Source organism: Phoxinus phoxinus, assembly GCF_949152265.1.
Source record: "Phoxinus phoxinus genome assembly, chromosome: 20".
In the NCBI taxonomy this organism is placed as follows: Eukaryota; Metazoa; Chordata; class Actinopteri; order Cypriniformes; family Leuciscidae; genus Phoxinus; species Phoxinus phoxinus.
The window spans coordinates 16,045,120-16,188,278 of NC_136895.1; the positions used below are offsets into that span (position 1 = coordinate 16,045,120).

General features: G+C 39.2%; 3 protein-coding genes and 2 long non-coding RNA genes across 5 annotated transcripts; 4 read left to right on the top strand and 1 right to left on the bottom strand.

The window, feature by feature from the left end:
- Positions 1-4,197: 4,197 nt before the first annotated feature.
- Positions 4,198-27,441, bottom strand: cbarpb (CACN subunit beta associated regulatory protein b). Its single transcript, XM_079592198.1, has 10 exons — positions 27,292-27,441; positions 24,868-24,934; positions 22,029-22,174; positions 18,371-18,450; positions 17,996-18,158; positions 16,912-17,083; positions 15,620-15,772; positions 14,869-15,103; positions 10,642-10,831; positions 4,198-8,787 (listed from the first exon to the last, which is right to left on the bottom strand). The coding sequence occupies exons 2-10, from the start codon at positions 24,907-24,909 to the stop codon at positions 7,353-7,355; spliced, it is 2,616 nt and encodes an 871-aa protein (XP_079448324.1). The 5' UTR covers positions 24,910-24,934; positions 27,292-27,441; the 3' UTR covers positions 4,198-7,352.
- Positions 27,442-29,197: 1,756 nt separating this feature from the next.
- Positions 29,198-35,506, top strand: atp5f1d (ATP synthase F1 subunit delta). The gene is made up of 5 exons (XM_079592284.1): positions 29,198-29,441; positions 31,323-31,476; positions 33,990-34,078; positions 35,125-35,262; positions 35,378-35,506. The coding sequence occupies exons 1-4, from the start codon at positions 29,325-29,327 to the stop codon at positions 35,245-35,247; spliced, it is 483 nt and encodes a 160-aa protein (XP_079448410.1). The 5' UTR covers positions 29,198-29,324; the 3' UTR covers positions 35,248-35,262; positions 35,378-35,506.
- A 10,182-nt stretch (positions 35,507-45,688) lies between these two features.
- On the top strand, positions 45,689-47,584 carry LOC306988882. Its single transcript, XR_013795512.1, has 3 exons — positions 45,689-46,096; positions 46,417-46,449; positions 47,530-47,584. It is a non-coding gene; the product is annotated as an uncharacterized lncRNA (long non-coding RNA).
- A 103-nt stretch (positions 47,585-47,687) lies between these two features.
- On the top strand, positions 47,688-70,739 carry midn (midnolin). The gene is made up of 8 exons (XM_079593538.1): positions 47,688-48,223; positions 50,514-50,745; positions 52,847-52,934; positions 53,028-53,090; positions 59,403-59,867; positions 60,011-60,131; positions 60,277-60,588; positions 67,597-70,739. Exons 1-8 carry the CDS (start codon positions 48,148-48,150, stop codon positions 67,857-67,859), a joined length of 1,620 nt encoding a protein of 539 aa, XP_079449664.1. The 5' UTR covers positions 47,688-48,147; the 3' UTR covers positions 67,860-70,739.
- Positions 70,740-119,781: 49,042 nt separating this feature from the next.
- Positions 119,782-130,303, top strand: LOC306988359. The gene is made up of 4 exons (XR_013795387.1): positions 119,782-119,950; positions 120,659-120,745; positions 129,234-129,489; positions 129,586-130,303. It is a non-coding gene; the product is annotated as an uncharacterized lncRNA (long non-coding RNA).
- Positions 130,304-143,159: the final 12,856 nt, after the last annotated feature.

Sequence of the window (143,159 nt, forward strand, 5' to 3'; positions counted from 1 at the left end):
ACCACTTTCATTTACGGCCCGCGTATTTTCAGAATTATTGGCATCCTTGGAAAATGGTAAATGGCAGATGAGTTTGGTGCAAGATAAAAAGTACCCCATGCCCACGGTTAAATATACTGCTGGATCTTAAATGTTGTGGGCCTAATTATTTTGCTGGAGGTCCTGGACTTCTTGTTCAGATACATGGTATCATGGTACTGTAAATCACGGCACAACAGATAAAAAATCACAACTTGACATCCTCTGCTAGAAATCTTATATTGGGCCGTGGTTGGATCTTCCATCAGGACAACTATCCAAAACGAACTTCAAAATCAGCACAAAAATGTGTCACGGAGCACAAAATGAAGGTTAGCAAAAAGAGGGTGCAAAATCCCCATTTTACATTGTGTAAGGCTTCTTTGTTTATAATTACCAAGGGTGCCAATATTTCTGACCAGGACTGTGTATCTTTATCTCTGATAATGTGGTCTAATTCAAAGAGAAATATCTGAATGCGTGTAAAATATGGAAAATAATAACAATATTATGTAAGGGTTAATGCCTGACGAGGTGTCCATTGTATTAATGGACAGCGGCGAGGCGTGAACCGTCTGACGCGCAGCGGAAGTTGCCTCCGCCGAAGTCCATTAATATCTGACAAAGGACACCCCGAAGGGCATTAACCCGCTTATACCATGTTCACTTGCCAAATAACACATTTTTAAAACATTAGTTTATATTTTAATTAGTTTTACAATTGAAATCTAACGGTTTTAGAACTCCTTTACTAGGTATCCTACATCACTTTTTAATGGACACCCTGCAGCCAATCAGAATCGAGTATTCACCCAGACCATTGGTATAAACATATATAATGAATATAACACATTTGAGACATTTTATAGCTAAATTACTGACTTTTGATTGCAGACTTATTGGCTGAGCAAAACGAGAGACATTGTTGAGATCTCTAAAACTCTAGAGGAGACACACATGCGATTTCTGGTATCTTTTTCTGGAGCCATCTCGTAAGCAGGAGGCTTAAGGAGTAAATCTCATCTGATTGCTGTCTAGGAAAAACAAATGAGATATAAAAGAGATCTCAGCTCTGATTTTTCTTTCCTGCGGGAACCGGATCATTTGGCACATACATTCTGAAGTCTGGTGCGTAGAAAAGCCCAGTAACCAGTTTTTAACATTTTCAGCACGGCTTAATTGGAGAGGAGAGCCTGAGTGACCTTCTGATAAAAGTGTGTCTTATCCTGTCTGAGTCATCGGTGTCTCCCACGCATTTTATCTCTCTAGCTCTCTTTCCCTCGTAGAAGGGAATGGGGCAATTGAAATGATGATGCTTTTTCAGAGTACCATTCGGTCTGTTGATGGGATGGGGTGGTGAGTGAGTTACATTTCATCTCCATTAATTTGTCTATTGCTGGTGACTCACTGGCCATCTCTGCTTAATGGATTGCACAGGATATTGTTTCACAAAGCAGAGATGTTTCAGACACCATTTGTTCCTGTGACTTCAGTTCGTAGGCACAGTTGACGCTTCCATTTTAAGAATAAATGATATGCGCAGATAAGTCTGCAAGAGCTGTGTGCTCTTAGTAGACACTACAAAATGATAGCGTTAGAAGGCGCCTTCCACTGAAACCATATGTGCTGTCACTATGATGATGAGAAGCACATCATATTCTGTAGCCTCGAGCGGTGCATATGTACACCAAGCACGCTTCACAGGGTACAGTCATCCTAATGAGTGCCAAGCTCCGAAGGGTGAGACAAGTCTTTTTTCTTCTCTAAGCTTTTATGCCGAAGTACTGAATGAGGTTTCAATTAGCTTAAAATGCAATAAATTACATGTGTGACCATGCAGAAGCTATTCTACTCAAATAAGATTTAAAGGGCAATGTTTATTATGTAGCATGCTCAGATATACGCAATTTCAACTGTACAATCTTTCTCCTCCAGGAAAGTGGACCAAAAATTGTGATGATATTGATGATGTCATCATGCACTGCACAGATTTTTAACCAATCAAATTCGCTCAACAAAGAGAACATCCCTTCCCCTACCACCTCCAACTAGCAAGTATCAAATTATGATTCATGTTTTGGGACAAACTACTGTCAGCGCTCTCTGAGTGTTTGGCATGTTGATAGGTATGACAATGTTGATATATTGGTCTTGGCGGAATAGATCTGCTACGGTGCTTTTGCTGTTGGTTATTTCTGAGCAAATTCGGGACTTGCTACTGCCAATACATACACAGACACACTGCTGTGAGCAAGTAAGACGTGCTGCTGCTGAACAATATAGTATACACGAGTTAGCCATAGCAGATTTATACAGGTGGAGCTGGGGATGGTGGAGGGTTTCTGAAAGCATGCTGCACTGCAAAGGCAAAGGCCAACCGAGTATTTAAAGGTTGAGCATGCAAGCTCAGTGGCTACTGATACAACAGGAACCAATCAGCTATGCCCTATAGAAAATGATGTGATTGCGAGCAGGTTACCTTGCGCCATCTAGAGTTTCATGACAGAACTTTGTATTTGTTGGATATTAATGTTGACTTCATGTACTATCGGAAATTTCCCACTTCTGATGTTGTAATTACGAGTTTGTCGTGTTCAAGTGCTTTGTTGATGGAAAGAATAGAAATCATTGCGGACAGCAGGTAAATTCAATTGCATACAAAATGCAAAAAAATGGTTATTTATATATGGACATATGAAATGACTCTTATCAACCATTCACTACAGAAATGGTTTTCTCTTCCGCCATGTTTAAATTTTATGGCCAGCCCAACTTAGCTAATTTAACCAGAGTTTCCTCATTTTAAATTTACATGTCCAATTTCTGACTAGAAAACTTGAATAGGTTTCGAAGTGAAATCAGAGACAAGGCCAACCCAAACTATTTTGAAAAAGAAATACATCAACACGGAACAGTGCTTGTCAAACTATTTCAAAGGACCTTTAACAGACTGCAGAGCTTTTTGTTGTCCTTTTTAGCCCTGAACAGTCCACATGCTTGAACTTTGTCAAACAAATACCATGGCTACATCCAAAATGACATACTATTTAGAAGGTGAAAAACTGTGTAAAAAGAGTCTGAATTCACAGTATTCATAAGACAGTAGGCGAAAAGTTCTTGGATGGTGTTTTACTTCGGGTGAGATTCTGAAGTGCACATTCAATGGACACTTTACCATCCAATGAGACCACAGGAGAGGATTTGTGAATGGCAGTGACCCAACTGACACTGGCAGGTCATATGGCAATGACAACATGACGTACGTTGTACATCCGAATTAAATTCACACATTCATACTATATAAAAATAACTTTTTTTAATGGTCGCAAAGTAATTACTTATACAAAAGAATTACCAACTCAGAGAGCATGCAAATTCAGACACAGCCAGTGTGTCTTTCTGTGAAAGCGGGATGTCTTCCTGTCGGTCCTGGAACAACATTCCAATGGACCAATCAGATTTTAGAGTTGGGGCTTGAGTAATATTTATTATAAAGAAGCCCATTTCAAGCACTGTTTCCAATTGACTTTTGATAGTCAATGGTTAGAGTTGAGGTTAGCAATGGGGTTAGGAATTAGCTTGTTTGACAAAAAATATAGAATTGGTCTGTGTTTTACTGTATTTCCGTTTATCTTCCCTCATAGCATCATCTTTGTACACCCCAGTGATGAGTGTTTAGCCTCAAATGTTGATGATAAATTGAATCACGATCAAACATCCGGTCCCCAATGGAGAGATGAATCTCAAACGCCAATGACATCCATTGGGTTGGTCATCTTCATTGCTGACGAGGAACATTCAGTACAGCACAGGAACATATATAAATAGGATGTGTCAGTGGTGTCATTGTTCGCGTTGTCGCGCAGATGATTGATAGCTACAATCACAAGAGTAAAGGCCCTTTCCCATTCTCCCTGGTTACCAGGGGTTGCTATTGATTTAGAATCATAATGACTGTACAGCCATCTTTAATTTATTAGCTTGGCTGATATGAATATTTGATGTTCCCACAGGGATATTTCAGCGCCTAAGATGGAGAACGGCAGGATGGAACATAGACAGGTGTAGATAGCAGTTTGCCGGAGCGAGCCGACAATCTCTTGATCTTGAGATGAGATAAAAACGAAAAGGACTCAGGCAAAGTCATAATGCATCATTCTTTTATTGACTAGTTGGAAAAAAACATAACATGAAAATAAATGTTTAGATTAGTTGGTCCCTCAAGGCTCAGTAGATCTAGAACAAAGAGATCCAGGTAAACAAACAAACGTTCAGAAAGCTCGCCTCGCTCTCTCTTTTTTTGACTGAGTAATTAGTCAAGCAGATTTTTTACAGATTTTTTTTTTTCTACAAGGAAATTTGCACATTAATATATATATTTCCTTTTTCATCGAAATATACCCAGCAATAGAAATACTTCTTTTTGTCCATGAAAATCTTATCAAGTCAGCAAAGCATAACTTCTAAAATAACAGACTCCGTTAAAATACTTTACAATATTTTAGTACCAAGTCTATTCATTCTCGGATTCACACAAAAAATATCTATGATTTGGTGCTTTATTTTGGATCTGCTAAACGATAATTTGTCATCACATGCAAATCTATACATCAACCGACAGGCTATTTGATTGTGCACATATCACCCAAAGGTCCCAACTATAGGTTTATGTCAAATCCAAGACATAGACTATTCTAGTGCCTGAAATGGGACATCATTGTGCTTATATACAACTCAACTTTATCCTTTGTACAGATTTAGCTGTCCCTGACATGTTTCGGATTACAGTTAATCAAAACCAAGGTCTGGATTTGTAACAGATAACCCTTGTGTACGTGTATTTGACAATGCCGCGTAAATGTACCACATTTCAGATTTCCATTTCCACAATGCAATAATAGCTTTTCGTTCGTTTTTTCTGTTTATTTTTTAAAATAACCTCTGTAAGGTAATTTGGCCTATTCGATTATGTACGCTCAAAATGAGTTTTAAGAAATAAGTGCTCTAGTGGGATCTCAACCTCGTTCTCTTAAAGGGATAGTTGACCCAAAAATGGAAATTCTGGCATCATTTACGCACATTCATGTTGACCACAAAATAAGATATTTTGAATAATGTTTCCGCTGTTTTTGTCCATAAAGTCAATGGGGTCTAAAACATACTTAACTGAAACTTAAACTAAAACCATTAAAAAAAAACATTTTGATTACTTAAAATAAAAAAGTATAATTTAAATGATATATATATAAATAAAAAATTAAACTTAAATATTTTAACTATACTAAAATAACACTGATTGGACCCTATTGACTTTCATTGTATGAGATTTTTCAGATGAACTATCCCTTTAAATGTTAAACGCACAGGAAGGCACCGTATTAATCATGTGAGATGGTCTGTACGTTTCATTTAGCCCGAAACAATCAATCAACAATATCAGCTAGTCTGAAGCTCTCTTTTCTCTGGCATTGTTAATTACTCCATGCACATCAGCCATTGTTCACCTAGATAATGAAAGCTTTTTATTTCTGGATAGGGTACTTCAGCTGCAGCCTAAATAGCACATGTAGACTTTAGTGTACTACTCGACAGTTCTAATAATCGCCCTAAAAGGGCACACGACATTGTGAGCCTTCATAGACAAAGCCTACAGATGCTACACAAGCTTTGCTTCATTACATCAAGAGCCTCTACACTGTATGTCGCCAATGGCCTCACATTTCACAATGATAGACTTTCTAACACATCACAACTGAGAATCCACTGAGCACAACCTTTTGTTTGCATGCTTACGAGAAGATCAAACCCAGAATGATCAATACAACGCAACCCATACTGTGAGCTCAACCCAAGAGCAACTGCTGACAGATGGGAATACTAGCATAGAGGATAGATCGGATAAATGTGAATGGTGGCGTTTGTACCGAGATACAACAATGGCTTATGCTGGGCAGTGGGATTTGCTCTAATTGACTCTAAATGACGGTTTTGTCCAAAGGCAGAGCGTGCAGCCGTTCACTTCTATGGATTCTTGTCTAGGTCATCTTCACGTAAAAAGTACTGCTCGTGAACACACAGAGCTCATTTTGTGAAATACATGCAAGAAAAGGCATGCCCTTCTCTCAATGAAATTCATTCAAATGTCCCAGGCTTGATTCAAACCCTTAGAGAGGCATATCTGTGATCCTTATTTTACAGGACCGTTTTTTCTTTCCCAACTGTTGCTTACAGTGTTTTCATGTTTGATCTTGGTATTACCTGACAACTAATTTGGCACTATAAACTTGAAATTTGTTCACTCTACTATTCATTCTCACAGAAATGATCAACGACACAGAACAAATGATACAATTAAAAGATGAAAAGCACAATAATTATAATAATTCAATGGTCATAAAATTACAGTATCTCACAAAGAGGCAGTTTCAGCCATTCAGGACTTAGAAGAAGAAAAAAAATGCTATTAAATGACAGGGACACTTAATAGTGGGTTGCGAATGTGTCAGTGGGAAACAAGCTAGTGTTTTAATGCAACTAATCTTTTTTAACCCGAATTACAAACACTGGGAAAGAGTTTGTTTAGGAATTGGACCAATGCCATGGTGTTTCGGATTAATCAAGACATTTAGCATTGATAATGCTGTTGTTGTGACATAATTAGACATGTCCACCCATACTAGGAAACTTCATCAGTTTATGCTAATTATTATTTATAATGTAGGATGTTTTCTGAAATTTGATTTGTTAAGTCTGACAGCAGGTTTAGCTACACATCAAAAACCCAGATGCTAATAATAAATAGGATTCAGTGTTTCATTTCATCACAACGTCCGAAAGCAAAACATAATAACCAAATAGAGGGCTATCTTGTACTTTCAAAATAAAAAAGGATAATCATATTATTAATTTGGGTCATGAACAGACATCCGGATAGGCAGCATTGCAATAAAATTCATGCACTTACAAATATAATCAATCTTTAATCTAATAGCACCCAAATTCACAGTGGATTACCTAGTGCAGAGAAAATATTGGCTTTTGAAGTCAACGAGTAGCTAAATGGAGAGCTATAATAACAGACTTTGACGTTTAACTTGTTTAAGACTTGGTCCACTGAGCGACGTGAGGTATGCGCCTTTACTGCTTTTTATTTAACAATGGGCATGGAAGAAATGCCTCTACACCACTGGTCTAGGACATAATGACAATGATTTCAACTTCATTTAAATGACCAAAGCAAACCTGTTCCAGATCGGAGCCAATGTCGATCAAAACGTTGGACCTGTAGTTGCTGCGAAGTGTTCTTGTACGAGGAGATGAAGGGGAGCCACATGCTACACTGGACTGTGATCGGGCGATGTGTAGGTCATAGTCACTGCACTACACTCGGACGGTTCCCTGGTCCTGCGGAGATCCGAGTACAGCCGTTCTTCGAGGGTAGCCGCTAGCTTGTCACTCAGCTCTTCTGTGATTGTCTGTGGGCCGTAGCTTGTACATTTGTGCGTACATTCATCAGGAGGCTCAGGGGGTGGCAATGCTAGCCTAGAGTTCTCCCGGTCCACCGATTGCTCTCCAGCAATGTCAATTGTTGGAAGGGGCTGTGATGCCTCAAGGACTTCCTTTTCGTTGATGGTTCCACTGCTTTCAGTGCTGGAAGATATTCTTATGTTGTCTGGATCCACATCAGTAGCAGTGTCCTGATCTGCCTTGGGTGTCTCGGGAGTACTGGTTGCACCTTCGCTGCTCTCTTCATCAGGTGCACTAATGATTCGTGGGAGCGTGTTGTGGTAGCTAGTCTCTAAAGGATAGTTGACAGTTTCGCCACGTCGGAGCGGAGAGCGGTACCGGTCAAAAGAGGTTTGGAAGCGCTGGCCGGGGTCGCTGTATTGTTTGGAGCGCTGCCACTGCTTGCGCAGGTGCACGCGAGAACGGTGCTTGGAGCGTAGCGGAGACTCCTGCTGATCGAACTGCGGGTCGTGCCGCAAGTACTCGTTGAAAAGTGCGTCGGTTTTCTCGTCAATGCTGTAGTCGCGGCGGGAAAGGACGGGGGGATGAGGTTGATCATTCCGTTGAGTGAACATCTGGCCGTAAGGGGACCACAGAATGGTGCTCTTGTCCGTTTCCACTCTGTCCGCACCGCCACTGGCACCTGCTGGTTCCTCTTCGAGTTCTTCAAAAATCTCCGTGTCGAAGCTTTCGCACACGGTCCCTTTGCGGCCGGAACTGAAGAAGTTCCTGCGCTCCACGGCGGAGCCGTCTTTACTGCTACTGGTGCTTCCGAACAGTCGCAGCTCCTCAGGAGCACGCGAAGGTGCTTCTATCGAGGCGTAACCGCTGTCCATCTGGAGGAGCTTGCGGTTTCCCGGCTCCCCGTCACTTCCTCTTTCAGAATCGACACTATCCTGCTTACGACTTTTCTCCGATCCCTCATCTAGAGGCAAGTCTGCATCCCCCTCTATCTCATCCCCAATATCCTGCGAGGGGAACCTAGGCCGCCCTCCCATCTCGGTCTTACCCCCTAGAGAGCACACGCTTTCTGCGTCACTACGGACTGAGTCTTTGTCATTGTTGCTGCTCTGGTCGGACGAGACATACCGCTCGAGGGAGGCGCGAAGAGTCCAGATATCACGGTACAAGGTCTGAGGTTCTAAGCTCTCCTGATGACAGCCCATTCCAAGACTCTCATCTGGGGGCTCGGAGGTAAGGCCGATCACCCCGGGGCCCATCGCTCTGCTGCAGCTGGGCTCCACCATCACCTCCACCTCTAACCTGAAGAACAGCACACATATGAAATCAGACAAGCTCATATTCCTGCATATAGTCAGTATTTCTTTAAAAACGCCACAATGTAGCAGAGCATGTTTCATGTCAGTGTGGATCTGTCAAATAAGCTTTCCGTTAAAGCCCTGAGCCCAGATTCAGATATTTGAACTTTTATTTTAACGTAAATATACTGTATTTTTATATAATTTTATTATTTATATAAAATGTCAATGCTCCAAAAACAGTAAATAAATAAATAAAAACGCAAAGCACTATAATTAAAGTCACACTGCTAAAAATATCAAAAAAATTATAGATCCAAACTAAGGTAAACTATTCAACCTAACTAACTGACTATTCCAAATTAGGTAAAAAGTCAACTACTATATTCATTTGTTTTATGTCAGTGTGGGTCTACACAACTGTTCAAAGGTACGAGGACTGTAATTTTTTTATTGTAACATTTATTTGATCGAAAATACAGTAAAAACAGCAATATTCTGAAGTATTATTACAATTTAAAATAACTTTTCTATTTCAATTTAGGGATGCACGATATCAGCCACCATATCGGTATCGATATAATTTTTAATGTTATCATTATCGGCCCAATAAGAAAATTTGGCCAATATATAAATGCCAATAAATAATGGATTATTTCCTTCAGCTGAGACACAGATGCGGATTGTTCACCAAGATGGTTTTAAATTGCTTGAAATATGATTGGGATCACTTCAAACAAGTAAAATAGTACAGTTAAATCTGTCATATAGGCTACATAAAATTATAATGAGAAAATTATAATTGTGTGTTTGGGACGTGGCTTTTAATGGTCAGACTTCTGTTTTGTAATCAGGCTCTCAAAAATTATATAAGTTTTATTATGTCAAATATTTTTTTTTATTTTTTTTTATGAAAAAATTTTTATGAAAATTTTTTTTATATGTTTTTTAGTGTAAAAATTGTAATTCAATTTATCTGCCAATATATCGGTTATCGGCTTTCAAATATAAAGAATTATCGGTTATCGGTATCGGCCAAAATTTTCATATCTGTGCATCCCTAATTTTAAAATGTATTGTATTTCTTTGACAAAGCTGAATTTTCAGCATCATTACTCCAGCTTTCAGTGTCCTTCAGAAATCATTCTAATACACTGATGTGCTGCTCAAGAAACATTTCTCATTAATATGAATGTTAAAAACTGTTGCGCTGCTTAATATTTTTGTGGAAACTGATGCATTTTTTTCAAGATTCTTTTATGAACAAAAAGTTCAAAAGTTTATTTGAAATAGAAATCTTTTTAAACGCTTAATAAAAGTTTTTTTATTTTTATTAATTTTTTTATTACTGACTCCAAAGTTTTGAACGGTACAGTATATCAAATATATTTTGTTTGTTTATTTTTCCTTTCCGTTAAAGCTCTGAGGCCCAGATTCAGAGATGTTAAAACAGATGCCTCCATGAACGCACAGATGGTTGTGACTCACTCTGTGATGGTTCATTCGAGGAGACCACAGCACAGCAACAGATTCAAGAAAGTCAGTTGTAATAGGTAAGCAAATATAAACAAATATACTAATGATGCGATACAAAACCATGCCTATTGACCTTCCTGGACCATTTGGCAAAACATATGCAAACCAATCGCTAAAAATACCAAAAAGGTACACCTGTGGAATTTACCCACACTCAAGGAAACAACTTCCATATTCTAAAGCAAAGCTTTTTGCACTGAAAGCTGATGATGCCATGATACGGCAGTGTGATCAGCGAGCTGAGATCAGTCCAGCATGGAATGGGGAGTGGCGTGGCAGATGGTTGCTATAGCGAATGCATGGGCGAGGCAATTAAAGATACCTGCCGAGGGAGGGTGGGGGTGTGGAAGGGGGGGACAGAAGGCGTGGACTGGGCCGGGTGGGGCAGTAGGTAACATCCCTGGTGCGAGCGATGTATTGTATGAGGTCGATGTGATGGGCGTCATGCTCCTCTTGGTCCATGCTCTCGCTGGCTGCACGTTGCCGCTGGAACTGCCTCCGTTTGGGGGAGCCTTTGGGGACGACATGAAGTTTGCGTCAACAGCCTCACAAAGCAAGTTAAAAGGCTAACATGAAATCAAAATCAACACATTCCAGGTTTTATTGTCAACGATTAATTGATCCACCAAAAACACCTCCATAGTTTCTTGTTAGTATTAGCCAATGGTCACAAGGTCCGTTGTCACCAACAAAGTTCTGCGATTCTGTGTTTCCCAAAACCATTTGCGAACAATGACATTCTTTCATCCAAGAATGACCGAATGTCCGAAAGACATTCTTTTATCTTCGGAACACAAATGAAGAACTTTTTGATGAAATCTGAGAGATTTCCGTCCCTCCACTGAAAGCTGTGCAGCTTCAAAAAGTTCATAAAGTGATAGTAAAACTAATCCATATGAATCGAGAGGTTTAGTCCAGATTTTCTGAATTATGAATAAAAGCCTAAATTCCATCTGTTCAACATATAAAGTGACCCTGTCTCTTCAGAAAATTTTGGACTATACAGCTCATTTCATATTTTTGGTAGTTATGGTAGTTATTGGTAGTTGTGTAGACTGTCAATGGAGGGACCGAAAGCTCTAGATTTCATCAAAAAGATCTTCATTTGTGTTCAGAAGATGAAAGAAAATCTAACGGGTTTGGAATGACATGAGTTTTGATTGGAATACATTAATTGCATTCGGACTTGCCGCAAAAGTGCAAATATTTCAACGCATCCAGAGCTCAAATCAAATCCGAAATCTGCATACGCTTTACTCCACGCAGCTCCTGTAATACTCTCCATTGAAAATGAATGACTTCTGCTCTGTCATTTGTTGGCGATAGTAAAAAAATGATGCAGGCCATTGGATAAAGTTAATCGACAGTAAAATAAAGAAATAAGCCCTGCGAAGCCGTGTTTTACAGTGGATTTAGAACAGCTAAGGGCCGTTGTTAGGCACAACGTGAAGCTAAATCCACTGTAAATCACGGCTTCAAGGGGCTTATTGCTTTAATAAAACGGTTACTACAAAAAAAATATTCATTTATATATTTATTTTATTCATAAAATAAACACCAGCAACCAAAAATATAACGTTATAACACATTTATTCCTCCGCCAAGCAGTGTAGTTCCAAAGACATGCAGCAACAAAAAATCACGGCAGTTGCGCAGTAAGTAAGGGATAATGTAGAGCTAGGCGGTTGTTATAGCGAATACAACCCCGACAGGCTTATCAGGAATCAGCCTGAATGGGTTGTATTCGCTATAACAATCACCGCGCTCTACATTATCTCGCTTATTACATGGCTACCTACCAAATAAATCAATAATTTGACACAAAATATTGATTTAAAAAGGAGTTTATTGATTTAAAAACGATTGTATTGCTTCCGCTAAAGAACACCGTGTCCATGGCAACGCTCTGTTTTTCATGGCAACGGTGTGTTATCCTTAGCAGCGGGTCTGTTATCAAGCAATAACAGACCGCATTCTACATTAGAATTCAACCAAGCCATGTAATAATACTAATGTAATGCGGTCACAGGTGTATGTTTGTTGAGTAATTTACAACGGCTCAACCAATCAGAATCAAGGAATGGAACGATCCGTTTTATAACGTTTATTTAGGCGTTGTTTTGGCAAACTTGCATTTGGTCTAGCTCCATTTTTGGTATATAACATGGATTGTCTATAAACTGTCAATTATAAATTTTAATAATACACTTTAATTTGTATTAAATTCGTTAAATTAATTAAAAAATATATATATTTTTGTGAAATAATTATTTTTTAAATAATGTAATACTTAGTTGAAAATCTGCCTCTAATGGCTTTTTATGTGTATTCTAAACATAGTACATTAGTTGTAATGCATTCAAAAAACATAATTAACATATACACAATATGTATCTTATTAGTTAATCAGGGCACTCTACAATGGAAATCCATTCCATTAGAGAATTGCTTTAATCATGACCTTATTGTTCCACAGAATAAATAAAAAATTATCGTTTGAAACGCTCTTTTTTGCCTTCTCTCCTTAAAAAAAATAAAAAAAAATTGGAATGGAAGAGCCCTGCGTCAACCGGCCATCTGCTTTATAAGAGTGAGTCTTGGCACACACATATAGCAGCTCCGTCTTGGCTGAGGGAATATTCTATAGTCTGCCACACACTGTGTGTGTGTGTGTGTGTGTGTGTGTGTGTGTGTGTGTGTGTGTGTGTGTGTGTGTGTGTGTGTGTGTGTGTGTGTGTGTGTGTATGTGTGTGTGTGTGTGTGTGTGTGTGTGTGTGTGTGTGTGTGTGTGTGTGTGTGTGTGTGTGTGTGTGTGTGTGTGTGTGTGTGTGTGTGTGTGTGTGTGTGTGTGTGTGTGTGTGTGTGTAGCAGACTATAGATTACTATCGAATATAAAGCCGACCTGTTTCTCTGCTCCATGCTACACGAAGGCACTAAAACTCTATTAAGGTCTTCAATCATTTTCCAAGGAAATACACAATGCAGGGGCTAAATGAAAAGCACAGAAACATTCAATATTGCTTTGCATCTAAGCCCTGAGGCTAGGAAACTGATCGCTTCACAGGTTCATAACACTGTCTGTACTTTCCACAGCAGTGTTCTTTCACTTCCTTTCATGCTGACAGAGCTGAGAGGATCAACCGAAAGATTTTTACAGTAATACTTATGTAATCAAACAACAGCATTCTAGTTAATGCATTCATTCATGTTTATTCATTCAGTCTCATCAGCTACACCATGCGCTTTTCTCATTATTTAAATAATAGGCAGAACAATATCATACTGGCGCAGCAAGCATTAATAAGCTTTTTGACATGTCAATGTATGGGCAAAAAAGACTACATTTTAAGCTTTTCATTGTCTTAACCACAAATTATTGTTCAGGAAATTAGCCAAATTTAAGCAAATGCACTACTTAAAAAGGTATTGCATTTTTTTTTTTGGCAGAATATGGGAAGTTGTGTGTGGAGTGATGAATCACAATGAAACATGAGTTGCATGGTGATGCTCCAGAGTGGTGTCATCAAAAATCTGCTGAGAAATATAATAATAAATGCATCTCTACCGCAGTGAAGCATGGATTGTGCGGAGAGCCTTTTTAGCTGCTTGTATTAGTGAGCTACTTCACTGTGAAAAGTCATTTAATGCTGTGGAGCACAGGAGAATATTGCACAACGGCTCGCTTCCCACAACTGAAAAGCTGTTATATAAAGAGGAACGATCAGATTTTACTTTTCAACAAATTGTGAGTCCATCAGGTTCATGTTTTGACCTGGTCAGAGTCCAGATTTGAACCCTGTTGTGAATATTTGGTCTCATTTTAAACTCAAACAAACTGGGAGACATTTTTCAACTACCGTTAACATGAAGCCGTTAACATGAAGTGGAACAACACCGACTGTTCTTCCTGTAAAATCTGTGCAAGATGCGGCTATTCCATATATCTACAGTATATTTGTGCAGTTCATGCAAATTTACTGACCAGTGATTTGTGATTAAAATAGCTAGACCGTTAAAAGACCACTAAATATTTGGCCCCTCTTTATGTTTTTTTTTTTTTGCCCAGGAATGTATAATAAAGAGGCAACAGAAAATGTAAAGAAGAAGAACATGCGATTGAGCCAGTTTTGAAGGATCATGTGACACTGAAGACTGAAGAGTAATGATGCTGAAATGTCAGCTTTGCATCACAGGAAAAACTGTATTATGTATCAAATAAATGCAGCCTTGCTGAGCATAGGATATTCAAAAACATTTAATAATTGTATTGACCCCAAACTTTTGAACGGGACTGTCAATTACATAAATGACCTAAAACTGTTGTGGACACAATGTGCAAACAACACAACACTGTTGTCTAAACAGTCTTTGTAAAGGAGATTCTAATATGGGGGTCATTGGCATTAAATACAGTCGATTTTTTAAAATATACAAATCAGCATACAGCAATTCCATTATAACATGCACTAAAAAAGTACAAAAAATTGAATTAACAGTCTGTTAATAATTAATAATGAAATTCACACCGAGTGCTGGATGTGTCACTGACCTCTCATGTCTAGACTTGAAGCTCTTTGGCTGCTGTCAAACTTCCATTTCTTGATCTTGAAATAGGGACTTGCTCCCTCAAGGCTGGCGTGTCGGCGGAGCTTGGTGAAGAACTGCAGCATCGGGCCCTGCGGGGCCCCTCCAGACGAGGACAGGGCCGTGGCTGAGGCCGATGCACCCTCTCTACCATTACCCATGATGCCTGCGCTCCTGCCGACTCCTCCTCTGACCTCCATCTGTTTTTGTTCGCAAGATGACATAATTGCAATATAAAAATTATAAGAGATGAATTATCGGCATCGGCCGATAAGCTTAACTCTTTGGGTCTTTTTTGCAGGACTTTTATTTTGAAATTACTGAGAACGTCAATGCCTGAGCGGCCAAATCTCTCATAGGCTTTATGCCGAACGTCACATGACCAAACAGGAAACAGGTCTAGTTGCCGGAGAAAGTACGGCGGTAAGAACTGACGCGTTATCTATGGACTTTAAAGGAAATCAGCTAACCTAGCTAGTTCTTTTTAGTGTTGGTGTTTTATTCGATTTAAATATCTGAATGTTCGAAGAAAAATGTGAGAGGAAAAAAACTTTTAGATATCAGTCTGCATATCCAATGGACACATGGTTATGCATGTGTTTTTCTTATCTTTAAATTAAATAGTGAGATATCATATCAGCCCTCCTCTCTAAAATATCGGTTGCGCACTAATTATTATGCGTCGGTGGGTGAGTGTATTAGTGTGTGTGACTCACTAGACATGGACTGGAGGGCTCGGGACCGGCCGCCGCAACGCTCTCACAGAACGTTGTGTGTACAGTGGAGTTGAGAGCGTCGCCAGGAAGGGCAGAGCTGGGACTGAGACTTCGGCTGATCAGGGCAGTCTGTGGCAGTGAACATACTGGTGGCTGTGCATGGGACAAACACAATGCGTGTTATTGCATATGGCCGTAATGAGAAACAAACCTAAACAAACAAAATCCTGCAGTCATTCGAAATTTGTCTAGTACAGATATTAAAAAAATTATCAAAAGCTTCAGACTGAATAACTTCATTGGAGCAGCATTCTAACATCATATACTAACTAGGTACGATGAAACCGATTTGAAACCAATGAGATTTGACTGTGGGAGGGGCTTCCTTGTGTAATGACAATTAAACGGATTTGTTAAAATTTGACAGCCAATCAGATTATATTTGATGTTTCTCATACGGAATTTTGGACCAATGAGATTTGACTGTGGGAGGGGCTTCCTTGTGGAATGATGATGAAACCGATTTTTAAAATGTGACAGCCAATCAAATTATATTTAATGTTTCTAATATGGAATTGTGGACCAATGAGATTTGACTGTGGGAGGGGCTTCCTTGTGGAATGGCTTTATTCGCAATATCAAACTACCATTATACTATTTTTGTAGACAACATATTGTGCAAATACTGTGTACTATATGCAAATTTCCTATATGCATGCCATGCAATAATTAAATAACCGACAATTTTTGCAAAAATTAGTTATATACAACAGAGTACACTGTGCTGTGTACTGTATCCCACAATGCACATTCTTAATAATCTTTTTCCAGCATGAATAAAACAGCTAATATTCTGCATATACTATAGACTGCCATTCTTGCACAGTTTGAGTTACAATTCCAAAATAGCTGTATTTATTTATTTATTGTAAATATAGGAAATGTAAATACTCTAAAGTGTTGTCAAAAGTTTGTAGTCAGTAATATTTTTTTACATTTTTAAAAAGAAGCTGGAGCTGCTTAGGACAACAACAACAAAACATACAATTTGAGGGATACAGTAGGATTTATTGTATGTCATGCCGCTTCATCATGACATGACTAAGGTAAAGTAGGAGTAAAAGCTATCATGTTAAAACATCAGTGACCCCAATATCTAGATAGATCAATTGCTCCACAGCATAAACGTCTCCATACACACCATATCACTCGACAAACTGACAATCCGTCATGACCTCAATGATTTCAACTGACATCATACTCTCCTATTAGCAGAGCAATGTGACTGTCACCTGAAAAATTGAGAGGCTGGATTTAGCGACGGGGCGCGTTGTCATGGCGATACTGTTCTCTGATGACTCACACTCGTGGATGGTGAGTATCTGGAGGGCGGGTGCAGGGAAGTGGAGGTGGGTGAGCCGCGCGTTCTTCAAGTGATGGAAGTCGCCCTCCGTAAGCGTGTACCTGAGGGGAGATGGAAAAATGACACACACTGTTAGTATTTTTCACTTCATTCTAGATTTGCATCACAAATATATCACAGGAGTGTTTGCTGAAAATGTCTTTTAGATAGTTAAAGATGAGCGGACTGTGCTAGATTTATGCATAGTTCCTGTTAGATGAATGATTATATAGTTATATTTCATTAAAAGAATGATATAAAAATAATTATTTATAAAATATATAATTATATAAATATCTCTGTGTGTTATTTTAAACACATTTTCCTTAAAGAAAACAAAAGTGAAATGTGACAAATGACAAAATAAATTATATGATTATTAAATTATTAAAATAAATATAAATTCAAAGTCTTTATTTGAGAGGTCATATAAATGTATGCAGAAGTAAGTATTAAAGAATTAAATGTTTAAAAAAAAAGTTTTAGATAATATTATAACAACACACACAGACACACACATATATATATATGACCTAATTAATTAAATTTAAATATTCAAAATTTTTAATGCTTAAAAGTTCTTCAAATAAATTTTAAATAATTAAAATTAAATGCTTGTTTTTAAATACTCTTACATTAAATAGTAAATATACAAAGTATAAATTTAATACTTATGCATTCATTTTTATGACATTACACATAAATTAGAGATTATTTGAAAAATGTGTACTACAAAACATTAATTTGTCAAATTACATGACTTTTTTTTTTTTTGTACAAAATACATTCTCATAAATTCAACCCCAAATCTTGATGTTGACAAAAGCCCATGTTATTCACCAAGAGCTAGTGCATCTGACAGACACAGATGTAAATGTAAAACGCATACATAAAGGAATAATGAAAGCTGCGGCTGTGAATAGGAGCTGCTCTGTGCGTCTAGAGTGGGCGGCATGAGTGAGTGGGCGGCTGACCTTCGACCTTTCTCCTGTGTTTTTTTGCTATGATCGAAGAGTGCTGCTTCGTTGAAGGAGACCCGGCGGCCGGTTGTGCCCGTGGAAAGGAAACGCTCTGTCTCCATGTCGTGGGAGCTGGCTGCCGACAGGCACTCTGACTCATCAATGCGAATCGTAATCTCTGTGCGGGGAGAGACGGATTAGACCAGAGGACGTATTTGTTTTTCACATAATGCCCTTAGTTGATGTATGCGAGACTGCATAAAGTACAAATGTCGCTTTAACTTGACCTCGACATTTTACCTGAAGCATGTATGTAAATACATATGGAAATGAATTAACTTGGAGGCTGACATACAATAGAAACATTAACTTCATTAGTGAAGTTCTTACCATGCACTGGCTGGGCCTCCTCAATATAGGTGGTATTACTTTTCTCGGTGTCATCGCTAGCCCTGAGGCAAACAATGAACCTTCAATGCAAACATGTAATGAGTCAAATTCAAACTTATGTAAATCTCATTCATAGCATGCATAAGTGGGCCATTCTCAAAATATGGTGACAAACATGTTCCTGGAGTTTGATTCTTTTGCTTTGCACATTTTTTTAATTTTTTTATTTTGCATAGAAAATCCCTTTAATATCATATTATATTGATATATACTGTACATATATGAATATATAATATATTAATATATGTTAATTATATTTAAAATATATTATATCACAAAGTTATTAAGTTAGTATTAAACATTGATGTAACCCTGGTTTTATCCCATTGTTTTGCTCATTTTATTTTCTTATTATTATATTACATTATATTATAAAGTAAATAATAATACATTTAACGTAACAATAGTGTTTGTATTTTTTTTAGTGGTATTGTTAATGTTAAAAACTATAATAAAATAATACTCCAAAAGTTGTGAAAAAGGACTTCCTGTTCAAATTTGCACATGGAAATTCCCTCACTAGATTGAAAAGTTAGAATTTAACCTTTAAAATAAATTGTATGTTTACTTTAAAATGTAATTGTTAGTCAATACTGATGATGTCATTCTGCACTACACCGATTATTGTCCAATCAATCGCTGGAATAAAAATACCCCTCCCCCTAATGCCACCTGCAACCAGGGCTGCGTTCGGCCCAGACAAAAAGTTGCTAAACGTTTTTTAAACGGAAACGGTGGTGCGTTGAACACCCTGTTCTGATGACGCAAGAGTTGCAACTATGGAAGCTGAGGGCATAGATAGCCATATAAGGCTAGATGTCTTAAGGCGGAGTTTCGAACGGCATCACCGGTGGCCATTTTGTCACAGGCAAGCTTTCTGGTGAGCTCTGTGGTACCTGATGTAAGGTGAGTGATCAGCACGAACACAAATCCTCTTATCTCGCCGAAATCTTGACGGATTTACAAACGGTTTGGTTTCTTACAATCGTAATTCACGTGGCTATAATTCTGAATGCTTGAACATGTTGAAATATATAATATTATAATTATTCAGAAGTATGCAGTGTTATAACTACATCTCTGACGTTTATAACAAAACAAACCGTTTGAAAATCGGTAGAAAATTTAGCAAGTTATGGTTATTTTAAAGGTACATGCACCATTAAAACACAATGTTACGAGTGAGCAAGCCCTCTGTGGCAAGATGGCCACCGTGTGCGGACGTCGACCTCCATTGGCCAGCAGCACGGACGAGGTATCTAGCCTTTATTATATGACGATATCTATGGCTGAGGGGGCCATTCTTTGTGTTATTTTTGAAGAATATTCGGAGCTTGATGAAATCGGTATAAATACGCGTTTAATACTGCAAAATACGATGTGACAGTCACTGCCCATGCCGTACAGAATAAAAGAGAACATCCCAATCGAGTGAAGGGATTTGTGGAAATTGCGGTTCCTAATTATTGTGATCCAACATTTGCCTCGCATTTCATGATGAAAATATAAACATTTGAGGTGAAGGATAATCCACTTCTTACCTCCGAGACAGTGTTATGATCTATATGACCATATTATTTTAATTGTGAGTATTAAGCCTATCATTATTGCTGATCACTGTTAATATGCTATATTTTTACTATAAATCTCTTACGACAAACATGTTTTCTAATATCTTCAATTGTTGCGTATACCGAGGTGCGGCGGACACATTTGACCCATTGTGCGCGCTGTCTCTTTAATACCGCGTGGTATATATACAAGTTGCTGCTGATTGGATGACATTTTTGACACACCGACCAAACAAGAGAAAACGTATCTCAAACCCCATTGCACACGGTTGCAAACCGTTTCCAGAAAACATGTCGCTCAACCCGGAAACCGTAGAAAAACGTTGCGCACTGGTTTGAGCTTGTACATGCCCCAGATATAAAAGTAGTAAATCATGGCTGTGATGTAATTTAAAACCAATTGAGATGTCCTGCCCAAACTTCCTGTTTCAATACGAAACATGATTTAATGGGGTCTTTAAACGAGGTTTTGCAATATTTTGAGAATGTCCCAATAGTGAACAATTCATAAAAGAATCATTTATTCACATTCACCTGCGTTTGACATCTAACTAAATGCCACATGATAGGGAGAATAACAACACCGGCTTTATTACGACAATATACGGTTTGATTCGCCATAAGGCACTGTGGGTAATGAGAAACTGGAAATGAGTTTCCAGTCCTCTAACCACAGCGCACGGTGCCACACTGCGAGAGTGTGTGTGTATTAGTGGGTGTTGGCTAGAGTGCACTCTCTCCCGCACCAGGAGTGATTTATCGTGGCTGATGGCTGCTATGAGATCTCATTATACTCGTCATTTGTGTGAGCCTGCACTCCTCCAGGCTGCCTGGAGAGCAGACAGACTACACCTCTCAGCAGTCACTGACAAATACACCCAGGCTGTGACCAATGTGCACTGAAAACATTTTCGGGACTGAGCGTCCTCGGCTTTCACGGGAGGATCTGTTTATTCCAGTTGAATCTCTGCGTTACGGTTCTTTCTGATGTATAATTTAGCGTCAAACATAATCATATGCATCAGCTGTCAGAACTGTGACATACGCAGCAACATGCAACGATGATTCAATCTGCAGACTGTCATAATGTATATTCATAATGAAAGCATTCTCTTTTAATCTATGCTATTTTATGTGTAAACTGTAATTGTTTCAGTGTTTTTATGACGCGTTTTAAGTTAAATACGCTTCTGAACGTAAAAACACGTCCTGTTGAAAAAAATCCTGAATTGTATTATCAATATCAATCACTGATACAATGTGCTAACAACATGGATATTTTGTTATACATTTTGCAACCATTTTAAGGGTTTTACATTAAAAAAGGATCTGTACATCTGTACAAAATCCAGAGGGGCTGGTCTGAATAGATAAATATAGAAATATCACTGAGATTTAAAAAATAAACAAAGTGCACATCGGTGTTGTTATTGCTAACTAAAACTCTTTTAAAAACTTGAAATAATTGAAATAAAGCTGAGGTAAGTAAAAAAATAAATATTAGATAAACAACTATAAATGAAATAAGACATTTTGCCTTGAACTGAAACTGAAAGTGCTAAAATGACTAAGAAGTAAGAACAGAAATAAAAATAAATTAAATCTAAAGAGAAATATTTAAAAACAAAGAAAAAAATGACAAAAATACGTTACAAAATTAAGCTGAAATTAAAACATATACAAGTATACGAAAGTATACAAATAAAAGCTAATTCAAAATATTAATAAAAACTTCATCAAATATTAATACTAAAACATCACCTACTACTACTACGACTAAACTAAAATACAACACATGTGAAGGTAATTTATTAATTAGTATCTGTTTTAAATAGATACTGCAGTTGCACCACATGACATTTTTCCGGGAGAAGAACAAAGCGGGAAATGTTAGGTTGAATATTATTGAAGTTCCCAATCCCAACATCGGATTGGTTGACAGAAATATATTAATATACAATATATACAGAAGTATATTGATTTAGGGGTGTGTCAATGTATAAATTGATTGATTGGATTGGTCTTACCACGCATGGCGTCTGTCCCCTTCACAACATCGACGACAGACAATCAGAAGGACAGAGAGCAGGACCAGTGTCCCCCCGACAAAAATGGACAAGAGGACCAGCAGGAGGACATAGCCATTCTGTGTCCCTGACGACAACGGGACGTCCTAAGTAAACACCAGAGAAAGAAACAAACCAGTCAAAGATGAAATTCCTTCTCCGAGTACAACCGCATGACTTCAATTTTCACATTATAAAGGTTTCTCCAATTACGTTGTCCAACTTTTTCAGGTCTCATAACCTAGAAAAATGTTACAATTTTACTGACACATAAACCAGAAGACACTGTGTTTTTCGCAGCAATGCCATATAAGAATAATTTTGGTTCCTCAAATAACCTTTCAGAGAAGTTTTTAATAGGACATTTTAATAATCTAAAGGACCCTTTTCTACTATAAAGAACCATTTGTCCAATGGAAAGTTCGGTGGATGTTAAAAGGCTCTTCATGGAACCATATTCCAATAAAGAACCTTTATTTTTAGCGATATTACATAAAGCCCAGCCTCTGGAGAGGAGGACCTTCAGGTGTGGGGGCTTTTGTGTCTGAGAGTTGAGATGTTAAGTACAGTGTTTGTCAAAGACGAGTTTAGAAAGATCTAGAGGCGACAACAGCCACGGAGACAAGAACGGAAGAGACAGTAGCTTTCTTCGTCAAAGACATCAAAGCACAAAGGCATACAGTACCGTTCGCCCTGCCGCCTGCTTAATTGTCATCTTCGTTCATGTATGTGAAGAGGTGTTCAATGGAAAGAATGCTAAATAGGAGCATAAGAACAAGGCCTTTGGCTCATATATGTAACACCTTACAATTACTCTTACATTATTCAGTTTCAATTGGTGGAGCACAGCATCCTAATTACCCAGAAGACATTGTTCAGTTGAGGATCAGGGAAGACTTTATTCAGATCGGGTCTATTATTTTGTAAATGAAAGCGTTTTGAAGGCTAACCCCCCGACATTAACCCGGATTGGCAAAAGTGAAGGATGTTCTCAAAGGAGAAACTGGGAACTCTTTCATGGAGTAGCATTGTTTTAAGTTTTAAGAAGAAGTCAGACCAACTTGTTTCAAGACCAACATGTTCTTTTAGAGCAGTTTCACCGTCACTGAACAACACTGATTTGAAACGGTCAGTAATACAATAAAAAAGAAGATTACTTTTGTTGTTTAACATTAAATGACACCGACAGCAGGTTAATTAGGCTGCTGTCACTTTAAGACCGAAAGCACAGATAATACTGACAAGCATTCGATTACTTTCCCAACTGTTTATGTTCACTTAAGACTGTGTTTAAGTGAAACAGACATTTTAAGATATTTTTGTGTGTATTTGTTCGTTAAAGTGCACGCCGAATCCCAAAGTGACCTGTTGTCCGTGATCTCAGATCGAGCGCACAGTAAGGCACCAGGGGAACAGCATCTCTTTTGCAGCTCAATACACTTTTAACTCTTTATTTAGTATCGAGCATGCCAACGGGAGATTGTATTTACGATAGTCATGTTACATGTTACTGATTTGGATGTTATGTAGGAAGGGAGACAACGCTTCCCTTTAAAGGAAAGGAATTTGCATTGTGTTTTTCATCGTTGGAAGCCAAAATCAAAAACTAAATTAAGATTCTATTACCCGCTCAGCCCTAGTCATTAAATTATATGTGAAAGCAAGAGGACCGCCTGGAAGTTCGGATCGGTGGTTTGCGTGGTTTACTGACATTTCGGCAAACGAAATTGAAAAGATTTTTTGTTTTCGGACTAACTGTTTTGGAGAGCTGAAATCTCTGATCGAAACAGCAATGTTTAGTTAGAGTTTCTACCGTTCTGATGGTTTCAGCATCTATTTCATGCACACATCGTGGATAAGCTTAAACGGCTAACTAAAAATGATGCTACTTCACAAGAGTGCCAGAGCAGCAACACCTAAAGTTTCGTAAAAATACAGCTAAAATTACGAGGCGGCTCATTGGCGTAGAACTCTAATACAGCTTAATTTATCACCTGAGAACACGATGCCCTGAACCGAAAACCGAGTTCAATTACCCAAATTGAATTACCGAAACAATTTTTCGGCTAAATGAAATGTTCGGTTTTGATGTTTCTGTAAAAAAGAAAACTATTTCGGTGCATTATTAATTGTTGTTCAAAACCTGTATGCCTTTCTTTCTTCCATGGAACAAAAATGGAGAAGTTTTCAAGAACAATTTTGTGAATTGATTCATTGAAAAAAATCTGAGTCATTGAAAAAAAAAATCATGAAAGTGATTCATGAAATGAAATGATGAATTGACAAATCACACTGCTTTTTGGCCTTTTTGAAGATTGACATTTTCATTCCCGAATCATCGTGATTGCATGGAAAAGAGCAGCTAGGACATTCTTCAAATGTTCTCCTTTTTAGAAGAAAGTCTGGAACGAGTAAATGAATCATATTTGAGTAAACCATTACTTTAAGCCTTACATAAGGTCCAAAAAAATCCCGGAACATCCTGGAATTAGTTGCTATTCCTGAATAAATCTCTCTATTCTAACCTAATCGAATGATGCTGCTTATGCCGGTAATTGAAGTTCCTGACGGTAACTCTGGGTTCTGATGCTCTATCACATCGTCTGACGGCGCGATGGATTCGGTCTGACACAAACTTCTCTCGCAAAGGGCTAATTTGCTTAGATCTTATGGTGGATCCAATTACAAGGGATGCAGAACAGGATATTTTTGCTTCGCATGTCTGGAGATAGCTCTGCAAAGAGAGGGAATGGATGTAATGAAAGTAACCAGCACAGGAAGGAGAAGCGCAAGTACTTACGGTGTGTTCTGTTAGGTTCCATATGGCAGACTCATTGCTCATGGTCCAAGCCAGAGAGAGTGTCCCCCTGAGAAAGACATTACAGGAAGTCAGGCGGCTGCTTTGAAGCCGGCTATGGCACTAAAGACGGATTTGAATTCTCTTTTTAGAAGGAAAATAAAACGAATGCATCCCTGAACTGGCAGCTTCTTTAGAATGATCAGCTTTTAAACAAGAATACAGTTCCCGGTCTCCTTCTTAAAACATATTTTCTTCACAATTCATGTATATACAAACACATACTTATGCATTCCAAAGTCACCCTTTCCATCCAATAACCATTTCCTTTTTTCATCCAGTCTGAGGCCCAGCACCATATGCTCCCTTTAACACCATTAACACTGCAGATTCTGCCCTAAACTGCACAGAAACCCTCTCTCACACTCCTGCACACTCACCTCCCAAGCAGTCCTCGTTTCTTTAATGCTGCGACGCTGCCTTTTCTCCCATTATCTGAAGGCGGCGTGTGTTTGTGTGCATGAGATGCAGAGATAGCAGTGTGTTTAACGGCTCGGACTGCGAAGCCTTCAGCTTCCACTGCATACTCATCCAGCTTCTGCCCACCTACCTGTTTTCATAGCTTCTCTCTCTCTTTCTCCCTCTTGGAGTCTTTAGCATTAGGCATTCCTGAGATAATTCAAGCTCATTCTTTTGCGTCTCGGAAGCATAATGATGCTGTATTGTGCGCACCTAATGCACTGCGTTATTAGTTATGGTTATTGAAACGAATCAAGAGAGACCCATTTAGTACCATTCGTGGACTAATTCTTTCAGATGTCATTGGCAGATTTCACTCGCAGAGATTCACTCTCTTTGGTTTTCACCATTAATGAAATATTTAGCTGTACGATATACTGTAAAGAGCGTTTTTACTCAATATGACCCTCGATATGACCCCTTTGTAGCCCAAGTCGTCAGGTTAATTTGGTTAATAATTTGGCATAAATAAAACTAGTTAACGTTACCACATTAAGCACATTTTATGTTATTTGAAGAAACATATTGTACGGTTTCTAATAATTATCTAAATATCATGAACGTTTTGCATCATATGCTCCTGTGATTCTTCTTGTCATGCCTGGAAGACTCCGCGGAGGTGTAGCACATTCAAACATCTCTTCCATAAGCATTTCTTAGATTATTTACATTAATTCTTTAAAACGAACCAGAACCTTCATGTATTATCCTCATGTACACTTGTATTTTCATATTACTGGTCCTTGTTTTATTTTTTAATTAGTACCAACACTTATCTTTCTCATCATCACTACTGATTAGTATTAATACTCCATTGTTACTGGTAACAAATTGCATTTGTTTTTCTTTGTTTCCGACAAGTACTTAAAATTAATGTTGGTTGATTTGATAAAAGACAAAAGTTGTGATAATAAAGCATGCTGTTTTACCTTTACCTAAAGTTTTACCAAAAGTTTATATTGCATTTTGTTTTACAACTTATCCAGGTCATCGTGATTTTGCCAAATAAGACAACATCATGTCCAAAAATGTTGTCCTAACCATATCCCTACCCCTAAACCCATAACTTATCCCTAAAATCAGAGTGAAATGATAGGTGAATAACACTGATGTAGAAGCACCTAACCCTGGTTGCAAATGCAAACCTAAACTTGCCACAAACTGTAAACTTGTCCTCAAAATCTGATTGGTTGATTGGAATGTTGTTCTAGGATGAATAAAGATATTGATCCAGGAACATGTTGCACTTGGGGAAATCACGTACACCAACTTATTCAATAGATACTAGTATATTTTTAAACACTAGTTAACATTTTTTAACCGTAGTCTACTAATATATAGCTAACTGAGCTATTCTGAGTGTTCATTACATATGACATGTAATAAAAGAATGGTCATTTGTTAGATTTAAAAAATATTACTAATAACAGTGATCAATTCTAGTGCCTACAAGAATCGAATCAATAAGTAACGTTACTAAGGCTGGAATATATACTAGGTACTATTGAGATAAGCATTAGGATCGACTGAATAGCCTAGTAAAATTGATTAGTCAGTATTGGACAACTTGCTTGTAAAAAACTATTAGTAGGATAAAAATAGATACTAGTTAGTCTATATGAATAAATGTTCAAACCGCTTGCCATAGTCAACAAACAGGCGATAGAAAACCCATAAATGAATTAAAATCTCATTCCAAACCAGTGATGTCCAGGCTATTATTTCTAATCGATAACCGTTTAAATCACATGATAACCCATGTCTGTTTTCCAAAGCTACTGCTTGAAGATATTCTCCGCATTTTAGACTAACATAATTCCCCAATATAATAAAGCACGATGTCATTCTAAGACACTGAGCGCTCATCACGGAAACAATAGCAGTGAATGACAAGCAAACAAAACTCACCTAACTACAATTCACGTGGTCCATGAGACAAAAAGCTCGCACACGATTCCCCGATCTTCTCTTTTATTTGGGGTTTTAAATCTTTGTGTATTTATGAATGAAGTGCCCCGTTAAACACACCCACTCTCCCATCGCCCAGTGATACTGTGACGTCAGAGTGAGGTGCAGCGTTACTTATCACGAGTGTCTCTCACGCCCTCATCTGATGATGTTATGGAAATGAGGTAATCCCCCATTTGAGTCAGTAAAAATCCTCAGTAACGGGCAACCCCATGCGGTCTGGTCTATATATATAGCTAAAAGTTTTAACTAAGGTCAGCAGGGTTGGTAGTTTTCTTAGAAAAGCTCTTTCTATGGACCTGAGATGCAAATTAGCATATGCATATGCTCTCTATGTGCAATGCATATGTTTCATCTTTTGGCTGGAAACATGTGTTTTGCACTGTCCCTTATTCAACTGAACTAATAAATAAGGCCTATATATCATGTTTAATAGAACAATGCAATATAGAGTAGAGAACAGTAAGTTATACATCTATTTGAAGTGAATCATTATTATGTTTCAGTGATGCTCCATTCGAACAAGAACAAATATTCAATTCGTGCGATGAATATTGAAATTGATATTTACTGAGCGCCCCCTCCTGGTCGTACAGCACATTACACCCTTAACGTAGTTGAATGTGGCTAGTTTTTACCTCAGTGAATATTTCTCACAGTAAGTTTATATATATATATATATATAAACTGATATTTTAAAGACAAAATAAATGTACTACATAAAGGACACTGAACATTTTGATAGTTATTGCACAGGAACAAAGATACAGCTCACTTATAAGCCAGGGTTTATGAGCAAGGTTTCACTTAAACAATCATGATGAGACACAACCTGATACTGCAAAAATGGAAAAGGTAGTATTTCAAACCAATTGTTTGACCATGACACTCGTTTATTTGTCAAACCATCAGTGAACATACATGCACATCACAGGATTATTATGGAATGATATTGCGGACATTATTCAAAAGGAATTGCAAATACAATATAAATATTGTTTAACAATATAAAGCACCACAAAGTCACTCTTTACGACCTCATTTAACCATTTTTTAACCGTCTTGCTAATTATGTTTTAAATCATTGTATGTCTCACATTTTCATCATTTTCAAAATCACAGCTGGCTTGCCAATGGCGTCCAATGACGTAGGCTACAATAAAAATATTTTGCTCACAGGTGATAATTACCTTATTTTTTCCTTTGTTTTCTTCACACATCCTCTCATAATTGATCTTGAGCTTATCTTCACGACACAGCTTTTCTAGCCTATTTGATTAAGTGAACTATATTTTTCAAAGGGGCAAACTTGTCATTAGCGGTGGAAATTAGGCGTCACATCTGAAAATATTTTTGAGAAAAATAATATATTTTCAGATTTCTTTATTTTTGTTTAAAATATTGAGTTTAAAAACTAACAAAGCTTTAAACGTGAACTTTTATGTTTGTCTTTTTATTGTCTTTTTTTTATCTGTATTTCTAAATCTTTACAACCACTAATAATAATAATAATAATACAAACACTGGTTTTAAAGATTTACAAAAAAAAATTACACAATGAATGTTGAAAACATTTGTGTTTATTGTCCTCCTTGTTCAATATAGATTTTAATGTGCAATAATTTAGATTTGTAGCTTACGATCGATTTAAATATTTTAAGCTAAATTTGGGACAAGGCTAAAACAATCAAATCTATGCAAAAACTGCATTTTTACTTTGCACCACCTTTACATGAATAAATCATATCCTCCATGTCAGATCATATTTGCCAAAAAAAAAAAAAAAAAACTACAGTTCCCATCAGCCCCACAGTTCGCGCAAAGCCTGACGGGAAAGGTTGCCCGTGCCCTTGTCCTATCAGCCGCGCAAGCGTACTATCTGACTTGACTGCCTGTGCTTGTGTGGTGGACAGGGAAGCCGAGGCTTGTACATTGTCGTGCTGTAAAGGTCAGGTCTCTTCTCCGTGGTAAAAATGATGGCAGCGAGGTTTCTCCTTCGTCGCGCGGCCCCTGCGTTGAGGCACGCGCGCTGTTATGCTGAAGTGGCTTCCTCCGCTGAAATGTCCTTCACTTTCGCATCGCCGACACAGGTAACGTTACTGACGCTCCGGCCTCGGGCCTACACGCTCTGCTAACACGCTAATCGCCGGCTGTGATTACTTCAGATATATTTTATGTCTTATGTGTTATGATTTACATTCAGCTTATCATGGATATACTCTTTATTGTAGTTAGTTTGATTTGTGTGCGCGCGCGTGCATGTTGCGCGTGCTACTTACGTGGGTAAACTCGTCAATATATCAAACTATTGTGGTAACGTACAGATTATTGTTTTGCATCTGCAGCGAATGTATTTAATGTAACACTATACAATGTTTACTCTGCAATGATATATACATAAAAACAAATTCTGGCTTGCAAAACATGGACACACGTTTGAATGACTTTAGCAGACTGCTAGCATTGCCACCGATCACCTTGACTTGTTTTTGTGTGTGTGTGTTTTTGACAGATTCAAAGGAAAGATCAATTAAATGTCTCAGTTGATGTAATTTATTTATGAAATTATGAACCATCAAATTTTAAATCGCACTTAATATTGTTATAGTGGCAGGGCAACGTAACTGCCACAGTCTCTTCAACACTAAGTTAAATGTTTTGTAAATGCTTTAAAAGTCAAGGAAATTTATATTGTAATTAAGTGACAGATATTACCTTTATCGTTATGTATTTAATGTATTTGTTTGTGGAATTGGAGGGCATATTTGTTTACTAACCATATAAAAATGTGATTAGTAGAAAATGCCATTTATGTTATACGGATGGATGTGTATTTGAATGAATGGATCTTATATTGTAAATTAAAATGATAAATGGTAATATAATAATAAATTAAATCTCATTAATATCTGTACATTTGCTGGCTAAGAACAACATCAAATGCAAAAGTAAGTAATACATATAAATAATGCGCAGAGTTCATAACACAGTAATAAAAAAAATCTAACGTTTTATTAAAAATAAAATAAAAAAGCAAATTAAATCCTAAGTGTGTATACAATATAATTTTTTTCTGCTGGCAAAAAATATTGAGGAAATCACCACTAGGCATTATTTTTTATATATAAAAAAATGTATTCATTCACATTTAAATATATTATTCCAAAGACCATGAGTATATTTCTGAGTATAGTGCAAAAAAAATGATATATATATATATATACACACACACTACCGGCCAAAACAGTCATATTGTTAAATATTACTACAATTTAAACCCGCTGTTTTCTATGTGAATATATATAGTAAAGATGAATTTATTCCTGTGATCAAAGCTGAATTTTCAGCATCATTACTTCAGTCTTTAGTGTCACATGATCCTTCAGAAATCATTCTAATATGATGATTTGATGCTCAAGAAACATTTCTTATTATTGTCAATGTTGAAAACCTTTTTTTACATTTTTCAGGATTCTTTGATGAATTGAAATGTCAAAAGAACAGCATTTATCTGAAATAGAAAGCTTTTAAACATGAACATTAAACACTACCGTTCAAAAGTTTGGGGTCAGTAAGAATTTGTATTTTAGTTTTTGGGGGAAAGAAATAAAAGAAATCAATACTTTTATTCATCAAGGATGAGTTAAATTAATCAAAAGTTACAGTAAAGACATTTATAATGTTAGAAAAGATTCTATTTTAAATAAATGCAGTTCTTTTGAACGTCCTATTCATCAAAGAATTCTGAAAACAAATTGTATACAAAATTGAAAATTTTTTGAGCATCAAATGTGCATATTAGAATGATTTCTGAAGGATCATGTGACACTGAAGACTGGAGTAATGATGCTGAAAATTCAGCTTTCTAATTAATTAATACGTTGCCATTTGTTTGGTTGCCGGCCACTTGGCTGCTACCCCATCCTCAAACTGTTCATCTGGTGCATTGAAGCTTGTTGTGCTTTTTGCAGGTGTTCTTCAAGGAAGCCAGCGTAAAACAGATTGACGTCCCAACACTGACAGGAGCCTTTGGTATCCTGCCAGCCCACGTCCCCACACTGCAGGTCCTCCGGCCCGGCGTAGTCACCGTGTTCAATGACGACGGTTCCTCTGCTAAGTACTTCGGTGAGTTCTAGCTTCAGTAGCTGCGTTTTGCCATAGCATTCAGATGTGTCATTCTCTAGTTTTGTTTCAACAACCATTATAAAAATTTGACAGTGGGCGTCCTTTTATTTTCTTCATAGGGATTTCATAAAAAATCAAAACCAATCAGATCTAAGATGAATTGCTTTATTTGAATTGATAGTGACTTTCCATAAGGATGATTTCGTCATTATTATTCTCTCTTCGTGGTTATGCATAGTGTAGTACTTTATTTAAACCTTTATGGTAATTTAGTTTTTTTTAAGTGATGCAATTTTTCTTTCTGTATGAAAATGATTTCTTATTTTCTCATCTTATTTTACATTAACATTTATGCAATTGACCCTTTGAGGGGGAGTTTGATTGACAGGTGATCTGACCAATCATATTTCGCCATCCGCCATTTTGTCCGACAAAGCAGTCAGGAGAGAATCGAGATAGATTAACATGGGAGGATTTGAACTTGAAAAGCGGAGTGTACTGACGCCTTTCCGCGGTTAAAACAACATTCCTTCTTATGTTCATTCATGTTTATTTGATGCTAAAAATGAACTAGAAGGAAGAGATGATCGGTTCACGAGCAGCTTTAACTGAGGCGACACAGTGATCTGACAGACATATTAAAGAGCCACAAAACGGTTTTTATTGTTTAAATTTCTTTTAAAAAATTACCAAATTTGAAGGTTGAGTCTTTATTTCATATCAAAAGTCACCTGGCCTGTCCTGTCTGTCGGTGCGTTGTCAGTCTCCTCTGCTCTGCGATGTATTTTTCACTGCGTGAGAGCGGAGTAGCTTGTCGGACATAGCAACAGTAACTAAAGGGGGCGGGTCTTTGCGAACGGCCTTAAGTGACTTAAATTGCGTTCAAGGCATACATTTTTATCAGTTCATTCATACATTGCCTCGGAATTCTGGCTACATGATATTGGGAAAAACTGACATTGTTTTCATATCTCAATATATATTGCAGAAAAACAAAAATAATTGCAATTTCACCAGATGACTTGAATAGCTCTATTTGTAAATAATGAATCATTCTAGAATGATCAGGGTGATTCTGTTGGTGCATCTGCATAGAAAATAATAAACGCATCACAAGCATGAATAAATACAAAAGAACAAAGATACAAATGAAATAACCTGTGCTTTGTTTGTCAGGTAAGTCACAGAAATTGAATAATAAAATGTAAAATAACACGCAATGGTCTTCACTGTATAAATAAAATATATTTCTTTGCTAAAGCTACAAAAGTGATTTTCAGCAGCAGGTTTATTAGGCTGCTGTCACTTTAAGACTAAAATGCATGTTTGAGCTGTTTTAACTGAACACAACCTGTACTGACACATCTTAAAATATCTTATAATGTCTCAAGATGCACACCAGCAATGTTTTTTTTCTCTAAGGCACGTTTATAAAAGCTACTTTATTGTCCTAATCGAACTAAGGCCTAATCCTCGCTTAATCTAAGCCATCTGTGAAACCAGGCCTTTAACTCGATGATGGTTGAACTGCAATTAATCCGTGAATCACGTGTTCTGAACCGTGACATGGCATAAAACAACCAACAGGGTTTCTGCGGGTCTTCAAAAGTCTTAATTCACCTTTACACAAATTAAGGCCTTAAAATCTTCAATCAGAGCAAAAAGTCCTAAATTCATAAAAACATGGCATTAAATGTTGCATGCATTGCAAAAAATAAATGAAGATACGTTTACTATCAAATATCTTGAGTTTATGCTTAAAACAAGAACAAATGTCTGTCAACCTTTCCTTTGAATTAAGTTGATTTTTCTTAGTTTCAATCATAAACTCACTTCGTTTTGATCATTTTCACATAAATCAATACTTCATATTTTGTATCTCCAGCACTGGAAAACAACACACACATATTAAGAAAGAATATTACTTTTCTGCAGTGTGATCAGAGGGTACAGGAAAGGAAATTCCTTGAACCAAAAAAAAAAACTGAACCAAATAAAATTGTATTTATTAAACCTTTCTAAAAAGCATCAAATTCAAATTTTTACTTTTTTTCCCTAATTTTCACAATTTATTACTTGCATAACTCTAATTTAATTTAAATCCAGTCTGATCGGTAGTACCTGACCTGATTTTGCCACCAAAATCTCCCACATAATATGATTGAGTAATCTGTATAAGAGGAATGTCATTTGGGAGTGCTATTAAAAAGACTAAAAATCATTTGATAAAATATAATGCATGGTAATTATAGAAACACTTGCCAGGAGAATGAAACTAGGAGAAGATGGAAGTGACTGACTTGTGGTCCTCATTTGCGCACTTCCGAGGGATATCTGTGACATGATATTCTGTGTTGAAGCAAGCACGTTTGAAAGCAATCTACCACAAAGACGCCCGACTACTTATTGCATATGATTTTAGAAATCCATCCAGAAGGGGTCAGACTTGTCCTAGAAATTAGAGCCTCTTCAGACGTCAACAAATAATATAGTGTACCTTCTGTGCTTTGCAGTGAGCAGTGGATCAGTCACCGTTAATGCTGACTCTTCAGTGCAGTTGCTGGCGGAGGAAGCCGTTCCTCTGGACAACCTGGACCTCGCAGTGAGTCCCTGCTATACTGTTATCTGAAACGCAAAGAATAATGGATAAACTCATTCATGCAAGGCTCTATTCTTTACTTTTCACAATCCAACCCATTCCTGGGTGGTGTTTTTAGTGTAGAGTTCACTCAGAAGTGCATCATTATGAACCAAAAATTGGGTCTTTCAAGGTCCATTTGAGGAAATAAAGGGAAGAGTTATTTTCGAAAAACAAAGACTGTTCAGATTATAATGTAGGCGTTTAATGAGGTTGAATCTGTATAGTTATTATTGTGTAGCCGTATTTGAAAGTTCATACTGTTTCAGAAACGACCTTATTATTTGATTGTCGGACTGCATAGACATCTTTTATTGGATTATCATTTAAATTTAGCATTCGAAACTAAATCGAGCCGCCCTTTTATAGAAATCATGCTGTTTACCCTCTGCAGCATCATTAAAAATGCTCTTCATATTCTGTTAGTCGAATGTTCAGAATGACACATCGAGCTCATTCCAAACGGGATGTTCTTGGACATGCCCTTTTTCCGACGCGGAATAAAGCGCACTTTTGGGTTCGTTCCACATAAATAGGCCAATTTTTTATTCTTCCTAGAGATAGCTATGCTCGGGGGCCTCGCTGGTTAATAAGGAAGGAAAGGTCAGTCACCGTTGAAGTGGTGCAGATGTGTCAAATCCCCACTGAGAGACCTTTAACTCCCAGCAATGTTTGGCCTTTACACTGTGTAATCGCCACTGTGACAAATGTCCTTCACAGGAAAGAGGCCACGTTTATTTGCTCACACTGTTGAGAATACGGCCACGCTAGTCTAGAATGCGGCTCAAGTAGCAGCAGCATTGATTTTTAAGGCTAAGATGAGTTTTCTCACTTATAAGGTGCTTCAAGATATTGAAGTTCTCAGATCTATATGACACTTGTTCCAATTGATGGCTCCTTTTATAATGTCAGCCGTTATGGATTGAGTTTTCGCCTGATACTTCAGTGTCAAGATTACAGTGAATGTGAACCAAATGTCAAGATTGCCATGTCTTTTTTCTTTTTTGTAGGCGGCGAAAGCGAACCTCGAGAAAGCCCAGTCAGAACTGATGGGCGTTTCAGATGAGGCAGCCCGGGCAGAGGTTCTGGTCAACATAGAGGCAAACGAGGCAATCGTCAAAGCGCTGGAGTAAACCACTTGTGTGTTGGTATGTTCACTTTTTAGCAAGTGAGAAATGTGGGAAAACACTCAGTAAATGCTGCATATGAATGTACGTATGCTTCATCAGTTTCTATTTTGTATTTTTTTTGTGTGTTTCTCAGTCGGAAATTCTGTCGGTGTGAAAAAGTCTCCGGCTTTGTCTGTTCCCCACCCCAGTGAAGTCAGAAACTTGCAAGACTGCTTGCTTTGTACAGTGGATGAAATTAACAATAAATTTATTTGAAATAACACATTGTGTCATGTATGTTCTTTGCGCTTCACAAAATTAATTCAAGCTGTATTTGCTGTGCTATAGATTTGTTTGGGTACAGTACCGTTCATGACAGAATGGGGGCAGTATAGTACATAGTAAAAATTTATATGATCAATGGTATGTTTTTACATAACCTCATCAAAATAAGTTTAGCAATTTTTTTTATAAAAAATTGTTATACAAGACTCAACAAATTTTTTAAGTCAGTTTAATGTAATTTAAGTTGAAATTACTTAAAAATGTACTTAAAAGGCAGCAACTTTTATTAATTTTTTTTACAATGTCATGTTTAAACCTAAAGGATCACCAAGCCATTTGCACAGGGAACTGGAGCGACTCTTTTCCCCTTTATTTTTCAGTCAATAGCGATGTTTCCATCCACATTTTATAAGCATTTTGTGATATTGCATTATAACGCTGTATGTGCTCAATTGAGTCAGAAACTTTTTATCCGAATAGAAAATAAGCTATAAACTATGTTGGAAACACATTTACCGATTAAGTTCCTCGTTGCGCATTAAAAAAAAAAAGACCTTTTGCGATGGGACCTCATAACTGGACCAACCAGTGGACCTATCTTTTTGCAGAGCATCTGAAATGCCTGAGCAAAGTCTGTCATTAAAGTGCTGAAGTATAAAACCTCCCAGAACTGTCATACACGACTGCATTCCCAAACAACAGGCATCCGCCTCCAAAAGCAAGATAACATTACTGCGTTCTGGGGCGCGAGTAATTTTGATGTTTATGAAATTATTAAATACACTGGCTTCTACTGCAGCAACTTCCATTTTTCTTAGTGATATTTAGCACCAGTTTATCAGGAAGTGATGATTTCGGCTTAATGGATGGAAACGATGCAAAATATTTTTTGCTATGTTCCAATTGCATAAGTTAAATTCGCAACTTTAGATGGAAACAGCTAATGACACCAATTCTTGTGCAAGATATAGTTTTTTTTTTTTTTTTTTTACCCATATTGCATTTGTTTCTCGTTTGTGGATCTTCAAGCCTCGTAGCTGTTATTCTAATTTTCAACCTACTCAAGTTGCCTTCATGTGCCTTTTGTAGATCCCTAAAAACTGATAAGCAGGTACTGACAAGCCAACAACAGAGTTAGAAATACAGCTAGACTACGCTGCGAGAAGAAACATACAGACGGTGAACGTTGTGGAGTTAAAGGCCTATATTTGCTTAAGTACAGGGTAATTTGGGTACATGGCCGCTCGAGCTATATGCTTGTGCCGACTGGAGTTTTACGAGACTAAACCGCATGCGTCTTTATGAACGTCAGATGTCTAGCGTGGCAACATGCTACAGCTTGTTCCAGTGGCACATGTACAGAATTGGCAGAGAACACTTGCAGAAAGTAGTAATCGTCCTTTGCTAAGAAAAGTTGTTTTTTGGGTTCACTAAATTGTTACTTGCACTGCATAACTTGCATGTTTTTACTATATGTTTGATGAATTGCTTCTGAATAGTTGAACAAACAGAATGAAAAACCAGTGCAGACATTCAGAAGTCTTTTTATTTTTTTCACAGACTGACAGTGTCGGAAATCAGTGTGGCAAAGTCTGATATTTTAAGATTACTTTTGGTTTAAGGAACCACAAGGTTCTATTTATGTCTCGCAATGTTTCCCTTGTTGCCATCTTTTGTTCCTACATCTCAAGTGTGAGTATAGCCTCTATTCTTAAACGTCCTCTACGGGATAGTCCTAATTACGGTTCTGCAGTCTCAAGAAGGGACAGTTTTAGGTTAGAAGTTTTTTCCTAGCAAAACTTTTCATAATAATATTATAAACCTCTGAGTATCTTCAACTTTAGGAACAAGATATTCCAACGGCACCATAGGGTTTTTGAAGAAACAGTATACCAAATTGGAATAAAATGATGTCAATTAAAAAAAACACCATTGTCCACATTATTTTTAAGGTAAAAGTGGGCATGGCCATTGTGCAATATCATCCACTTTGTGTAATTTTAGTAGAAAAGAAAAAAACATCCGTCTTGTTGTTTGATATTGCAAACTGCCATTTTTAAAATCATTTTAATTATTGTTATGATACTTTTTACTGTAGGCTACTTTGTGTATCTATAGTGGCTAATGAAATGAAGGTCTCACATTCACAGAAAAATAGCTTCCACATCGCCAAATAAGGTGGATAGGACAAGTGTCATTTTTGCTGTTTAGCTCCAATCTGCTTCAATGCCCACAAGTTCTAGTCATCCTGAAGACTTTGATTAGATGGTTCAGGTGTGTTTAAGCAGTCTATCTAAACCATTGTTCCTGGAGGTCAAACTTCTTGCAGAGTTTAGCTCCAGCACATCTGCCTGAACATTTCTATTAATCCTAAAGACCTTGGTTAGCTGGTTCAGGTGTGTTTTATTGGTGCTGGAGCTAAACACGGCTGGAAGGTGGCCCTCCAGAAGCAGGCTTGGACACACCTGGGCTAAACTCTGCAGGAATGTCCCTCTTGGAGAAGGATTGGACCCCTTTGTTTGAGGGGTCAGTGGTTCCCAACTCTGGTCCTGGAGTACCCCCAGTATTAGTAAAGACACCAAGACCTTGATGGGTATGCAGTGTTGGGGGTACACCAGGAGGACTAGGGTTGGGAACCACTGGCATAGGTGTCACATTAATGCTTGATAGATCTGCAGGAGGACAGACAACTGTAAAAGTGCAGCATAAAGCTTTGACCTGGTTTTGCTTGCAGTCTGCAGGGCTTCAGACTCTCAGGTGGCTGTCAGATACTGCACGCAGGCTGGGAGTGGGCGCGGAGGCCTGACACTCCCGCCTACACAGACATACGGACCAGCGCAGATCTGCGACCGGTTCTGCAATTACTGGAATTGACTACGGCTGGAGTTCTGAGAAAAGCATCCGGTCTTAGGTCAGTCTTATAGGGCTGTCTCTCGATGTAGACCCTACACCACATCCTTTTTTGTCACTCCCACCCACACTTGCAAAGGTGCCTACAAATAGAACGTATAGCAAGCATTCTAGAGAAACCTGCAAATCCACAACACACCTCAAAACCTTGAGGTTGAACCTTGTCAGCTTTCACTCTAGTGATAAATAACCCTGATTGACATCTCATGTAATCAACTATACATTTGGGCATTTAAGATAGCGTCCCCTTGTAAGTCTTTCACATTAGTCATCTTTTGTTAAGCTTTTTTTTTTCTTGTGGTACTAAACGTATTCGTGATCAAATAATGACACCAGTCTTGTTTTGACTGTTTATCCTTTACAAGTGAGTCCCTGCCAGTAAATGTCATAACTAGATCATCTGGCTGCAAATAGTATCTTTCCAGAGATATTAGTTACCAGACTTTTACCTCCGGGGGTCCTACGCAAGCTAAGCAATGGAGATGACTCCAGGTATTATAGACCTACTTGGTCCAGGCAATCACATAGTCCTCCACAAACCATGGCAGAGAGGTAGGTACGACATACTTTTTATTGATGGAAAGGAAAGGACAAGTTAACTTTCTTTGTATCTCCCTCATGCAAACAGTGACGTTTGTGGTGGTCTTGCGTTCCACAGAGCAAAGTGTCACATTCCCGAAGGGTGAGGTTGTTAAATCAGTTGACTGGGAAAGCAAGGTTGAGGCGTGGGCACATGGGTCTCTTGTGGAGTGAAACCCTGTACACCAACTCTACAGCACAGTTTCAGTAAAACTGTTTGATGGCTCATAACATACATTCGTATGATGTACTTTAAATGTTTAAAAGACGTCAATGGGCAGAGAAATTGAGGTGAACCCATTTTTTTCTCTCTGGAAGGCACATCAAGAAATGGCAAATTCACAAATCCTTCCCCCTAAACTTGCCAGAATCCAAAGACTTCTTGTTCAGTCTCCAGCATCCTTCGAGGGTCAAACCGAGCATTGTTAAATGGGGCGGTCTTGCCTACGGAGGATTGTTCTTGTCGTCTAGCAACTGTGACAGTTGCCATTGATGAGTGACAGTAACGTTTGTACTGGCCTTTTTTGAAAGTTATATTAAACTGTCTGAAAACAAAACAGGGTTCACAAACTGTCTAAATGTATTCACCATGGTCCATTTCTGTATATAATGAAGAGTATAACTATATATATAATCGTCGCATCTTAGTAAGATATGTCAACATTTGAACCGCTTTAAGATTTAATTTTTTTTATTTATACATTTGTATCATTAGATATTTGAGTAAGTTGAAACCCAATACTTTCAATTAAGTGTAATTCGGCAATTTTTCTCCCAAAAAAACATCCTGTCGTCACTGGAACGCAATAAATTCTGGGGTATGCAAGCCCGCGAAGGATCCATCTGTTGTATCCTTAATTTCATGGGAAATGAGACGCATTTGGAGGCCGCCTTCAAATTGGGACAGCCTTTGCCACGCTTGCGGCGACGCAATCGGCCTTTGAAGGATGCAGCCTTGAATTGGGACGCAGCTCATGTCACCTGTCAAGTGTCTAGTCTTAAACTTACCAATCAAGAAGCACTTTCCTTCTCCACCTCCATCACTTTTTTCCCATGTAAGGTATCCATCTGGAAAAAAGCTCAGATTTCTTCCCCTTAAATGGAAAACATTGCCCCTTAGAATGCATTACACTGTGGAATCAAATCGGCAGCGCATGGAAAACCAATTAGGGAAAACCCAGTTGTCACATAGACCTACTGTTTAACTAAAGAGAGTAAACAAAGTAAATTTGCGCTTCTGTGCATGCATCTCTACTCTCAAAGTAGAACCTCTTGTTTGGCAAAAACATTGAGTGAGTTTGCACCTAATATCAGAAAAAAAGACTGTAATGGCAACTCTCCCAGTAAACTCGATTAATTAACAAAAATAGAATGTTTTTTTGTTTGTTTTTTCAACAGCTTAATTAATACTCAAGTCACAAGTTTGATTCCCTGGGGACACAGACTGATAGAATGTAAACCTTTAATGCACAGCTAAAGGCCGTTCACAAATAACAAGTTTCTGCATTCCACAGCACTGCTTCGACATTATTTTTCTCTGTAAACAAGCACCAGGTGGACATGTTTGACTGTTGCACTTGAGTTTTGCGTCTTCTGCAGTGTCTCCCGCATGAGTGCTGCATTTTTTGAAGTTCAACTTCTAAAAAGAAAATTGCGTCTCGCCTTATTTTTTTATTAAATTGCCCTAAATGTGTTCTGTGTGAAGTCACTTAAATTGCTTTGCTCATTCTGTTTGACCTTTGTTTTGTAAGTGTTGGTCTACACATGCATCAGGTGCCATTGGCTGTTTTATCGTTTCTCAAATTTTTCGTCGTCTCGCACCAAGAGTGCTACGTTTTTACTTCATTGTGTTAACAAGTTAAAAGTATTTACTACTTTGAGACCCCTTCATAGTTTGTTGCGCTCTGTCTTGCTTGCAAGAATGCATCCTGTATGAACACACCCTAACTCCTGCGCTACCAGCTCTCAATAATTGTGGTTTAGCGAGTCGCGTTGCGTGTAGTAGCCACTGCGCTAAACGTATAATTCACAATATGCTTTGCATTGGGTTTTCAAGTTTGCATTGGCTTGAATTGTTTCCATGGCATTGGAACATCCCTTATTGAATTTACATACAGGTCATGAATTGTTCTTTTGCATTAATAATTGTATAATTTGTACCTAATTATTTTCATAATTAATAGTTAAAATTAACATATTCATTTACAAAGTCCTATAGTAAATGTAGATTAAAATTTATCATCCTGTCCTTACCCAACATAGAGTGACTCGTGCTGGTTTCCTAATCACATGTCTTAATGCTGAAGCACTCGGAAAATATGCCATCATGCTAGTTTCCATCCAGCACTACCCAAGTAGACATAGCACCATTTGCACACTCAAGCAGTCCCGGACTTTGGTGGAAGGCCCCACACCCGCATGCAAATTTATGACGCTTTCCAGTGCTGGCAGACAGCAGATCAAACATAACCATGAGCCCAGCCATTGATCTAATTCTGTCAGCTGGCCCGGTATTAGCAGGTGGTGGGGCGGGGAAGGTTGGGCTGTTAGGCGAGGTCAGGAATGCACTGACTGTGGGCGCTAGAAAATGATGCCAATCGGTCACTTATTTTCATGGTGAACATAATGACGAGAAGTAATGATGACAGCAGTATTGCAGTATGCAAACTGCCAAAACGAAGGCTTGACACTGAACTTATGTTTACCACCTTGTTGCCCTTTCACCAAGTTACGCTATGACGATCCCTCTGAGGTAATGCTCCCAGGAACTCCCGACTTGTCATCATTCCAGAAAGATAACGTGCATGCTAAAGCTAGCTTTCTCATTTCCCGTACTAACTCAAACTAGTAAAAGCTTTCTGATGCTTCAGATTTAGGATGACTTGAAGCAAAAAGATCCATTGTGCCCTGGGGAACAACTGGACATGATTTACTACATAATTTATAACTGACTGATTGACACATCTTAACTGTTTAGCCATGGTGTTATGTAGCATGCATTTTATCACAGTGGTTACAGAATCCTGATAAGGTATTACATGGGCAAAAAATACTGGGTTCAAACCAGGACAATCCCCCAAATAGATCGCCTCTTAGAATTCACAGGGCCTCAGATTATGGGAAGCCACTACATGTAATAAGTAGAAGGTTGCTGGTGTGGTTTTGCAGTAAGATATTTAAGTATGAATACCTCATGGCCAGTGTGTAATATCAGTGTACAAAACATCTAGTGAACCTTCAGTGTGTTGACGCACTGCACTTGTAACCCATCCAACAAATGATGCACCTTAGTGAAGTGAAGAAGTCCTCAGAAACATTAGCATAACATTAACATAGCGCTGCATGTAAACACATCCTCGTGCTTGGTGCCAGATAGGTTAACGAGAGTACAAAAATAGACCTCTTTGACAAATGAACTGCTAGGCACTGCTGCACATATCAAATAATATGTTGTTATACCCCGACATGACTAAACATGGACTGTATCAGTCTCTGTTACCCTCTTAGCATAATGGCCTGGTTTCACATACAGGGCTTAGATTAAGCCAGGATTAGGCCTTAGTTTAATGAGGACATCTAAGTAGCTTTTATAAACGTGCCTTGTCTGTGAAACCCGGGGGGGGGGGGGGGGGGGGGGAGTTATTAATTGAAAGGTATTAAGAGGTTAAAGTTGATGATACACTGGGCAACTTTTTGAGCAATGTTGAATATTGCCGTCATTGGGCAACCAGGTGAGACACAGGGCCCACGACCAATCTAAGGCATCCAGATATAAATTTGTTGGCCATTCTCAATGGAAAAGTGCCCGGCAGCATTGCTCAAACATGTTGCCACGTGTATCATCACCTTAAGGGTTGGCTCCGTGATTCAGTGGAAAGTCATGATTACCAGTGTCCTGTTCTTCCCACCGGATATTAGATACTCTGATGTTAGCTACTATTAGGTTTTTCTCACTATGCTTAGCGTCATTTCAACCCCGGGTTAAACAACGTTTCACACTTAATTTTTAAAAGGGCTACGTCACAAAATGATGATGTAAAGCATCATAAAGAATGCTTGATGCAACATAAAGGGTCAAGCTTTTGCGTCTCAGCATGGCCTATTAGCCCCTGCTGGTAGATATTGTAACTACACCATATTTCTCCATTGATAGTTTTTTTAACCCCACTTTTTTTTCTGTGCTGCTTTTGACATCACAACTTAGGATAATCGCCAGTGAACAGTTCAGGACTGTACAGTGTGTGTTCATCAGCCAATTAGCATCGTGGCCACGTCATTTTGTTGCAGCTCTAGAGTGATTAGTCACATGGATGGCTGCAGAAACACGTGCTCATGAGTAAATACGCCAGATTTCACATTACATGCTTCCACTGGGTTCCACACCAGCCGAGCAAGTGCCGTTGAGATGACTGTGAATGCAAACGGATAGCTTTCTCCAGGAAAACTTCTGTGGATATAATAGCTAAATGCAAACTTTTTCATTATTTGTGGCATCGTTCTGTGTCTTTAATTTTTAATGTCAAGTTTTGATCCAAACAGTTTTGTATTGTAAAATTCTTGCTTCATAATACCTTTGCAGCTGGTTGAATATCACCTAATGAGGAACTGAAAGGACCAAAGAAGAATTCATTTGCATGAACAAATTACACTTTTCCTTTGAAAAGAAGGGGTATAAGGATATATTGAAACATTTTCTTTTCTGGTATATAAGCACTACGTAAGATTATTAAACTTTTAAAACAATATCTATCTTTTTTTAATAACTAACTCTTGGGTATCTTAACCAGAATAAATATCAACCACTTTTAATATTGCTGTTGACTTCTGAACATTTTCAGATTACATTCTCTGCAGGGAGTGCAATCTAGTTCAGGAACCGGATTAACTTGTCTAGAAAACAACGTTTCAGTTTTCGATTAATCCATCTTTTTCCAAGAACACTTCATAGAGGTCATAAGCTGATTCCTTCTCCCACTATGTGGGAAGTTGTAAAGGTAAACAACCTCATTGGCCCATATGTAAATGGTTTACCGGATGGACACAACTGAACTCTCTGTGGTGAACTCGAACAGGACAGGGAAATGAGGAAGTAAGCAATAAGGCACATTAGCGTGAAAAGCCATTCGTGGGGACTGCGGCTCAGAGACGGGAAATAGTGGCATTCTTGTGAAGTCTGATTCGATGCAGGATGACCAGGCTTCCTGCGTCACAGATGGAATCAGAGGGCCAGAATTACCTTCCATATCAATGATTAGATTACCACAAACAGCGGATACAGGTGAAATGTCAGTGTGCCACGCTGCCCCCGTGCATTGCTTCTCTATAGAGGCAGTGTTCTGATTAAATTAGCCTAACGTGGGAAGTTGCTAATCCGAGCCAACCCAGGATTAAGCCTGCAGGACATCGAGAGTACATGGGAGAATGCATGCTTGAGTGTGGGTTGCTGAGTGGGTGGTGGATAAACAAGGGTTTGCGGAGAACAAATAAACCTTGCTGAACATGAGGCTAACAAAGACACCCCTGTCATTTCGCTTTGTCTTAATTCATCATAGGACGTTGTAGAATATAAAATGAAATGTGGATTAATAACTTGATTTGCTCTGGAATTTGGCTGACGTGTTGGTCGAATTCTCTTGTGCTTATTCTCGGTTTCCATAAAGGAGTGCTTTTTTCATTTATAATGCGGTCAAGCTCTGCAGGTGGCTACTTATGAAAGACTATACAAATGCAATATGCCTACAGAGCTACTAAGGCCTGGAACAAAAGATGTAATATTGTGATTATATATCGAAAATACCTGCATCAGTGGGCTCGTGATTAGCTGAAGATTAACCACTTTAAATAATAAAAAAGCTATTGAAGCTTGTTTCCGCCACTGAATAAAAAAACGAAAAAAGGTAATTGCTACTTTTTATCTTGCAATTCCGGCTTTTTTCTCAGAATTGCATGATATAAACTCACAATTTCGGGTTATAAAGTCAAGAATTGTGAGATATAAACTCGCAATTCTCAGAAATAAAGTCAGAATTGCAAGCTATAAATGTCATAATCTATACAAGTTATTTTAGCTCCTCAATTCTGATTGGCTGAGGGCTAACTTCTCATGATTCTCTGGAAAACTTGATTCTCATTGGTTAATCACAGCATTCATTGGTCAGATATTTCTTAAAGGGATAGTTCACCCAAAAATGTAAATTCTGCCCTCGTGTCAATCCAAACCCATAAGACTTCTGTGTTCATCTTCGGAACACACATGATCTTTTTAATCAAATCTGTCCCAATTCTGTACTCTCTATTGACAGCCTCGCAACTACCACTTTGATGCTTCGAAAAATTTATAAAACGAATCTGAATCGAGCAGTTTAGTCCAACTTTTCTGAAGAGACACGATCGCTTTATATGATGAACAGAATGAATTTAGGCTTTTATTCACATATTGGAATTCAACAACGAATTGGTTGATTTGTTTTGTACAGGAAGTGGAAGCTTTAAGATAGGCCTATAGATGGCTAACATACAGGTAACTCAAATCAATAGTTAATGTACACGTATTTATTTATTTGGTTGAGTAAGCGCCATTATATGTAGAGTCAGCTTTCAGTATCTCAAAATAGATGCAATAAATGGATCACAGTTTCCACAAATATATGAAGCAGCACAACTGCTTTTATCATTGATAGTAAAACGTGAAAATTCAGCTTTGCTTTGCCATCACAGGAATAAATGTCATTTTAAAATATATTAAAAAAGAAAACGGTCAACACACACACACAATATCTCCCACACCCTGTTGGAGGAAATACACCTGCAAAAGTAAAATTTGTTGCAACGTACTTTGTTGTCTTTTCGCTTCATAACCTTTAGGGTGGATGTGTAATGTCTTGTGTAATTTCTGTGTTCCCACAGTACTCATTCATCCCCAACTTCCTGTTGACAGACCTATGAGCCACGGCCCTGCGCACTAACAGGCATGTCCTGATGCTTCCCTCTCTGTTTCAACAAAGGATTCGGGGGGTAAACAACAATCGGAATGGGCTGACGGATACGGGCTGTTGAAAATTTCTCGAACATGAATATGGGAACCGGAGTGACTTTGATGGTTAGGAATGCTGCTCACCCACACATGCACAGACGCCCACATATGTCCCACACATGTCTAACATTTGAATACGCATAAAGATTACTCATTGTATGTGACACTTCAAGATCTTTCACATCCACCCATTCCATTTAAAGACAGACATTCTGGCATGAATAGGGCTAATTGATTCATTGAAAGCTGTTTAATTGGCAAGAGCAAACAACCTCTTCAATAAAAATTCCCTTTAGGGTGGGAAAGCAGCTAAACGTTCTTACAACACTGTGTCAGCTTATTAGGAGCACAACAAAGAATTCATTATTCATCACCTATGTTTTCAGGTCTCCACCTTGCTGCATCACCACTTCGAAAAGGTGAGGGAAGGTTTATATAAAAAACATATTTCAGTGTTGTATATTGTTGGACATTTAAAACCAATCAGCATTATCATTATCTTGACTACTGTAAAAAGGTGCCACCTTAAATTTTATAAGTACAATCAACTTGGATGTTTAAGTCATTTCAACTTAAATTACTCTAAACTGACTTTAAAAATTAGTCGAATCAAAAAAAAAATTGCTTAATTAATTTTGATGAAAACATATGTAGTCATAACTTATTGATCATATAATGTTTTACGTTGTATATATAGGCTATTTAATCTGCACCTTAAAGTCTTGCATGGCTACAAAATAGCTGCTGAACATTTCCACTATTATTTCCCTTAAAACAATTAGTTACCATTTTGTGACATTTATGAAAATACGCTTGATATAAAATTAGGATGATTTTAGTTTGGAATATAATAATAATTTAAATGGGGTTTGCACTAGATGTTTAAAAACAAACATATACATGTAAACCACGGAGAAAAAACACATTTGTGACTTTGTAAAATAAATATTTATATATAATTACTGTGATATAGCTTGTGACAACTTCCTTTTTTGATATTTGAGTCTCCACACTGTAAAAAATTATATAAACAATAAGTTATTACAACATATATATATATATATATGTATATATAGCCTATATTTAGTTATGTTGCTTAACTCATCAAAATAAGTAAATGTTATACAAGATTCAACTAATTTTTTAAGTCAGTTTAATGTAATTTCAGTTGAAATTACTTAAACATCCAAGTTGATTGTCAGCTATTTTTTTTATATGATCAATAAGTTATGACAAAATGTTTTTATATTGTTTTAACTCATCAAAATAAGCCATTTTCAACTTTTTATGTTATAAAAATTCAACTCATTTTTTTATTAATGTACTTTATATATACTTCACACATCAATTGCAAAGTCCTATATTTGTTTGGTTTTGCTCTAAGGTGGAGTTTACTTTTTTATATATATATTTAACATTTTATATACAGCCTATAAAATGCTCAAATTATTTGCCTAAATAACATGTATACCTTTATGTCTTTAAATATTGATCTTTAGTATTTCTACTGCTATATCGAAGTGGCGTCACCAACTTCCTGAGATTCGAATTCCACGTAAGTTTGTTGTTTACCGTAGACTTCTCTCGTATCCAAGCAATGTGTTTTCCTTGACTGGTTGCCCAGTTACTTCTTTATGACGTCAGGACATAGTCACGCCCCTCCTAAATCAATGGCTTCTCCACGTTAACATCTTTTAAGGTGGCTCGGATCTTATAACTTGGCTATATCTGTGTTTTACCATCCAATTGAACCTCGTTTTCACTCTTAGATTACATCTGAGTGAAACTACTGTCATATATTCATACAAATGTTATGAAACGTCCATAAAAATGAAATAAAGCATGAGATTTGAGGCCTCCACCTTAAATCACATGCTGACATCGCAAGAAGCGAAGACTCCACCCTTTCTATGAGCTGCTTTGTAAAGAGGTGTTGTACTTCAACTCCGACGCTCGAATGCTGTCACACGGTGTAGTTTCGGATGGCAGGAACACTGGAATAGACTTGGGATTTAAACCGGTGTCTGCACTGGGAAAGCCGATTCATTTAACCCAGACACATCTCAGCGGACGTTCTTTGTGGACAAACCTAAACTATACAAATATTTTCTCTATACATGCCACAACTAGGCAACCTTGTGGAGGATTCTGAGACTTTGTCGCGAAACTTTGAGCTTTTCGCCACAATTATTGGTAAGTGTCAGAGTCATATTTTTAACAAGGATATTGAACTTTTTATGCAACTGCTGGTTTGCTGTCTATTCTTTTTTTTTAGTTTTGCAGTAAGTTAGGTTTCGGTTTAAAGCAAGTTACGTGTTTAATTTGACTTTTTACATTTGTTTTGAGTAAAAATCTATAATTAATTTCTACCAGCTCTGGCCGCCTTAGATTATTTGAATTTGGGAAGTTAAAGAGATTTTAATTAAGGACATTTAAAATTAAAATACTGTCATACTTTATTCACCCTCGTGTTGTTTTGTGTCACTTACTTTCTTCTGTGGCACACAACATTTGATTATTAAAATATGACTAATAATTTTTATATGTAGCAACTTTTTTCATAAAATACTGAGGTTGTCATTCTGCCTAAGTTTCCTTTTGTTCTCTACGGAAGAAAGTGAGTCAAATGGGTTTGGATCAACATGTTGGTAAATGACATAGAAATAAATTTTGCGTGAACTTCCTTTTAGCAGTAAATAAATATTGAGCTTCTAAGCTTCCACTTGATGTTAATTTATTGCTTATACGACAAAAAAAAAAGCTGTTTTGGACCTGCCTCGCTTGTTTGGAAATGGGCTTATACCTATTGTGGTCACTGGTAGGCGCTAAAACTACACCGTAAATTGTAGATGGATGGATAGATATTTGTTTCTCACACTGGTTCACACAACTCAGTGATGGCTCTGCTCATGCACCACGTGAATAAGTTGTAAAGTCTGGCATAAGGAACAACCACTTGGGCCTTATGCCAGAGTTTTTTTTTTTTTTTTTCATAGATCTGCCATATAACCCGAAACAAGTCCTTTTTTATCAGTAGTTTCTTCAGATAAGGTGTTATATCATAGCTGGCCCAACCATCTGTAGACGTTTGCAGACTGCAGCTTACAGCACATTTGGCACGAGAGCATGATGGTGAGTGATTGACGTAAGTGTCAATTTGTGTATCGCCCCAAGCGATGCTTATACGGGATGACTGGTCTGGGACGCGACGTTTCCTTAAGAGCATACTGTCTTTTATGGAGGACTATTTGAATAGAGATAATCATAATCATAATACAAGCTTTCAAACGTAAGCTGCACACGTAGACAGATTACAGGCTCTTAGAACATGCGTGTATAATTATATATTTGCATATGGATGATTCTTCAATACCATTATAGCTTTATACTTTAATTGACTCATTTTAAAGAGTATTTTTGTATGTTAAATTTCTCTATATTGAACTTGTCCCACACACAGACATGTTAACTTTTATTTCTGAATACAATTTTATTTATTTTTTAACATAGGCCTAATGGTTCCCAAAACTGCTATCATCATTGAAGAATTACCCATAAATCAATGTGTAAATAAAGAAAAAGGGGGACAGCGAGTTTGTATCGAAGTAACCATGTAGTTGCGCGATTGAACAAACGAAATTTTACATATTACAAATAAAACACCAAAATCGCTGAAACAAAATGGGTTACGCAAGACGAACCTAAAAAAATAATTACTGACAGAAAATTCGACCCCTAAAGTGTAATTTACGCAAATATGCAACCTAGACACTTTTTTGTTTATAATGCACACGTTTATAATGCGTTGTTTTGGAAACATGCCGTTTAGTGTAGCCATTTAAACATTCAAGGTGATATTCGGTGACTTTTGTTACTTTGACAGTTTGCCTCATGAATGGTGTGGAATTGGTACGAGTAGGTTGGAACTCCAGGACTGGAGCTCATCGCCCACTCAGATTGGATTTGTCCTCAATGAGGACAGCGATGTGGGGGGAGAGAAAGGAGGCGGGGTTTGTGCTCCACGTGGGTGAGGAGTCTGTCCTCTCGTTGGCTACGAGCGTGTGACGTCTTTACAGGAGCCTCCTCTGATTGGACAGCGCTTTTGTGGGTGTAACCATAGCTGCACAGTGGAAGCGAGATACGGCGAAACAACGGGCATTATATTATGCGTGTTTCACTGGAGTTTCTCTTCGCGATGAGGGCTGGGGTTTAAAAAAAAACCGTTGCGCTGGTTTTGCAGTACGCTGTCAACGACAAAGGACTACATTTTACAGAATATCCATGTTTATGCACTATCGGAAAATTAGAATTAAATACTGCTGTAAAAGAAGCGATTAATTTGGAGGCTCGCAGCAGGATCGATCACCAAACGGGAATAATCATTTGGGAATATTTTCCAAGAGCTTTTACAGATAGCTTTCCACTGAGAGATCCAGCCCTATCCATCCGCCCGCTTCCACCGACCCTGTCTCCTCTATCGTAGGCTATCGAATGGACCAGCATCCGAGCGCCCGGAGCTGCAGCAGTCGCGGAACTGCGCCGTCCTGCGAGAGCGTCTCCGGCGAGCCCCCCATGAATTTGTACATCCACTCCACCACCGGCACACGCTTCGAGCTCTCCCTTCCCGCAGAAGAGACCGTGGAAGGGCTAAAGAGAAGACTCTCTCAAAGACTGAAAGTCCCCAAAGAAAGACTCGCTCTGCTACACAAAGAAACGTGAGTAGTAGCCTGATGTGATACTGTTAGGTTGCACGGTTGCTTGTTTTTAACAATGGTTAAGAGCACGTCAGAAGGTTGGTTTTTGCTGGGCTTCCTAATGGAGATTTTCAGCCACCTCCGATGGCAAGCCGTTTTAACATTTATTCAGTTAAACTGACTAGTAGGTTTTATATTTTTTTGTGTTACCAGTACTTGTTTTTTTATCACTAGTAACAGTTACTGGTAATAAGCTTTCCACTTCATTAGCAATTCATTCATTAGTGCATTGAATTAGCACTGTTATCTATTCAGTTAGTCACTAGTACTTAGGCTATTCGTTGAATAATATAGTGTATTCTTTAGCTACTTGACTCTATTTCAATAATGACAGGTAACTACTGTTGTTACTTGTAATCAATTGCAATTCTAAGGAGATATGTGGTTCATATATATATATATATATATATAACACACACACACACACACACACATTCACTTCTGACTAGTACTTGCTGGCTGGTATGATTACAGTTTTTCAACTCATTAGGTAGTACTAACTGTTTAGTCGTTTTTAACCATTCAAATAGTTACTATTATTTATTCCAGTGTAGTTTCTAATCTTGGGATATTGACTACAAGCAAAACAATAATCACTTGTATGCAAGGAAAGAGCAGTTGACTTACTGAATAAATGGTAGTCACTACCGGAATAAGTAGCTACTTCGTATGACAAAGGTTGTCTCTTACTAGTACAAGAATAAGTAGGCTACTAGTGACTAATTAGTAAAGGAAATGGCTTGCCATAGACGCTCTTGGAGCCCTGTTTCACTTTGTTGCATGCACAGCACCAAATTTAGTTTTTTTTTTTTTTTTTTTGCTGTGGCAGTCCACAGCCTCTTGAATAGAGAAATGAAAGTGATCTAAGCTGTTGACAGTGTGCTGTGGAAGTCAGTTAGGCCATGTGCAAGGTGTGCTAGAAACCTGTGATATCTGAAACTGTACTTCTATTTCAAAACATTATGCGAGCAATATAAGCTTTACAGCCTATAAAGGGCCTAAAGGTGTTTCCCACTGACAGTAGGACATGCATTTACATAGATTTTCCTAATCTCTTGATTAAACTGGTTCGTTTGCTTGGTTAGAATATGCATGGCATTAGTAATTGTCATTATAAACTTGATGTCGGAGGAATAAAGCATTCCTAGTGGGACTTGCGCTGCTGTGTTAGAATATTCTAAGCGAACGTTAAGGAAATAAGAGGCAATGTTAGTTTCAGGGCAGTTAGCACATTGCCTAACAATTGCACTTGGGTGGTGGAGCTAGGAGGTGAGAGAGAAGCTCTTTTGTCACTTGCAAATGACCCAAACAGTTGCATTGTTTGTGCTTTGAATTGGGTTGATTGAAAAGCCCTCACAAGTAATCACCACCAAATTACATCATCCTTTTAAAACGAAGAGCGTCGCTTAATCTCTTCTGTTTGGTTTAGCTGCCTCCAGGCCAAGTGCTCAGTCCCTTTGTTCGGCAGGAGGTGGTGACATTTAGCCTGAGCACATGTGTGTAGCCTACATTATGCCACTAGGACAGATTTTTTTTGTTAAGGATTAGTGGGTTAAAAATACATTTAGACAGTTTATTTGAAACATTTGGATTCATGCGGGGGAGTTTCTGGACTAAACATGCTGATTTGTATCACTGGTATCAGACAATTTTTTTTGTCTACTGGTAGAGGCTACACGCGTATAAGCTTACTTTGTTTTCTATATTTGTATAAATATCTATATCTAGATAAATGTACATCATGTCTCGACCAAACTGTTATTTTCATGCTGTTATAGTGTACGGTTAAAAGGGATAGTTCACTCAAAATTCACCCTCATGTCATTCCAAAGCTATGTGACTCTTTTTTTTTTTTTTTATATATATATATTTTAAAAAGGTTTTCGTAACATTTTGGACCCCATTGACTTTCATTGGACAAAAACAGTTATAGAACATTCTTCAAAATATCTTATTTTGTGTTTCGCAGAAGAAAGTCGTAAACAGATCTGTTTTGGAATTAACATGTTGGAATTTGTCGCATCTTGAGTTTTGAAGACTAACATATCCTTGATCTTTCTAGACGCCTGAGTTCAGGAAAACTTCAAGATTTGGGAATAACGGATGGGAGCAAGTTAACGCTGGTTCCGACAGTTGAAGCAGGCCTAATGGTAAAAATAGCATGACCTACATTATATTTGTTGTACTTCGTTGACCCTTTTTGTCACACTTATATTTACCCTAATTTCTCTCTCTTCCTGAAGTCTCAAGCATCAAGACCTGAGCAGTCCGTAATGCAGGCGCTGGAGAGCTTGACGGAAACCCAGGTAAGGTTTCACTCTAATAAGGTCATCCCAGTAGATGTTTGAATTACACAGTGGCCCATTAAAATGGACAGTTGTGCGTACACTTAACCTAATTGCCAGGGCAGCACTGAACACTCGCACTTGGCTCTTTTTTTTAAAGGATCATTTGTGTGTTTTTGAACTCTCTACTGGGCAAGATGTTGCACTGACACACAGGGTAATGGGATACAGATGATGCCCTTCTAAGCTTTTAACTCAAAGACCTCCACACACTTACTACGCATATTTTAAGAAACACCTTCCAGTTTCTAGGCAACATCTATGAGCCGAGGCAAACCCCACCTATAAGCCACTTCATTGAAACGCCACCTTTCAAATGAAAGAAACTCCAAATACTATTTTATGATTATGACACTTTCTAATGTGTATTCTTACCTAATTTTACATAATGTTTTGATTGGTTATCCAATCTAATGTTGGATATTGACAGATATTTTGAAATGCACTTGTATGTGAATGAAAATAGTCCACCTCCACTGCATGTTCTTGCTGATATTTTGGGAAATCCTGGGTTATTGTGTTTGTGTGTGAGTGACATCAGTGTTTGCATTTGTGTAGGAGAGTAAAGCGCCAATCTGTAATGACGACAGAGAAGTGAGGTTGTGTGTACAAGGGGAAAGGGTATACAGGGGAGTACACCACTCTTAATGCTCAACATGCCTTTTCCCGGCAGCTGCAGTGCCTCCGCTTTCTGTAGAATAGCTTTTTAGCCTGTTAAAAGTGGCTCACATTTGTCCTTTCTCATTAAAAAAACCTTTTGCAGTGCCGTGCAAACGTTAGTTGTGCTTTTTCTGATCTAATTAGCTATTTGTAGGCAGCTAACAGTGTCATTTGGTTGCTTATGAAACGACCCCGTTTTAGAAATCGTAATTTTTAGTCATCTTTTGTGTCCTTTTTGTAGCTTCATGGTTACAGACGTGAACTGAGTCAGTAACATTGTTAAATGTGAGACACATCAGTCTTTCAGAACTGAAATTAGTCAACACAATTGTGCAGCCACAACGACTGTAAAAAGTGATCTGCTCTCCATGATACCTACCGTCCTTGTTAAGGTCAGGCTTCGTTGTTACAGTGGACGACCACATATACATAGCAGAACTCCAAGAGCTACAGTGTTAGCTTCCAGGGAAAGATCTATCTCAGACTTCCTCGTAACCAGACTGTTTTATGGAAAGGGAAGGCTTGCAATTATTGGAATGGCATTTTTTCCCCTTGTAACTCTGGCCTAACAGCCTTTTCTGGCCTATAATTTAAAGCTGCTGTGGTTTCGCGTGTCTCTCCATAGTCTCCGGTTTTACCCTCTCCGCCATTAAAGAGGAAGAACGGAATGACATCAAGGAGTTTCTTAGTTCCAAGGGAAAATATAGCCCAGTTTATGCAGTCCACTTGATTGATCCTCTTGAACATTTAGACGCCATTTTTACATCCGAGCAGCGCTTTGTTGCTGGAAACTGTGCCCATCAAGACGAAATAATGACTGGTGTCTGATTCTTCCGGCGACGGCGTACATTAATTAGAGGTTTCTGTGCTAATCCACCTCTATAGGCAGGTAGATTGCTCGCTTTGTCCTTGGGGGATAACATATTGGTTTGTTTCCTCAAGCAAGCGGTCTCAGTGCCACAGACTAGAGATGTTTTTCTGTCATAACTCTCCACCCTTCAGACACCCACCTACTCGCTTTCGAATGGGTCCGGTGCCTGTCATTGTGTCTGGAAATGGACAGATGCAAATAATGGGATTCAACAATATAGAGCGAGTCACCTCTCTGTCACCCCCTTGTCATTTCCACCCACCCAACCCCATTCCCAGAGGGAGCAAGGGATGAGAGGAACTGAATATGAGAAATGGATGAAGTGACGTCACCCTTGAGGAGGGTCTGGACTGGAGTGTATGTGATTACCAGGGAGGACAGTGATGAGTCAGAATCCTAGGTATAGATCGAAGACAAAAATAGAAGAGGTGGGATCGCACGTCACACTGAGTGGCTACACAGGACGGCGATGGCTTTCGTGCCATATCCACAATGCATTTTTTTGATTTAGCAAATATTTGAATTGGAAAAGGTGGGTTTTGGCATGTTGTGTGAACAGCTGGCACATGGGAGGAGATATTCGTTTGCATTCATCTGATCTGTGATCAGGGCCATGCCTATGTGTGTTTGCACAGAGAGCACTCCCGATCCAAGGGGGACTAAGTTGACATGGGCAATCACTTGGATTCGTGACTGTTCTTGTTTCCCATCCGCCTTTGTGATTGAAGTGCTCAGTTTCGTGACTGAACTGAAAAGGAAGGAAGGAGGGAGGGAGGGGGACCATGGATAACTTCTCTGTAGCCGATAACCAAGCCACAAGCTTTTTTTTTAAATTAGTGTTAAACTCTTCTGTACTGAGCTGTTACTTTTTTAGCACTGTTCCTTATATTTGTCATTCTTAGTGTTTCTTTATTCTGTGACCTTTCTCTAAATGTTTTTTTAGTCCTTAATTAATGCTGATTCCCATGATTGTAGATATTTTGAATCCTGTTGGCTGCAAGTGCGACACGTCTGTTTTGACTCAGTCTCTCGCCTACCCAGACTAATCTGTTCAGTCATCTGAGGAAAAAGGTGTTGCGCTTTCACGGCGCATATCTTTGATGGTCACCCGGAGCTCAGAGAATGAGGAAGAGGGGACAAGGCAGAAGCAAAATATATATATTTTTATACATCTCAGTGTTTTTTAAATTGAAAAGTCTTTTCAATTGCACCTACTTTTTTCATTCTTCAGAATATCTTCTTTTGTGCTCAACGGAAAAAATCTTTTGAATAAATGATGACAGCATCTTCGTTTTTGGATAAACTATCCCCTTAAGGGAATCGTTTCTGTCTGTGCCTTAAAATGATTTAGTTTTGGTCTACAGACATGATGGAAAGAGACTCCATGCAAGTTCTAGATGATCGAATTTAGCCTTTACCCACTGAATCCTCAGCGTTCAATCTTATGTAGACCTTGAGTAGGTCAAACCCCTCGAGTGAAATCTTTAAAAGTAGCCGTCTCTTCAGGGTTTGAAGAAAGATGCAAGTGATTGATTATTTTAAAGGAGCTTGTTATTGCATCCACACCATTCGTGCTCCTAAGGACTAGGCTGTACAACCCCCCCGGTGCGTTCAAAACCAGCCAGTCGATGATGAGGGTTAATAAGCTGGTTTTGAACTTTCAGTGTTTGCTGAGGCCTTTGATAGGTGACCAGTAGTCTTTTAGTCATGGTCGGTATCAAAAGAACCTGTTTTCTGATTTGACCCTTCATAGATGGGTGTATTCAGACTGTGGGTGAACGTCAGCCTGGTGCTGTTCCCAGCTCCTGCCCCATATCTCCTGTGCTACAGAAGAAACCGCCTGAAAATGAGTTCCTTGAACTGCAGGGACCCCAATAAATAAAACTGTCAGCTATAGAGTTGGGAGGGAGAAAAAAAAAACGGAAGGAGCCAGAGGCGTACTCTCACTGAATATTTCATCAGCATCTACTGGCATCCTTACACCCCTCCACCCTCTCTCTCGCTACAAGGTTTCTCCCCCAGCCCTCCTCCCCTGTCTCCCCTTATCATGTTTTCTTTCTCTCTCCTTCACTCGCTCTTCACTGCATAGCAACCGCAGCCCACTGCAGAGCAAAATGCCTCCCCAACAAATCAAAATGGACGAAGTGCAAAGATAAAGGAATAGTAGCGCTAGTCAGTTTCAGGTGAACCAATGTTGGCTTATCCAAGTATAGAATTCTTCAACATGGTAACTTGTTGCCATAGACAAACAGAATATGCAGACTTTTCCTGCATTTTCTGCACTGCATTTAGTGTTTAATTTGCGAAATGAATGAAGATATGCAAAAAAAAAAGTGTTTTAAACTCGTTTTCCAGTAAAATGTCTAAAAATCCTTTAAACAAGATCAATTTGCATGAGAAAAAACCCTGCATGAGATTTTAAGATTTGTTTCTATACAAGTCATGCTCTGGCAGATTTTCTTCACTTTCAGTGAACTTGTCTTACTAAAAGCGAAAAATCTGCCTGTGCAGTAAAACAAAAGTCCTTTGAAAACAGGTCCTAGAGATACAAATAGACAATCTCAGAATAATATCTTGATATTATTTTCAATTTAGTTTCAAATAATTAAAAAAGAAAATTGTTTTACGGATACTTTACCTGAAAAAATACATAAAAATAATAGTTATCTTTTTTCTGCATTGTACAGCATTATTATTGATAGCTAAAAGCATATTAGCCTAAATGTTAAGCTAATATGTAAAAGACATGGAATAATTAATGTTAAATGTTTGGCATTCCAGTTCTGCGAATAATTTTAAAAAAAAATGTGGTCACCGATTCCTTGTGGGCCTGTTTGGAGTTTGTGATCTGTAGATTGTTTATTTTTATTTTTCATGTAGTGAGTGAAGAAAGGGTGGATCCAGGTAGGCCTCCGGCATTTCCAAGCCAGTGTCAAGTGCGCTCGGTTATAGAACTTGATCTGAGTGCCTTGACAAGAGAGATAGTCGGTGGCCTTTAGAACAAAGAGACCTGTGCAAACGTACACTTGCGGTCTCTTTAGAGTACCTTATCCATTTTAGGCATTATAGACTACATGTTGACACTTCAGGCTCCATACACTTGACAGATTCTATATAGCAGTGTTAGAGATCTAGCCAAAGTCTGGAATTTCTGAAAGTCTTTTGATAACTAAATATAGGCGTTCTTCCACAACCACCAAGACTCTCCATAATGGTCTGTTAATATTTCTTAGTTTTTCTAGTCATGACCAGAACACTTAGAACACCACAAAAACATTATCTATACTTGCGCACACATTTCTCAGATGCCGTGTTAGTGAAGACTGAAGATCTGTAAACCCGCTGTGTCCTTGTGGTCATTCGTTTATTGCACCAGAAGCGTGTGGGCTGGCCGATGTATCGGCAAAGGTCTGTGTGACTCAAACTGACGGCTGTTGTGGGGAATGTATGCAGACCATGCCATCACCTTTCAGAGGCACTTTTACGGGTTTATGGGGGTTCACACGCTCTCTCATTATGTGGGATGAGTCTGGGCTTTGAGTGAGTCAGTGAGATGCTTGGGCTTTATGATGACTGATCTGCAAGGCTAATGTGGGGTCTGGCACGCTTTACTTGATGATTTGCAGGCCCGAATAATTTTAATTATTAGTGATTGGATGTTCAGCGCCCTCCTTGCTGCAGATATAAAAGCCTTTGTCTTCCGCTACAAAGTCACTCCGCTATATGGCAATGGAAGTAGAGTAATTATAGGAACATTTTGTTGAAGTCTGATTTGTGCATTAGATGCAAATCAACTCTCAAGACAGCTGTCAGTCAGGGGTGGGATCCACCCTCACTCTGGGGTGAGCCACCAATTTCACAATTGACATTTAAATGGGTTGCAATCAAACTTGACAGGATATTCAGTGTATTTTCTTTTAATTTGATTCATAGTCATGCATGGATATCAAGGAGGATTTTTTAAAAACTACTTTATCCTTCTTAAAGATTGAATAAGGGTCTCTGTGTCTGACTCTCCACGTCAGTGGTAAAGGTCAACTGTGAGAGTGGCTGTTTGATGGAAAAATAGATAAGCAAAAGAGCTAGAGAAAAAACATGGAAGGTAGAACCCAGTGATTTAAAAGGTTAACAGCAGGTCAGCCAGCACAAGCACGATCGGACGATGTATAGATCTGCTGGGGGTATCTTCATGGCTTTCATTGTCTTTTTTCTGGTACCTTTGATTCTTTCTTTGTGTGTTAGTCATTCTGCAACTTTACATATTTACTATCACACATTGGTGAAGTTAGAACATCATCAGAATGTTGCAGACGCAACACAGAGAGTCTGAGGGTTGAGATCGAACAAGGAGAAGGTTGTTTCGAGTCAAGACAAGCACTGTGTATTTCTCGCCTTGTTTTCAAGGGGTCGGAGAGACCCTTGGCTCAACTACCATTCTGAGTACTCCTAAAATGAACAAGCCTTTCCGGTCCAGCCTTTCAAACAATTAGCTATTATGTGACTGTGTGGCGAGTGGGTCTGCATCCTGTTTCTATGGCTGATTTTTCAGGCCTGGGGCCAGACAGAAGTTAGTGTTTCGTGGGTGTGCTGAATGGTAGAGTGTTGTGTGTATGTGTGTGCCTTTTGTATACTTCTGCTTATTCATAAAAAGGCATTCAGTCATATTGCCAAATTCTTTTCCAGTTTATAGTAGTACAAATGGAATAACCAAAGCCACCCCCCTCTTCATTTCCTGTTCACAGGTCAGCGATTTCCTGTCTGGCCGGTCTCCTTTAACCCTGGCTCTGCGAGTAGGCGATCATATGATGTTTGTCCAACTGCAGTTGGCAGCGCAGCACTCGGGCGGCCCACAGTTACAGCATCGGCATCTCATATCACGCGGAAGTCCAGAAGGCACAACAGGACAGTCTCATGGAGCTTCGGGCTCTGCTTCTGGGATGGCGAGGGTTTCACACAACCCCCACCCACATCACCCGCACCCACATCCTCACCATCCAAACACAAAGCTCCCATCTAGCCCTGCGGCCTTCCCACCTTCCCCCTCTATCCCATCTGTTCCTCCCATATACCCCACCTCAGCCTCAGGGCACTGTAGCCCTCCACCGAACCCCTCTCAACTCCCTAGAAGTTTTCTTCACTCCCCGCAGCCATCTTCGGCCTGTCCCACCTCTCCAAGCAGCCCCAGTCCTGCAGCTTCCTGTCCAGAGGTGAGCCACTGTTTGTCCTACATTATCCAGTATACAGTAATTTTGTATAATAATGGCAATAGAGTTTATTTACCAATTAGATAAGATGCACTAAGATGTAAAAACCATACTAAAGGTTGACCACTGGCCCATGTATTCCACAGGCCAACTGCCCAGCAAAGACGTCTGGCAACTGTAACACTCCCTCGCGGTCCCGCAAACCAGGCGCTATCATTGAAAGTTTTGTGAACCATGCTCCTGGAGTCTTTTCCGGGACATTTTCAGGTACAACTTCTTATTAGAATTTTTATAGAAGATTTATGTAATCTAATTAACCTATATCTATAATGTATATCTAATCTATATTTCTATATATATTATATATGTAATCTATATATCTAATCTATAGCTATATTGGTTCTTCCCTAAGGCACTTTGCATCCCAACTGTCAGGACAGCACTGGACGTCCCAGGCGGGACATAGGCACCATCCTCCAAATCTTGAATGACCTTTTGAGTGCAACCAGGCATTACCAGGGCATGCCACCATCACTCACGCAGCTCCGCTACCAGACCCAGTGCAACAGCCCAAGTTCGCCAGCACCATCACCATCACCACCGCCCTCACCTCCCCACACTCCCGTACTAACCGGCCTGCCTACCAGAGTGCCCTCTGAGACTCAGCCCACCCTCCACCCACTGGTGCAGTGCCAGAGCCAGATCCGCATGTGCAAGCCTCCCGGTAAGTTTTATTGCATTTGCCAGAATTTGGCCATGTAGTGATGCATGTCCTGGAGTGTTTTCTGTAGCTAAAAGTATTTAGATTGATGCCAAGAGGTTCAGGATTCAAATCCAAGGCAGTGTTAACATAGCTTCAGAAGGTCCAAGACAAGGGTGTAAGAATAAGAAAAGTGAAGGTGTTAGTGAGGGGGAGAAGGAACTAGGCTTGTTCTTTCAGGCCCTGGTAGTCATGCTCCAGCAGCCACAGCATGTCTGGCTTTGTCTCTGTGCTGACGGTGTCCTCTTTCCTCTGAGAGGCAAAGAATGGGGGTGGACTACTCTGTTACCAAGAGGAAGAAGGCAGAGAGCCAGAGCGAGAGAGATAACGAAGCGAGATAGCGCTCACAGACGTGTGGCAGGTACCCCGCTCTGTCTGGTAAAAACTGATTATCTGGGGCAGCTCACTTTAGCGCTGAGAAGGAAATTGAACTGCTCTGTCATAAAACACCACTGTTGGAGAGTACAGAGATAATGAAGAAATATCATCCTTGCACTGTTCAAAGCACGGGCCTGTTATCAATCTAGACTAGATTAAAAGCATACCAAGCTAACACTGCACAATATGAATACATATCATCAACTACTTGGGTGGATTAACTTCGGTCACTCGATTTTCACAAAGGGGTTAGGAATCCTACGCATTTTTTTGAGATGATGCATACTTTTCCCGTGTGTTAACCCCTCTTCTGCTTGCATAATACTCAGTCATTGGCCTGTTTCTCACTTTTATACTGATCCCACATTGAAATGAAATAGGCCATCCTACTGGTTCCCTTCTTACTCATCTGCAAAAACTGTCCCAGCAGTCAGAGCCAGGGCTACTCAATGGACGCTTGTTTTCATATCAGCCTTCAAATAGAGATTTGCACAATATGAACTCCAAGAGAATGCTTATTGTGTTTGAAAGTCAGCAAAAGGAGGTGGAGGGAAAATACCAAGGGTCCATTCATAAAATTGTTGTTTATATCCGGCCAGTGACTGCCCACTGATTAATTGGCACTTCCTCTTGGGCAAGAGAGAAAAAAAATGGAAGGGTGATGTGCCTATTTTCTAGACAAAACTGCTTTGCTTGTCAACATGTTTGTGAACCCATGGTGTAGGGCGAGATTTAGTTGTGAGATCGCTAGACGGTTGTTTTGAGCTCTTTAAGACCTTTATCTCTTACCACCTGGTGACCAACTTGTCTACTTTGGACAGACACCTGTGTCTTTCATGACCCTTTGAAATGTCACATACTTTTAGCCAGGGTATCATAATTTCTCACTATACTGTCTACTTGATGTGATTGCAGACCAAACAAACCCAATATCCCCACCATACTTGTTTAGATATCCATCTATGCACACTGCTGTTGGATTCTTCTATGTATTTGGCTTTGACAGACTGTAGTCAGTGTTTGCAGTAAGGTTGGAGAGAATATGGGGGATGGAGAGCTGGGGCTGCAAAGAGGGTTGGCTATGCTTGACTCAAATTCCTGTGCTCGCCGGGGTCTCTCAGACCACTTTGCCCACTGCAGGCAACCCCTTTGTTTGACCTAGTGTGCTCAAATAGTGCAGTAGTGTACAGGCCTAGCCTTTTGTAGAATGAGTGAAAGAATGAATGCCTGTAGGTTTAAAACTTAGGGCTGTCCTTTAGATTTGGTGTTGCCTGGCCACTGCGCTGAATGGAGGGAGGGAAGGGGGATGAAACAAGTTTCAAACTGGGAGGGGGCGGTTAGTGCAGGAATGCTTTCGCCCCTCAATGTTCTGTACTATCTGTCAGCTCAGGTTAGTTTAGTTTGGGCTGTGCAAGAGCGTCAGGGTGGAGCTGTATTTTAGCTGGGTGAGAGAGAAAGAACAAGGAAGGGTGCTTGAATTCCTCCCCTCGCTCATTTAATCCGACCGAAAGTAAACGCTCCTGGCTGCTGTGTACATACTGCGGCGATGTGAAATGTCAAGATTTCAGTCCTCTTTGTCCTGGGCTCCCTGGTGCTTAAACATGGCCAAGTTCTTTTCCTAACCCAAAAGAGACAGTTTGCCTCTATGCGGATTGCTTGATCAAGTGCCCCAGGGCTCTCACCATGTCACTGTGGTGCTCAGACCTGCCCAGCTCAACCGGGGGTTAAATAATTCATTCCCCCTCCTTGCTCACTGCCAACAAGCATGTAAGAAACCCCCCAGGCTGACTATCCTTAGCTGCTCATCAGGCGGGGGCCAGGGCTAGCCATATCCGATATCTTTTATTGCTCCTAGTATGCAAATTGTGGTCATTTGAGACCACGGCTCCCTGCCGGGTCATTGAAGCCATCGCATCAGAGAAGCAATGGAGATGTCAGGCTTTGGCCGCTCCCCTGGTTTAGTTCTTGCTAGGGGTGCAGATGGCTGAACACAATGCCTGTCCTATGCTGTGCACCCACTCCGAGCTCCTCCCAACCCAGAGGCAACACTGGCGCCCATCCCAGCTCTCTGGGAGTTAGCTACAGCTGGCCTATAGAACAGAAGTACCTACTGATCTCAGAGTACATCTTAACATTGCAAACTATAAAATAGTATTTTTTCTTGGGGTCAAACCTGGTCATTTTGTTTGAAGATCCTGAGGAGTTTTGGTTGGACAGTGCAAATGCTATAAATGCCTTAAGACCTTTAAGAGTGTCCAGAATAAAGAATATCTTTTAAAATAGTTTAAAACGCATGCCATTTTCTAGAAATGTACTCTTTTGTATCTAATTTGGTTTCCTGTTGTTGTAAAAACTTTTTCTAAGTTTTTAATTTAACGACCATTTCCAATTTTATTATTTTAAATAGTCACTCTACATGACTTTGATTTTGTGGTCAAAAGTTATTTAAATATTAATAAGCAGTGAAGTAATTTTTCACAACAATATTATTTTTAAGTAACAACATTATTTAACATATAATCACTTATTATTATTACGAATTTCATTCTTTTCATGAGATTTTTTTTTTTCAGTTCAGGAATCAGAAATCAGGTTTTTTGACAGAATTTTTACCTTTATGCCTCAAAAGTATATGAAAATAAATTTGAATACCTAAATTACAAACATGATAATCTATGAGGAAGTATAATCAACTCATTGTATGAGTGTATTGTATTTTCAAAGTATGTTTGGGGAAACCAGTAGATCTGGACAAAAAATAACCATTAGAGGCCAAAGTTTGATGTCTGACACACTGTGACATACTTTTGTTTAACTCCCTCCTCCTCTGCCAAGACATCTCCCCCTTGATGTAGAGTGATTGCTGCACCCAGACTCGAAAAGATCAGAAGACTTATCAAGACAAACAAACAAACAAGTCGAAGACAAGTGTTAATTAAGCTGATCTTTAATGGATCAATGGCAAAAGGGAAGCTCAGAGAGACTGCCAGATCGCTGTACTGTGGGCCGACACATTGGGTTGGGCTTAATGTTTACCCAAAACCCTGCTTAACTGACCTAATACCTGCAGACAGGCCAACAGCCTCATCGATTGGGTAAAAATCCTCCCTCCATTGCTCTCTCTCTCCTCATTCTTAATCCACCTCCTTTCTATTCTCCTCTCTCACGTGGTTATCAGCACTCGGCCTGAATCTTTCTCCCTCCATGCAGCGATCAATACATTCTCATACATCAGCTCGTTCCCTTCAAAAAGCACGAGGCGAGAGCATAACATCCCAGTGTTTTGCACGCTGCTACTTTTTAGATTCCAGAGGGATTTTTTGTGTAATCTCTTCCACCCTCCATGTTCTCATTTGCCTATTTCTGTCTTTATTTATGTTCCTCTGAGGCCTCCGTCACAAGGCTGTATTGAGGAGGAGGAACGTGGGTGGATGTGGGTGATGGGGGAGGGGGTTAGAAAGAAGGCCAGGTGTATATCTCATGCGCGGGCCCAAACAGCTGTGTGGCAGGAGGCGGGGCCAGGGTTGTTTTGTCCTTTCCTCCCCCTGCTTCTTTCCCCTGAGGCTCGGGCAGAGCTTGTCCTTTTTTTTGCCCCAACCCCCCTAATTTGAGCCGCAGGCCTGAGAATGCCGAGTGCGCAGTGAGGACACTGCAGCACACACGGCTCGCTCTGAGACAATGCATCTTTGGCGAAGGAGGATGAGGGGAAGAAGGGAAGGGCAGAGAGGGTGAATGCAGGGGGGAGGGGCTTTTTCTGTCCATGATGTTCACTTGCAATCGTTGCTGGCAGCAAAATTACTCTCTGTTCTTGTCCACCCACCCCCCATATGTGTATGAGTCCAAACCTTAGCATAGGGAGGGGTCTAGGAAGCATGAAGGGACAGAGAAGGGAGAGCTTTTGCACTGCTTCTTCTGTCTTTGTTCCCAGTGTATCCCAGCCCCCCTACCGCAGCCGTTCACTCTTTTTGCACTCACGACAGCTTAGGCGGATCTGTTGGGATGGCTTCAGGCTGGTGAGCTATGCCACAGCCTAATAATAACCCCCCTAAACGGGTGCATTGAGTCTCCCCCCGGGCAGCCACGCTCGTCCTTATAATGATGCGGGGGTTGTTCGAAACATTCAAGTTAAGTTTGTTTTTCCTTGCAGCACAGTCCCCAAGCCATGCCAAACTAGTGGTGATTTTTTTACAGTGTCTGTGGATCTGTTTGAATGGGCGACTGTGTGAGAAAGGACATTGGCAGAGGCCACAAATTCTCACAAAGAACAAAAAGGAACTTGGCTTAGTAGCCAAGGGTCTCCCTTAATGTCTTTGAGACCATTGTAAGCTTCAAACAATACCTTGACAGTGGCATGCCGTGCCCAGTGCCGTTAATGAGCTCCTCTGCTTTTTTTTTTTCCCTCACAGATTTTTTTGTAGTTAGGTCCCTTGGGGCACCGCAGCCTTATGCAGCAAGGTTTTTTTTTTTTTTTTTAACCAGCCCCAGTTGGTATGCAGAGAAGAGCTGACAGGCTGCAAGGTGAGGTGACTGGCCTACTTTTGAGGCCTAGAGTTGCAGCAAGACTCTTTGAAAGGGCAGATGAAGGAGAAAAACAGTAGTGTAAGCATAGAAACCCTTTCTGAACGCTTTTTCTGTTGAGTTTGTGCAGTTGAACAAAGACTAAAAGAAGTCAAAGACTTCATAACCTGTAAAGTCCTATAAGACCAGAACCTCTCTAATCATGCTAAAATGCCAGAGAAAGCCCCAAATCTGATTTGTCTAACCAGGTTAGGAAGGAACTGTTTGGTGGATCCCTGTTGTTGTTTGTACAGCCTGTTCTTTCTCTACAAATATCCAAATGATTTAAAACTACCACTTACATTTGTATCGCAAATCCTTCCTAGATGGCTCAAACCCGCCCATCCCGGAAAGGTATTATGTAAAGGGGGAAAATTAAAGCCACACGAAATCCTGATTTCATTTTGATATGGAGTGCTGGATGAAATTGATTAGCGAATGAGAATATGCATCTGAACTCTTTTTCTATTTTTGGGTGGAATTCCAGAGCATATCTTTCTCACTCTACCTCCTTGTCTGTCTTTCTCTCCTTAGGTATTGGGGAGGGTGAACCATGTGTGCATATGGGGGTGGGGGTCTTGGTATTGGGGGGTTGGGTGGGTGATTACTCGTTCAATGAGCTCAGGCCAGGAAAAGAAAGGGGGGAAAAAGGGCCCGGCTCACTTCGCTTACAATTTCCATTCGCTTGCATTTTCTATTGAAAGCCAATAGTAGTGTCCTCGCCTGGAGATGGATTGCTGCGCTAGAGCTAAGGTTTAATCAATAGGTCTTTTTAATTTGCAATCGATCCATGTTAAAAGCTACTGCTGCTGGTGCTGTGCGTATGTGTGGCGGAGCACATGCGATGAAAGTCTATGCTCGGGATTATTGACATTCTAGCCGGCTATTTCATTATTTAATTCTGGGATAGTTCCTAATGGAGCTGGCTAATAGATTGTGGTTTCTTTTTCTCTTCCATTCTCTTGAATATATTTATAAATGAAAGGTTTAGGGTTGAGCTGTGGAGTGGAAAACCCCCACTAAAACCATAGCATTGTTTGTGAGCTTAGAAATTGCAAGGTATTTCCTTCCTGTTTTGGAAATTATATTGCTTAGGAATGTTGCATGCACATGTGGGCGTTGGTCTCCTCACAGGCATGTAGGTTCCTTTACGAGAATGCACTTCTCCCTTTTGCGTATCTCAAGGACACGCCTGCCAGAACCCCTTCTGATAAGGGAAGAGAGGACTTGCTGCCACATACTGGGATGCTCTTCTAAAATGAGACGGCAGCAGAGTGTACCTTATTTCTGTACTGACTAAAAAAGAGAGAGCGATTGGCCGGAGGTAATCGCAGCATGCCTTTTTAAGAACATCAACGTCACCACTCAGACTTTAGTTTATTTATCCAGCACCCGGCCTTTGATAACATTCAGCAGGATCACCAGTCGGGATCCAAAGCACTGAGTCATTCTGTCCTAGACCAAATATGTGTACTGCACCAGCACTTCCCCCTGCAGAAAACACTAGCGTAGATAGTCACTACCTTATGTTGTGTTTTGGATGCTTGTCGGGTTTGTTAATCTAAGTATTTCTTGGTCAACCAGCTCTGCCTGAATGCTTTGGTGCGCCAACTAGGGATGAGTCACAGTGGTCAACTAGTCATTCAACAACCTCCTAGTCATTTATTCAGTATTATTATTATGTACATATTTAAATAAAAAAATATATATTTGTTGACATGCACAAATTGCCTTTTTTTTAACACCTTTCTTACCCATCACAGCCATACACATTCAAATGGACGTCTTGAGCCATTGTTTCACGTCTTTCGCTTCTTCTTTTTTTAGTGTCTCGTCATGGGTGTTGCAATTTTAAGATTGCATGTAATTTAGGATTTGAATTTGGAACTATGTAGTTCTGCACATTCTTGGCACTGATTAAGTTAGTATAAACTAGCTAAAGTTGCTAAGTAGTCTGAAGCAACAATTTAAGGCTTTACTTTTTCTTTTCTTTTTTTTTTAGACTCTAACTCTAACTCTTTCTCCCTGGTTCTTTAGGAGACCGATTGCGTCAGACGGAGAACCGTGCCACACGCTGCAAGGTGGAGCGACTGCAGCTGCTCATGCAGCAGAAGCGTCTGCGTAGGAAGGCCCGGCGAGACTCTCGTGCCCCGTACCACTGGCTCCCCAACCGCAAGGCCGGGCGCAGCAACAGTAACAGCAGTATGTCTAGCGAAGGCTCCCTGGACCTGGACTTTGAGGACTCTGTGTGGAAGCCCGACGTCAAAGCTGATATGAAATCCGAGTTCATCATGGCCTGAAGCCGCAATGGTTGCACCATTTTCAAGGAAGATTGGGGTTTACACTTTAGAGAGGAGAATTTCCGAAGACTGTACACACAGACGCACATTCAGAATATGGTAGGCTTTACTCCTCGTCTATCCTATGACCACAAAGACTTTACACAAAGGAAGATTCATAGACTTTCGCTTACCTTACGTCCTTGATAGACTACAATCTTGGAACAGACTAAATTTCCAAATGACGATGTTTGGATATGGATTGGACTGATGAATAGACAGAATTTGGACTCTGAACGTCCAAGAAGTAAACTCAAATGAGCATAGCAGACGTCATCGGTGTTGGGATTTGTTTTTCTTTCCTTTTTTATGTTTTTCCTTTTTTATCTAGGGGGAAGATCCATACATGCCAAAAAAAAGGGCATGATGAACTGACAAAAATCAGATACTGATCCTACTTCCTCCTTTTTTCGTTATGAATGGGCATTCACAGTTCAAGAATCATTTGAAGGGGGTTATCTTCTTTGTTTTAAAGTCCTGTTTTTCTTGAATCATGATGATTTTTGAAACAATATGTAGCATTACCCACAAAGCATTCAGGTTTTTTATCTTGTAGACGAGGAGGGTTCATTTGCACACACACCTGTGATTCGAAATAGACGAATGATATCATAACATAAGCAAGAAATGGCACAGTGCATGTTTAGTATATAAATGTACAAAAAAAATACAAAAAAGTCTTTCTCAACAACAGCTCAGTAGAGGTTCAAGTAGGAAACTAGAATATGAAACGATACAAAAATATGCTGACGTGATTTGAAGATGCGAGGCTTGTGAAGTTGGTTGTTTTTAGTATATATAAAGAACGACTTTTCTTTTTACCTCCGCGAAATCAAACAAACCAACCAAATGTAAAACAGCAGTTGCTCAGCAAGGCTCAAGTCACGCTGTGAAATGAATCTGATGTTTTATAATCATTTAAATACATAACTGTCTAAATGTGTATAATAGAGAGAGTGGTGGGGTGCCAGAGGAATAGTTTACAAATGTGCATTATAATGGCAGAGGGGAATCTCTCATTTATGCATTCAACTAAAACGACCCGCCGTTCAATGGTTTTATTCCAGCAAACACTGACAGTTGTGACACAATTTCAACAAGATTACCCTTATTTGTGCGTTTGGCCAGACTTCTTTGCAGATTCCCACGTAAACATCCAGATTGGAGCGTATCTCCCCCCTTTACACTCTGATAGTGCCTCATATATAGACGTACTGACATATTCAATCAGGCGTTCCACAGACAGACGGTTCTGCTGCTATATGGGACTTCTCTTTGCATGCAAAAGTGTGAATTATCCTGATCCTTTTTTGTAGAAAATAATAACAATACTGAGAAACTGGTGCTGAAAAGATATACAAGCATGAATTTGTGAAAAATGGGGTGGGGGGGGGGCTTCAGCTATTTGGGATTTTCGATTTGGAAACGTGATGTTACATATCAGTTGCAAACCAAAACAGGACTGGAATTCTACTGTACATGGATCATTTCTGGACTAACTAAGGAACAATGGAATATTTTCTACTCTCAACATCCAAGGGATTCTCAGAGCAAACCCCAGCACGTCCCATTGACCTGTCCAGATGGGGACTAACCAACCAACATTCGCCCCTAATGACTACTTGGAAATAAACGTGAAAATGTCCTAAACCACATCGATGTTGCACTCACTGAGTTTGCAATGAGATTACCTACCTGAAAGGGAACATTGTCTTTTCCCCTTTTTTTCTGTTCAAGTGGCCTTAACGTTCATTATCTAAACACTTGCAGAGTGGTGGACAACATAGGGATGTTTCTTTTTGTTTTTGTCCTGTGTTTTTGTTAAAGCATCACTTTTTCTAGGGCAATTTTTGTGTTTAGGAGGTGGAGGCTCTATTATGTCAAGGCTTCGGTGCCTTAAAGTTTTGCCCTATCGGTGTGTACAAAAAAAAATTCTGAACAAATTATTCGCATTTATGCAGTTTTTATCAATTTATAGGAGCTCTGGTAGAATATTGTCTTTTATGATTGTTACAAGTCACAACCTGGAGGTTAAACAGGTTCCATCAGTGTGTTCCGTTGTTTGTTTGATTGCGTCCCTTGAACCCTGCTGTCCTACAAAGAAGCAACAAATTTAATTGAAAAAAGGAAGTTTCAACTGCAGTGCTATAGTGACAAAGTGCCCTAACTCTCAACTGAGAAGTCCTTTAAGGACACATTGACAACATGCACTTCCCTTCTTCTCAGATAAATGACTTAAAAGGACAATTTCTCCCTTTCCCCCAAGAAAACCATTATTTAATTTTTATATATGTATGAAATATACTCTGTGTGTGCCTCACCTATATGTAAAGCGGTAAAAAAAAAAAAAAGAAGTGAAAACTGAAAAAAAGCATAGGAGATGATCTGATTTTTAGGATAGGGTAATTGAATGAGGGTGGAGGGAGGGAACGGGGGGCATTTTCAATAGTTTGTTGGAGTTCTGATCACATCATTTAAGTTGCCTGTTCTTTCTTGTAGCCAATGAAAACTGATTACAAGAGTCAAGAAAAAAAAAACAATTTACAATGTTCTAGCTATAGACCGGTGTAGCACATGTGTGACTGTATTAATTTATGAAACCAAAATGGTAACTGTGAATTATGTATTTCTTTGTGCTTTTTTTAAAGTGGGAAGAAGGCGGGAAAAAAGGGCGTTGCTGTGCCCTGTTTTGTTTTTGTGGAATATAATGGAAATAATCGAGTAAAAAAAAAAAAAAAGGAAAATATCTAAATATATTTTTTTCTTAAGCAATACATTTCAGTGTGACTTGTGATAGGACATTTTCTTTTTTTAGGTAATAAATTGAAAGAAAAAAATGAATTTTTTGGTGTATTTTGTGTTTTTTGTCTGTGTGACTTAATCCCATGTGGAATTTTCAAGCTATATTACTATGAAAAGCTATGAGCTATATATAAAGCATATAAAGCTACACTATGTGAACGATAGATAGATGGATAGATAGATAGATAGATAGATAGATAGATAGATAGATAGATAGATAGATAGATAGATAGATAGAATCAACAGTAGCCTATTGGGCATCGTCGACCATTTTGGATTCATGTTTTCACTTAGCTCGTCATGTTGTCTGAATGCTAATTTGGCAAAAACAAGATATCTTATGAGGCAGAATAGCTAAAATACTAAACTTTTAAAACAAACTTTATGTGAAGAGCACACTTATGATGCTTCAAAATGCTGTTTCCTAAATTGCTAATGGTAGCTTTGGGAACAGAGCAATTATGTTAGTAGCCTAGCTTGTGTTGTCACCTTACTGCTAATTCGTTTCTTTCTCTATAACCAATTCCTTATAGTTTATAACAAGGGTGGAGTATATCTACTACGTACTGCATGGAGTGTCAGAGTGGCTGTGCAGTTTCGTGATGAAAGCTAGCTTAAAAGCCTACAGATTTATATGTGTCTGCTGTTCGCTCAACCGCAGGGGTGCCAGATCAGAGCAGGATCGAGCGAAGTGACGGCGACTGAAACTCCCAACGCTCCCCCCATCTGTCAGCCAGTCCGTCCTCCTCTCGAGAGCTGAGACGAGATGACAGATTGAGGGTGAGCGCAGGACTGGCTGGTACAGTAGGCGAACGGTGCACACACACATGCTGTTTTAAGGCAAAGCCTTCAGCTCAAAGCTCCCACTCTCTCTGAAGAATTGAGAAATAAAATATCTCATAACATAAGAGGAAGCCATTTGCAGAAAAATGTAAGCACAAAGACAAGAACATAGGAGTTCAAATTGGTTTTCAAATGAGGAAGATTACTGGCACACACCACGCACGCTAATTCCAACTACTCTATTTAAAATCACTGCTAGTGAGTGGGGTCATCTCCGAAATAGTATGTGGGTGACTTCCCTCTGGGTCTCTTCAATCTGCAATACCAAACACAATTATAAAGCATCAGGGTTTTTTCTTTACTCTACGTGTTTTTTGCTCTGTTATTGCTACAAGTAAATTGAATATATTTTTAATATTGAAGTACTTTTAGATGAAATATAGCAAATGCCACACTGCAGAATACACTGCTTGAAATGTCAACAACAACATCTGCTAAAATAATACATATTCTTTATCTTTCCCCCCATATTAATGGTGAATGAATTATGGCTGTTTACATATGTGGTGTGCCAGAAGCAGCTTGTGTAGTTTTTGTTGGCAAAAACACACAAGCAAAACCACCAATTCCCCAAGTTCCTCATGGTTTTTCCTCAGTAATGATATTTACAGGTAGGATAGTTTGCATATGTATTATCATTAGCACACATTAACCCCTTGCATGAACAAATCTTAAAATCCAGCTTTTGATTAGTAGCAATAGCAGTTGCAACTTGCTAACATTTTCATTTCACTGCTTCAATCAGTTTCCGTGAACTTTACATTGATTCATTTCCTCATTCTGCAACTCAGATTATCATCTGAAACCTTTCTTTGTAATTCATAATAAAAAAAGAGAAACTGACAAAAAAAAACTGATAGCTGCATGTGCCACCAAAAGTCAATTAGCCATCGATGTCCGTGGGTTTTATAACATTTATAGAATCTGACCCTATCATGCAGTTCACATAAGTCCTACATTTCTCTACATGTGCAACTCGTATGTAAAATTGTAATTGGAAATTAATAGGATATGAAGAGACTGAAATTTATAAAACTTCCAAGTGCATGCAAGAGTCCAAGTGCATGCAGACACAAGAACAAAGTACTACTGTTGTAACCTACTGTTATCATAGTAAGAACTGCTGCCCAAGCAAAGCTTGAAGGCTAACCTTTTAAGTTTCCTGTAATGCTAAAACTCTTCTGTCAGACGAGTTTCCCAGAAGCAGACAACCCTTTTATGCATTGTCTTAGCTTTGCATCTGCCTCCACACCCAGCTGGTGAGAAGAAAACTGCAGCTAGCGCATGTTAGTGGTGCGTATTTAAAACGAAACTTAGCAATGGGGAACAGAGATGAGTCTGTGGCCAAGGACTTAAACCACGAACGGCAGATCTTGAGGTTGAGTTATGAAGACATCTCCACGGTTCGACTGGGCACAGCTGAGACTGGTCACATGACACTAACATTTCTATGTTTGGTAATAGCTGATTGAAAAATGGTGCTTTGCGTAAAAGACAAATATTGTGTAAAAAACGAATCAATTGCTGCGTTCACGCTGTGTCGAAATTACCGTAACTATTCAGACGTGCAAAAAAGCAGACACGTGATCGTAGAACTCATACTCACAACATTAGGCTCATAATTTTCTGAGAGCTATGACTTGTACCATGTGACCGCTGTACCGCACGGCCGCTGCAGATTTATTTTGGAGTTAATAGAGCAAGACAAATGTTTAAGTGTGAATCCATGAACAGCTCCAAGTACAACGTCGCGTGTTGTCATCTCTTACTTATGGTAATAACGACAAGGCATGAATGTAGAAATAGCTAGTGCTTAGCAACATTGTTTACAGTTAATATTCATGAACAAAGATAACGTTTTATATTGTCGTCTGCCACTTTTAATATAATTGTTGTACCCTTGTTTTTGCTTCACGTGTACAAACCAGCCCATTTTTCATGCTACTTTCCTATTGTTGCTGTTGCTGTTTTTTCATTAATATGTGAAACAAGATTGAAATGCATCATGGTAGTCTTGCAGTATGTTTACAGAAGGGTTGCTTTGTGAGTACATAAAGTGAAAACCCTCATGTGATTTCTTTACAGGCTTTTTTTTTTTCTTTTTTTTCGTCCACGTCTGTTAGTTTCCTGTGCAGTTTGCAAGAGAAGAATGGTGATCTGTTTAAATGTTCATCTTATTTATGCAGCTGTTGCGGCTGAATGGACCTTTAATACCATCGTAGTTTTTCATTTCTGTCCTTCTCTACTGCTTTCGGACAACACCAAGCTGTTCTGGATGCTTCTCATGCTTTTCCAGCTGTCCAGTCACAACACCAGGGTTAACCTTTGACCCTGGTCCACCACCATGGCGAATTAACAGTGAGTTTTTCTGGGGCATGGAACCAGACTTCAGATTCTGGCTAATCGTCAGTGATCGAGTGCATGCAAATCCTACATGCTTTGTCCTTGTTACCCCAGTTCTCATGACATTAATTTAACAGTATGTGGCTTGTGTAATTAGTGCCGGGACATTTCTTTGGTGTCACACCTATGTGGGACGTGCTACGTGTGGTCTGTCCTCGTCTTTCTAGTACAGCGCTGCTTGAGCCCCCTCACATGCAACCTTTAACATGACACATGCTTCAGAAGGCCAAAACCACCTCGTTTCAGCATTCACGTTGAATGCTGCAAACATTACCCTTCAAAATTAATAATCACTGCCTCTAATTTACCGGTCATGACCTAACCTGCTGATCGAGTATAGGCAGAACCTCACCAAATGATCTGTGGTCTAATTACAGGCTTTCGAAGCTAATTGTGTTACATGTTTGCTGCTCAAGGGCTCTGAAGGCCTGCACTGCAAATGACATGATTTATTGCGCCACGCTTTGAGAAAGGCCAAGGAATCCTTGCGGTCCCAAACAGGTGGGAAGACGACCATCCTGCATCTCCTAAAGGGTCTCCGGACCATCAGCTCCAAGAGTCAGCTCCAGCATTCTCTGGTTAAATGTCAGCTCTGATAGTCACAGATCATCGGTTAGGAGAAGCTTTTACAGGCACGTAACTTACAGGATATCATTACTTTGTGAAGAACAGCTGGTGTTCTTGTTAGATTGCACATGTGCCATTTAAAGACACTTGGCATTTCAAGTTTGGCATTGAGCCCTTTCCGACACCTCAGGAACACCCCTGCGAAAGACTTTTCAAACGGCACCCAACTGTGCAGAATCCTGGAGACCTTGTGCAACTGCCTTAACTAACACTGTGGTTGCAGTCTCGTGCCTCACGGTGAGACTTCAACATCCTTGAGGTTTGACTGAGTGGAAAATACAGCCAACCCACGCATACCCGAAACAGACGCATCTACTCCGCTTGTGAGGAGAAGCACAAGCCCAGAAAGACGGGTGTTGTAACGTAAACCCTTTATCTGTGCAGCTGGATCCCGTGGCCTTGGGAAAACGAAGCTACTAATGCGACACATGCAGGTGTTGATTAAAGAACCGCAGAGGGCTCGCGTAAAGTTCATCTCCCTTCGGCAGTTCCTTTATCTGCATAATAGATATCAGGGGTGACCTGTATTGTGCAGAAGGTGCCGTCCCTTGCTCTGTGCTTGAAGGATACAAGTGTCTGAAATGTGTTAGAAGTGTCACGTCTAATGAAAGTGGGCTGCAGGGCGCACAAAAAAATGGCAGTTATTAGTGGCGCCTGTAGACATGAAGGATACCTCAGATTTTGTTGAAAAGAGGTATGCTTTGCTGTTTTAACAACCTGACTAGCTAATTTCAGTTGGCGTACAACAAAATGGGCAAAATATAATCCAGCAGACTTACGTTGAAGGGATCCGCGCCACATAGAGACCTGAATATTGTAGAGACTTTAGTGGCAAATAAGAGTATCCACAACATAGAAAAGGAAACGCACATAAGTTCTAGGGAAACAGCATTGAAGTGCTTTTAACTTAATTTTTATAACGCTGTGTCATGCTGCAAAAGACATGAGCGCACCGGTCAAAAGCGTCCCTCTAGCGCATATGTGTACATAGAAAAAAACAACGTAAAAGTGGAATTCAAAAATGTAGTTTAACCAACTTTTCCTGTATACCTTAAACATGTACACATTTTAATCATTATATCATATCAGGACAGTTGTATCACCCTGACATTTGTTTAACGTCATGCCCTCCTTAAAATATCTAAATGAAAAAAACAAGCTCATCATCACAGAAGCTCTGGCAACCACCCACGACACTCTAGCATTATGGTGGCAGCTTTTGCACAGTCAAAGCCACTCTAAAAATATTGTTTTTATTACAATTCATGCCAAGGAACAGCATGTACGTGGTATTCAACTTCCAGATTCCATTGAGCCAGGATCCTTCGACTTAATGCACCAAGGTCCTTTTATGGTACTGTAAACAGAGTGCTTTAAATCCAGCTGAGAAAGAGAGAGAAAAGAAATGAATGAACACAGGAAACCTCACTCTGGCAGGAAGTGGGAACGGCTACTATGGTAACAAACTGAAAGAAGGAGCCCTGGTGGAGCTCTCGCGAATCGCTGTCTTTTGACGTCATTTCGCGCACAGAGAGAGCGAGTGAGAACAGCTGCCGAAGACATAAAATAAACAAAGGAGGGGATGAACTTTAGAGTGCCCGCTCAGAAATGCTACATGAGGGCCATGGTCCGATGTTTGGAAAGGCACTGTCTTCTCAGAAAGTCTATATGCAGCTTTGTATGCTATATGTGAATTTATAAATTGGTGAAACCTTCATGGCAAAATATAGCCAATATGTATTTTGAGTGTGTGTGTGAGTATGTATATATTATATATATATATATATATATATATATATATATATATATATATATATATATATATATATATATGCAAGTATATAAAAGTGTATTTAAAATATCTAATATACATGAAGTATTTAAAAATATACTGTATCTCCAAATGTATTTATTTTTTTGCCATATGGGCTGTACTGGAAAGGTTTATTTGACAAAATTGTCTATTATAATGAAATTACTGGACGGTAAACAAAAAATGGTTGTAAATGTCATCTTTACCAGTGATTTTGTATGTTTGCTAGTTAAATGTACCCCATTAGTGCCATAAAGAACCCGAGAGCTTTTTGCAGTCTAGATCAATGAGGAGAACCTGAGTGAAGCCCGTTCCCGGTGACCTTCCTCTGACCTTTACCGCCTCTCAATAACCAACCGTCTCGATTTCCGCGATTCTTCTGGAAATTTACGCTCTAGATTATTGTGGGCAAGCCATGATTTGAATGAATAATATGAGTAAGTGGTTTCCTTTCATGCTGCAATCAAAGCAATGTCATCTGGGCAAAGTCTTCTGGGTACCGAAATGAGGTGTGATTTGTTGTGTTAAGTGTTCGCCGATGACTGAAAGAGAAGCTGAGAGAGAGAGTGAACCAAAACACTGTCATCCACTCCATGAGGCCCCTCTGTCTATATCTGTGATTATGAATGTCTGGATTTCAGCTGATGTTTATGTGTCAGCCTCACAAAAGCCCCTACCACGTTATCCGTTCCATCCCCCTTGCCCGGTTAGTTCTGTTCTGTGATAATCGTACGGACAGCTTGGTTTCCCATACGGCCCTGTCTTAACACCCACCCACCCACTTCAGATCACAGAAATGCGCTGCTGAGGGACTAAGGACAGGTGCTGCTTGTGTGTGTGTGTGTGTGTGTGTGTGTGTTTGCGTGTGTGTGTTTGTGTGTGTGTGCGTGCGTGCATGCTTGTGTGTGTGTGTGTGTGTGCGTTAAGGTTTTAGGGTGTTGAGTGACATACTAAATCATTTCTGGCTCGATTTGTGAAGAAACAGCAGCCACCTCCCACTGGGTAAACATAAAATACTTAGCATCAAACTTGTCAAGTCATTTCTAGTAATGGTTCAATGCTAAGTTTGGCTGGTTTTACTTTCAAGTTTAAAGTCGATATGATGATTTAGTTTGCAGATCAATTTTACATCTGTATTTCTGAAATTAGATAGGATGTTCAACAAGAAAAATACTTTTAGAAATATGAAAAAATACAAAAAAGGGAGAAATATTTGCAATTTGTTATTGTTATTATTATTATTACATTCAAAAATGACAATGGTCATCAATAGGAAAACATTCTTTTTGGGTCCAGATGGTGTATATCTGCAAAATTGATCAGCTTATGCTAACAGACAAACTTTGACCATTTGATCAGGGATTGATTGGATCGTAAATAGTGGGTGTTACCTACCAGAATGGAGCCATGTGATTGGATGGGGTGGGGTCGAAAAGATGAACTGGTGATGTTTTTTTCTCAGAAGATAATTTGTTACAAATAATTGTTTTTTTAAAGGGGATCCATTATGCAAAATTCTCATTTTAAGACGCAATGGTGCGGGAATGGCCCCAACTGGGAGGGGGGGAATGCAAGGTCCATCTAGCGTGTTTACATAGAAAATAATGGAAAAGCAGCACAGTGGAATGTAAATGCGTTCTGTGGAAATGGCCCCATACTGTTTATCCTGTTTTGTTGTTTCCGGAATATCCGAGGGACAAGCTTTAAAGGCACAACTCTCTTCTGGAAAGGGAGGCGGGGAGCTGCACCTTATTTACATTCAAAGATACACACACAAAAACAGTGTGTTTTTGCTTCCACTTAAAAAGGTGCATTTTGGCATGGTATATGATCTGTGGAGTATCTGAAACTTCACAGATGACACATTCTGGGGACACTTAAGACTTATATTACACACAGTAAAAAAAAACATAATAGTAATTTAACATGTCCAATTTAACATGTAATAAAACCAGGAAAGTATAAAAAGTAAATAGTTTGAGGATTTTGAGGATGTCGAAATCGCTCGGTTTATGAGGACTATGAGTATCTAATAAAATAAAGCAGGTGTTAAATAGATCCTTGGCATATTCAGCTGTCAAAATACTTAAACACCTTTGAAATGTTAGCCACACCAAAACATGGGGCGTTTAATCCAGTGGAATCTTGTGCAATACATGTATCTATTCCCACAGTTGGCATTTTGTAGATTCGTATCCTTAGTATGCAGTGTTTCCACCTTTTCAAGATCTCTTTGTTGAGAGCAACCTTTAAAGTTCCCATAGTATGCTTATTATTATATAAGGTCAACATACTATACATTGCTGCAGCACCTCTTTTCACCTACTGCTTAAAACGCTCTGTTTTAGTTCTTGTCTCTTTAAAGACGTTTTTCCGAAAAGCCCAGTCTGTTGTGATTGGTCAACCGCTTAGAGCTTGTGTAGGAAATGTAAAGGCACTATAATCGGGTTTCTCTCTATTCCTCACGAGCAGGTGTAAACCGTATTATATCTATGGTAACAATAGTGTTTGTATTGTAAGTCCATACAATGTTTTAATGCCCTCACAAAGAAAAAAACAGTGTCTCCTCAGCATAGCGAAATCACTTACCCAATTGTTCTTTGAGGAGGGACCAAAGCAGCCAGTAGGCAGACATTTTGTAAGCATGTAACATAAGTAGCTAAGTCAAAGAAATAATAGCAGGACAACCAACTGAGGCAGGTTTTTTTTCTGTTGGATATATTGACTCCCTTTGTGCTTTATAACATTACAGATTGTTCACATGCAACAGGTATATTTCACACTAAAGAAAAGCTCAAATGGAAAAAATTGTTGCATCAGCCTCTGTACTGCACGTAATAAGATTAGATATTAATTCAGACTGATTTTTTTGTCACTAAATCATTTTGATGACCTACTTTCAGACACATATCCACCAGAGACTTAGTCCCTCTGGGCCACAAGAAAGGCCTCTAGCATCTGAGGAACATTCGCTGGGTTTCAAAATAAACACTTCTCAGTTGGATTTAATTGTTCATGGAGGGATCATTCAAGAACCCCGAAGTGCTGTCTTTGCTTTTCTATGGGTAGGGGGGTGGTTCAATCAATAAGGATTTTGTTAAGCGGGCCGGTGCAGAATGTGGAGAAGGTCTTTCAGACATCTGCAATCATGTGACCGACGGGGTGGGGGGACACCGTGCTCCGAGACTCATGGGAGTAGGTGGGTTGCTTGGCCAAGAGGCTCTCTGTTCAATCGATCACAAGACATCAATTGGATAGACTCAAATGAATGTGCCGTTAACCTTGGCGAACATATGCAGAGGCAACCCACACACCAACGCCAACACGAGAGCCCATTTATTCTAATGCGACACAAAGATTGCAAGCATTGTGACAATTATCGTAGTCTCACTTTAGCCCTGAGAAATGCATCACGCGGTTATTTATGAAATGACTCTGTGCGGTATCTGTAAAAACAAACGCCGTCACACTGAAGATTGCACCGATACGTGTGCATGTGCCTTGCTCTTTTCACATCTTGTCCGAGAGATTTTTTTTAAAGGTTTCTGAAATGGTTTCTGGTAAGTATCAGAACAGATTCAGAGAAACAGTCATTTCACCCAAATAGCTCAACAGGCGCGTTTGCTACAACCCAGCCAGTTTCACATTTACACACACGCTGACACGCACTTTAGAATAAAGACACATATGCGCATTACGGAATACACAGGAACAGTATGCTTTTATTCAGTTGACCTTGTTGCAACAGCTTTACCCCTGTTTGGTTTCATAACACTGTCTTTAACCAAGTGGTTGGCATTGAAACTGACTGAAAACACATTTGCATTGAGAGCAACATGAAAAGTCCATAAAATGAAGAGGAATTTACACAATTTTCACATAGAATATTCCTCGTTATCTTCTCTAAACAACAAAGAAACAGCAAATTCTGATGAGTTTGGGATTATTTATTAGTGAGTTACAGAAATAGTTCACCCAAAAATGACAATTCTGTCATTATTTTCTAACCCTCATGTCGTTCCCAATCTGACTAATTCTTCGGCTGAACACAAAATCAGAAACTATAAAACATATTGCTGGTTGCTCTTTCTCATGCAGTTGCAATGACTGAAGATACAATAGCTTTATGAGAAGAAAAGGGCCTAAATTTATCTTGCTATTCACTAACTGTCTCGCCAGTTAGCTGTTAACCACTGTGTTTAACCATAATGTTTTAACCACAGTTAATTAACCTAAAAATTTACTCATTTGTAGTGATTGCTCATGATTCAATTATTTTTACAATGTCATTGTAAAAAAACTAAAATAAGTAGTTTTAATGTAGCTAGCAACTAAAATAACAGAGTAACTTCCCCAACACTGCACCCACATCGATAAGAGCTTGTTTAAGGGGGTTAAGAGATACACGCAACTCTAGTTTAAATAAGTACAAATACATTTTATTGGTTATAACTTCTGAAGAAAAATAGCCCTGACACTGGACAAGGATCAACTTTCAGCTTTTGGCTGTATGCATTAAGTGTTTGTGTCAAAACTAAAGTGTACTTTGAACTTAAGTGGATCGTATAGACACCACTAGTGCCAGTGGTTTCTACAGTCTACCTAAAGGCAGGGTATGTAACTTGTTCCAGAAACACTCTTTGTTATGCTGGTTGAAAGTCTCTTCACATCCTGATAGCAATTACTAAGTCTAAAGTTTTTTCTATGTATATATCTCGTCTGTTGAAGGAGTAGGAGCATAAAATGTCCGTCCAATCATTGCATTCGGTCCGAATACAATGATACGGTGTCCTACCTGCCTGTCAACATATGTATTTTCGTACATCCGCGCACCTGCTCACGCAGACATCACACGTCATCAGCGTGGCTCTTTAAGTTGTTTATGTTCATTATTGTATTGTTATGTGCTTTGAGACATGAGGTAGTGTTACGCCGTCTCTCGTGATGCTATGGTTTGCTCCCTGCTGTACGTGTTCATGTGTTTTGGAGGAGGCGTGGCTTTAGAGATGCTCTGAAGGGAGGGAGGGATTGTATGCTTTCAAAGCTAGCTCGCTATTGTTAGCCTCTTTGAAAATTATACCCTACCCTACCTTTAAACAATGTTTCAGGAAACGTAGCCCATCGGTCCGATTTGTAAAGAAACCATTTAGATCATTTTTGTGAGCCAGATCAAGTGATTCTTTGAAAAGATAGAAATGAAAGCTTTAGCAGAAGTTCTGCCGGGAAGACTCAATTGTTACGTCACTAATTTTTATTTATTTAACCTTTATTTAATACCTTCCCATACCTCACAGGGGGTCGGCTGCGCCCCTGCCTTCGTCTTCGGGCAGGAAATGCAGAGTCCGGACCCTCGGATTGCTGGGCTGTTGGTTAATTGTTAATAAAATGTATTATTCTCCCGAGTCTTTCTGGTGGAACTCAAAAGAATGATTTATTTATGAATCGGACATCGCAATTGCTCTCACAGGGCCCTATTTTAACGATCTGAGACGCAAATCAAACGCGAAACGCAAGTAACTTTTTGGGCGGATCTCGGGCGCTGTTGCTATAATGCCGGCAGGATAAATGACGCCCGACGCAAATCTAAAATGGGTTTGAAGTAGCTACATTACTCATAGGTGTCGTTTGGGCGTAACGTGCAATAAACCAATCAGAGCGTCAACTCACATTCCCTTTAAGAGCAGGCGCGCTTGTTCCATGGCGGTTGCTATTATAAAGGTGGTTTTGCCAGGCGCACGCAATGGTAAAGGTGATTTCGCACACAGAATTTTGTTTGGTTCTTGACGGACAACCCACTTTTTCAGGTGTCCTTATATACCTAAACAGGTTTAATCCATCATAACTACAATTAGCCTGAATTATTTGGGTAAATGTGTAAGCTAGATTTTTTTGCAGAGGTTTTGCTAGTATGGCGTTGCCTTAACAACTTGCTTGTTTCTCACACAAAGCTATCATATGACTTTAGAAGACTTAGAAGAGTGAGTAAATGATAGCAGTTTGCCGCTTTAGGTTAGCTGTCTCTTAAAAACCTGTTGGTTTTGTTGAAGCGGTGTGAACTCTCCTTAAAACAGGCGTTTATGGTGATAAAAGAGGAAGTCAGAAACAGGAACTGTTCAACACAGAAGTACAGTTTACGGTATGTGAATAATCAAGAGCATTTGTGAATATGTGCATTTGATGCCGTACTTCCCTCGTTGTTTCCATGGCTCACACTCTCCATATGTCACAAACCTATTTATACACCCCAAAAACGCATACACGCACATATGCACTTAATCCATGCTGATCATCTGGATTTGCAGTGAAGCTGTCTACAAATCGCAGAGCAAGGCTCCCGCCTCTTTGGGTCGATTCAGGTCGAATTCAATTTGTAAGATATTATGTATTGATCGGTGCACATTGGCCCGAGAAGGGAGAGGGACAGATGATCCTTTGACCCATGCTGGCTATTCTCTTAATCATCACTCCCGTCCCCTCGGTGCGAACTATGATTCGGTAACTAACTGTTTTTCCCAAGGTGCCCTTAAAAGAATTGTCAGCAATTTTCAAATATGAACGCATGCTGAATATGTCGAAGAAATATGGTGTCTGATATAAGTGAGCTACTTAGGTAAGCAACATTTTAAGACATTGTATGCTGTTTTAAAAGGTAGTTAACATAATTAGCCTATGCTAGTTTCTAAAATAGCTACTTTGGACAAATTCAAGGCAGCATCGCATGTACACTACCAGTCAAAAGTTTTGGATCGGTAAGATTTTTTATGTTTTTAAAAGAAGTCTCTGCTCAGCTATACGCTGCATTTTTTAATAGAAAAAACCCCCGTTATATTGTGAAATATTATTACCATTTAAAACAGCTGTTTTCTGTGTGAATATATAGTAAAGATGAATTTATTCCTGTGGTCAAAGCTGAATTTTAAGCATCATTACTTCAGTCTTTAGTGTCACATGATTCTTCAGAAATCACTCTAATATGATGATTTGATGCTCAAGAAACATTTCTCATTATTATCATTGTTGAAAACAGTTATTTACATTTGTATTTCAGGATTCTTTGATGAATTGAAAGTTTAAAAAAAAACAGTATTTATCTGAAATAGAAAGCTTTTGTAACATTAAACACTACCGTTCAAAAGTTTGGGGTCAGTAAGATTTTATTTAATTTTTTTGGTGGGGGGAAGAAATCAATACTTTTATTCATCAAGGATTAATTATTGATCATTATTGAAAAATGTATCAAAAGTTACAGTAAAGACATTTATAATGTTACAAAACATTATATTTCAAATAAATGCAGTTCTTTTGAACTTTCTATTCATCAAAGAATCCTGATTTTTTTTTTTTACAGAAATGTTTTCATCATTGATAATAATAATGAACGTTTTTTGAGCATCAAATGCGCATATTAGAATGATTTCTGAAGGATCATGTGACACTGAAGACTGGAGTAATGATGCTGAAAATTCAGCTTTGATCACAGGAATGAATTATATTTTAAAATATATTAAAATAGAAACCAGTTATTTTGTTGTACTGAACGATGAGCTGTAAACATAATACATTTAACACTGAAAGTGTGAGTAAAAGATCAATCTTTAAAAAAAAAAAGTATACTATCATGTGTGTGCTGTGTACATTTATCCTTATTAAACTACTGCATTTTTAGCTAAGCTACATGCTAAGCAGATTGGTCATTTCATTTTAGTTAGGTTGCTTAAAACCAGCTGCCTGCTGCTATAGGTTTTGGACCAGAGCCTAAAAGTGTACAATCCTTTTGCTGTTTGTTGTGTGCATGTATTGAATCGCAAATGACTGTACTGCCATAGCCATTTAGCTGCCTGTGTTTAGCTAAACAACCAGAGCAGGTTTTCACACCCATACCTTATTACATACTGATTGATTGATGCTTTTTTCTTTTTTTTTACGATGGACTCCGAGATGGCCAGACCTCCCACACTCGCATCAGCGCGGCAGAGAATTGCATTTAGCCAAGCAGCAGGTCCTAAATCAGTCCAATCAATACCCTTCTGCCGGGCTCTCCATCACGTGCCCAAGTAAATAATTCAAATGAGATAGTTAGATGCTTTGAAATGTAAAAAGGAGAAAGAAAATCTCACAGTGCGCATTGCCTGCTCTTTACACCAACGTCGTTTATCCTTGCCTCCAGGAAAGGAGAATGTTTCTATAAATCCTGAAATTAAATCAATGACGGCTTGACAGGGTAAATTGAGATTTGGGTCTGGTTTGTTACACCAAGCTATTAAATTAACATTAAATATTCAAAAGTGCTGAATCAATTCACAAAGGATTTAGATCTGGATCTTTTAGGTGTTGTAGCAGCGCCAGCTGACTCTTTTGACATGTTTGAAAAGGGCCCTAAATCATAATAGACTGCCAGTCTAATAGGCTGCAAAGATTCAGTTGCCGAGGGGTATAAATAGAGATTTAAAAAGCTTTGTAATTTAATTGTGCCGCTTTTTTTTTTCTATGTATGAGCACTTTTGTTAAAACTGAAGAGAGTAATTTCTGTGCATTAGCATCATTTTTAAACATGATTTTAGGTTCCCAATCATTCCTATTTCATTGGTGGGTCAATCAAACAGTCCCGCCCCAATCTCACGGCATTAGTTGAGCCATTGTTGCTGTGTTGGGCTGGTTATGATGGAAGAGAGAGAGAGCGTCTCGGATACGTATGTAACCCTCGTTCCCAGGGAATGGAGACGGAATTGGGATCTCAATTCATCGGTACACTGACCCAACGTGGCGTCGGGAGTGACCGACTGAAAGGGAACAAAAGTCACAATGAAATGGAAGTAGCGACAGAACTTTTCTTCCGTTTTATATTCTGTACACATTAGAGTGAAAAGTATTATGGGAGAAAAAATGTAGGGCGGGACTTGGTTCAATCCACGAGACATTTGACATTTTTATTAAAATGCTCAAAAAAGTACAATGAAAAATATACATGTATGAATTATTCGCAATAATATGCATTTAGAAAATATTTCCATTTGATGCCAACTTTAATATCTTCAACGATCCATTATTTTGCTTACTACACCCCCATTTACTTAAACAGAGCAGTATATTTTTGTTTCAGACTAACTATGGAAACAAACATGAGAATTTCCAGAGAATTGTCTCTCGTCTCTCATGCGTGTAACAGTTTTAACTAGCAAAATCTCCCATCAGGAAGGCACGCAAACCCAAAATATATTTGAACAGGCAAGGAAAGCGTCTGGTAGAGAACAGGAGGCCGGAATCCCCAAACGGCAGCCATTGTGAAATTTCCATTCTTATCTCAATGACAACGGCTGCGCTGCTGAGGTGGGAATCCCTCTATTTACACTCTACTTCCTCTCTCAGCAGGGAACTGTGGGTACTCATTACCCTCACAGGAAACCCTGTGCATTAGTGCACTCCCTCTGACCGTATTTCTCTTCTCGGCTTGCAAGTGACCGTTTGTGTCATTTACAGTCACAGCATATTTACTTTTTGCTATTTTTTGCCTTGTGAGTCATTGTATGAAACTGAATTGTTCATAGTTGTAGCTGTGCTGCAGCTAACATGGCTAACAGGCTAACACAAAACAGATGCTACTACAAAGGGGGGAGGGGAGCAGACAAGGCTGAAACCAGGTTGTCTTGTTCCTGGTGTTGGGAGCTCCCCGGTCTGACCCAGGCTCTTATTGTTTCACGGAAGCAACATATCCATGCAGGAAGATGGATGGACTATTGAACAAATTAGCCCTTAGCTCTATACCAGATCCTGTTTTCTGCTCTCTCTGTGATTCAAGTTAGTTTTCAGATTATTCAAGACGGATGAGGGTTTTTGTATTCATGTAAGAAAGAGAGGAAGTTGGGGGATTTTTGTGCGTTTACCTCTAGTTTTTGAAAAAGTACATTGTCGCTCAACTGTCAACAAAATTCTCACTACAGTGCAAAAAAAAGAAAAAACGATTTTCTTACTCAGTGTTTTTGTCTGGTTCTCCAGTACAAATATCAAAACATTCTGAAAAGCAAGATACATTTACTTGAGAAGAAAAATTAAAAGATATTAAGTCTTGTTTTCTAAAAGATTGATCAAAACAAAGCAAGTTTTTCCTTAAAACAAGAAAAATATCTCCCAATTGGGTAAGAAAAAAAAATCTTGTTTTCCTTTTTTTTAAATGTATTTTTCTGACCCCGTTGGCAGATTATTTGTCTTGTTTTAGGCATGAACTCAAAAACACTAATTTTGATGCAATATCTCAAGTTCTCAAGTAAATGTTTCTTGCTTTTAAGAATGTTTAGATATGCAAATCTGGGAACAAGACAAACCGACGATATTGCAGTATATCATTCTGACCTACTAAAGTGTCTTTTGTTCACAAGAAACTCTAATATTTTGAAAATGTCTTCTTAGACTGCATATAAAGACACTGAAAACTACAAACCCACTGCCGCTGTTGACATCTCATGCCCCCTATTGAAATGCACAGGTAGTGACATCAGTTCATATCTTGCTCATATCCTCTCAATTCCGTATCACTCGCTCAAACTCACCTTTCCAGCCCAAGCCCCCTCCTCAAATCAGACGCCGGCTATTGATTTACCGGATTGATCCTGGACTCTGTCCATCTGCTCTCGGCCTGTGTCTACAAGTCCGCCGGGCTCCTAAAGAGCTGGTCCGCCGTGCCTGGGACAGCTGGTCCTGATAACCAATCTGTCTTTTACAGGCTTTTTTGTAAAACAAGATACCGGGCAACCAGATACCTTGAATTAATACGTGAAGCATTTGCAGTCCTTCTTGGAGGAGGGGTTGTTGGGGGCATGTGCAAAGAAACAGTTGGCTCTTTCAGGCCTTATACAGAGCATTCTTTCAAGGGCAACAAAAGCCAATGGAGGTATTCACTATGGGTCTTCTTTCAATAGAGCTAGTGGCAGTAAAGACTACTATGAGATACTTGTTCGTGTATATTGATGGGATGTTTAAAACTACATATTTTCAATTGATGGAGCCAGGTGAATCCGAAACTGGTTGAATTAAGTTAACTTAATTCATGACTTCAATTCGTGATTCATGATTTTATGATTCATTCTTAATTCATGACTTCAAATCCATGACTTTATTAGTCTTAAGAGTAAGCCCTATATAATTAGACCGGTTTCAGGTTCACCTGGCCCTAACCAACCCCATTTACATGAGGCAGCTCTTTTATTTGAAACACTGTTTTATACTATATTTGTGGGAGGAGATAAGACTGCATTATATATTGAAATAAAATCAATCGTGATATGGCTTAATGCGATGTGAAATCGTGAATGTTGCGATTTAAATAAATATATGCATTGCCGAAACACCAGATCATGAGCTGCATGAATGTAAATAAACAGTGCCACTATTCACTCTGAAACCAGCAACACATATTATTAATTAATTCACAACATCCACGATTTGTCTATCAACCCGCCAAAATAAAAGCTGGATAACTTTTGAAAATGAAGAAATTATTTTTGTAAATATTAAGTGTTTACATTTTACAGTTGTTTAATAAAATAAATTATATTTATACAATAATAGTTCTTGAAATATATTTCTTATTTTTTTTTTTTTTTTATCTAAGTAGCCTCATTTTCCTAGCCTAGAAATCTAGACGCACCCTAGCGGCAGCAAAATTTATTTTGCAGCCAGTGTGGTCTAGCAACTCTCCGTTGGCTTTCAAGCTGGAAAGACGTAGGCAGAAAAACTAAATATCTCTTTTTTTTTTTTCAATATCATGCAGTTCTAGTACAACACTAAAAACATTGCAGTGGCAAAAGACACAGGTCTGAATATGTCATGCTGAATTGCAGATGCTCTACGACAGATCCAAGATTTTCCATGATTTTTCCATGTAAAACTACAAAAAAAATTTGATATAGCCAACTATTACATCTCACTAAACGACTAGTTGGTTGTTGGACAGACAAACAACAAGTTATCCATAGTGACGCATCCCAAATAATGATATTGGGCCCTATTTTAACGATCTGAAACGCAAGTGTCAAAGCGCAAAGCGCAAGTAACTTTGTGGGCGGATCCCGGCGCTGTTGCAATTTTCCCGGCGGGATAAAATGACTATTGCGCCTGGCGCAAATCTAAAAGGGGTTGGTCTGAAGTAGCTTCATTATTCATAGGTGTGGTTTGGGCGTAACGTGAAATAAACCAATAAGAGCGTCCTCTCACATTCCCTTTAAGAGCCGGCGCGCTTGTTCCATGGCGGATCGCTATTATAACAGCGGGTTTGCCAGGTGCACGCCAGGAGCAGTTCACAGCCAAAGAGACCGATGTTCTCGTCAGGACCGTAAAACACAGAGAAGTGACATTGGGGATGATGGGAGAAACCCACGTATAATTTGGGTAAATGTGTAGCCTAATCTAGATTTATTTTTATTTTTTAAAATCTAGATAGATCTTTTTCCACATCTTCACGGACACAACAATGATTTCCCTCGTGTGTTAATATTTTCCCTTGTAATAATGTATGATTTGTAAAAATGAAAACTGCTGCGTCTTTTTATATTAGAGAATCTACGTGGATGCGCGTTAACACACTACATTATGGCCAAGCACGCGCCCTTAAAATACCATATCACTAACGCGCAACGCGCCACTGTCTTTAGACTGTTTTTTTCTTGGTCAGTGGCGCAATTGCTTTCTAAAACTGGAAAATAGCACCATGGGAGTTTTGCGCCGGAACACGCCTCCTCTTTGCGCTGAACCGCCCCCGCGAGCGCAAGTTCATTCCCTAATTTACCGACGTGCGTCTGTGGAGGGAAAAGTCCGCTGTGCGCGGGTGCAAAATAGGAATGATACATGCGTCGGTGTACAAAGTCAATTGCGCTGGGTGCAAGATAGGGCCCTTTATCTTTCCATCCATTTTTCATTTTTGTCACCATGTACATTTTTGCTTTGATAAGATCCACTGCTCAACAATACCTCAATGGTTTTACTTGTCTGAGCAAATATTTGCTTGTGTAAAAGAATCCCACCCCACCCCTAAGGACACCTGCAGTAGCAGTGCAGGGAGGTTTCAATGTACTGCAGCATCATAGCACTCAGGAAGTGCTGTCAGGCCTGATCTATAGTCCGGCAGATGCTGTGCGCACAAGGTTTAGGTGGGCTAGGCAGAGCCAAACAACAAGAACGAGCATTTTAGCAATGCACTGACTCACAGCAGAGAGCACACAGACGGCTGTTTGGTCTTGTCTGGGATCCAAAACAGGTGTGCTGTCAGGGTGTGGAGAACATTTGAAGAAAGAGGAACATGCAGAGTCCTGATGGTAACTACGGAAGCTGTTGGGTGTCAGGAAGGTCAAGAGAGGTGGCCAAAGGACTTCCTTGGAGCAAGCAATCCCAGATCAATGACAACCGTTGGGATCAATGAGTGTCTCTGACACTGTGGAAACCAAGATTTGGGTCAGCTGGAGCTGTTTGCCCCCTATTTAACCCTCCAAAACGGCAAAGACGGCACCTGTTCCTAACCATGTCCTTTGTGCTAACAGCAGCTAAATATGGTTGTTGAGTGCTTAATCTCATACACACAAAGTTTGGTTATGGGAGTGACAGCGGCATTGCACAACCCTATTCATTCCCGAAAATGTTTTCATTAAAGGATAATTCCGGTATTTAACACCTCGAGTCTATATTGTAGTTTGTTTTGGATGAACAAGAGTGGTGTACAACATTTTTTTGACAATGGTTCCTCTCTCGAGTTTTTGACTATAAAAGAATTGGCCATGGACCCATTTAACATTGGAGTCAATGGGCATGTCCGAAAATGTCATTAAAACAACCTTTTACATTATTTTTCAAAACTGTGCAACTCACCGAGTGATTAGTGATGTTAGCTGATGTTCCAGAACCAATAAGTGTTGCGAAATACAGTTTCTGTCGTGTTTTATTCGTCATTTTGTAAAATCCCATTGTTGAAAAAATAGTTCCACTATAGCAAAATAAACGGATTGGAATCATATATTGCGACGATATATTGTTTATAATCATCAACGAACACCACTAACCACTCGGTGAGTTTAACAGTTTTGTAAACGAACATCATTGGCTGTTTTAATGACATTTTCGGACATGCCCATTGACTCCAATGTTAAATGGGTCCATGGCCAATTCTTTTATAGTCAAAAACTCGAGAGAGGAACCATTGTCAAAAAAATGTTGTCCACCACTCTTGTTCATCCAAAACAAACTACAATATAGACTCAAGGTGTTAAATACCGGAATTATCCTTTAAATGTTCAAATGAAATTGTTAAATTTAAATAAAGTCACAGAAACAGTTCACAAGGATGGTGATTGGCTTTCATTAGTATGAGTTTGCTGAATCATGCATCACTGTTCTTTTGTCTAAAACTCATCAACTTTTCAGACCTAATTGATGCAATAAATCATGCGTTTGCTGAGAGAGGTACTTGTCTAAACAATGAGACTTATGATAAAACAGGTACATCTAATGACATCTAATAGGACCATAATATCTATATATACTTCTCTCAACACCCCAACCACATAATGTGCTAAAAACATGCAAAACGCCTTTGTGAAAGTGCACAGCAACAACCTGCTACATTGCAAAAAAACTAACTCTTTAAAGGAACACTCCACTTTTTTTGGTAATAGGCTCATTTTCCAACTTCCAGAGTTAAACAGTTGAGTTTTAGACTTATAATGATATTAAGAATTTAAACAGTTCTGCGGTAAGACAAAGTAAACTTTTAGTGAAGATAAAAATGAAAACAAGTCTTGATGTTGTGTTGTATTTTTACTGGAAACCGAGTAAAGAAAACTCTTTACCCGCAGGTTTTACAACATTTGCATAAAACCAACATAAAAAATGGCTATTTCGTTATGAGGTTTACACATTATTGTAACATGCCTGTGAAACCGACCTATGATAGTGAAGTTACAAGTTTTAAATTAACTGAACTCGTCTAAATGTCATGGGTAAAAGGATGCTTTTCTGCTAAAGCTATGTAGCCATTTGGCCTTCTCTGTTAAGTTCAAGTGTAGCTTCTATTTTAATCAAGTATATGGACAGCTGGGTCTCAGTGTGCTCTACGAGTTAAATAACTTGTTAAATAATGTGCAGACAGTGAACACCTGACTTTATTGGAGCACACCCTGCTGCAAATCATTAGTCAAGCTTGTCTTCAAATAAATCAGCGGTACATTTGCGAATAAACACGGATAAAGATTAAAACGGAATGTGAATTTGGCTGCTGTGATATTTTCAGCTTTACCAGGGCATGCTGGGATACAGATCGATAGCAACAGAGGGCTAACAAAACCAAATGAAAACAGCAAATTCGCTTTGATTTCAAGGAAATGTCATTAAGCCTGTGTTAGCGTGTGCACCTGTGAATGTGGGTGTGCGGTTGTGACGCTGATGAATGGCTTTTCGAAGGCACTGTAAAAGCACAATTAAGATTCCATCAGGATAAAGGTAATGGTAAATTATGTACATTAACAAGGGTCCGGGCTCATCCAAACACGCCAGCACAAATAACTGAAAGGCCACTCCTCTAAACAAGGGCCGCGCCAAGAAGGTATGCAACGCTGAATTGATTAGGTAAGTGTTGGAGTGTGTTGTTTTTGCATGTGTGCAAGAATGCATGCATGCGTATATAAGAGAACATTTTGTCCTCATTACTTTGCTTGTCACTTGCTCTATGTATTTTGCCAAAGGCTGGGAGTTTACTTATGGCACCTCATGGAGCTCTATGTGACCAGTTGTCCACACAGTAATTATGAAATTGACAGCTATTCAATCTTTTCCCAGACGTACAAAGTTTATTTATTTGCAACATACTCTGGAAGGAACTAGACAAATGTATTATAAACAAATACATGATTCAGGTTTGAACTTATGGGAAACGTATCGGAGTGGTCTGGAGTTTGACTTAGCCTACACTTGTTAGTCAAAATGAATAACAAACAACTGTCCTAACCTCTTACCCTTAAAGTCTGGTTTGTTTAAAAGAATGCACAAATATTTACATGCGTCATCATGCTTCTTGGGTAGGGTGTTTAATTTAGCTTCAGCTCGTGAGGCAAGTGAATGTTTTTAGTAACATGTTTCCCTCAGGGAACATTCCCCCCTTTATCTGTAAGGAAGAACAGGGTGTGGATAAGAAGCAAAGAAATAAATCTTTTATCTGAAGTAAATGTCTCAGACTTTCTCATTATTTCCAAATATGCCCAATTTGTGTAATATTTGTGAGACCTGTTTTCTGACTGCACTCTGAGGCCAAAAATACTTTATTTGAGTCGCTTTAAAAACATTCTTAATGTAAATAATTCCTGTTCAGTTCTTAAAGCTACACTGTGTAGGAAACTCCCATCTAGCGGTGAAATTGTATATGACTACCAACTGAATATTACTTTCTAGCCCCTCCCATTCTGAGGGCATTTTAACTCCTACGGTGGCCGTATTATTTCAAATCTGCCGGCAGTCGCGAGTAATCTCCCCCTCGCATTCGTCACGGTGCCACTGAGTGTAAAACGCGAAAGGCAAAGCTTGAATTTCCAGGTATGTCCCTCTTTGGCTAATGTATTTTCAAGATGGAAGCGCAACATGGCTGCCGCCATTCGAGCGACTCGCTCGTATGTATTATAAATGGCAGATTCTACGCTTACGAGAATACTTGATTAGTTGGTAGAAGTAATTATACATTAATGAGCACATATAAGTGTTTTAAGAATCAACTTAAAAAATTACACAGTGTAGCTTTAACAACGAAACCCCTCAAATCCCAGCTGAAAAGGCCAGGGAAACCAGCATGCGAAACACAACATTTACCAGTCTTTTCAGTAGAGAAGTTCACACCCTTCACGTTTGACCTATGCACGAATTGTTTCAAGAGCGCAGAGCAGCTCAAGTATGGTGGCAACCTCTCCATCTCCTTCCACGTGAGTGATGCCCTTGCTTTGTTCAAATCAATTTTGTGGAGTACTAGGAGGCTTCTGCTGTGTCAGTGTGTGGCAGTGCGCGAGAAAGACATATTGACATGCTCTCTCGATAGTTCGAACATAATCCTGCCCGCTCGTCAGAAGCGCTGATCACCGTGACATCTGACGGGTGGGACCGGGATGACTACTTGACCCTCTTCATTTGTCATTAGTATGGGTTGCGGATAGTGGTTGCTAGGCAGAGTTTCTGGCTAGCTTATTAGCTTTTTTGTTTAGCAGGAGATTGTGCTAACAACAGGCTGCGTTTGGCAAAAACGACAAGACAATTCTTCATTATAATATCTATTCTCACACCGCCACATATTCAGACTGCGTTTAAAGGTACAGTCGCTCTCATTCAGTATTGACCATATAAACTAAATTATCCATATGTAAATATGCCAATTCTGATTGTTTGTGAAAAATGTATCTGTTGCACTGATTTAACTACTTTTAACTTGACACATTTTAAAGTTTCAACTCTCATTGCGTAAGGTTCTGAAAAAAAACAGCCAGAAGTAGAATCATTGCTAAAAATGTCTGTTTATCGCATATTTATTTGAGAAGTTTTAAATACTTTTCTATTATACTTCAAAATTTCACTTTTAAAGGCAACATGAAACAAAATTTACAATAGTCTTTTCTTCCCTAATGTGACGTAGATCCAAGTGAAGCTTCTTTTTTGAAAAAATTATTTTGAATCCAAAAAAATTAATGATGTGCATGGATAAATCATTTATAATAAATACTGCAATATTCCATTAAAAAAACAAATTGTCAATTTTGATTTCATAGCGACTACAACTTGTTTCCTTGTAATTGTGAAATTTACAAGCAATTTCAAAGTGAAAATTGTTTGTACACCAATTTTTTTTCAGTGAATAGCAAGTTAGCAGCAGCCTTTTACAACATCTTAGGTCAAATTAGCTTTTGCTAACAAGAATCATTCGCGTCATTCGCTAGAGCGCCTCTTGAGATCAGGGGAGTGAGGTTTACTCACAGCTCTTACTATGGCTGGCCTCAATACTTACAATAGCTTCTGCAACGGACTGTGGGGTGATATACTGGGTCATGCGGCTTCTCATGAGTGCCATTGCCGTTGCTTGCAGTCTCATGGGTACTGATATTTCTGGCTGTTGAAGTTTCTATGGACCATGACTGTGTCTGTGGCTTTTCAGAGTCCCCGTTCTGTGGCTGGAGCGAAACCCAAGAGAAATACACTTCTTACTGCGTACTGCGTAGCACTAGAGTCTAGAAGATGGAGAGAATAACATACAATTAGCTTCTGGATCAGGCAACAATATTATACATGTAATGCATTAAATGTCCTATTAACAAGATCAACACATTTTTAGCTCAAGGAAATACTCTATCATGATTGTGTGCCTGTACTCAAATTGATCCAAGGGGACTGCCCATGCAATTAGCATAATATGAGTTGCGTATAAAGCGTCTGCTAAATGACAAGTAAGCACCTAAGGGTTATTACTGGTATAATAAGAAGTGATGAGTGCACTCAGGGAACTCTGTTGCTCGATTCATAAAGAGAAAATTACCCAGGCTGAATGCTTTTTTCATACTTGTCACTGTCTCGTAGCATATAGGCCTACAGTTAATAACAGGTTAGCATGCTGTTGTTTGCTAATATAGGCCTATAGATGTAAACATGCCAGTTTCCATGTCAGATACCAAATTAGCTCATATATAAGATGGGTACAGTGAACACTGAATCTATTGCCTTCATTACGACCAGCTAACCAGGAATGCTAACCCTTTAGCATGCTAAGGCAAGCATGACCTTTAGCCTACTATTGGTCATACAAAGGGTAAGGCCAGGGATTTTTAAAACCCCAAATATGGAGTATTTCACTATATTATATGTGTAAATATTAATATTTAGACTTTGTTTGTGGGTATTTGTGTATGTTAAGGGTCAAGAAAGTATGTTGAGCATAATTTGTTTCAGAGATACATTTTGCAGACAGTATTGCCAGCATCATGCATTTCTAGTTGAGCAACCGCAGGAATGTTCATGTTCATTTTCATGTTTCTAAAACTTTAAAGCTGAATATCCACCCGCATGTCATGCACATACCTAATAACTACAATGATTAGCATGTCAAGATGCAATGTTTTATTCATCAGGTATAGCCTGCGCAAGTATACAGTTTTTATGGGCCAACTAGCATAAATGTGCAGAAGTGGGTCAACCCCGCTGTGTCTGGAGAGAGTCTAGAGCTTGCACGCAAATTTAACAGAATCATTTTCAAAGTAACTGTCCAACTTTAGAGAAAGTTGCAGGAATGCACTTTTGTGGCATTATAAGGTCCTTTGAACAATGTTTATCTGTTCGTTTTCCTCCCCACTTCTAATGAAATTTCCCATCTGACTTTAAGCCCCCTCGGGACAAGCACATGCGACAGATCCCACATTGTTCATTGTTGTCGTGCTCTTCTTATTGTATTTAATGAAAAAAAAAACTTTGAAAACAAGAAACTTCACCACGGTGTGGGCTGCAGAGAGAGAGAATGACAAAGATCGCATGCTGGCAGCCTTTGATCTCCTGTCTTGGGAGACTTTTTTAAGGGGGTGGCACCGCTGTTTTTTGGAGACTCGGGAGAGAGAGACTTGTGGAGAAGTGCGACCATCCTTAAGGACCTTGCAGAGTCTTGTACACACGGGAAGTGTGGGTTGTTTATTTGCTGTGTCTGCTGCCCACTTTGCGGGCCTCTGGGGAAAAGTTCCCATCCTTTCCCTGTGCCCCGAGGCCACTTGTGGTTCTGTGGGCTGCTGCACGGTTGAGCTGCAGAGGAGAGGAACTTGGATATCCCAGAGGCATTTTCTCTCAATGTCTTGCTCTCTCAAAACCGATGGAGAGAGACCATGCCGAGCCTCTCCCTCCACAAACAAACATTCTCTTAATGTCGGAGATGTGCTTTTAAAATCATAGGCCAGCCAGTCAAAATACTAACTGTTCGCTGGTTCTACACCCCTGTCTTGCTTGTTTAACCTCGACACAACCTTTTCTCAACGTTCGAGGGGAAGGCTCAGAAAACGCAGCAGTAGGTTTGTCACAAACTGTTATTGAGCAAACTGCTTTCTTTTGAAAGGCTAATATTAAATAAAAGCAATGGCATGTTTCCTTTGAATATTTCTCATTTAATTAAATTATTGATTTAAGTTCCAATTACTTCAAGTTAACAGTTAGTAATAAAATGAACAAATAAACTAATTTTAGCAACAGAAAGCAACAGAATGAATAAAACCAATAAAGCAAAAATACACAAAAAGAACCTGAAGGTTTCTCCGGTAAACGGCAGTAAAGAAATATTCTGCATTTTTCACTACATGATTACTAAGACATTAGCATAATACTAATGCTTGATTAAAATAAGCTTTATATTTTCTTGTCCGATTGTAAAAGGGCTTATTAAAGCTACTTAGTACTTTGAAGCTAACTGTGCTAATGCACTCCTAAAAGTAAAAAAAAAAAGCAGAAAATAAATATAAAAAAGAAATAAAACTACTTAAAAATTGCCATTTTTTTCAATATATGAGTAATACATTAGCATAATATTAATAATACTTAGTTAAAATGCTGAATATTCTATTAAAATATACATTTTATTGTCCGATTCAGTAAAACGTACTCAAAATATTGATGATGACAACATTCACTTAGGGGTGTGTCCACATTTTTGTCCAATCAGATACTTTTGAGAATGAGAATTTGCTTGGCATATTACTAGAAATCACAAGGAGGATGTAGTGGGTCATGGTTGATATAAATTAAAAGCTATTGGGTGTGACATCCTTTCGATATATCACACCCAAACTTCCTGTTTCGACAGGAAATACGCCAACGTAGGAATTAAAACAGCACTCTTCATGTGATATCATTTAATAAATAACTCGTCCAAGAATAGAGAGTGCTATTCACAGCACTTGCTAGATGACCAGGAGGAAGGAGAATAGTGACTGTGATGAGGTGTTAGGTAGAGGAGGATTGAGGAGGTGGTGTGGCCCTTGAAGATGCAGACATGGAGGCGGGTTGTCGCTTTGGCATCTGCGGGGGTGAGATAGGGACTTGGCTGCACTGCAGGGGGTGAAGCTGGCCAAATCTGCACTTCTCAAATGTGGACACATACAAAACGTGACAGCCTTTTACCTCCAGTCGTTGCCAGCGCCTTCCAAGTGCATCTGATAAATATAAAAGGACTCGACTGATAAATGACTGAGGCTAATCAATCTTCACACTCCATACTATCTCTTGCACGAACCTCTGACCCTCTGGTCCGCTCTGGCCCTTAGCATTATCCATCCCTCATTTTTACGAGCCACTCTCCTGCAGTCTAGTTTACTACAGCTCCTGGTTTTGCTCAAGCGGGCCTGTTTCCCATTTCTTATGAGATATCCTGTCCGTTATTAACTTTTGGAAACAATCCAACAGCCTGAGAGACTGGACATGATAGCACACTGCTTTCTGAAATGCATGAACTAAATAATGATTTCATTATGTAGATTTCAAAACATGCTCGAGTTTCCCTGGTGTTTCAATGGATAGTTCACCCAAAAAATTCAGACATCATTTACTCACCATTGTGTCGTTCCAAACTTTTTTTCTTTTTTTTTGCTTTTCTTTTAATCTGCAGAACACAAATGAGGATATTTTTGAAGAATGTTTCAGATGGTTTTGTCCATATAATGAAAGTCAGTAGCCTGGTTTCCATTACAGATTTGTTCAAAACTTTTTAGAGAAGAAATTATGGCGTTTCCATTAACCGTTATTATGCGACTAAAACGTATTTTTTTTCCTCTCGCTATAAGTCATTCCAAAAATCATGGCAACGGATGTTGGTTGGTTTACTTATTGCAGCCACCGCACTAGCCATTGTTTTTAATTGAAGAAGATGTAGGCGTATGTAGGCGAGGTGTTTCTGGGTGTTTCTCCCTCAAGGTCTTGATAAATTGTGACATTTCTTTGTTGTTAAGGATCCAGTATTACTGTAATTCTTTTGTCTTTTATGAGTTTAAAAGAGGACTCGGTCTCATCTTCTGACCAAACATACCGCGCCATCTTTAAAGAATGATCGAATTTTACGTAAAAAAAACTCTGACCGCATGCATGTGTAAATTCTTACATGAGATTTTTGCAAAATAGACATGTTTCCATTGGTCATATTTTCAATTCGCGTTTTAATGCGTTTTAGGAAGGATTGTTCCAGTGTGGGGGGGGGGGGGGGGGGGGGGGGGGTGCTACCACAGAAACAGAAAATTCTCGGGCCAGCAGCATGTGTCCAAGTTTCAATCTGAACCGTTCTATTTCATCAGAAACGATCTGAAAACAGGGCTTTAAGTGTAAAATACCAAACTTGTCCTTTAAACTTCAGCCAGTCTCAAACCTCATTGATTCTTGCACAACACATGACCAAACATCATGATGGCATGTAACCATTTATGCTACAAACATGGATAATACCTCAAATTGTGATGGAAATTACGACTATCACTTTTGGAGAATGCGTGTGAAAAAACACCATACACTTACCGAAAGTCATTAGGGACCAGAATATTGTAGAGACTTGGGAGCAGACCTATTTAACTTCACCTTTAAATTTAAGACATTTGTTGCGCTACCTTAAAAAATCAGATGCATCAACTTCATCAACATAAAACAACAGTAGTAGAAAGAGTAGTAGTAGTTAGTAGAAGCATGTAAGAAATTAGCAAGGAAGTAGGAGGCCAAAAGTGAAGATCGGATTCACCAAAGAGCTATTAGCACAGAGGGAAGAATGTGCAACTTCCCTTGTTTAGATGTTTGGCTTAAATCACCTTAACGTTTAAACTTCAGAGGAAGTCAACTCCCTGCCGTCCCTGGTGATTGAAACAAGCTCCGCTCCTGGGTCTGTATCTGGAAAGGGGAAGTGACATGTCTTTTGGGGCTTTGACCCTGACCTCATAAAATATGGGCTTTCCAGAGTGGAATGATTGTTTGAACAGGGTTTGGTGTGTTAGCAGGGGATTGTGTGTTATATGCCATACTTCTTGTGTGCGTGAGAGATGTTTTAATTGAATGCATGAGAGACATGCATTTAGGATATCACGCCTATCTGTATCCTTTTATTGTCACTTTGACCATCTCACATCCTGTGATAGTAGCACATGTCATTACTTCCATCATACAATTGACAAGATATGTGCTGTAGGCGTTAACATTGTTTTGCATTAAATATTCCATGAAATATGGTGGAGGCTAGGGCTAGTTGTGACATGGTGTAACCTTCTGTGTTGTAAGGATGCATTCGGGCTCCGGGGGAAATCCCAAACGGGTCTTAAAGGAACATACCCCCAGACCATTACAATGCACTACATCTCAATATATTGGTTTAAAGCACTTACTTTTTAAACCCTCTTAAATTAGAGCAATTTTTTTCACTATCATAATATTTTTTTGCTATAGCTGTTGAGTTAAAGTTCACTATATGTAACTTTTGGCCCTCTAGCAGTTAAAAACAAAACTGCATGCATTTTGTGGAAGAACGTTGTTTTGGTTGTGCTTTGTCTCTGCGTGACTATGCGGATGAATGCTTATAAAATATGCACTACTAGACTAGACTAAGAGATATAACCAGTTCAGATGTAAAGGATCTCATAAATATATATAAAATATACCTAGGAATAGACACGGTACTTCCTTGAAAATACATTCCAGCACAACTACAACAACCATAATGAAATGACCCTTCATAATAGATAATGCTTTACAATGAACTCTGTTAGAGAGATAAAATACGTTAATCACCTGTTGAGTAATAAAAACACCATCTCCACCTCGCTTTTACAACATTTAAAATCCTTCAGTTCTCACTATATCCAAAAACATAGTGCACCTTTAAAAAGGGTATTTTCCCATATTAAATATATATATCATAATGATAATAATTCAAAATGTTTGTTTAAATGTAGCATAATGGCAGGTTGCATTGTGACAATTTAATAGTGTGACAACATGCCCCGCTATTAAGTGTTTCAATTCAAAAATTGACTTGCAAAACCCTGAGAAATATTCACTAAAGTGTGACAACTAGCCCCAGTCCCCCCATAATAAAGATGCACATTTATAGACCAAGCTATGCATGGAAATTGCAAAAGGTGTTTATAATGCCGCAAGTGAAGAGAGAATGGCACATAAAAGCTAAACAATTCTCATTACATTACCAAATAAACCCAAATAAAAGGCCCTTTGTAGTCACCGAAGCAAGTGCCCTTTCATCACCTTTTAGGAAAAACAACAGCCCTTTCATGACTAATGCCATTTCAAAAACAGGATGGGGCAAAAAAGAACACAAGATGTCTTCGGTCGTCCTTGCCGTGCTAATTGAAAATGCCTGTGTCTATTTTCATTTGCTTTACATTGTAAATGACAGCTGAGGAGCCAGACGGGCCCTCGCGTCGGTGTCAAGCACCTCCAACTCGCGGAGGGTCGTGAGTGCCGTCGCCTAGCAACGGCGCAGCCGGCATGAGAGAGAAGAAAGGGGATCCCTCTCTGAAAACGCTGTGTGCAATCGTGCTTATTCATGCTTTTGTTTGGCCAGTTTAATTTAAGCTCCGCCGTCGGAACATTGTGTTGCTTTTTATAAAACGTCCAACTGCATTTGATTTGTTCTATGCAATGATTCATTATCTGTCTTTCTGTCTGTCTGTCGTTCTCTCTGTCTGTATCTATAATTACAAGTTTTTATACAGTACATACATATGCATACACATCTGTCTGTCCACCCAAGGAGTGAATATATAATATATGCGAATGCAGCAATATAAAAATGTATAAAAACCATAATATAATATAATACAGGTTTATTCAATTTTGTCCCTTTTGTTGTGATGGTTTCGTTTCACCCAAGCCTCAGACACGGATCTGCGTGGGGTTGACTACATTCTGGATGGGTTTTTGGGCCAGCGGATGAAGGTAGAGGGGTAATTTCCAAATGGCTTGGCTCAAAGCGTGTCTTTGTCTTCACCGGCTTTCATAACCAGACTAAAAAATACAGCCCGCACAAACATGAAACCTGTGCCAAATAGAGTCCATGGAGACAATACATCATAGACGTTACAGCTGCATGTGATTTACGCTTAAAGCTTAGTCATGGTAGCATCAGTTGAATATGAACAAAATTAACAAAATGCAGGTTTGAGGTCAAATTGTCCCAGTGGAAACGCTTTAAATGGCCAATTTCCACTTGTGTTTCTCTCATTTCACTACACATCTGATCATACTCATACTTAGTTATATTCTGTATTGCATATATTTCTGTTTTGAAAACTCTCATAGTGTGGCATGGTAATGGATATGACAATGATGATATGTTTTGATGGCGGAATAGATCTGCTACGTTGTTGCTGTTGGTTATTGCTGCTGCTGCAGAGCAATACGGGAGTTGTCAATATATGGCTGACATATTTGGAGAAAGTTGAATCAACTTAAATTAAGGCAACCATCTCAAAGCTTTTTTGAGTTTACTGAACTTCAGGCCTCTGCTGTTGTGCTAACTTGTTTGTTTTTTTTAGTTGGACTGGTAGTTAGATGAACTTACTGAGGAAGGTATAATTAACTTCATCAAATAAGTTTAGTGAACTTTCAAAAATGATTTGGGACAACTTCGACCACTGAAGTTGAGTAAATTAAAAAAATGCTAAGCAGATGGTTGCCTTATCTTTTTAAGTTGACTTTTTTTACAGTGTACACGACATGCGGCTGTGAGCAAGTAAGACGTGCTGCTGCTGTACAATATAGTGTAAATGTATGGCGTTATTTTCCTGTCAAATGTCGAGAGCGCATTATTGTAGCGCGAAAGTACATTAATATAATGTGCGAGCGCGAATCTCTCTGCTCGCGCACGGAATATAATGTACCGAGCGCGAATCTCTCTGCTCGCGCGCGGAATATAATGTACCGAGCGCGAATCTCTCTGCTCGCGCGCGGAATATAATGTACCGAGCGCGAATCTCTCTGCTCGCGCGCGGGAACTGGGCGCGCGCTCTCAGATATACGCTGCTCTTGTGAGAATTTTCTCTGGGCTCGCTCAGAGAATATGCCTGCACTTAAAACCTGTTCAGTGCCATCGCGAATCTCTCCTCTTCGCTTAAAGTAAGCGTGTATGTGCTCAGACTGTGACCCGTGCGTTCGCGCATGCCTAAGTACTCTTCTCTTCCATTTCTTTCTCTTTGCTCTTGGCATAAACGCTGTCAAAACGGCAACAACCAATCAGAAATAGGCTTCAACGACTGACCAATAAAAACGCGACATCGTACATGGAATCTTATTGGTTGACATTGAACCGCAGTTCAATCAAGACGAGCCGAGATGGATCCGCCGAATCGCCGAGTTTTATTTGTTTTGATGTTAAATATGTCAAATGTATCTTAAATGTCTGGGAAGAGCAGCGTATATCTGAGAGCGCGTGCCCAGTTCCCGCGCGCGAGCAGAGAGATTCGCGCTCGGTACATTATATTCCGCGCGCGAGCAGAGAGATTCGCGCTCGCGCATTATATTTCGTGCGCGAGCAGAGAGATTCGCGCTCGCACATTATATTAATGTACTTTCGCGCTACAATAATGCGCTCTCGACATTTGACAGGAAAATAACGCCATATACATGAATTACCCATAGCATATTTATACAGGTGGAGCTGGGGAAGGTGGGGGGTTTCTGAAAGCATTAAAGGTTGAGCTCATTGGCTACTGATACAGTAGGAACCAATCAGCTGTGCCCTATAGAGAATGATGTGATTGCAAGCAGTTTGAGTAAAGGACCTATTAGCCTGCGCCATCTAGAGTTTCATGACAGTACTTTTTATTTTTAAACGTTCCTAATTATTTTTAATCCATTTTAAATTTTATTCTATTTGATTTATATTTTATTGTTATTCTATTATGACTACACATTATACATAGAAATATCCAATGTAAATATCTATTATATTAAATGCAATCATGTTTGTGTAGATTTCACATTAGCAATTTTAAGCTAGCAGGGGGACTGTGAGCTTCTCTATTCATGAGCATGTCCGAGTGCATCTGTTCCATTAGAAAAACACCTTAACTCAATGAGTCTTTTCATTGGAACCCCTCAAAACAAGGACTATCAGAAGTCCTCTTGATTAGAGGACTGAGATGCTCTTTTTGATACAGAAGTGGACATCATCTTGTCTTTGAGGAAGTGCAGTGCTTCATCAGCGGTGCCTCTTTACCAGGCTTGTACTAAATTTAGGAATACAAAAAGTAAGTACACTGCACTGCTTTAAGGTGCACTTGCGCAACGAGTCGTTTCGAATGCCCAGCCTTGCCCATTAGTGACCCAATGTTAAACACTAGGAACATTGTGACATCTCGGTCTTAGCCGCCAAAAGTAAACAGCACCTCCCTCCTTTGATGTCATAACTGCTCATTAGCACACAATAGACTACAGATTATTATTCTTCAACTGAACAATCGCGGATGAAGTAATCAATGGCACGCACTGTGTTTTAAATGCAATAACAAATTGAGTCACCTTTTTAACAGACTAGCTTAGTGACTGTTTAGTAACATGTTTACAAATCAACATGTTGGTATTGTCAGCTGATTAAAGGGATAGTTTACCCAAAAATATTATTCCAAAACTATATGACTTCTTTCTTTTGTGGAACACGAATCAAGATATTTTAAAGCAATGTTTCTCAACTGGTGGGTCGTGGAGCGTGCAGTCAAAGAAACAACAAGAAACATAATTCTATGTTTTTTTCTGATGGAAGACTTTTATTTTGAAAGAAGTGCATGAAAGCTGTCAGAAAAAAGCATTGTCCTGATTCAGTATCTGCGAGTCGGTGTAGTCAGTGTCATTATTCTAACGTAATTTTTGTAACTTATAAAATAAAGAGGAAAATAAATTACGAGCATACAACGTAACATACAACATACAAGTTCTAAGAAATTTGAGGCCTAATGACCATGTGAAAATGTGGGTTAAACCAGTTGAAAACCTGTTTTAAAGGATGTTTTGTCCATACAATGAAAGCCAACGTTGTCAAAAAAAACAAAACTTGATCTTGTTGAAAGTCAATGGAGCCCAAACCAACATTGGACCCTATTGACTTTTATTGTGTAAACTAAAAATCCTGTGACAATTTTGGTTTGGAAGGACATGAGGAAATGACAATATTCAGAAAAGGTTCCCTCATGAATAGTTCTGCGCTGCTGTATCATGTTTATATTGGGCCAATTGAAAACTACAAGTCAATGGCATTTGATCTACTTGTACTTCAGCCTTTCGCAGCGTCTTGCACTATGCTGGTAGGTCTGCGAAGCACTCAGTCGAGGCCACGAAAGTTATTCGCAAACACTTCCAGCCTACCTCTGTCTCCTCCAGTCCACACTCTGCAATGAGTCTTGGCCAGACCTAATGTTGAGTATCTAAAAAGAGCCGGCTGGCTGTGTGGGAGTATTGAGTGGAGTTCAGGCCAGGAAGTTGCCTACACAGCCCTCAGTCTGAGTCAATTTTCACAGAGCTACATTAGGACAAAGGGTTTGAATATCAGACTGTAAAAAGCGGCGTCTGATCCGAAATCACACTCCACAACCCCCTGATCATCTTCCCTAAACGCCCCCTCCGCCTCCACATCACATGCTTGCAGACGGCTGCGCTCGAATCATTAAAAAAAAATCCTGTCAGGCTCGTTTTTGGTCACAGTAAACACGTTGAAGAGATAACATTTATGCAGTTGAGCATATATGAACCCACAAAGATTACTTGATAGAAAATGTATATCTTGTTTTCCGGTTAATTAAAAAAAAAAAAGCAAATCTACAGATATTTGATTTTTCTTGTTTTAGGTATTTACCAACATTTAGTCAGATTTATGTTTAAAAAATATTAAAATGTTAAACATAAAATATGATTTAAATAATATTTTATTGAAAATAAATAAATATAGGCTAAAGTAAACTTAAAAATGCCAAATGTCAATTTTTTTCTTCCTTTAAGCATTCATTAGTCAGATTTGTTTAAAAAATATTAAATATAAATGTTTTTAAAATAAAGTAGCCTATATAAAAATAATTTAGAAAAATCTAATGAGGATGCATTATTCTTGTTTTAAGCATGAATTTAACAGAAAAATGATGTCAATGAGGTTACATTTGTTTTAAGCACTCATTTAACAAAATTTAATGTTAAATGAAAACGTGAAAAAAAGTATAAAAACATAACTACCTTTATGATTTATAGGTTCTGAAAACACCATAACCTTGCATCTCAAGTAATGCATATTTTTAGGCTACTGTTGTTAAAAGTACCTATTGATTACATCAGTGATTTGTCATTGTGACAACTGTGCAACTGCCAGCAATAATAAAAGCACACGTGCTGGAAGGATGTATATTGTGGCAGTGGCCTACGCCATGAACTTCCAGGTATTTGTGCACAATGAGAGGCACGAGAAACACGTTTGTTCTGCGTCCCCTCCGCAGAAGAACGAGTGGGGAGGTTTTTATTTTCTGTGAAGGTGACGTAAAGTAATTTAACCTGTTTTATCGCAGTCAGTCAGCGGATCGTCCGTGGGTGCTGGTAAATAAGGCAGCGGCGAATAATTCCCTTGACATTTACACATTTCTCACGGTGAGTCATTTTCAGCTGGAAGGTAAAGGAGAACGAAAAAGTTATCCAAAAATGGTTTTATTGTTATGCATCCCTTCGTGGCGTTCATAAACCACGCTATCCCCCCTATGTGTGTGTGTGTGTGTGTGTGTGTGTGTGTGTGTGTGTGTGTGTGTAACTCGCCATCCACTCCCACGCACTCGCTGCTGTTGACAGTGTGCCTGGTGTTCTTTCCTCAATTTACCTCAGTGACTGTAATCTCAGAGAGCGCGTCATCGTGCAGGCTAGTGCGTCATAAGGGAAGCATCACCTCACGGTGCGCGCACAGACGACGAGCTGAGGCAAACGGAACACAGCACTGCCATCTATCTCGTGCTGCTTTAAACAAATCCCTGTCTCTAATCCTCAAATGCAACCATTTATATTCCCTTTCAAGGTCCGACAACAAAGGAATGCTACACTAAGAAGGCTCGAGGTAAACAGAGGAAAAATCCCTAAAACCCTTCTTCAAATGACAATTATATGAATGCAACACACAGTATGTGCATAAAATAACGTCTCGGTGGGGATAATTACACAGTTGAGATACAGCAAACAAATGCTCAAGACATTTAAAGGGATAGTTCACTCAAAAAGAAAATTCTGTCCTCATTTTGTGTCGTTTCAAAACTGTATGTCTTAATTCGGTGGAACACAAAAGGAGACATTTTGAAGATCATTCTGGCTGCTCTTTTTTAACTTTACTGTCCCATTTCATTTGAAACATAGCGAGAATGTTCTATACAATTCTGGGAATACACATTGAAATGCATGTAATGTTTGACATTTCAATCAGATGAATGAAATCTATCCATCACCATCTATCTGTGCTCATGACACAGCAATATCTCCAAGCAAGGACATACAGTGCATTCCACTAAAGGTGAAAACACTGGGAGTGTCTTGCACTCACACATTCACAAAGTGTGAACTTCGAGATTACACAAATAAACACGATATTGCTTTTTCCTTAAGAGGGTAGAGGTTCAAAGAAAGTTCAGCTGGCTTTGAAAAGACAGTAGGGAGTTGAGTGTCACAGGCAATGTAAGACATACTTACGGCAGAATATTGTAGAGTAACATTTCTGTGGGAAAGTAAAAGGCAAACATTGTCAATACTGATTGGCATTTTTTTTTGCATTGCATTTAGCAAATTCCTACCTATCACTTTAGAACATATATATATATATATATATATATATATATATATATATATATATAAGGTAAAGTACTAAAACAATATCAACAACTTATCAACTAAGGGTTTTAGTTGCAATGGACAGCACCAAAAGTGCAGTGCAGTGAAATGACTGAATATTCCCGAGTCACCTGATGGAAAGCCAGCTCCATTCATCCAAATGTCATCCCTGCCAAATCCAGAATTTTCCCATCCGTTTCATTGCAGGCAGTCACAGACAAAGGGACCTAAATGTCATCTGAGACAAAGTGATCAGTAGATACAGGACATATCAGCTTGTGTCTTCATGGACCATTTCACGTAGGTGAGCCCCATCACGTTGTGACATCTGGATGCTAATCCAGCTCCATGGGTGAAGCGGAGAATATGAATGAGCAGTCGAGCATCATGACGTTTAAAGTTAAAGATAAATACAGTGTGTCAAGTTGATCCTTGATGTATCTGAACAGATCGCTGGACGGCCTGCTGTTAAGAGTGAGATGACAGACCCTGGATCTCTACTTGTGCGGGAACAGTTGCGTAATTAGCATTTTGGATAACTGCTCAGTGGCAGAAATGACATCAAACTGCCATTGAAGAGTTCTAGATATAGATATCTGCTTTTTAAAAAGACTTCCGACATTCATACGCACAAAATCCAGAGCACTAGTAAAACAAAACTTACGCTGGAACAAATCGCCATTCATAGCTAAGAGTTAGCAAAGAAAATTCAGAGTTAGCACTCACTTTGTGGTTATTTTGCATGTCAGAGAGCAGATATTATACTATACATACCTACAGGAAGTTTGTGAAGGATAAAGGTCACTAGTGGTTGAGCTCAAGAACTGATGAGCACGTAATCCCCACTACACTTCCTTAGCTTGCCATAGACAGGCGCCGCTCCATTGACAGTGATGAGGGCCATGTTGAGAGATGAATCTGGACAAAGGAGCCTTGAAATGCAGCACAGCTAAAACAAACACATCCTTATCCACACTACTTTGCTAATGCAACATATACGCCAAATCCAGGAAGCTAATATGTCTATTGTGGAGGAGCTGAAATGCCAGAATTCACATTTAATGCACATACGTAAACATTGGCCCTGACCCTGCTCAGACCAGCTTTACATGAACTTCCCTGTGTCTTTGTTCCACAGTGCCCCCACGGCAGCTGTGTCAACACACACAAGGGTCCTGACCTTAAACAAACCCTCATGAAAGTCATTATACACTGTCCCACTAAATTACCCACATTCGGATATATGACGGCGGTGTGAAATCGTAAATACGCAATAAAAATAAGGGCGCAGGTTGGTGTGTTTGGTTTTGTAATTACCTCAAAAACAATGGGTCTCATACACCAATAATTGCATGGATTATTCAACTTTTTTGCCAAATTCACAACACATGCATACGCACATGAATCTGTTCTTAACCTCGTTGCAATGTTAATGAATTGGGAGTAGTCTAAATGAGGGACTGCATGCCCAATGTTAGCAAAACACGGCCACACCATCTCCACACAACTTATTCTTTAGAGCTTTTCGCCAACATATGATGCTCTCTCGCATGAGAGCGCACGTTGTAATAAACACCTTAATAACCAATAAACATATTAATATAGAAATCCCATAAGCCAGATGTATATACGTGTATCTGTGTTTTTATGGAGAGGAACCTCGGAGCTTGAGCTATAATGCAGCTTTTCTTACTTACAGTATAAGATGAAATATAGGTGAAGTATATACAAATAAAATTTAATACTTAACACATTTATAAGGCCATATCTGATTTTTGTGCATGGGTTGGATACATTTTTCCCCCTAAATTTAGAATACATTTAGTATAAAAATTATTGATGAATCAGAATTAATTCGTATTTTAAAGATACGTACGTTCAGCGGTTCGCTCCAATAAGCTAAATGTTTTATGTTTACGTCAATCTGGATAACAGGAATTTGCTTGAAAACCAGATGGAAAATCATTCCCATTTTTGCTTGACAAAAAACTGTTGTATTTTGAAACTGGCCTTTTTTGGACCAACCATTCATGCCAGTTCTGTATTATTGCTAACATAAATTAGTTAGCAAGACAGTGCTGAGAATTTATAGGTGGATATTATTCTAACGGCTGGATGTTATTTATTCTTCGTTTGTGCGCTTCCTCGTCTCTGGTTTCCACTTTTATCTGTTTTTCCAGAGGGCCCCTTGTTTGGTGTCATAACAAACCCGCCCTGCGCCTCCATTCGACGCTGTTCCTTCGACTTCGTTGACACAACTTTGCTGCGTTGCACGTTGCCCCGCTGCATATTTGTTTTTCTTTCTTCTCAGATTTGCCGTGTCAAAATGCATCACAGCGGATGTGCAGTTACAAAGCGCCCGCATCAGATGAGGGTTGGGTTTCAAAGTCAACGCGAGGTCTAACGTCCGACTAGGGCGTTGGAAGCTTTAGAGTCGTCCGGTGCACCGCAGAGTGACTCATTGTCACCTCGTCAGCCTTTACAGGAGAAGCCGGTGCTGAAAACCCCTCATTGTTCACATCCCGGCTTCTGAAAAATGTTGATATAGGTGTTAGGCGTGCCAAGCTCCCTCCTCCGGAAATCATCCGCACACATATAGTCGAGCAGCCACCTCTTCAGGCCTGGCCTTAGGCCCTTTCAGCCAGCACTGTGTCACAGCGGGGCTGGTGACTAACGGTTTTGGCTGCTACTTTTGCAAGGAAGCGGCTGACGCTTCAGGGCCACTCTGCCAGAGTACACAGGCTGGGAATCTGGCCAGTGGCGATATAGGAGGGAGCTGCAGGCATGCCAGGCCTGGGAGGGAAGCCATCGCATTAAAAGTGTCTGTTCAGAAAGGGAATAAAAAAGATGGCACGCCGTGACGACACGCAGCGAAGATAAAACAGCCCGCAGGCAAATAAGCGGGACACGCCGTATGTAAATGGCCGTTACCGGCGAGCCAAAGGACAGCCGTGACGTGGCACCATTGTGAATTTACATGTCAGATATAGTAAAGATAAGCGTTGTAGTATCCAGTTCTGGGTGCTAATTTTAGCGCAGGCTAGAACAAAGCCGTGCACATGTACATGAAGGCCATTTCCTCCTCTTAGATTTTGACCTTTGCAGTCAAGACCGGAGCGCTTCATCCGCTGACACATCAACCCACAGAGGCTGAGAAAGGCCGGCAGAACAATGCACTCTTAACCTGCGAAGAAGAAAAAAAAGAGCTATGAGCAGAAAATGGGTACTGTCCCCAACACAGGAAGCTGAGGCAATTCCCTTTGTGTGAAGACTGTGAATGGGTGCAATACTGCTGACCACACACCACAGGCATTAGCAACCGGCACATGGCCATTTCGGTTTGACCTTCAAGCTGGTTCCTGGAGCACAGCTTCAACGAAATGCCCCCTTCAACCTTTTTGAAAGAGCAGTCATCTGTTTGCCCACTTCTCAGACCTCTCCTTTGTGAAATTTAGTGTGTTTTTAACAGCAGGCAGTCGGCCACAGAAGACCAGTCAACCATGAACCAAAGCCTTTTCAAACTCGACCCCTGACTTATGCGTGACCAAATCTGCACCTTTTAGGAGTTCAGCATGTCTCCTCTGTTTGTTTTTCAAAACACTGTGGGCTGATTGGAGGATTTTGCTTGTGTATTCTGCTAGACAAACTCCTCTAACAAGGATTTATTTTTGTTCGGAAATGCGAGAGGAGTCGCGGACAGAAAGGAAAACAAAATCATGTGTTTTGTTGCTGTTAGCTCATTAGAAGACGTTTTCTTTTCGCCACCAAATCTTTTCCAGCCATCATTACATACATCAGAGTGATGTTTCCAGCAAGGCCCAAAAAAGGGGGTTGTACATTGCGGACCGCAAAACCAAACTTTTCTACAAAATGCTTCTTATATCTTGTTGTTGATGTCAAAGGGTGTGCAACTAATTAAAGCCTAGAGTATAAGGTAGACAAATTTGGCAGATGCCAACATGGACGAAAATCAGGGAAATAGGAATCGTAAGGAATGCAGCCAATCTTGAACACTTTTTTGTTGTTGTATTACATGCAAATAGGATCAGCAAAAGGAGTCAGATTGACTGATTAAAGGGGTAATTTGCCGCTGGCAAGATGGACTTTTAATAAAACGTGGCTGTCTATGCAGTAGAAAGGCAATTTTTTTTTAAATCAGCACTACATGACAAGAGAAAACGGAGAAAAAGGACTGTGGTCTTTTTCCAAAAAAGTAGAATTTTCAAATAACCTTTGTCAACAAAAATGCAGAAGGACGATCTCTAATTCTCACAAAAGCCGTTAAAAGTCTTTTACTGACATTTGAGAATATCTCAGTGCAGGTAACAGAGAAATAAACATTATTCATTTACATATACTGCTGATACCGTAAAAATACGAAACTGATTTAATATCTGCAAAGAACCCTTTAAGCACAGATTCAATAAGGGTGTGTTCATACTTGGCATGTTTGGTTCGATTAAAACGAACCCTGGTGCGATCGCTCTGTTAGTGTGGTTAATTTGAACAAGTGTGAACGCCAACGCTGCCATCCAAACAGTTGAAAAGATGGGTCATGATCCGCTTCCAAACGAACTCTGGTGCGGTTCGAATTATGCGGTTAAATATGAACGCAACAAACACAGACCAAAGCTATGTAAATGAACCAAAAAACGGGAAGATGAAATACCATCATATGTAGGCTACGCACATACGACGAGTGTAAAAGAGTCATAAAAACAGACCAATGAAGTTGGGAACATATCCCTATGCCTTTAGGTTTGGTGTTAAAATGGCAATGTAAACACTAAGCGGACCAGGACTACATTTTTTTTTTTTTTTGGTCCGGACCAAACGAACCAAGCGAACCAAACTACAAGTGTGAACACAACCTAAAAACCACTTTATAGTCATAAATCAAAATACTGTCACGTTGTCTGTTTCTGATTCGAACTACCCTGCACATGCTTCATGATTTTGATTCACTGAAAAGAACCAGCTCATAAATCACGAAAATCATCAGAATATAAATACATTTTTGTGCTTGATTTTAAAGACAGTTGTTTCCTTCAGTGCAAGGTCCCCACTTGATGTCCAATGTAAAAACCACTAGACATACCCAATGTTACGCATGCAAAAAGAAGCGAGTACCGGCTTAGAAGGATCCTGCCACAGAACTGCTTTATTTACCAAACAAACACAACACACTGATAAGTCAGCATTCAGTTCTGTGTACATGCGTCTACTGATGTTCAGAGAGTCGTCGGGGTGGTTCAAAAGCGCATTTGATGTGAAGCGTAAACAGACTCGTCCTCTAGGGAGGGTTGTGGTGAATTCTTACATGACGGGAACTTAAACACTGCGGCTGAGGTGTGGGAAAGAGTGGAGTGAAAAGAAAAACAAAGGGAAGGAATTATTGTTTTAAAAGTTTTGCTGTTGGTATTCCAACCCCAAACTTTTTGTTCTCCTTTTTGTCTGTATTATGTCAAGTTTTTGATTATGTTAGCTATGTTTAGTTGCTTTCATGAAGATCTTGGGGGAGCTGTTCCACACCAAAAATGTAAACAGTGCATAATTGCCTGCGTAACTGCAAGACTCGCAGTGTTTTCACACTGATAGTACAAACGAACTTCAGATCTATACAGGAAATAAAGTGATTTCTGAGTGCTTCAACATTTTGTTATCAGGAGTAGGCAATTGAGAACTATTAGAAAGTTGTTTATCATAAAATCTAATTTACATCTGGAGGGACGTCAAATTTACATCCAAGTTTTTTAATGAATCTACATAAAAGGGAAGACAAATCCTAAAGTGTATAGCTATGAAATATGAAATTGACTGCATTCTGTCCTACTTTAGTATTTTTTTTTTTTTGTGCAAAATTGGAGTAGCTTAGTTTGTTATTTTATTTGGCTTAATAAAAGTGTATACTGAAAAAAAAGAGAAATGTAGTTAAATTTTGCAATAAAAAATATACTTCTGCTATGCTGCAACACACTGCTTGTGCAGGCAATTTGAATGCTGAAATCTATTAGAATGAGTATCTATTAAAATCTATAAAATGTATATGATCAATAAGTTATGACAACATATGTTTTTACATTTCTTTAACTCAGTTATACAGTTATACAAGATTCAACTCATTTTCATTCAAGTCAGTTTAATGTACGGTAATTTAAGTTGGAGTGACTTAAACATCCAATTTGATTGTACTTATAAAATCTTTTTTTTTGCAGTAATGCGTTTGGGAAACATAGGAAACACTGCAGGGTTGAGCTAACAGTTGACATTCCAAAAAACCTGCACAAGATGTTGATATGCGATGCAGACAGACTTTTTTTCCAGCACTTTTGAATGTGTCATTGAAATGTGATCGTTTCACGCTGACAGTTGATGTCTATAATCACAAGTGTGAAATTCAATAGCTTAATTCAGTCATGTTCCTTCACAAACCAGCGCAGTGCCAATATTCATTACTTGAGGACATTTATAGAAAAACAGATTGGTGTAAGATTAAATAGAGCTTTATTACAGCACCTCTCAAGCACAACATAACTTGCTACAAGGCCATGAAAATATATATCAGCCTTTGACTTGGAATATAGCACTATTTTCATCCAGAACAAAAACCTTAGCAAGTCTCAAGGAATACAAGGTTTTTTGAAATGAATAAAACGTTGCCACAATGCACACAACGCTCAGGATGCTTTGACTCTTAAGGAGATGGGATTACTTTGTGTGATTGTGGGCTTCATTGTGGAGCAAGGGGATCGTGAGCGAAATCCTCTGTCAGGCACTGGTGTTTATCCCAGTCTCTGTTGTTGTTTTTTTTCAACCGAAAGGACTCTGTCATAAACGCATGTAATCTCGGTGACAGACAGAGGGAGAGCGAAAATTTAATTTCGTGTGAAAGGGGAAAGAAAATAAAGACAGGGGTTTGAAGAAGCATTTTTGTTTACACTAAACAGGGTGGAAATAAATGAGTGTCCTCTTAATAGTTCACAACAAAGACTTTCGCAGCTTAAGACTCAGAGCATGTACTGTATGGTTAGCATTGCGTTGTGCATTATTCATGGCGACTTCAAAATCTCAATTATTGATGAAAATATAGAAAAAAAAAACAGAGGAACTGAGAGAGAAAGCATATCAAAGAACAATGATGCAACAGCAAGAAAATGCAAAAACGCAGCAAATTCAACATCAGAGGCAATGTTCGGAAGCCATACTACTCTTACTATTTTTTTAATAGTTGCTATAATTCTTTTAGACAGCCAAAAGTTATTGCATTTAAATATAAAACAAATGCAAAATAATTATTTGCAGGATGATTACTGGAAGCCTCTTGCTGAATTCATGTTACGCTAACGCTAACGAAGTCATGTAGGCCTAGAATATTATTGTACTAAATGTTTGCATAACTGTTGCATACTGTACAATACTAGTACGCAGTGTATATTGAGCAGTACGCTATTCCATTTCCAACTTTAGTCACTGCATTTCATTAGCCTAGCGGTTAGCACACACGCCCCTGACGTGGGTTTGAATTCGGCCTGTGTCTCGTTCCAGTTCTTCCTCTTCACCAAAAATATTTCCTCTTAAATCTCCACTCTCACTATCAATAAAATGGCCCAAAACATCATTTCTAAAATGTAGCCGTAAGATGCTCTGACCTGTAGCGACCTCATTAAACTGAGACGGAGCTGTGGAGGGTGTCTGTGAGGTGTCCTTTCAATCACTTTCCTCAGGGTTTTCTGGTTTCACCTGTAAATAAAAAAAAGATAGAGAGATGTTTTGTTCTCTTTAAAAGTAGAGCAAATGGACACTTGCTTAATCCAAAAAACAACAACTATAAAAGAGTATATAAAATAATATTCTCTAGTCTACATCAACAATTGTCTTAATTTCACGTTTCCTATGGTGCTTTAGGAAAAACATCTGAGAAAATGTAATCAAGTATCAAAAATGCTCTTAAGCTAAACGAAAAATATAAATGAATGTGGGTAGCACAGATAATTTGGTTTCGAAAGAAACAGGCAAACAGGCCTTAACCCAGATCTCCATGAAAGCAACTAAACATAGCTAACATAATCAAAAGCCTAGCATGGAACATAATACACTTATGCATTTTGCAGACGCTTTCACCCGTGCATTCAAGTGATACATTTTATCAGCAGCTGTGCTCCTGAGAAATCGAACCCATGATCTGGCCGTTGCTGGCACCATGTTAAAGGGATAGTACACACAAAAAAGAAAATGTGGTGAATTCAGGTCGTCTCAATGGCAAAAGGGTCCCAATCATTCCCCTGAATTTCCCCCTACTCAACATCATGTCCTTCCAAACCTGTATGACGTTCTTTCGTCTGTGGATCACAAAAGATAATTAGATTCTTTTTAAATAAACAGCGAAGGTTAATAGGGTCCTACATCGACTCAAAAGTAAAATGAAAAAAAAAGTAATAACAGATTTTTTTTTTTTGTGAACTACCCCTTTAAAGAAGTTAAAGAAAGTTGAATAAAGCCTGAATAAAAACAACCAAGAACACATTAAGTCTCCTGAGCTATGAAGGAGCAACTACTGAGCAATAAAATGTTCCTCTGGGCAGTACCATCAGTTCTGAACAAATGGTGTGAGGCAAATCATTGTGGTAAATGAGGTTAATACTAGAAAAGGTCTTCATGAGCCCATTTTTTTTCTTCTTTTAAGCATTGTGTGTATGTGTATGCACGTCTGTTTGAGGAGGCTTGGGGCCCAGACACTTGGAATCATTTAGAGAGTATGTCGAGTGTGGGTGGAAAGGAATGCGTGCCCAGATAAAAAAGAAAAGAAAGTGAAAGAAAAACAGATGAGAAAAGAGGAGGTGGGGTGGGGAGTGTGTGTGTGATAGACAGAGAAAGGGCAAACGAATGGTGTGGCGGAGGGGGGAAGTGCCACCTGAGATGGAGGAACGCTTTAAGTGGCAGAACGCAGGGAGGAGAGAGAGGGTGAAAAAGAGGACAGCGAAAGAAAGAAAAAGAGGTGGGAGAGGGGGAACAGGAGGGAACAACAGACAGAGGGGGGAGAGAGAGAGATAGAGAGAGAGAGAGAGAGAGAGAGAGAGAGAGCAGAAAAGCAAGCAGCCCACTCTCTTACCTACTGTTCTCCATCAAGCAGATTTCAAATGGCTTTTGCAGGTCTCGCTTAGGGGAACATCTATTCCTATCACAATGCTGCCCACACACATCTCTCTGACAGCCGACGGGAGGGGGAGAGCGAGTAGGAGAGAGGGGGAAGAGATGGAAAATAGAGAGAGAGACATAGAACAAGCAATCGTTCGGGCCTTAATGGTGCACTAGCCTGAGCTGGAGGTTAGCGTGCGATGCCCCCGCTACCCATGAGGTCCAAACAAGGAGGAATCGAGAAAGCTATCTGTTAACATTCCCATTTAGCTCAATGGCAGTTGCTTGGCTGGTGCAACTGTGCCGGAAGTATGCGACCTGGCGGGTGCCATCTTATACATTTACATATAAAACATGAATTGCATTCTAGGGCTGTTGGGTATGTATATATCGTGTCCACAAATTAAAGCCGCCTTTCCACTACACGCGACAAACGACAGCCGTTGGACCGGAAGTCATTCATTTCCAATGGAGAGTAGTACGGGATCTGCATGGAGTTCCGATCATATGTGTATGCGGAAATTTCGGATCCGATTTGAGCTTCGGATGCGTTGAAATATTTGAACTTCTGTGGCCGACCGGATGTGATGTATTCTAATCAAAACTATGAGCACGAAGCTAGAATTACCAATATTTTAACACTTTAAGGTTATTCTGTACACACTATTTCTGTAAAATTGCGGTTATTAATAATTATGGCAGAAAAAAAAAATCTAATTAGTAAATCAATATTTATGTTTATTTTAGATGTATTGAGGGTCTCATTTGTTTTGTGTGGATATATAAAATTATAAATAATGAAAAATATATATTTTACCATGCTGAATAAGTCGAGATAGCGGTTGCCTCACGACCAATTTTAAAGTTCCTTGCGACTGCCACTAGGGGGCGAAATGCGACAATCGAATGACGTACTAATACGTCAGCATGTTTTACTAATTTGTTCCCTCGTTTTAAGTAAATGGTGCGCACAATACCATTTGTTCACTTGTTTTACTAAAACGTGACCACGTTGTAATAATTTGTTCCTTTGTTTTCGTTAAATCAAAACGTGGAAACAAATAAGTTCAACGTGGCCACGATTTACTAAAACAAGGAAATAAATGAATGAGTCGTGGGAACGAATTCTTAATTTGTGGCCATGATTTACTAAAACGAGCTATGATATATATTTTTTGTATGCATGTCGTGCAGGGCTCCATAAAAATGTATATATTTATTTATTTTTTAAGCTCACGGTTTGCTGTCACATTTAGCAATGTTTTCATATATAATGTTTTTTTTCTTTTTTTCTGTGAACTAAGCCACTGGGAGACACTGAATGAGCTGCTCACGAGTGAAAAAAAAAAACTTCACTGAAATAGGCCTCGATAAAATATATTAATTTAATTAAATCACGTCCTTTATAATTTGGTAATCGCGTCAGGCCATTGCAGTTTTATTTCGATTAATTGTGCGGCCCTATTGTGTTATCTTTCCTTCTAGAATTTGCATTCAGCTATCCATCTTTGTTTTCCCTAACCCATCTTTCTTATTGACCCTGTCCGTTTCTTTTCCGTTTCGAGCATCTCATCCCCTCTCCATCCCTCCCCCAACCCTCTTCTTGTCTTCTTCCCTCATCCTTTGCCCATGTGACCACGCCTGCTCTGAGAGCAACTGCAGTCTCACTGGCAGAGGATTCTGCCAGAATACGAATGAGAATCCAGCTTTTCCAGGGAGAAACGTGGCTGCAAAATACGAGGACAGTGCACATACAAACACACTTACAGATATTGATGTGCCACATTGATTGATTCTGTGACAAATACTGGGTTAGGAATAGTTCTCATTTTAAACAGAGATGGTACACCCCAAGGGCTCTAATAGCCGGCGTATTTAATGTCGTTGTGCATTCTCTTTCCGTGATAGTTTAATATTGACCGTCTGATCGATAATAAAGATTGCATTCATATGGCGAGTCCTATCTGAAATTGATATACGCACGGAAAGTGACCTCGGATATCTATTAAAAATATTCAAAGCCCAAACATTACGTGATGAACAAGTATATTGATTTCTGGAGAGAGAAATAAACCATGTGTAGGCTATGCCTTAGAAAGGCCACAGAATTCTCATTTGAGCCACATAGAGTTCGACATACCCTAAATACGGTTTGTTTAAAACAGAAATCTATGCTGCTATATTTCCGCCCATTGAAGGATGGTGCTTCTCAATTCAGAAAGCTTTATTGGCATGACTCTGACAGGATGACGAGGCCTTAACCTTAATCTTACTGAGCCTGCAAGAGCGATCAGCCTGTCAGGCACAAAGCGGAGCATCTTTCAGATATCTGCCATATTTCCTATTAAAACAGCTGGGGCGAGACATATCAAAGGACTGGTTACCGGTTTAAAATAGCCTTTATACTTTAATAAACATCACAGCCTGGCAAATCCATACAAAACTAGGCTACTTTCTTGGCAATCAATTGATCAATCACAGACAAACTACTCATTATAAAAAACTTTTTGTATCTGACTATGCAAGTATTTATAAATGTAAGGAGAGCAGACATGGGCTGCGTCCGAAATCGCATACTCTCTTGAGTAGGTATTTATTTTGAAAAAGTTATTACTTCACGGCTGCTATAAAGTACTTTCTACATGTGTAAAATGTCATCTAGACGTAACTTACTACATTTGTCATGTTGTCATTATCATGTGACATTATCATGTACTCTTTTATGAGTAAAGTTAGGCTACTGTGAATTCGGACATAACATAGGCCTACTTCTTTTGTCACATACTGTTTTTCACCTAACTTTGCAATTTTAGATGCAGCTCTTGTCATTCTATAAAGCATTTGATTGGATAGAAATGTGCACGTCATCAATATTTTCTGGAAGAGAAAGACTTTACATGTGCTAAAAGTTAATTTTGACAGTGTTTCGGATAACACTAGCATACATTATTTTAAAAGTAATAAAATAAAAACTACAAAAGTTGTGCTTTAAGTGACTAACAACTAGCGAGAGTTGATTATATTATTATGATATACAAGAAAAAATATATAGCCTATTAAAAAAAACGTACTATTATCATCGCGTAAAAATACATCGTTTTCGAAAATAATTCGTGGAAGCGTTTTACCCATAGACTGTAAAAAGGTTTTACCGTTTTACCTCAGAATCATCCGGATTCTCGCAGAAATTCGTCCAAGCTCTTTGAGTTAAAGATTGACATTTGATACGCCATAAAAACACATTGCAGTTACGTTACTTCGTTATACGAGTACAATATTTTACGTGGAATCCATGTAAAATATGAATATCTGCATCAAATTTCTGACAGTTAACTAAAAACACGCGTACCTCACGAGCCACCGTCGCGCCAATGCCAGCCCAGCTGCACTGAATGATAATGGGAGCGCGCATTAGTTGCGATTTAGTTAACCATAGACTGTAAAAAAAAGGTTTTGACGTGTTGCTCGCTTGCAGGTTAGTAAGTAGACACTGTGTAAATGGTGCATTAAAGCACTAATCAACTTTCCACTGCAGTAAACTCCAGACATGAAGATTGCAGGTTTATCTTTATCTCAGGTAAAGTTAGCTTGCACCCACGTGGGCGGTTTTCTGCCATGACGTTCCGTTGATCTATATTGCGTTTTATATTTCCCTTAACTTTAAATCACAGAAAACTTTCTTAAGTTTTATATTGTCATTAATACAATATTTTACATATTTATTAAGTTGCTTGGCTGACTGGTCCTCACAGTGTAGCTCTATACTCAGTTCTAGATTTCTTAATTTAGTGGTCGTAGGCCTATCTCATTATTCATAAGCATTAGGGACCACCTACACTAAACCCCAAACAAAACAGGCTAGATCTGTGCCTGATACAAATGCTTTGTTATTCAAACATGTCAACGTGTATGGGAAAACCAGGTCGAAATTTCACAATGTGCAACATGTTCAAAGTGAATTAAGTTGTTCTACATTTGTACAAAATACCACCTGGTATTGATAGACCACAATTGTAAGATATTGACCACAGCAAAACTATATTTAGACTCTGTCTAAAACATTATCTTTTAAAATCAAGTTTTTCTGAAAAATTTAACTTTCGCCCCTGCTCTCCCCTACACCTTCAGTACAGTAAAAGAATTGAATGTGGTACAAATAAAAAAAATTGCATCTAATTAAGATCTTTTCACAATTCCTGTGTGGTCTCGTTTTTCATTCTCGTTCAACACATGCCTTGTGTGTGTTTACTCTTCTTTTTTTCTTTTTTTTTCTTTTTAAATCCAGAATGTCACATCTGTCTCCATGGCCGCGGAAAGCTCATCTCTCCTACGCTGCCTCTCCAGACGAACCCAAACAAGAACCATTGTGAAGGTAATCTCAAAACCAGTCTGAAATCAGGGTGAAAGAGTGATTTCCACCAATACCATCCCCATGGCAGTGGAAACAGGATCAGCACAAGAAAGACCCTTGTCCTGGCATATAAAAACGAGCCTTCTCGGCGCAAAGCAAAAACAAACACTCCCACCCTTTCAACGAGGCATTGAGGCACAGATTATGAGGCATTGCACAAGACAAACCATGTTCCACGAACAGACAATCACTCAGAGACCACCCTGAGGACATTTAAACTCCGGAGCCCCCGACAAGGCTTTGTCGTGTTCACTCAGCCTTGCCTGATTTTAGCTCTTTTCCAAAACCTAGCGAGCTGCTTCCATTTTACCTTCTCATGCAGTCTACGTTATGTTCATTTTAAAGTTGTATATGCATATTTGTTTTGTTTTTGTTTTTTTATATTTTAAATCAGTCACTTACGATGTTCTGTTTATCTATATTTAGGCAACAACTGGCAGCTCACTAGGTTTTAGAACCGAATTACTCACTCCTATGTGATGTGTTCCCCCTCAGTCATAGCGTGACTGACCTTCACCATCGTGTGACTCAACCATTGTGGTCTTGTGGGTCCTGGTGTCATGACTAAGCTTGATTGTATGAAAAGAGAGCGGGCATCAGCATTGGTATTAGCAATGCCCTGGGCATCACAGAGGAGCAGCTGGCCATGAACGCTCCAGCGAGACTCAACCAGACTCTGGAGCACATCACAAATGGACTGATTTGGAATGAATGGTCTGTTGAACATGTGCTAATTTTCCAGCAGTGCTGCTGCATGATCCGAGGCCTGGAGGTGAGGGGCGTTGGGGTTTGTTTGGTTCGTAAAGGGTGCTGTGAAAGCTGGAGATTCCAGATGATGTCCACAGTCGAGGGAGACGTTGGACCCTACCACTTACAAGTGTTTTTTGCTAGTTTCAGCCCGACGCAGTTATCATTTTCATGTCCTGCGTCACATTGTTTTTGTAGCAAATGCATTTGTGCCCATCAGTTCACCCATGGACGTGCAGGTCTGAAAACGAGGTGTGTTCGGGCGCGTTTTTGAGGCAACTGAAATAGACTGCACCATTGGCCAACTGAAACATGGTCTAAAGTCAATGGCGCAATATTATTATTTTTTGTTATTTAAAGAGCGCGTTAGTAATATGCGCTTATAGGCGGGTCCACAACGCGCATACACTTTGTCCCGTAGATGGTTAAAGCGAGCAAGTAGATCCGTTTCCTTGCTAGAGAAGCTTTCAGTTTTTCCGCTTGCAAATTTGGCCATGTAAATAGCGAATCCGCCATGGCGTGAGCGTAACTGGCTTTTAAAGGAAATGGGAGATGAGATTCTGATTGGTTTATCTCACGTTACGCCAAAAACACACCCATGACTCATTAAGAGAATAGGGACAACCCTTTTAGACCATGAGCTGGGTGTGCCGACCATTTTTCCATTTGGACCATTTTCCAAGTGCCATTTAGACATTCGCTTAGATCGTTAAAATAGGACACATATTGTGTGGCGTCCTTCTATAGTGATAGTTGACCCAAAAAAACTTTCTTCTGTGGAACATCAAAGAAGTCTATAGTCATTTTTAGTCTATACAGTGTGTCAAAGGTTACCAAAATTGTTTGGTCACCATCATCCTTAAAAATATCTTATTTTTTGTCTCGCAGAAGAAAGAAATACAGATTTGGAACGACACGAGGGTGAATAAATGATGACAGAATTTTCATTTTTGGTTGAACTACCCCTTTAAAATTCAACATGAAAATTGGCATTTCTGAGTAAAACAGTATATTCAGCCAGAAAAAAGTTGTAACGTACTATTATTATAAATTGTACACAATGAAAAATATATATATTTAAGTCAAATGTCATAATCATTCATCAATTAATGTAACTTGTTTTTGCCTCCAAAACATTATATTTTATTGCCTCCAAAACATTATATATATTTTTATTTTCTATTGAGAAAGTAAAAAGTAAAATAATATTATCCAATAATATCATAGACAACTTTTCAAGAACCAATAAAATCCTGGTGAATAAAAAAAAAGCATCTCTTTCTCTCCCCATCCCCACCTTAGCAAAGACAAACTAATTTCCATATAAATGGAGTGTAGGCCCGCAGCACAGGGACGAGGCAGAATTGCAAATATTTCATCTCTTGCCTGGAGAGCCCGCTGCTGTTTCTTAGTCGCCATCAACCATTGCTTCGCCGCTCCCAACTTTCTCTCTCTCTCTTGCTCTCTCTCTCTCATCAAGCTGCTCCATTGTCGTGCTGTTATGCACACCTGACCACATCACCCAAGCACCTGCAGGGGTCAAGCCAGGCTCTTTGGCTGTGATCAGCCATCAGTTGTTGTAGCCAGGTTTGAATACAGAGGACGCCAGGTGATCTTTGGCTAAAACGTGTGAGCAAACAAACTCTCTCTCTCTCTCTTTCTCTCTCTCTCTCTCTCTTTCTCTCTCTCTCTCTCTCTCTCTCTGTATCCTTCACCATCCACCCACAATGCTTTTCTGTTTTTATTCTACCCCCTCTACCCAAAGGCACCTGACATCCTGATTTAAATCTTTTTAAGCAATATCACACTCGCAATCATGCTTGTAGTAGCCTACTGAATTTCTGTGCAACTGTGATTCGGCCACAGGTCATTTTGCTTTTAAATGACAGTTCAATAAATAAAGTTGATAAGAAATATTCCGGGTTCAACACAAGTTAAGCTCAATAGTACCATGAAAATACTTCTGAATTGTCCCTTGTTTACTTTAAAAAATAAAGAAAGACGTTGAAGTACTAAAATTACATATTATTTTAATATGTTTGTGGAGGTTCACTTATAATATGAAATAAAGTTTGTTGCATTAAAAAAACAAACAATATATATATATATATATATATATATATATATATATATATATATATATATATATATATATATATAGAAATATCTAACAAAAAACTAATGAGATTTTTTTTAAAATAAAAACTGAAATTATATTTTAAAAAATCGAATTAATAATATTTTTAATATTAGTATATAAATGATACTAAAATAACACTGGACCCTACTTTATTAATAATCATCCATGGAATGATTTATCCATCATCAAAATGTAATAACTTTCTGCGACAAGTCAATATTATTATTTTTGTTTGCCACTGTCGATTGAGCTTGCATTGAATTTATTGATTTATCCTTTATTTAAACAGGATAATTCCATTGAGAGCTTACAATCGCTTCTTCCAGAGAGAATTGAACCCAGAATATTCCTTTATGTTAAGTTGATACCGTTTAGCACTCTTAGAACCCTGCTTAGCCAATCAGATTAGAGGACTGGAACTAACTGTTGTGTAATTGTTTTTTGCCATAATCCTACTCTCCCAAATACCATTTTCCCCGTTTCTGTTTAGACATTAGTAAAGCGCTACAGATGGCCAGTGTGTAATATGGTTAGTTATAGTTACTCCAGTGCCAGCAGTTCAGATTACATGATCTAATTCGCTTCTCCGTGTGTGGCTCTTTGTCACACTCCATGACTTCCGATGGCACTGTCCACATCTAACCGCCCAGAGGAGAGCTGGAGAGCCAGACCGCGGCAAGATAGCAGGATAGTGGGGGTGGAACACCATCTAATTGAGGAAGCATTATTTTTCCACCAGGAGAGTGCAATAAAAATTGAATGAGGGAATAAATAATTCAGTTTTAGTTTCCAGCAAGAAAACGGCTTTTCTCTGACTGATAGCAAAGAAATCAATGCGTTCTTACTCCTGAAGCGCTCGGAGCTGAGGGCTGGTGTGGGGGCAACTGGAGTGCGGCTCTGGAAATGACGTGTGCGTGAGACAAAGCAAAAGTCTGTTATTAAACAATGTAGAGTGTCCCAGTTGCTACAAAGGTGTACAAGGAAGATATTCAAGGTGGTCTCAGACAACTGTATTTTGTATATTTCAATAGTATTTAATTCTCCTTTATATGTGGGCAGTTTGATTAAAAGTAATATTTATAATATTCATTCGCACAATTATAGCTTTCAATAGATAATTTTTTTAATCTAAACTCTTCAATCGTAATTCTAAAATTCTGATTTTCAATACCGTGTTAAAATTGACATTTGGGTACAAAATGTAAATACCGGTTCTTGCATTATACTTCATAAAATACTTACAAATATACTACATACATTTTTCATGACATCTCAGTTTTTGCATGGGATGCTGGTTGATGGTTTGATGGTTACTGGACCCCATTAAGGGATACTGGTTGATGGTTTGCTGGTTACTGATCCCCATCAAGGGATACTGGTTGATGGTTTGATGGTTACTGGTCCCCATCAAGGGATACTGGTTGATGGTTTTATTGTTACTGGTCCCCATCAAGGGATACTGGTTGATGGTTTTATTGTTACTGGTCTCCATCATGGGATGCTGGTTGATGGTTTGCTGGTTTCTGGACCCCATCATGGGATACTGGTTGTTAGTTTAATGGTTACTGGTCCCCCGCATGGGATGCTGGTTGATGGTTTGCTGGTCCCCATCATGGAATGCTGGTTGATGGTTTGCTGGTCCCCATCATGGAATGCTGGTTGATGGTTTGCTGGTCCCCATCATGGAATGCTGGTTGATGGTTTGCTGGTCCCCATCATGGAATGCTGGTTGATGGTTTGCTGGTCCCCATCATGGAATGCTGGTTGATGGTTTGCTGGTCCCCATCATGGAATGCTGGTTGATGGTTTGCTGGTCCCCATCATGGAATGCTGGTTGATGGTTTGCTGGTCCCCATCATGGAATGCTGGTTGATGGTTTGATGGTTACTGGTCCCCATCATGGGATGCTGGTTGATGGTTTGATGGTTACTGGTCCCCATCATGGGATGCTGGTTGATGGCTTGATGGTTACTGGTCCCCATCATGGGATGCTGGTTGCTGGTTCCCAGTATGGGATGCTGGTTGCTAGTAGACCAGCATATGTTGTCGTCTGGGTGCTGGTATGATCCCAGAAAGACCACAACAAAACTTGTGTATGTGTTACATGTCACGTTTCTTAGTGTGTGTTAATAGTTAAATAAAGTCTATTATCCAATAAATTTTAATAGATTTTTTTTTTAATAAAGAAAAACACATTCAGGTTACATGTTCATTGGCATATCAAAACCCTCAATGTTAAACTAACACTGCTCAGTTTGCATATGGTCCCAATCTGTAGAGTACTAGTAACTAAAGCAGTGTTGCACTTAGTAAAATAAAATAGATTCATTTGCAATTGATGAAAGTGCATGCTATCACTATTGTCTGTAATATTTCATGCTCCTGAGTCCTGACTGCAATGACAATGACCTTTTACTATGTACACTTTTTGCAAAACTGACTGACAGCTGGATTTTGACACGCAAGTTCCCAAATGAGTATGAAAGTATTTTAAAAAATCCGCTTACATTTTAAACGTTTATTATCTAGTTGCTATTAACTTCTTTTAACTTAACTCGCACTCAACCCCGCAAGCATGCTGGTGAACCAGTTTTACCTGATTCAGTTTGCATGATTATTCTGGTCCACCAGCTAGACCAGTACTATACCAGTACAAACCAGCCTGGACCAGCATTGAGTATATACTGGTTTATGCTGGATTTTTCGTCAGGGTTGCTTTCAGTTCCTTAGGAGTTTATGGAATAGAGTTATGTACAGTTAAATGAGCTGTGGTGGATTTCTTTTAGTTTACAGTTGGTATTTTCATGGGTGTTTTGTTATTTGTCAGATGTCATGCTCATAGTTACCCATGCAGGAGGATACACATGATAGACTGTCTAAAAATTGATTTTTAACCCCCTACATGGAAACAGCAATATCTGTGTGTGGCACAAACATCAGAATGGCAGAGCAATTAAAATGACACTTCAATGAACAATTGTCAAACCAAACCAAAAATATGGCTTGAATCAGTTAATTATAATGAAACAAAAAGTAGAATGAAGAAATATATAGAATAGTTCCCCTAACTTGCCTTTTCGGTTTAACATTTTACTGTAATATTTTTGTATTTTCTGTCAAATCTGTCCATTTTTGTTTAATATTCCGTTAGGAAAGGGCTCTTGGAAGTGGTAAATCTTTGGTCTGGAATGCTGTAGTTTTAATATGAATCATGAGGAAACCACTGGAATGTTATTGAATTAACGAACGGCCTAAAAGATCATTCATAATGATATTACAGCCTTTTTTTACCGCATCGATGTTCTGTGGTCCATGGTTTGACTTGAATTATAGCTTTGGTGTACACCTACGAAGAAACATTAGTTGAAGCCATTTGATCCTACACTGTTTTGAGTGTGTGTTTTGTGTAATCTGTCAACGCAGGGTTCGGTTTACCATTCGCAGACATCTACGATGTTGTTTAATAGCCTGTCTGTGCAACCCAGGGAAAGACAATGCAAGGTTAATGAAGCGCTACTCCATCTCGCTGGCAGACGTAAACGCTAACTTCTGTTTATTTGGAAAATCCTAATTCTCCTAAGAGAGGCGATGCTAGAGAGGCGATGCTGGACAGGCATATGGGAAAAAGAGGGGGAAGGATGGATAGCGAGCAAAAACACAAAAGAGAACAAATGGATGATGCTCTAATCCCACTCTGACACCCACTCATCCTGCTGAGCCATCATTCCATGCGCCGAGGGAAGCCGAGTCTGTTGTCCTTCCTCTGTCAACAGTTCCTTTCCTCCATCCCTCACTCTTGTCTCTCTCTCCCACTTTTCCTTCCTACTCAACGGCTCAAAGCTCACACCTAGGCAACGTATCACAATGTTGTAAGAATTGCCCTTTATGGTGACCATGTGAAATAAAAAACCTTTCCAAATCAAACCTCAAACGTAATGAAAAAAGGGATATGCACAGAAAGCCACAGAGAACCACTTCCCCCAATCCACATAACAACTTCCGCCAACTCTCTATAGTTTCGCAAAGCCAGACTTTCGACTATTTGCATTCAACTTTGTCAGCATTACATAATTTGGGCCAAGAACTGCCCATTTAGGAGCCGTTTACACGACACCATTTTCAACTAAGAACAAAACTTTATGCATTTTGGCTTCAAATGTTTTGCGGGCATGAAATCGCAAGCTTTTGAAAACGGGTTTCAAAGTGCAAGTTTTTGAAAATGATACAGTTATCGTCCCGTCTCGTGTAAACTCTAAAAACACAAATCTGTGAAATCGGTGACATCATATGCATGCATATTACATGTTCAGTCTATAGGCGTGTATAGTTTTTTTTACAAAGTGACATCGCCACCTACTGGCCTGGCATGAATATTACAGCGCTTTTAGTCATTTTTGCGGATCCGTGTGAACGGGATCGTTTTTGACAACATTGTCATCTGTACGTGATAAACGCAAAGAAAAAACTTCCGATTTTAGTGCAAACATAGCTTTATACTGGAAGTATTTCGTTTTTTGCCTTTTAAGCGAGTTCATTTGAAATGGGACATGACTCTAGGACTGGGTATCGATAGAGATTTCATGATTGGATTCAGTTTAGATGATGATTCAGATCTTGATTCGATTTTCTGATTAATTTGTAGATTTTTTTTATTGTATTATTATTTTCATTTTTCGATTTTTAGTTCCCCCTAAAAAAAAAAACATTACTCAGATTATCAATGTGGTCTCAGACCTTTTGGACCACGCTATATTTTATATAAATTAATATTTAAATAATATTTAAATCTCCTTTGGAAGTATACATTTGAATACAATTGCTTATTTATGCTATTTGATTTTTGGATTATTTAATTATTTTACCCCAAAAAACTTTAAATCTCAGCTTTTTAATGTGGTCTCCGATTGTTTAGACCCAACTGTATCGTTCACTATTGTTTATTTTTATTTACTTTATTATTATTTTATTTAAGGATCCATCAGACGGAATCAAACAGTAACTCTTGAGTTTGTGAGTCTTTTTGCATGATTCATTTAATAAAAACTGGTTCTTACTAGTCATTTGTTTGTGAATCAAATATTAGTCTGAATAAAAACTGAATTGAAAAAGGTGCTTTCTTGCCATTATCTTATGATAACATGGCCCTCATGGTCACATTCAATCCAGTTTGCAGAAAGTACAAGATCGATTGATATAAATCAGTATTTTTACCCAAACTCTGAGAACAAAGTATACGTGGACACAATATATGAATCTACAAATGTTTACAATTCTAAAAATTTAGTTGTTTTCTGTGTTCCAGAGAATCATTGCTCATATACAGCGATGAGTAACTCTCCCATGATGCATCAGGATGAATCATGCCCACCCTGGTGATTGGCTTTGGCTTAGTGTCTTGCTTCTGTTTCCACTAGGCTCTTGTGGTTTCGGATGATCTCTGTAGAAAACGAGTGGACTAACACAGTTAGCCGTAGCACGTGGAGGGTCCTGCGAACTCGCACCATTATTCACTCTTGGAAACCCATAATTAATCTACTGATCTGTGGCTAATTGCCGTTTCAGGGTTGAAAGAATACGCTGAGCTGCAGCTTTTTCCCTAAAAAGAGTGTCAACCACAGCAGAAAGGAAGCTGTGCAATCCTGGACTTCACAGAGAGTTGAGAAGTTGTGTTTTCCAGAAAAAAATGAAGAAAAAAAACTTTAGACCTGTCAAAATTATTGGGAATTCATCTGCAAAATTGAGACGACCAATGACGCAAGAACTGTGGGAAAAAAATATGTTTGTGACACTAAATCTCAGCACAAGGAAACCAAAGAAAGTAAATCGTTGCGCATTCTGTAACAATGACATCATATTCCGAGTAAATTTCTGGGAAACTAATCGGTGTTGTTTTTTCCCCCCATTTCTTTCCAAGGTGTAAACGGGGTGAGCGTGTCGCAGCATGCTCTACATGCAAAGAACATGGGAAGCAGGAAACGCTGCATTCAGACCACCCTGTGGTTGATGTGACTCAAAGGAAGAACATGTTCCTCTCAAAATGTAGCTACCCTACGATGACCAAACCCTTAGGAACTGGCCCTCTCATGCCCCTTATACAGCAAGTCCTGTCATGAGCAAGCATTTTTCCCGGAACACTTCACCACAGGGTGAAGTGAATCCAGAGCAGTTAGGAAATAGACATTCTGGATCCTAAAAAAAATTGAGCGTGAACTATAAGGAATTAATTTAGCCAGCTGGTACGTGATTGTGAATTCTCAAAGGGTGGCAAATTATGCTCAAAATACACACATGCATGCAGAGACATATTCCCTATGATAAACTAGTGACTTAAATAAAGCGAGACAACAGAAAGGAAATTGGCGACAGAAAGGAAAAAGCAATTTGCTGCAGAAACAAGCCTTCATTGAGGTCAAAACAGGGTCTTTGGGATGTTTGTTTATGCCTCACAGCTCCAAATACAGATGCATTTATGGGCAGAAATAGACTGGTAGGTGTGGTCGCATTTGTCCTTTGACATTTGTCGACGTAACTGCTTTTTCACAGGCAACATGAACATGCTGCAAATGACGATATTCAAGCTTGTTGAGTTACCTCACGTTGGACTGTAAACAATAAACACGTACATGCAACACATTAGCTGTTACAAAACCTGGTGAGCTGCCTGTCTGAACAAATTTTGGTCGAAGTATTAGGCAGCATCACGCATGTCCTTTGTGGGACAGTAAATCTCAGTTTTGCACTGGAAAGTTTAATGAGAAAAAAATCCATTTAAGATGGCAGACAAAGCTAAAGTAATGTCAATTATGAATAAAAATGTAGAATAACGTTTAAAAAAATCAATTAAATTAAACAATGCATCATTTTACAAGATATTCATGGAAGTGTAGTACTCCCAGATTATTTATTTATGAATTTATTCAATTTAATATAGTAAATTTATTAGCAGCTGGAGTACACTCTCTTATTTGTAGCTAAGAATTATGCAAATTTGAGTACTACAGTCTTACTTGTAGCATTAAAACCATTTAACACATTTGTTTAATTTACCGTATTTAAGTGAGAATACTAAACTCTTAGTATTAGCCAAAATCATTAATACAATGTGCTTTTGTATGTATCTTGTAATGGAATGTATTTAACAAATAAGAGTGTTGTATCTTGCTCACCTAATTAATGTAAATACCGGTAAATAAATTGGATTAATGCTTTCAGCTACAAATAAGAGTGAAGTACTCTTGCTTAATACATTTCAGGTAATCTTTAAATCCATTTTGCAATTTTTCCACAGTCGAGTCTCATATGCAGAGCGCTATATGCATTGGCGCAGGCCAGTAGTTGGCGATGTCACTTTGTAAAGAAACACCACCGTTTTCACAAATTCACGTTTTTGTAGTTTACGTGGAGACGATAACGGTATCATTTTCAGAAACTTGCACTTGAAGCCGTTTTCAAAAGCTTGCATTTTCAGGCCCACAAAACGCCGTTGGCATGTAAATGAACGGCCAAAACGCATGAAACATTTTTTAACAGCTAGAATTAAACCGAAAGCTTCTCACAGATTAAATCTAGACACATTTTACTGCTTCACACTAATGACGTAGTAAGAGTCTCTCTCATGCAGTGTCTACATTATATATGAAGAGTCAAGCACTTCCTGTCTACATTTAATGCTGTATGTCCTAAAGAAGGTGTTTCAGTGTGGGAGTGCGCCATGACTAAAAGCTTTATCTGGGGAATTCACAATGGCGGACGCCTCGAATCAGGCATTTTCCACAGTGGATCACTTAAACGCGACTCATATCTGAGTTAGCACTCATTAACATATGAACTATCATGAATGAGGCAATTAAAATGTGCATGTGAGGTCCGTTCCTATCAGTCTGCTCGCATCTGCTGCGCGTCGGTTTGTTGCTGTTGTGTCAGACTGAAGTGCTGTGAGTTCTTGGCACGAGATGCCTATAATCACAACCCACACCCATAACCCACACAGTACAGAGTAACACCCACCCACACACACACAGCAGTCACATGAACATCCTGTCATCCCCCTGAACAGGACTGGACAGACCACAGGCATTTACACTCTCTCACACAGTGAAATACTCGCAAACAAAGTGTGCCTGTCCTAAACACACAATGGACATGGAAACACACATGGATGAGAGACATCCAACCCACTCACACAATGCTACACCACCTACTTAAAGGGATAGTTCACCCAAAAATGAAAATTATGTCATTATGTACTCACATGATTTTGTAATGACAGAATTTTCATTCTTAGGTGAACTTTTCCTTTAAGCCCTTTTGTTTTGATTCCTCTTTGACTGTTGCAAAACTCCTTTCCCATCTTCCTGTCACGGGACTGCAGGAGGAAAAGGGAATGAGTTTTTTTTTCTTTCCATTTAAGTTCATCACGTTCACTCCCCGACAATGACTAAACAGCTCAATAACTTTCACAACGCATGACTCACAAACGCACAGTTGAATCTGTTGCCGCCGAGGGCGCGCGCTGATCCTCTTGCACACTTTTAGTCCTTACACGTTTAAGGCCTCGCTCACATTTTCCTGATTTTCTTTTTATGAGCTGGCTGGCTCGGTTTATGACTCGCCACTGCCAATCATACTTCCATAGTTTGGAAAATAGCTGTCTGCCTGACAGTGAACTCAACTTGAGACTTATGATAATAAAATTACAGATAAGCTGATAAATTGCTGAGATTAAAATTCTAAGTCTGTTTTTTTTCCACAGGCAAAAAAAGAAACTGAGGAGACAAAACAACAAACAATTGGAGACACAACAACAATAGAACTATTAACTCTTTCCCCACCAAAGTTTTTTTTTTTTTTTTTATTGCCAACCAATGACAGCATTTTTGATCATTTTCACAAACTTTCATGGCCCGAGAATATTTTGTTGTATAAATACCTGAACATGTAAAGACTACAACGTGCATAATGCTTCTCGCTTGTTTCTGCTTCTCCTTCGCCTGTTTTGATCTGGAGATTCTGTTCTTTTTCAGAAGATACGTACTAGCGCCCCCTACCGCTTAACAGTCAAACATGGATTTCTGGAAAATTCTGTAAATAGCGGTTAGAGTTAAACAAGTACAAAGACATTTTTATTGTCCATAACTTCTGGAGAGAAAAAGCACAGACACTGGACAATGACCAAATTTTCTATCTCACATGTGTCGAGCACCTATCAAAAAAATTATCCTTTAAAGACTATTTGTTCAGCTGTATGCATACTCTAAGCATTTGTTTCTAAACTGAGGAATACTTTGGCTTCTAGTTGCTCCACAGGAACTGAGTGGCCTTCATATTCGAAAATTGGCACAGAATGTTGACTGCCAAAGTTCATGATCCTAACAAACCTTCCCATGAAGATCTAACTATTTTGTCCGTATGGTCTGACGCTAAACCACTACAAATGGAATGGACCAACGGGTAGTTTCGTGCAAAAGGTCATGTTCTTTTGCTGGATGTTGGCCTGCATTTCCCAGGCTCCTGCATGCCAGGCATGTCACCGTGATTTTGCCAAGTAGGACATGTTCCTGGATCAACAAAATACATTCCTGTATGAAAAGTTAGTCCTAACCCTATCCCTACCACAAAACATAACATATATCCATAACTTGTCCCTTAAATCTGATTGGTTGATTGGAATGTTGTTCCAGGATCAACAGAGATTTTGATCCGGGAACATGTTGTACTTGATGATAATACCTTATCCATCATGGGCAACACAAGGCCTGACCTGAGATTTGCTGAAGGTCTCCTTTAATTGTTTTCAGCAGGCCACAGAAACTAAATAATTAAAGCGGCCCTATACCTCTCCTGGCGTTTGAAGTTTAGGGCCTCTTCCTCAACCTTCACTTGGAATCTTTTCTTCCTCTTGTTTCTTTTTTCTTTCTTTTCGAGGCTACCTCTTCACTCCTCCGCGTTCCTCCCCATTCGCTCTCTCTTTTTCTGCCCACAGGCGCTACACCCCCTCTTCTGTTTGACAGACTTCCTCCTACTCCTTTGCCCCCTGGCCTCGTCCCCAGGGCCTCGTGCACCCCCTACATTCTTCCACACTGACGTGGCGTGTTTACACGCACGTCGTACTGGAAATGCGCACTCACCAAGCTCAAGAATGACATTCAAGCATGCAAAAATTCCTTTTTTCGGCAACTTTGCCATTTAAGGTTTCAAATTTGCTAATTAAAGTCAGGGAGTTAAAGATAGAAAGGACACTTTTGACTTTATAAGCGCACAACACAATAGCAGCCTTTGTGAAATGACATTTTGGAGCTCGCTTTATTACTTCTTATTGTTCGTTCATGGCAAATTGTTCAGAGCATCATTGGTTGTGTTTTTGTGAAGTTTTGAGCGATAACAGACTTTCAAAAGAGTAGGTTTTAGTTTTTAAGACATTTGTGACTAATTAAAATGCTTAAATAGGCACGATTTGGCAGCTAGCAGGATTGCAGAACATGCATTAGCAGTGCCCCTATCGAGAAGGTCATCTTTTTCCATCACACACACGTGCGTGCTGCCTCCTAGACAGTCAGCACATTCAAATGTCATTGTCTGCAGACCTGTTGCATAATTCACACTTCGGAAAAAAAAGGGTCATAGAGTTCTAACTGCTCCTGGCCTCTGGTTGCTTCCCATTGTGCAATGTCTCCCAAACCTGTTTCTTTAAAAACTGCCATTGGGGTATAATTTGTAAGGAACACTGATTTGGAAAGCAAAAACTATATTAGAAGGTCATTGGGCCACCTTTAAATATGCAGAAACCACACCGTGACCTTCTCAAGTGTGTAACCACACGCTCTATACACGTGAGTTTTCACACTTGGTTCAATTGGTTGGTCCAAACAAGCGTTCACTTTCGCCTCACTCCCTCTGCCCCCGCAGATCTCCAAGCCACCATAGCATGAATATCGCTGTTAGACTAGGTATTGAAGACAGTATTTGTACCATTTGACCACCAAAACTTTACACTGAAGAGCAGTTGACATGCTTTCTTGTTGCACTAAATTGGCAAAGGCAATTTATCCAGCGACAAACTGCTTTGAGAATGAGTTAAAGTTCCCCGAGAGATTGCGACCGAGCAAATTGTATGTCACCACACTAGCGGTTCACTTCCGCAAGTTTGTACGAATACACATTGGATACCAATTGCAATTCGTTCCAATTGCAAACCGTATTGGAGTTCAGATGAACCGAACCTTGGGTGTTTGCTTACAGTGTTTAAAAACCAACCAAGTCTAGTGTTCAAGTGGTCTAAAGCACAAATGCACCAACAATTACAGCAATTGTAAAGCGACTCGATTTCAATCAGACGTTCAGTTTTCTCTCGCCCAGCCAGACATGCATTCTGATTCCAGCAGCCTCTCTGGGGGCGGTTAAGTACAGACACACACATTCATTGCCCGAGTTGGAGTGTGAAAACAGGGGGGTTGCGAATGGGGAGTGGGAGGCAGCCACAGTGAGCGTCCGGCTCAAAGGTGACAAGGCTCAGGGCCGCTGAATCGGCTCTGCACAGACGATGCCCTTTGCACAGAAACGCCCATGCACCACCATCCCGCCTACACCCAGCGCTCTCCGCTCTAAACGGAGCGCTTCTCCCTCTCTCTCCCATCGTTAACCGGCGTCGCCTGTTTTTTGAAAGCCAGCGTCTGGCTGAGGCGTCCGGCCTCCGCCAAAGAGACGCGCACAGTCCTTAAAGGCACTTTCGGTTTGAGTAGGCATGAAGTGAGTGGGAAATATAGGCTCTCTCGAAACATGGATTTATGTGCTTGATGTTAATCAAGGGCTCAGCGTGTGTTTTGCCAGCTTAGCTTTGACTCATCGTTATGTCGTATTAAAGCAGCCGTAAAAATCCAACTTGGCAGAGGGGAGGAGGAAGATAAGGATACCAAAGACAGTGTGAACTTACACTTACTCCGATATTAGTACACTTAACCAAATTAACGCATATTATCATAGTAACAGTGCAAAGGTCATTTTGTCTTTTTCTCATTTTAATATTTTTATTACAAATGATATGAGCATAACAGTTGAGTTACAAGTTCAAAATTAATATGAATTTGAGAATGACTTGGTATTTGTTGCTGATTGTCCCCTAGAAAAATTGCAGAATCTTATTTTTATAATGTTCCTTTATTGGAGTATTTTATAAAAACCTAAAATGTTGTTTATTTCCAATTATTTTGAATTCCAGATTTTCAATGTTGACTCAGACTTCTAGATCCCATTGTTTATTTCAAATATACCTACCTTCAACTGTGGAACATATGTCTTATGCTAAATGTTAATGGTTCTTTAATATGACTCTTTCCGATTAAGAGGCGTTAACACTGACAACAATTTGCATAAGACAATAAAAAATAAGTCATTTTTAATGACCGCTAGCAATGTGTTGATAGATAAGTGACAGAGACTGTTTGAGTTTAGCAGAGTTCAATGTTATGTAAGTGCAGTGACACAATGTTTTTTAACAACAGCTGTTTTTTAAAGATTACTTTAAAGTCGGCGTGAAGTTGCGATAGTCTTTCCTTCTCTATATGGTGACGTATATCTGAGTAAATTGACTTCTCGAAAAAGAACAAATGTGGGGTGGGACTTTGGAATGACAAGATTGTGAGTGAATAATGACTGAAATGTTTTGGTTGAATGCTCATTGCTGACTTTTAGGGTTAAATTACATGTTGACTGACTCACAGGCTGGAATGTAGGGACACAAATTTGGTGGGCTACCCTTCCCACTGAATGGATTACTGGCAGTATGGAACGTCCTAGAGTGGTCAGTACTTCGCTTGAAATAGCAACGCTTGCGTGTTCCACCTCCATTTCGTAGGATACCTTCGAGAGGAGAGGCCTTGCTCCAGGCCACCTGTGCCTAAAGAGGGGTCATTATGTCCTCTGTCAACACCACCTGCCCTGGCTTGTGTGGACTGAGTTCAAACGACTCCCACACAGAGCCGAACCCTTATACCTCATACTGTGTGTAGGTTAGTTAAGTGTGTGTGTAATTCCCATTTGCAAATCACCAGCATTGCATACCAAATATGGCCATTCCTTAGTATTTCTTGATGGAAAATCATTCACACCCAGCGCCAGCAGTACACAAATTATTACAGACATTCCCAGAGATCCTTGAGCTTTAAGGTGCATGTCAATGAAGACTGAATTTCAATCATTACAATAATAAGGCTGCAAAAAATGACTGTGTGAAAATAATATTTAGTGAGGTTTATGCTTGAAACAAGTGCTTGAAAACTTCCAGTGGAACACGAAAAATATTAAAATATTCACAAATCTTAATCTCTTATGGTAAACTAATTTTTGCATGTATAAGGATGCAGAGTGCTTAAATCTCACTGTAAAACAATGGCTCTTTTTCTGCCAAAGTATCCTAAAGTATTTTTCCGATTCATTTTCTTCTAGACATTAAAAACATTGTTCATTATAGAGTTTTCAGCCTTGAGCCAGACCAGTCCCGAGATGAATCACAACATGACAACATTTAGTTCCGATTAAAAAAAAAAAAAGAAGAAGGGTAAGTGACAAAGGGTAATGTGAATGAACAACAAACAAAAGAAAAAACAACGCAATGTTGTTATTTTAAATACAAAGGTTTTGCATATTTGCTTGACAGTGTGGGTAGACAGCTTTGTTTATGTCATTTGCAATGCTTTAGGTGAATGTCATTGTGAATATATGAGGTATTCAGTGTCCATGAACAATTTGAGGGTTTGAAAATGTTTCAGTGACCCTTATTTAGTAGATACAACTTCCAAATGCTGTACCACAATAAAGCAAAACCTAAAGTGACAATGAAGAATACATATGTATTTTTTAAAGTGCTTTTTATGATTGTGAATTATCATCCCAAACTGAAACTAAATCAACCATTTTCTGTTAAGGAAGTTTGATCAAGGTGAAACGTTCAGCTGAGGCGTAATACAATACTTGGTTTTGAAATGATTCACGGCTCACTTGACATCAAAGGAATGTTCTGAATGCACATATCGCTTGGCCTTCGAGAACATATATTGTTCACAATGAACTCTCCTTGCAGATAGTGAGCCCTGATGCTGTTTTCCATCTGCAGACAAAAGCCCATGTGTGTGCGCTGTGAAGGCATGCAGCATGACCTGAGGGTCCGTTTCAGCGCATGACAAAACAAGCTCGAGTGCTGGATGAGGCACAGAATGGGGATCCTGCGCTTGTTCCATGACTTTAAACTCCCTTTCCCCTCTTCTTTTTTCCCCTCCTTTCTGGTCCCATCTTTATTTTTGTTGTATCACGAGTTTCTACCAGCATTTTTGCTCGGTTTTCCCGGTCCCCCCTCTCCGAGCATTCCTTTGTGAGTGGGTGGAAGGTTGAATGGGCATGTGTGAGTCCAAAGGGGGCAGATGAAGGAATGACGAACACACGGTGAAGGGGGTTGAGGGGGGAGGGCAGCTGCTCGGCCTTTCCACGAAAGAGGGATGCCGTGCAAGGTACCCGAGGTGGAGTGAAGGCCCGACCACGGGGGGAAAAAAGAGGAAACGTGCCTTAGACAGCTGTCCTCTTCTAGATCAGCTACTCTATCCAGGAGGCCGTCATCCTTTCCTCTTGCCCTAGAGGTGAGCTGATCAGTGGGAGACCCCTACTGGTGTGTTTATGCCACTGCAATGTCTTTACAGCACTTTCGTGCTCCAACGCACAGTACAGTATCATGTGTTGTTGGATTTATTAAATCAAGGCCGCAACCATATCTTGAACTTGACCAAACCAATGGCCACTCCAATCATGGTCATTTTAGTTAAAGAACGATTTAAGGGGATAAAAAGAAAGAAAAACGTGAAAAAGCACTAGAATTGATTGTAATCTATTTGAACTATTTGCAAATGTAACAATTTTTTTTTTTTTTTTTGCACACATTCCCCTCATTATTTTGCACACATTCCCTCTTAACCAGAGGCTGTAAAATCAATGTTTCTTCTCATGTAACATGAAAAATAATAATATGAAAATGTTAATAGTAGCCTACGTTTCCAATTAAAAACACAAAATTTTACATAAAAGCCAAGTAGTTTGCATCCCTGTCGGTCGGTTAATTTCTATTGTCAATTAATAAATGTTTATCTACTTTCATCATAATGGTGTGTGTGTATGTTTGTATATATATATATATATATATATACATATTCATTTATTATTATTATTAACATGATGTATAGGCAAAACAATTTAATTTGATTTACACCTGAGCCTATATTTAATGTGGGTTTATATTTTCTTTTCTTTTACTTTGCATTATATATATGGTTGTCGATTATGAGGGCATTTCAAGCAACCTGTTCAAGTGGGATCGGTCTACTCTGGCTAGATAAATACCAAATTATATATATATATATATTATTTGGTATTTATCTAGCCGGAGTAGACCGATCCCACAAGAACATATATATGTCCACACACACACACACACATATATATATATACACCACCATTTTGATGTTGATTTCACACCAACAGCAACAAATATAGGTGGGATCTTAAGTTAGATCTTGTATGATTAGTTGCATTTGCATTACTTCCATTTTTGCACCGTGACCCACTAGTTCAGAAACTCTGACACAGTGATTTCCTCAAAAGAGTTCCTTCCGCGAATATGTATTGTTCTTGGCTTTCTCCAAATGCATGAGAAGTACTATATCAGCTCAAACATGCAGAACTCATACGTTGCGCAAAAGAAATTCACTGCAGACGTTTGGCACGGGCTCAGGGTGCTGACTCAAGTCTATTATCTTATTGTGCGTCGAACAATGGCAGTGAATCAGAAGCCGAAATGAATTCTGGTTTGTTAAGCAATTCAGGAGGGTTAGCAAACAAGGCGGTGTTGTTGTACCAAGGTGTCAGTGTGTGTGTGTGTCACCCAGCATTTCCCATCAAACCTTCTTTATTTACGGCTACTCTGCGCCCCTCCATCTCATCTCATCGCATGTTTGTTTGGTTTCATGTCCTCTCCCCAATCAAACAGGTTTTTTCGAGGCCGAGCTGGTCTGTGGGCTGCTGGTGAGGGGGCGGGACAGGAAGAGGTGGGCGACCAGAGAATTGCATTTCCTTGTGCGTCTCCACTCCCTGCCCTCAGGTTATCGATTCAGCTCCTACTAAAACAGCACACACCCACGTGGGCTGGCGCAATACACACACGTTTGTTTGGCCGTGGACTCACACATGTACAAGAAATACACATGTACGTAATGCACTTGATCCGCCGAGCTCTACAAATAAAAAGCTTTTTGCGTTTTTGGCTTGTTTGCGGTTGTTCATTTTACACCATTTTCTCTCCCCCAGCTCACACATTAGAGCCCACACAGATATGATACATGCGCGCACACACACACCTCTACATGCCTCTTCACTCAGACAGCTCATCCAAAGGGACAGTACTGAAACATTATGACTCACACACAGCCTAATTATCTAAATCAGAGAAAAGGTGTTGGATCAAATCAGGACAGGGTCTATTTATAACTCCGTGCCCTTTTATTTTTCTCTCAAAATGTCTTAAACATTTCCAGAGGATTGTTGCACAATGATGCCTTTGTTTATGCCGTTTGCCAAACATGGTCAGCGAGTCAGGTGTGTTATGTGGTAAACACTGTGTAACTGCCTGAAGAGATAATTGCATATTTGTCTGTTTGTCTGGATGACGATGCAAGTGCGAATCTCACATAAACACAAATCCAGGTCATGGTGACATTTCATAGCAAAATGTCACCATGAGAAAAAGAAAAAAAAGGAAATATTTTTCATTAACCCCAAAAAAGGGGCCTATTTTTTTGGACCACTAGTCTTTTTTTGCTTTGTGACATTTCGTGCCAATTAAGCACATTTACCCCTCCAATTCTCATTACCATAATGAGTTCATGGTTTATAGTTTTTTTTCTGTATTACAGTAAAAAGGCTTTAATACAAAGATTTTTTGATTTATGGACACATGCATTTATATAATGATATATTATTTTTATTATGGTAATAGCGTTACAATACAATTTAAGTAATGTATTATTATTAGTATGTGCATTATGAGAATGAGATTTTCCTTTCCATTACGGTAATAAGTTTGACAAATACTAACATGATTTGTAAATACTCAAGCAATATATTTTTCTTTGCATTACAGTAATGATAATGAGATTAACAAATACTAACATGATTTATGAGTACTTCATAATTTAACTAATACCGGTAATATTTGTATGTGCATTATTGTAATAACAATGAAATACTTTTATTTAAAAAAATGTTTTATAAATCATCTCATTATCATTACCACAATGGTCATTTTTTATTTGTTTTTTTGCATTATGGTAATGATAAAGAGATTAACAAATAGGCTACTAAATACTTTACCATTAAGTAGCCTATTATTATTATTATTATTTGCATTACAGTAATGAGAATGTTCTTGACAGGTTTCATGAAATTCAATATAGGTGAGAAATTAATCTTTAAACCTCTCTGTCAGGATTTTAATGTTTTTTTTTTCTCCACCCCCAGGTAAATTATCAACCATCTCCTAACATCAAAGCAGCTTTCATCATATTATCATTCTCTGAGGCGCACACATCTTGAAAGCCTTTCGGTAAATACTTGATTAATATCGCGTCCATCAACGTGATGATCAGCAACTCTCTAAGCGCTGAGAGAGAGGAGGGCAGACAAGAAAACAGTAGGCTAATGTTTCATTGGCACCAGCTAGTGTATAATTGGCTCGTAAAAGTCTAATTAGTCTTACAACCTGCAGGAAGGCAGAGAGCACAAACAAAATTATAATAAGCAATGCACTATAGCTGATGGGCAAAGTTGATTTTCCATCAGCATCTGTCTGTCACGTACTGTAGCCTACATATGCTTCAATTCGCTCAAAGCAATTTGTGTTTGACAAGGGATTCCAAATGTTTAATCTGTCCCTCTATTGTTTATCTTTCCCTCTATTGTTTCATATTTGTTTTATACATGGTATTTTTTTTGTAAATAATGATTTGGGAAGTTTGTAATTCCAGTCACAGCCATCATTATTCCTCATGTGCGATGACAACGCACAATGTCTGTTGGTTGCCAAGGCAGCGGCATGTTCTGTCAGCCGCGCGCTCACCTTGTATGAATGGAGACCTGTGGGATTCGCGTAACAGCCTTTAGAGACTGCGGAAGGAGGGTGGAGTGGAAGTGCGTCAATCATCAAGTGTCGGTACACCCCCACGGCAACGAGCGTTGTTTGTGTATGGCCCAGGATACAGAAAGACACTGCAGCTGCCTCTTTCCCAGGTCTCACCTCAGCGACAGCTCACAACAAACCAACAACCTTCTTTTCAGAGGGTATTCTTATTAAGGATGACATGTTCTTGTTTAGTTTATAACCTACATATTGTATGCCAAGTGCCTCATTTGGGGAAAAAGGCCCGTTTACACCATAGGTATTTAAACAGATTCCTCATTAGTGGCCGTCCGCCATATTGGAACAGTCAAAACTCTATATCTGCAATAGACTTCAGCAGAGGATTTTCCTAAACAAACACAATAGAGTTGTGCGGGTATGACATCACTTTGTAGGCCAACTGGCAGTTAGCATCACACTTGTTCCCTCGAGAAAAACCCAATAGGATTTTCCCATAGGCTTTTGGATTAGGCTATCCCAAAACAAACTCTGTGATCAACAAAAGTTTATGATGAACACAGATGAACTCAACTTTTATGAATTTTGAAGCCTAAATGCAGTTGCCAGAAGTAAAAAGCAAAAGGTAGGCTATATATAAACGAACATGGTCACTCGACCTCAACGTCGCCACCACTAAGCTTCGACAACTCTTTCAGTTTTTATGTAAAAAGATTTTCCCAGAACGTTTGAGTTAGAATAGTTTATAAGAGCACAATTATAAGCATGAGGCTGTAAAAGCAGACTGAGTTTACCTGTTCAGCAGGTAATTGTATTGTTTAATCTCCTCGACAGCCTCTGTAGTCCCATTTAGCCACTTGTTAGCAACCACCTTTTTCAAGACACATAACAGCTTAAAAAAATCACGAGTGGGGTAATATTGATGTTGTTTATGTCGTAGAATAAAAAGTGAAAGTGTCTTGAGCTTGTGTTCACCACAGACCTTATTTTCACCCCATTCAAAAAACCCATTAACTTATGGACGATGAAATCGGAAGTGCTAAAATGCTAACTCGATTCCGTGTTTTGGCCCACAAAGTGATGTCATACCTGCACCGCTCTATACAACAAGATGACGGCGTCAGCTAACACGACATTAAAACATTACCACCACGGTGTAAAAACCTGTAATTATGAGTTAATATACATTTAAAAACAAACACATTCTCACCTGTAAATGGTTATCCCATTTCTTCAGGAATTTAATTCTCGACAGTTTCACAAGCAGAAGCTACGCAATGTTGTGGCATCATTGAATCTTACTGTGAGTGGTGACACGCTGA

What these genes read in the sequence shown, in the direction of transcription:
- cbarpb (XM_079592198.1), bottom strand. Translation starts at nt 24,909, where the DNA reads ATGAGCAATGAGTCTGCCATATGGAACCTAACAGAACACACC. An exon ending in TTCAAGTCTAGACATGAGAG is followed by an intron (nt 10,832 to 14,868) that starts GTCAGTGACACA and finishes TCGTCCCCAAAG; the next exon opens with GCTCCCCCAAACGGAGGCAG. An exon ending in CCCCCACCCTCCCTCGGCAG is followed by an intron (nt 8,788 to 10,641) that starts GTATCTTTAATT and finishes GCTGTTCTTCAG; the next exon opens with GTTAGAGGTGGAGGTGATGG.
- atp5f1d (XM_079592284.1), top strand. Translation starts at nt 29,325, where the DNA reads ATGATGGCAGCGAGGTTTCTCCTTCGTCGCGCGGCCCCTGCGTTGAGG. An exon ending in CTTTCGCATCGCCGACACAG is followed by an intron (nt 29,442 to 31,322) that starts GTAACGTTACTG and finishes TGCTTTTTGCAG; the next exon opens with GTGTTCTTCAAGGAAGCCAG. An exon ending in TTCCTCTGCTAAGTACTTCG is followed by an intron (nt 31,477 to 33,989) that starts GTGAGTTCTAGC and finishes TGTGCTTTGCAG; the next exon opens with TGAGCAGTGGATCAGTCACC.
- midn (XM_079593538.1), top strand. Translation starts at nt 48,148, where the DNA reads ATGCCACAACTAGGCAACCTTGTGGAGGATTCTGAGACTTTGTCGCGA. An exon ending in CAGTTGAAGCAGGCCTAATG is followed by an intron (nt 52,935 to 53,027) that starts GTAAAAATAGCA and finishes CTCTTCCTGAAG; the next exon opens with TCTCAAGCATCAAGACCTGA. An exon ending in CCGCATGTGCAAGCCTCCCG is followed by an intron (nt 60,589 to 67,596) that starts GTAAGTTTTATT and finishes CTGGTTCTTTAG; the next exon opens with GAGACCGATTGCGTCAGACG.